A 121,395-nucleotide genomic window follows, 5' to 3' on the forward strand; every position below is an offset into this window, starting at 1 on the left:
CTCCCACTTCATCCGCCTCCTCGTCTGTTCTAGAGTTTCATTTTAAACAGCCTTGGGCATGGGAGTACTCAGAACGTACACCACCTTGAGATTTGTTAGCATGAAATGCATCTTCTTTTGCCAGCGTCTAAAGTCCTGGCCAACAAACTTATCCAACTTCGCGAAACCTTTCGCTCTTTCCTTCATCGTTTCTTTGTTCGACATTATTGATTTGATCTTTGTTAGGGAGTTAGAACAGAAAAACGGATATCTGAAAGTCGTGATAATCACTTTCAGATCAAATCAATTTCGGTGGTTCTACCAAACTTATTTGATCGGATAAAATTCAGAGAATTCAGAAAATTCATATGTGTATTCGAGATTATGAACCAGAAGAATTGATCAGATTTTGAAGAAGACGAACCGGTGCAACTGCTGACGAAACAGTGCATCCGTTGGGAATATTAACCGAAAATAACTAATTTTCAAAAGGTTTCTGAAATTGCAAATTAGTCCTTTGACTTTCAGAAATTATATTTCCGGATGAAATTCTAATACAACTCGACCCCAGCCAGGGGCTCTGCCCCTTGGACCCTGCTACCCGGGGGCGCTGCCCCCGGACCCCCGTTCATCTATTAAGGAGCTTCGCTCCTAACATCATAATGAATTCAAATAAGCGTGCGCTCCGCACCTCCATACTTAAATGATGTATCAATATAACAATAACTGATCAATCAAGTTAATCCAATTACACTAAAATATCCAACAGAAATGCCATGAGAGATTATGCTATCTCTCCATCCTTCACACCCCCTCACGTTGCATGACCCAGAATATAGTCGGGGATCAAGATGTTCACGTTACTCTAGCGATGTAGCCAAGGGGGCTGTGATGGATTGGTGGTACACTTTGGATGCGCGGGGGGTGGGGGGGGGGGGGCTTAAATATAACGATGAAACGCAGATACTTACGTACCACCCAAGCCACCCTCAACACCAGTTGCAGTTTTTGAAGAAAACGAGGTGGTGCCCATTCCCCTGCGATGCATGTGGTGCCACTGAGAAAGGGGAGTCCTACATCTGCACCCAATGCGACTACTGGATACATGAGAGCTGCGCACTCCTCCCTGCGTCTAAGGTCTTCCCTATTTATCATCACCACTCTCTTTCCCTCACCTCTTATCCTCCCCTTGAGTACATCCGGTATAACTTTTATTGTGCTATATGCAACACAACTTTGCCATTTGGGATCTGGGTCTATCATTGCCATCTTTGCAGCTATGTCGTCCATCTCAACTGCGCCACCTCCACGTAATACTTTTTTTACCATTTTTTTTAACTGAGGTGTCAAAACATTCATGTTTAATTTTTTTAACTGCTATGGTTGGATTTTCTTTCAGGGTTGGTGTTGAAAATGAAAGTGCAATTGACGATGAGAAAGAGGTTACCAAGTTTCCATTAGCAACCGGTGACATTTATGAGGAGATGATCAGACCCTTTGTCAAGCGGCAAAGAGGACATATTGTTGATGATCATGACGATCACTACATCATAGGCGACAAGTACAAGTTCTCTTATCACCCTCATCTACTAACTTTTACTGCATATTCTTTGTGTTCTTCTGCTTCTTCATCATCATCATCTCATCATCACTACAAAAATGATGATGAAGAAAGAAGAAGGAGATGGCGAAGATGATTTTGTTAGTGTTCCAAGAACAGAATTAATATGTGATGGGTGCACACTGCCTATACGTGAAAAGAAGCATACAAATGATGATGAGGAGGAGTATGAGAACGGTTGCATGAGTTGTGATGGATGTAAATACTTTCTCCACTTGTCTTGCTTCAACTTACCACTTGAGATCCCCTCTCTTCCAATTCATCCTCTCAAAGATCATAGCCTAATGCTTCAAAATGTTGATGGCAAGCTAACAAATTTGATAAACTGTATTATGTGTGATGCTTTTACGAATGGGCTTTATTACGCTTGTACCGGGTGCTGGTTCAGCATAGACATCATGTGGCTTCTCTACTCAACACCATAAAACACGCAGCTCACCCACGACATAATTCTCTCAAGCTAGTCACAAAGGATTATCTCAGGTATCAAAGTTATTGTGTAAACTGTTATTTTTCTGTAATTCAAGTTGTAGAAATCGGTAGAAGGGATGTTTCTTATTCAATGTATGAACAATGTAGAGTTTACAGATTCATATAGCCTAGGATATTCTATACATGGTAAACCTAGATTACAATAATATTCTCCTATTATAAACAAAACATTCTCCCATATCAATTCTTGATTTTGTGCAATATATTCTAACACTCCCCCTCAAGCTATATAACGGGGTTGCCGATACTTAGCTTGCCAAGTACTTCCCGAAACGACTTCGAGTTCACTGCCTTTGTTAAGATGTCTTCCAGTTGATCTTCGGACTTGACATAGGGCATTTCCACCACCTTAGCTTCCAAGTTTTCCTTTATGAAATGTCGGTCTACTTCCACATGCTTGGTTCTGTCATGTTGCACTGGATTTTCAGAAATACTAATGGCTGCCTTGTTGGCACAGAATAATCTACAAGGTAAAGTAGAGTGGAGGTTCAACTCCGTCATCAACCTCCGTAGCCATAATATCTCCGTCAGTCCACTTTTAATCCCTCTGAACTCGGCTTCTGCACTTGAGAGAGCTACTACTTTCTGCTTCTTGCTCCTCCACGTCACAAGATTCCCTCCAACAAAGGCAAAGTATCCTGCGGTTGATTTCCTGTCATTCAGCATCAATGAAACCATGTATCTCCATGTGTCCGTGTTTCTCAAACATGAGCCCATGCTTGGCCGTTCCCTTCAAGTATCAGATCATTCTTAGCACTACCTCCCAGTGTTCTCCTTGTGGTGCGTGCATGAACTGACTCACCACTCCTACTGCATATGCAATGTCTGGTCTTGTATGAGAGAGGTAGATCAGCTTCCCAACAAGTCTTTGGTATCTCCCCCTGTCTATCTGTTCTCCATCTTCCTTAATCTGTAGTCCGTGATTTTCCACCATAGGGGTATTTGCGGGTTTACAATCTAGCATCCCAATCTCTGCCAATAGATCAAGTATGTGCATCCTCTGGTTTATGAAGATCCCCTTTTTCGACCTAAGTACTTCAATTCCTAAGAAATACTTGAGGAGACCTAGATCCTTCATCTCAAACTCCCGGAATAAATTCTTTCTGAGTTCTGCCATTTCTTCCTCATCATCTCCTGTAATGATCATGTCGTCTACATAGATAATCAGGCACGTAATATTGCCTCCCTTCTTCTTGAGGAATAGGGTGTGATCTGAATTACTCTGTTCATACCCATACTTCTTCATAACCTCTGTGAACCTCCCAAACCATGCCATCGGGGATTGTTTTAACCCATACAATGTCTTCTTGAGTTGACAAACTTCTCCTGCTTGAAACTCTTCGGTAAACCCAGGTGGTGTTTCCATAAACACAGGTGTTGGTAATTCCCCATGTAGGAACGCATTAGTTACATCGAACTGATGAAGCGGCCAGTCTTTGTTTGCTGCGATCGAAAACAACACTCTTACAGTGTTAATCTTGGCAACTAGGGAAAAAGTTTCGGCATAGTCTACCCCATAAGTCTGAGTGTACCCCTTTGCCACAAGTCGTGCCTTATACCTCTCAATTGTACCGTCTGGACTTCTCTTTATTGTAAACACCCATCTACACCCAATTGTCTTTACTCCATCAGGTAATTTCCCTTTCACCCATGTATTGTTCTTCACAAGTGCCTTCATCTCAGTCAGCATGGTTTCCCTCCATTTCTTATGTTTCATAGCTTCTTCGGCTGATTGTGGGATTTCTTCTTCTTCGTAGAGTGCAGCCTCAAAAGATCGTGCCATCTTGGTAAGATTTCCTTGTACGAAGTTCGCTAAGAGACTTGCTCGGTGGCAGTGACAACTGGTTCGGGTGGTTCCTCGAGTTGGGAAGTTGGCAGTGGCACAAATAACGTCAATAAAAAATGTCAACACAATGCCAACATTGTCAACCCATTGAAAATTATGATCTAGACCGTTCAAGATTTATTGTCAACGGATGACAAATAACATCAAATGAAAATGTTAATACAACGCTAACATTGTCAACCCATTGACGTTGTGTTGACATTAATTTTCCGTTGACTTATTTGTCATTTGTTGACATCAAATCTTAAAATCTTACCGTCGAGATCATAGTTTAAAGTTTGTAGGAAAAATGCAGTTTGCATTTTATCACTACTCATAAACGAAAATTCTAATTAATTCTCTCTCACATTGTTTTCTTTTGAATTGAAAGAATCTTGAAGACCAACACATCGGTTTTGATCAAAGTAATCAATATACATAATGCTATAAGCCTTTAAATATTGTTTCGATAAAAAAATTTGGAAATTTTGTCATACCTCATCAAGATTAGAATCCAATAGTTCATATAAGTATAACTTACCTTTGTCTATTCTTTGCTCGTGCTCCAAGTTTATAAGTATTTTTTTTTTCTCATCTAATTTGTGGTTTATTTACTTTATTTTCGTTTCTTTCTCTTGTCTTTTCTTTATTTCTTTTACTTTTCTTTCTTTCTTGCTGAAATGTGAGAAAAGTAAAGGTGGTGTGTCTAATACTAAAAATTGCTGCGATAACAAAGCAATATCTCATTATATTTTTTAGCTTTTTCTTTTTCTAGAAAAAAGAATTTCAATATCTTCTTTCTTCATCATTTTACACTCCAATGAAGGTAATATATAGCGATAATAATATTCGTGAAAAGAATGAAAAAGAAGAAATGGTGAATGTTGTCTTGTAGTATTGGCCTACATTGATTTAATTTGGTAATGCAATCATCAGTTAAATTATCAAAACGTTAATTTAAAACCAAAATAAGAATATATAGTGAGATATACTCATAAATCATAATTTACCTTTTAACTATACTTTACTTTCGTTGCCGTGCGTATGATTCTCTGTATTAGTATTCCTTACTCAAAGTTTTGCATCATTTAAAAACATATTCAGATGTGAGTGGTGATAAGAAAAGTGAAAAAAGAAAAAAAAAATTGTTAGAGAAGGATATAAAATGGAGGAGGAACACATATATTAAGAAAAGAATGTTTGATTCAATTTAACAGATGTATATAGATATTTTATTAATTTATATACGTTGCCCTCCAAGTTTGCATGATTCTATTGTTACTCAAATTTATGGTTTTAGTACCATTTTACATCAATTTCCCTTTTCTTTCCCTTCTATATTATGTGTTGCATTTTCTTTTTTTTCTTTGCATTCATTTTGTTCGGAATCTTTAAATGTATAACCTTTGAAAAGCTAGAAACGTAAATGTGGTGTGTCATAAAATTGATTTGATAATTTGCTTTAATTCGAGACTTGCAAAAAAATTTATATGATACAAACAATTTGTATAGTGCATTAATAATTTCTCACAATATTTTTATTTTTAAATTAAAAAGGAACCTTACGCTACATTTACGTTTATATTATACATGCTCGGATGCTCCTATCAATATGCCTGCATAGGGCTGGGTCGATACGATATACCGTATCAAAAATTTGGTTTCGTTATCATACCGAAAATATCGATATGAAAGAATTTTATATCTTTCATATCGTTATTGTTTCAAAAGTTTCGGTATACCGAAATTTCGGTATGGAAAAAAACTATACCGTTACGATTTCAAAATTTCGGTATATCGTACCGAATTTTGGTATACCGTTCTGAACGGTATATCGATATTTCGTACGATATACCGAAATTTTATACCATTTCTAATACCTTTATACCAAAAAAATAATTTCAAAACTGAAAAATAAAACCAAAATTAATATAATTTTAACATAAACATTGTCCACATCTTCATAATCAAAATATATATAATTAAGTTGTATTGATATATTTATGATTTAAACTTTTAATCTTAAAAAAAAAAAATTATTATTATTATTATTATTATCATCATCATCAGTATAAACGGTATATATGATATGTATCGATAATTCGATACGTATTGATTTTCGATATATTTCGATATACCGATAATATCGATATATTTCGATATACCGATAATATCGATATATACCATATATTCGATATAAAACGGTATATCGCGGTATAAGAAAATTCATATCGTTATCATACCGAAAACTTTCGATACGGTATTGTATCGTACCGAAAGTTTCGGTATACCGAAAATTCGATATTTTTCAATATTTTTCAATACGATACGATCGATATACCGTTTTTTGGATATATTTACCCAGCCCTATGTCTGCATTTCTTTTTCTAGTTTTGTTCCAACTAAATTATCCTTTTAGCATACTTAGTACTAATATAAATTTGTTTATTTTTTCTCCTCATCAAAAAATTCAAATACTATAGTTTTTCTCCATTTTAATACATTTAACCATTTCTTCTAAAATTGTGTGTCATTTCAAAATGTGGTTATCTTAAATTAAAATTATATGAAACATTCAAAAAGATAGGAGTACATTTTAGCATTATATGTCGTGAGTAGTGATAAAATGCAAACTCATATATTGTATAAATTCCAAACTTTTCAACACAGTGTCATCACAGTATAAAATTTCAAGATTTTGATGTCAATACAATATTCACACGATGTCAACACGGTGTCAACCATTGGCAATGTATTGATATTTTCTGTTGTTATTATTTTATAATCTATTGACATTTTTTAACGATCCAAATCATAATTTGAAATTTGTACAATATTTCAAGTTTTTATTTGATTACGTTCCTATATATCATTCGTCACTTTACAACCAAGTGATAAAAGTGCAAGAATAACACTAAATACAAACTTTCGGCCTATTTCACTTTTATACTATGAAAAATAAAATAAGGGCTATGAGTTGTAGGCCAATACAGTATGTTATAATTTAACTGAGGCCAAAAGTAAGTCCATAGTAGTATATCTTGATAGGATTATCTGTCACATATTCAGATATTCACATCTAATTTTAAGAACGGAAATTCTGATTAGTTAATTATATTGATAATTAATTACCAACATTTAATTTAATTTGATTTGATTTACCCCATTTATAGTGTATTTTCTCACATTGTTTTCTTTTGAATTGAAAGAATCTTGAAGACCAACCTTAATGTCACACGTTAGTTTTGATCAAATTAAAGTAATATCAATATATATATAAAGGTCAAACTAGTGTATAGATAAAAATATTTGGTACTTTTATAATACTACATCAAGATTAGAATCGAATAGTTCATAAAATATAAAGTACTCTCTCCGTCCCATAAAAGTTGAGTCGTATTCCTTTTTAGTCCGTCCCAGCAAAGTTGAGTCATTACCTTTTTTAACTAAAGACAAAACATCTAATCACTCTTATTTTATTCCATCATTTACTTAACTCTCTCTTATCTTTCCTACTTTTTTCATCTCTCCTATTTATTTAATATAAAGTCTTAATCTCCGTGCCCAAAAATTTTGTCTCAATTTTTATGGGACGGATGGAATACAATTTATAGTGCCTTTTATTAATTCTTTGCTCCCACTCCAAGTTTGTTTGATTCTGTGAATTTTTCTTTTTATCCCTTCTAATTTCGTGATGGATTTACATTATTTTCATTTCCTTCTCTTCTCATCACTTTTCTTTTCTTTTCTTTTCTTTATTTCCCTTTACTTTTCTTTTCTTTCTTTTCTTAATGAAATAATGAGAAAAGTAAACGTGGTGTGTGTAATACTACTAGTTTTAAGATTGCGATAACAAAGCAATATCTCATTATATTTTTTATTTCTTTTTCATTTTTCTAGGATTAAAAAATGAATGTGTGACTTAATTCGACGGTGTTGATACTACTATTATTTACTAAGTACTACGTACATTTTATATATTCTTTGTTCGTACGTGCTCCAATTTTACTTTTTACCTTTGTTACATAAATATAGAATACGTTAGCTTGTGCCTGCAGAGGCTTAGTGTAGTTGATTCCGGGGGAGCAGATATTGCTATAAGAATATGTTAGCTTGCGTTGCCTCATGATTCTTTGTATTAATACACATTAAATGCTCTATATATATAGGAATTAATGTTATCTTTTCCAATGTGAGTAGTGATAAGAAGAGGGAAAAAGAAGAAAAAAAATTGTTAAGAGAAAAAAAAAAAGAAATGGAGGATGAGAGTTTTACTCATATGTGTCATGAACACCCGCTGAGTCTGATCCCCGACTCGGACCGGAAAGAGAGTTACCGTTACCGGTCATGGTGTTATGGTTGTGGGAGATACTTTTTACCCGGAGATGCAACCTATGGATGCAGCCTCAAGTGTGGATTTGACTTGTTGTTACACAAAGAATGCATGGAAATGCCGAGAGAGATTATGCATCCTATCCATCCCGCACACTCACTTGCATTGCGTGCTACTTACGGATTCAAAGAATGTGCAATTTGTAAATGGGATGGGAAATGGCACTTAAACTACAGATGTAGCCAAGGGAGTTGTGATGGATTCCTGATCCATTTGGGATGCGCAGGTGGCCTTAACGATAAGGATTCAGCGCAGCCAGTATTGAACCACCCAAGCCATCCCCAACATGAGCTACGATTTTCCAAGAAAACGAGGTGGTGCCCATTCCCATGTGATGCCTGCGGTGCCACTGAGAAAGGGGACTCCTACACCTGCACAATTTGCGACTACTCCATACACGAGAGCTGCGCACTCCTTCCTGCGTCTACGGAGTTCCCTCGTCATCACCCTGCCCACTCTCTGTCCCTCGCCTTTGATGTTCCATCTGTGTACATCGAATATCAATTTGAGTGTGCTATATGCAACAAAACCTTGCCATTGAGACGTTGGGTCTATCATTGCAACCTCTGCAGTTATGTCGTCCATACCAACTGCGCCAACTCCATGTAACACTTCTCACTATTTACTCATGTCAATATATGCATGTTTACAGTTTGGGCTTTATTAACACTTTTTCATTGATTTTCTTCCAGGTTTGATAATGAAAATGCAAATGCAATTGATGACGAGAAAGAGATAACAACCACCATTTTTCCAATAGCAGTAGATGACATGTATGAGGAGATGATCAGACCCTTTGTTAAGCGACAAAAAGAGCAAATTCTCATCCCTAGTGATCATGACAATCACAACATTGGTGGCAAGTATAAATTCTCCAATCACCCTCATCTACTAACTTTCGTTACATTTTCGTCGTCGTCATCATCATCATCATCATCATCATCTCATCATCACTACAAAAAAGATGACGAAGAAGAAGATGATGATGTAGAGGATTTTGATAGTATACCAAGATCGGAATTAATATGTGATGGGTGCACATTGGATATACATGAAAAGAAGCAAACGGGTGACGATGGGTATGAGAGTGGTTACATGAGTTGTGATGAATGCAAATACTTTCTCCACTTGTCCTGCTTCAACTTACCACCTGATATCCCCTCTCTTCCAATTCATCCTCACAACAATCACAAACTAATGCTTCGGAATGTTGGCAAGCTCACAGATTGGATATTCTGTAGAATTTGTATTGCTCTTTCAAATGGGCTCTATTACGCTTGTAGTGATGAAGATTGCGATTTCAACATAGACATCAAATGTGCTTCTATTCCCAACACCATAAAACATGCAGCTCACCCACGGCATAATCATCTCAAGCTAGAGCTAGTCACAGAAGATAATATCTGGGCTGATGTATGCGCTGGCTGTTTTAAGCTAATAAGTCCAGTATGGAGTATTGTGGGACAATACAGATGCAGTGGCTGTAGGTTCAGTGTGTGCGCCAACTGTGTGATGTTACCAGCAAGAAATAAGCATAGATCGGAGAAGCACTTGTTGTCGTTGACATATGATGCCTATGTTAACCGTCCTGGTGACTTCTACTGCAGCAGTTGCGAAGATCAAATGATCAATCCTAGGATGTGGATGTATCATTGCCGAGACTGCGATCAATCCTTTCATCCTGGATGCTTTCCTGCTACATCGGGTCAGTACAAAAACATCAACTTTGGAACACAGCAGTATGTGATCTCCAGTTCTCATGACCCTCACCACCGTCTTAGATTTCAAATCATAACTAAGAAGAAGAGATGTGATCTATGCCATCATGATAGTTATCGGATCTCTGATTGGCGCACATATTATCATAAGTCTGGATTGTATGATGGGGCTGGATTTCAATGTGAGTCATGCTTCTTTGTCGCATGTATACCATGTGGTGTGAAACACATTGAGGATGCACATGCCATCTGATTTAAATCGAATCAAACTTCTCTTTTTTTATTGTTTGTGTGCCATTTAGATTGTTGTATTTGTATTATGGGCTAAATGTTTGTTGTTATGTATTATGTACTCCAGGTTATTATTGTATACATATAATTCTTGTGTTTTATTTTTATTCTTGCATTTATTTATACAAATGGGCTCTATTACCCTTGTACCAACATAATCCTAGCTTATCGAAATAGACATCAAGTGAGCTTCTCTGCCCAACACCGTAAAACACGCCGCTTATGCCCAACACCGTAAAACACGCCGCTTACCCACGACATAATTATCTCAAGCTAAACGAACAATCCTTATACTCCACCCAAACTCAACTTCTAATAATCCTAGCTTATCGAAAATGACTGCAAATAAATTCAATTCTATATAGGCACCGTTCGATTGACATGACTCATTATTACATGTTTATCCGTCTAGAATTAAGTTGTGGAATTATATTAGTTGGAGGGGTGACTATCACTAACTATCGAATCATTGTCTATCTAGTATTAAGTTGTGAGATTCAATTTTATAAACCAATCATAATATATATTTAATTATGGTATATAATTTTGCAAACCAAAGACCTTGACTAAAGCAAATTTATTAGAATTATATTCAAATTACCGAAAAACAACCAAAAGATAAAATCTTATCGCAAGTTGCCCTCACGTCTGCTTCAACCATAAGTCACACGTCGGTTTTAATCAAATTCATTAATATAATGGTGAAATTATTGTTACGATCCAAAATATTTGGTACTACTTTTTTTTTTAAAAATACATCAAACTTAAAATATAAATAATTTGTAATTTACTATTTATCCATTATTTGCTCGCGCTACAAGTTTGCGTAGTTCTTACTCCATAATATTTCTCAAAGTTTTGATTCGTTAGTAATACACATTCACCATTAATGGTCTTTACATGGGAAAATTTGTTAAGAGAGAAACAGAGAAATGAAGGAAGCTATTTTTCCTCATATGTGACTCGGCCACAAAAGTAAACACTAGCAAAAATTTGAATGGATTTAAACAATATGTATAGTCCATTAATTCTCTCACATTTTTTTTTTGTTTTGAATTGAAATGGAGACTTGAAGCCCAACCTTAATGTTACTCTTATTTGTTTCTTTTTTTCCTTTTTCCCTTTCCCTTTTCGGTATTCATTGTCAATAAACTTCCGAATAAAATGTACTACATATTATGCTTGTAGTTGTAAAGTTGGTTTTAATTAAAAATTTGATAAGACAAGTTGTCGTTTTATTACTATTTTGTTAAAAGTAAAGGTTAATTTTGATACTAAACATATGATCAAAATATAAATTTGGTAAAAAACATTCACTTTTTGAAAAATAGGTCCACAAATAAAATCCTTGTTGAAATGGTCTTTGTTTTTTACAGTTCCGTAAAATAACCAACAGTTAGGTCCAAACATTCACTTTATGACCAAAATTGACCTTTACTCTTTTGTCAAATATTTAATTTTGTTGAAATAACACTACTCATCTAGTCTCGGAGTAGATAATATATGTATGTATATATGTGTAATGCTTTTACAAACGGGCTTTATTACACTTGTACCGGGTGCTGGTTCAACATGACATCATGTGTGCTTCTCTACCCAACACCATAAAACACGCAGCTCACCCACGACATAATTCTCTCAAGCTAGTCAGAAAGGATGAAATCGGGTGGTATCAAAGTTATTGTGTTAACTGTTATTATTTTGTAACTTATGGAGAGAGATATTACAGATGCAATAGCTGCAGATTCCGTGTGTGTAGTAATTGTGTGATTCTACCAGCAGCAAATAAGCATAGAATGGATAAGCACTTGTTGCCGTTGACATATGATGCTTATGTTAACCGTCCTGGTGACTTCCACTGCAGCAGCTGCGAAAGCCACATGAACCGCAGGGAATGGATGTATTATTGTCGAGACTGCGATCAATCCTTTCGTCCCTACTGCTTTCCTGCTACTTCGGCCGAGTTCAGAAACATCAAATATGGGACAGAGCAATATGTCATTTCTCGTATTCATGACCACCCTCTTAGATTTCAAATCATATCCAAGAAAAAGAAATGTGATTTATGTCATCATACTGTGTATGATAAGCCTGGATTCCAATGTGTAGCATGCTTCTTTGTAGTGTGTAAATCTTGTGGTATAGAATACATGGATCATGCCTAGATGGCATTTGATTCACATCAAGTCAAATTTCTGTTTTTAATTGGGGGAGTGCAGATGATGATTCTTGTATTTATGTTATGGGTTAAATGTGTGTTCTTCATGTATCTTATGTATTTGAGTAATATTGTATACAAAAGTTTTACTTGGTTGTGTCAATATATATTTATTTTTAGAGGAGAGGAGATGGAGACAAATGGAAAATAAATTAGCTTCAGAAACCATAGGTGGAATGATTAAGTCGCTTAAACAAATTATATTCCCTCCGTCTCAAGATAAGTGAGCACAAATTTTTCGGCACAGGATTTAAGGAAGTGGGGTTTTGTTAGTAAAGTGGAAAGTGAATAAAGTAACAGAGTTAATAAAGCAGAGAGAAAAAGTAAGAGAGAAAATACAAAAAAAAAAAGAAATGAGTCACTTATCTTGGGTCGTCCCAAAAAGGAATATGAGTCACTTAACTTGGGACGGAGGGAGTAAATAAGTTGAATAATATAAGAATGATCCCAAATCTTTCATATCATATAGTATAAGTGAAATCAAAAGAAAGAAAAGTAATATATGGGGGGGCGTCATCATTGATCAAACAAACAATGTTGTGCATTGATGCGTTAAAATGACAACACCTCTTAAAGTAAAACCATACCACCATTCCTAGCCAATCATTTGTACACATGGACGAACAATCAGCTGCCATGTGACAATCATAAAAAATGCTCAAGGGTAAAATTATCGACCAGCAATATCCACCATGCTATACATCAATTTTTTCTCGGCCAGCAATATCCATTCATAAAGAAAATGACACCATTTGGTAGATATATTAAACATATATTACGCATATGCGAATATAATTTTAACTATTGATAACAAATTTAAACTTTATAGTTTCTCTAGCTGATTTTCAAAGACACGAGATATACCAAAATTACACAAAACTTCATGATTTTTTGCAATTTGCCCTTGACATTATCAACACTTTACCAACTTACAGTTTTTCTTGATTGAATTTAATTGATTAAAAATTTTCTATGTCAATCAAATTTAGTTGACATTTTTATGATACTGGGTTAACATCACGAAAATTGCCATATTAAGAAATGATTAAAAGACCTTTTTTGAGTTAATTAATATAAAATGAATTCCCATGTACCATTAGATTACTTAGATCTAATGACTGAAAATTGATACTCCCTCTGTCCCACAGATTTCCACAGTTTCTTTTAATCTATCTCATTCAAAAATTTTACTTTCTGTATTCGCAAAATAAATCATTTTCTCATCTCCTAATTAAAATATTCAACTATATTTTTCTTTGACTTATTCCACCTAACAACTTAGTCTAAAATTCAATGCCACTCAAGAATATGGATATTTTAAATAGAACGGAGAAAACAGTAGTTAGCAATTAGCAAATAATTAACAATTTGTTACCTCCCATAGTCTATATATATCGTTCATCACTTTACAACCAGGTAAAAAAGTGACGAATAACACCAAATAGTACATACTTTTGGCTTTAAATCATTTTTATATCAAACAAAAATAAGGGCCATAAGTTGTAGCCCAATATATTAGGAGTATCTGTCACATATTCACATCTAAATATATGAACGGAAATTCTAATTAGTTAATTATATTGATAATTCGTTACCAACATTTAATTAATTTGATTTAATTTACACCTTTTTTAGTGTATTAATTCTTTCTCATTTTCTTTTGAATTGAAAGAATCTTGAAGACCAACCTTAATGTCACATGTCGGTTTTGATCAAAGTAATATCAGTATATATAAAGGTCAAACTAGTGTTTCGATAAAAAAATATTTGGTACTTTTATAATACTAATAGTTCATAATATCTAAAGTACAATTTACCTTTTATTTATTCTTTGCTCCAACTCCAAGTTTGCTAGATTCTGTGACTGTGAGTACTATTTACATAATTTATTTTTTTCCCTTCTAATTTCGTGATGGATTTACATTATTTTCATTTCCTTCTCTTTTCTTTTCTTTTCTTTATTTTGTTTTACTTTTCTTTATTTCCCTTTACTTTTCTTTTCTTGATGAAATATGAGAAAAGTAAACGTGGTGTGTGTAATACTACTAGTTTTAAGATTGCGATAACAAAACAATATCTCATTATATTTTTTTTATTTCTTTTTCATTTTTCTAGGATCAATAAATGAACGTGCATGTGACTTAATTTGACGGAATTGATACTACTACTCCCTCCGTCCCATATTTATAGTTACATTTAGTTATGACACGGATTTTAAGGAATTGATAGAGTGTGTAATTAATGAAGTGAGAAGTGGAGTATGTAATAAATGAAGTGAGATGGTGAAGTAAGATGGTGGAGTGTGTAATAAATAAAGTGAGATAATGGAGTGTGTAATAAATGAAGTGAGTTGGTTGAAGGTGAGCCCCTTTTGACTTTTAAATTTTTTTTATTTTTGTTTTGGTTTATTTTAATGTAAATAATGGTATTTGAGTGTAATTTTATTGAATAATGGGTTAAAATTTTATGTCCAAATATGGAAAATTCTAAATGTAACTCTAAATGTGGGACGGACTTTTATGGCAAAATGTGACTATAAAACTGGGACGGAGGGAGTATTATTTAGTCCCTCCGTCTCACAGTAGTGGAGTTATTTTGTTATTTTGATATGTTCTATAGACCATAACAGTAATGAAGTCATTTCTCTTTTTAGTAAAAGTCAACACATTTTTTCTCACTTATTTACTCTTCTTGCTTTATTCTCTCTTCATCTCTCTACCTTTTTTTCTTTTCTACTTTATTTTTCCTTTACTTAACCCACTTAACACAATTTTTTTTAATTTTCGTACCAAAAATAAATGCCTCCGCTATTATGGAACGGAGGGATTACTAAGTACTACATACATTTTATATATTCTTTGTTCGTGCTCCAATTTTTTACTTTTTACCTTTGTTTGTGAAGACATAAAAAAAAGAATACGTGTTACCTTTTGTTTATTCTTAGCTTGCGTTGCCGCGTGATTCTTTGTATTAATAGTTACTCAAACTTTTGCATCATTTTAATACACATTAAATGCTCTATATATAGGAATAAATGTTATCTTTTCCAATGTGAGTACTGAGTAGTGATAAGAAGAGGGAAAAAGGAAAAAAATAATTGTTAAGAGAAAAAAGAAAGAAAAGAAATGGAGGGTGAGAGTTTTACTCATATGATTCATGAACACCCGCTGAGTCTGATCCCCGACTCGGCCCGGAAAAGGGGTTACGATTCATGGTGTTGTGGCTGTGGGAGATACATTTTACCCGGAGATGCAACTTATGGATGCGGCCGGAGGTGTGGATACAGGAGGTTGCTCCACAAAGAATGCATGGAAATGCCGAGAGAGATTATGCATCCTATCCATCCTTCACACTCGCTCGCATTGTATGAATCTCATAATGGATACAAAGAATGTGCAATTTGTAAAAGGGTGGTGATATGGTGGTTAAGCTACATATGTAGCCAAGGGGGTTGTGATGGATTTGTGATCCATTTAGGATGTGCGGTGGGCCTTAACGAAAAGGATTCAGCGCAGCCGGTAATGAACCACCCAAGCCATCCTCAACATGAGCTACGATTTTCAAAGAAAACAAGGTGGTGCCCATTCCCCTGCGATGCCTGTGGTGCCATTGAGAAAGGGGACTCCTACACCTGCAACATATGCGACTACTGGATACACGAGAGCTGCGCACTCCTTCCACTGTCAGCGGACTTCCCTCATCATCACCCCGCCCACTATATGTCCCTCGCCTTTGGTGTTCCATCTGTGTACATCGAATATCAATTTGAGTGTGCTATATGCAACAAAACCTTGCCATTGAGACGTTGGGTCTATCATTGCAACCTCTGCAGTTATGTCGTCCATACCAACTGCGCCAACTCCACGTAACACTTCTCACTATTTACTCATGTCAATATATGCACGTTTACATTTTGGGTTTTATTAACACTTTTCATTGATTTTCTTTCAGGTTTGATGATGAAAATGCAAATGCAATTGATGATGAGAAAGAGGGTACCAAATTTCCAATGGCAGTAGATGACATGTATGAGGAGATGATCGTACCTTTCGTTAAGCGAGAAAGTGGACAAATTCTTGTCCCTCATGATCATGACAATCACAACATCGGTGGCAAGTATAACTTCTCCAATCACCCTCATCTACTAACTTTTATTACATTTTCGTCATCATCATCACCTCGTCATCTTTACAAAAAAGATGACGATGAAGAAGAAGATGATGAAGATGATTGTGACAGTATTCCAATATTAGAATTAACATGTGATGGGTGCACACTGCCTATACGTGAAAAGAAGCATACAGGTGATGGGTATGAGAGTGGTTACATGAGTTGTGATGAATGCAAATACTTTCTCCACTTGTCCTGCTTCAACTTACCACGTGAGATCCCCAATCATCCACGTCATCCTAACAACCACAAACTAATGCTTCGAAATGTTGGCAAGCTCACAGATTGGATATTATGTAGAGTTTGTTATGCTTTTACAAATGGGCTCTATTACGCTTGTACTAGCGCTAACTGCTCCTTCAACATAGATATCAAGTGTGCTTCTATGCCCAACACCATAAAACATACAGCTCACCCACGGCATAATCATCTCATGCTAGAGCTAGTCACAGAAGATAATATCTGGCCTGATTTTTGCGCTGGCTGTTTTGATCTAATAACTACAGGATGGCATGCGGGAAAATACAAATGCAGTAGCTGTAGGTTCAGTGTGTGTGGCAAGTGTGTGATGTTACCAGCAAGAAATAAGCATAGAGCGGAGAAGCACTTGTTGTCGTTGACATATGATGCCTATGTTAACCGTCCCGGTGAGTTCTACTGCAGCAGTTGCGAAAAACACATGAATCCTAGGATCTGGATGTATCATTGCCGAGACTGTGATCAATCCTTTCATCCCAAATGCTTTCCTGCTACGTCGGGTGATTACAGAAACATCAACTTTGGAACAGAGCATTATGTGATCTCCAGTATTCATGACCCTCACCACCGTCTTAGATTTCAAATCACAACTAAGAAGAAGAGATGTGATCTATGCCATAATGATAGCTATGGTGTCTCTGAATTTTTTTATTGGTTCTCATATTATTATGAGTATTATTATGAGCAAAGATTGTATGATGGGGTTGGGTTTCAATGTGAGTCATGCTTCTTTGTCGCATGTAAACCATGTGGTGTGAAACACATTGAGGATGCCCATGCCATCTGATTCAAATTGAATCAAACTTCTCTTTTTTAATTGTGTGTGCCATTTAGATTGTTGTATTTGTGTTATGGGCTAAATGTTTGTTTTTATGCACCTTATTCTAATGTACTCCTGGTTATTATTGTATACAAAAGTTTTATAATTCTTGTGTGTTATTTTTATTCTTGCATTTATTCATACAAATGGGCTCTATTACACTTGTACCAAAATAAACTGTCGGTTCAACATAGATACAAGTGTGCTTCTCTGCCCAACACCGTAAAACACGCAGCTCACCCACAACATAATTATCTCAAGCTAGTCACACTCGGTCATGTTGCCGCATGTGCAAAGGGAAGAAAACTTTGCTACTAATTACTTATCATATTATGTTTATATGGGGTCCAAAACAGTGTTCATATGCTAGTGAATCCACCCGCAGAGTTTAGTATTTGGCTTGTATATAATAGACATTTAGTTCTTTTCTCGTGCTATGCCCGCATTTTCTACCAAACAAATTAATCTAATAGTAGTTCTTTATATCGATATCGAAAGGATTATCTATCACATATTCTGATATTCACATCTAATTTTGTGAAAGGAAATTCTAATTAGTTAATTATATTAATAATTCATTACCAACATTTAATTTAATTTGATTTGATTTACACAATTTATAGTAGTATATTAATTCTGTCTCATGTTGTTTTCTTTTGAATTGAAAGAATCTTGAAGACCAACCTTAATGTCACACGTCAGTTTTAATTGATCAAAGTAATATCAATATATATAAAGGTCAAACTAGTGTTTTGATAATACTACATGAAGATTAGAATCTAATATTTCATAATACAGTTTACCTTTTATCTATTCTTGCTCCCACTCCAAGTTTGCTTGATTCTTTGACTGTGAGTACTATTTACATAATTTTTCTTTTTTTCCCTTCTAATTTCGTGATGGATTTACTTTATTTTCATTTCCTTCTCTTTCCTTTTCTTTATTTCTTTTACTTTTGTTTATTTCCCTTTACTTTTCTTTCTTATCTTGATGAAATTTGAGAAAAGTAAACGTGGTGTGTGTAATACTCCATCCGTCCATGAAAAATAGATAAGTTTTGTCATTTTGGTCCGTCCATAAAAAATAGACTAAGTTCAAAAAGAAAAGTTTTCAACCATTACTAATCATATACATCATTCTAAATGTGTACCCCACAATCCACTAACACTCATTTCACTATATTTTTCCTCCCTCTTTTTCTTACTTTTCCTATCTCTCTCTTACTTTACCAATTATACATTAAAACCCGTGTCATTCACAATTTTGTCTGTTTTTCGTGGACAGAGGGAGTACTATTTTTAAGGTTGCAATAACAAAACAATATCTCATTATAATTTTTATTTGTTTTTCACTTTTCTAGGATCAATAAATGAATGCGTGACTTAATTCGACGGAATTGATATCACCACTCCCGTCCATGAAAAATAGACCACATTACCCATTTTTGGTTGTCCACGAAAAATAGACCAAGTTTGAAAAAGGACCTCACATTTTCTATCTAACATAATTAAACACTAATAATAATATGAACCTCACATTTCACTAACACTACTCTTTTTTTTTCCTTCTCTTTTATTTTACCAATTCCACATTAAAACACATGTCATTCACAATGTGGTCTATTTTGCGTGGACGGAGGGAGTATTATTTACTAAGTAATACTTACAGTACATTTTATATATTCTTTGTTCGTGCTCCAAATTTAATTTTTACTTTTACTTTTCTTTGTTTGTGAAGACATAAAAAAAAGAATACGTGTTACCTTTTGCATATTCTTAACTTGCGTTGCCGCATGATTCTTTGTATTAATAGTTACTCAAAGTTTTGCATCATTTTAATACACATTAAATGGTCTACATATAGGAATTAATGTTATCTTTTCCAATTTGAGTAGTGATAAGGAGAGGGAAAAAGAAAAAAAAGAGTTGTTCAGAGAAAAAAAAGAAAGAAATGGAGGGTGAGAGTTTTACTCATGTGATTCATGAACATCCGCTGAGTCTGATCCCCGACTCGGCCCGGAAAAGCGATTACGATTCATGGTGTTATGGTTGTCAGAGATACATTTTACCTGGAGATGCAACTTACGGATGCAGCCTCAGGTGTGGATTCCGTTGGTGGTTACACAAAGAATGCATGGAAATGCCTCAAGAGATTATGCATCCTATCCATCCCTCACACTCACTTGCATTGCGTGCTTCTTACGGATTCAAAGAATGTGCAATTTGTAGAAAGGGTGGGTATACGGGGTTAAGCTACAAATGTAGACAAGGGAGTTGTGATGGATTCGAGATCCATTTGCGATGTGCGGGTGGCGTTAACGATAAGGATTCAGCGCAGCCGGTAATGATGCATCTAAGCCACCCTCAGCATGAGCTACGATTTTCCAAGAAAACAAGGTGGTGTCCATTTCCCTGCGATGCATGTGGTGCCACTGAGAAAGGGGACTCCTACACCTGCACAATTTGCGACTACTCCATACACGAGAGCTGCGCACTCCTCCCTGCGTCTAAGGAGTTCCCTCGTCATCACCCTGCCCACTCTCTGTCCCTCGCCTTTGATGTTCCATCTGTGTACATCGAATATGAATTTGAGTGTGCTGTATGCAACAAAACCTTGCCATGCAGACGTTGGGTCTATCATTGCAACCTCTGCAGTTATGTCGTCCATATCAACTGCGCCAACTCCATGTAACACTTCTCACTATATATTTACTCATGTCAATACATGCATGTTTACATTTTGGGCTTTATTAACACTTTTCATTGATTATCTTCCAGGTTTGATGATGAAAATGCAAATGCAATTGATGATAAGAAAGAGGTAACAACCATTTTTCCAATAACAGTAGAGGACATGTATGAGGAGCTGATCGTACCTTTCGTTAAGCGAGAAAGTGGACAAATTCTTGTCCCTCATGCTCATGACAATCACAACATCAGTGGCAAGTATAACTTCTCGTGTCACCCGCATGTACTAACTTTTATTACATTTTCGTCGTCGTCATCATCATCATCATCATCTCATCATCACTACAAAAAAGATGACGAAGAAGAAGATGATGATGAAGATGATTTTGATAGTATTCCAAGATCGGAATTAATATGTGATGGGTGCACACTGGCTATACATGAAAAGAAGCAAACAAGTGACGATGGGTATGAGAGTGGTTACATGAGTTGTGATGAATGCAAATACTTTCTCCACTTGTCCTGCTTCAACTTACCACCTGAGATTCCCAATCATCCACTTCATCCTAAAAACAATCACAAACTAATGCTTCGAAATGTTGGCAAGCTCACAGATTGCATATTCTGTAACATTTGTCTTGCTTTATCAAATGGGCTCTATTACGCTTGTACAAGCGCTAGCTGCTCCTTCAAGATAGATATCAAGTGTGCTTCTATGCCCAACACCATAAAACATGCAGCTCACCCACGGCATAATCATCTCAAGCTAGAGGTACTCACAGAAGATAATATCTGGCCTGATTTTTGCGCTGGCTGTTTTAAGATAATACATCCACGATTGAATGCGGGAAAATACAGATGCAGTAGCTGTAGGTTCAGTGTGTGTGACAGGTGTGTGATGTTACCAGCAAGAAATAAGCATAGATCGGAGAAGCACTTGTTGTCGTTGACATATGATGCCTATGTTAACCGTCCTGGTGACTTCTACTGCAGCAGTTGCGAAGATCAAATGAATCCTAGGATCTGGATGTATCATTGCCGAGACTGCGATCAATCCTTTCATCCCAAATGCTTTTCTGCTACGTCGGGTTATTACAGAAACATCAACTTTGGAACAGAGCGGTATGTGATCTCCAATTTTCATGATCCTCACCACCGTCTTAGATTTCAAATCATAACTAAGAAGAAGAGATGTGATCTATGCCATGTTGATAGCTATGTGGTCTCTGATTGGCGCACATATTATCATAATCCTGGATTGTATGATGGGGCTGGATTTCAATGTGAGTCATGCTTCTTTGTCGCATGTAAACCTTGTGGTGTGAAACACATTGAAGATGCTGATATGGGCACGAGGACTACACCACCTGAGGAGACGGTTATGGTGCACTATGAGGAACAGCTAGAGTCGGAAGAGACCGAGGAGGAGGCAACCGCAGATGAGTAGGAAGAGGTGATAGCAATACAAGAGCTCCCAAACCTATGTTTATTGTTTATTTCATGTATAATGTTTATTTTATGTTTAATGTTTATTTTATTTTATTGTTTAAGATATTATCGTTATTTTTGTGAAACTATTTTAATATTTATCTTTTAGAGTCGAGCGTAATTATAAGCTCCGTTTCGGGTTTTCTTGTTGGTTCTTTCCCGGAATTGATCGAGTCGAACCAAACTTAGGGTCCTTAGTCATATATAAAGGGATTCCGTACTGCTGTACATTGAGAATGATTATCAATATACCGGAATTTACCCTAATTTTTATCGCTTATTTTCTTTCCTCGCAAGTTACCTTCTTCCTCACGGAAAAACCCTAGTAGACGGTGGTTGCTCGATGGAGAAATCCTCCGCGAACGAACCTCCCCTTGGTCCCCTTATCGACGATCAGTCAGATACGATATCTCATCGTATTAGATGCCCATGCCATCCGATTCAAATTGAATCAAACTACTCTTTTTTAATTGTTTGTGTGCCATTTTAGATTGTTGTATTTATGTTATTGGCTAAATGTTTGTTTTTATGCATGTTGAATATATTTGTGGTGGAATTTCATTTGGGTTGTATATTTGTGTAGCCCATGTGATATTAGTTTGGGCTGAGTCCAATCTACTTACCTCTACGTCCAGATGATGCCATGTGTACACCCACTCGGATCAAGGCTCTGAGCCGTTGGATTGTGATGCGTGTTAGTTATGTGAGAGGAGACTCTTCGAGTCTCATTCATTCGATTCTTTCTCCTTTCAACTCTCTCTCTCTCTAGTCTGAGAAACTCGCTCTTCTCTCTGTTTACTCTTCTTCTCCGATGGCTTTTCCGGTGGTTTCCTTGGGGTTATTCGCGGTGGTTCTGTGCGATTGACAGAGGTATTGACCGGTGGAGGCAACTACTTCGGTTGCCGGCTGTGTTGTGAGACCTAGGGTTTTGGTTTGTGAGAGACTTCGTGTGAGGTTGTGTTCTTGAGTTCTAGGTCCGATGTGAAGGAGTTCTTGGTGTTGATCTCTGCGGTGTGAGGTGAATCACTTGTGGATTCAACGGTTGCTCCCTTGGATTTAGGGTTCTGGAGAATAGACTTGTACTATTGGCGGGTGGCTGAGCCACTACCTTGATCTGCTCTGTATTTTTTCTTTATCTGTGGTTCACTTGATTAACTGGTTTAGATCCGAGAGGGTCTAGTTTTGTCTTACTGACAAGTTTATTAAGTATGCAGGTGGTGGAGATTCAAGATTTAGCTAGAGTTCGATATTGATTGTAATAGCTAGACTTTGCATTCTTACTTTCGAACTTTGTAAATCTTGATACTATCAGTCTCGTGGTTAGAGTTTGAATGAGCTCTCCTAATGAAGAACAAAGAGGTCTTGGTAATTAGTGAATCCGTCCCTAGTCTGATCCCTACAGTGGTATCAGAGCCACGGGGGGACTAGGACGGCACGCCAAGTCGCTTAAGGAGGTGGGCAAGTGGAATCTTCCTTCGAGTGAGGGTTTGCTCTGGTAAATTGGCTTAATCTCCTGTTCTTTTGTTTTCTTTTCTGTTTAGTGCCATCTATAGGCTTGGGATCTTGTTTCTAGTAGACAGCCTCCGGCAAAGGCTTAGGACTTCTTCTGTGCTTTCTCTATGTTTTGCTTCCGTTGGTGCTTGTCCTCTGTGATCTTGTGATCTCATTTTACTTGACCACCAAGCATTCTACACTGCCCAAGTGACGCCCTGCGCCCTCCAAAAGTGAGTGATTGCGAGCTGGGATAGCCTTGGCCAGTCTTGCTCGTGACAGTCAAGGATTTGAGATCTTTAACTGTTCTGAGAAACTTGTGTTGATGTTTCTTGTGCTGTTGTGTATGTCTCTGTGTTCTCAGGTTTGTAAGGCCTTGTGTTTCTGTCTTGCTTCCTGGGTTCTTGCTAAAATTCTTGCTAAGATGGCTCAACTTGTTGGTTTGGTTCCTTATAATGGTAAAAATGATTTTGCTATTTGGAAACAGAAAATGAAATGTGTTTTAATTCAACAAAAAGTTTTCAAAGTTGTTGATGGTACTTTGCCTGAGGATACTACTCATGATAAGATTGATGAAATGAATGATCTGGCTAGGGTTACTATTGTGTTAAATCTGTCTGATTTTGTGATTAGGAAAGTTGATCATGAGGAATCTGCTGCTGAAATGTGGAAATTGCTTGATACTCTGTATACTGAAACCTCTATGTCTTCTAGGATGTACTTGCTTGAAAAGCAGTTCAAGTTTATGCTTGACCTTGCTAAGGATATTGATGACAATGTGGATAGGTTTCAGATTCAGGACATTAAGAGATCAGGTGATAAAACCATAGATGAATACACTAGTATAACCCTTATGAATGTCATACCTGATTCCTATAGTGATGTTAAGGCTGCCATAAAGTGGTAGGGATTCTGCTCCTCTAGACCTCACTATTAGCTCCCTGAAATCTAAGGAACTTGAACTTAAGGAGAGAGCTGCTGATAAGAATGCCTATAATAAGGTTTTGAATGTCAGAGGAAGATCTAAATCTAGAGGGGGCAATGAGCCCAGTAGTGGTTCTAGTAATACCTCAAACTCAAGGAAAAAGTTTAGGTCTAGGAATAGAAGTAAGGATCCTAAAACCTATAGGAAGTGTTTCAACTGTGGAGATATTGGGCACTACAAGAGAGATTGTACTAAGCCTAAGAAGAATAAGTTCCCCAACAACAACTCCCAGGTTGAAACTCTTGTCAATGTTGCTACTTATGACAATGTTAATGATTTTGTGTTTATGGTGCATGATCTGCAATTTGTTAATGCTGCTCCTGCTTGCCCCTTTACATCTAATAACTGGCTATGTGATTCTAGATGTACTTATCACGTGAGTCCTTTTAAGGAAGTGTTTTCTGAGCTGAAACCTATAATAAAAACTTTTGTGTCAATGGCTGATGACAAGAAGTGTGAAATTCTTGGTATTGGCACTGTGTGTTTGAAGTTTGAAAATGGTTATATGCTCAACTTGAAGGATGTGAGATATGTTCCTGATCTGTGCTATAATTTGATGTCTTGTACTGCTCTTGAAAATGAGGGTATGGGGGGGAAGTGGGGGAAGGCTGTATGAAAATTTGCAAATGATCTATGTGCCTGTTTAAGGCTAAAAAGAAATGTGGTTTATATGTCCGTACTGTTGTGCCTCTTACATGTGAAAAAGCCTTTGCCAATGTTGTTAAATCTGATAGAACCATGTTGTGGCATAATAGGCTAGGTCACATGAGTGCTAAAGGCCTGAGTATTCTAAAAAAGCATGTCATCCTGTCTGATAATGATGTTCACAGTGAGTTGCCTTTCTGTGATTCTTGTGTGCTGGGTAAACAGCATAGGGTCTCCTTCCCTTCTACCCCTGCACCTGAAAATGTGAGTACATGTATCCTTGAATATTTGCATATGGATGTTTGGGGGCCTGCTTCTGTGTCTTCTTACTCTGGATGTGTTTACTTCTTGTCTGTGATTGATGATTTTTTCAGAAAAGTGTGGTGTTTTTTGATGAGACATAAGTCTGAGGTGTTTGAAAAACTGAAAACTTGGAAAATTTTGATTGAAACTCAGACTGGCAAGAATCAAGGCTATTAGAACTGATAATGGCCTGGAGTTTTATAACAATCAGATGAATGACTTGTGTGATGGTTTTGGAATAAAAAGACATAAAACTGTGCCTTATATCCCACAAAAAAAATGGGGTTGCTGAGAGAATGAACAGAACTTTACTTGAAAAAGTGAGATGCATGCTTTCTAAGTCTGGATTGTCAAAAAAGTTTTGGGGTGAGGCTTTATTAACTGCTACTTATTTGGTAAATAGGTCTCCTTCTGTGCCTCTGGTTGGTCAGTGTCCTGAATATGTATTCTATGGAAAGCCTCTTAACTTTTCTCACCTAAGGGTTTTTGGTTGTACTGTGTGCATACTAAGTCTGATAAACTTGAGCCTAGATCTAGGAAATGTGTTTTTCTAGGTTATCCTGAGGGTGTCAAAGGGTATAGGGTCTGACTTAGGGATGAACCTGGGTTCAAGGTCATAATAAGTAGGGATGTTGTCTTCAATGAAGATGAATTCTCCTGCTTAGGTTGACAAGTAGCCCAGATCCTATAGATGTGGACAATGAACCCCTCAATGGGGTGGAGTCCACAGATACACTCACTGGAGTGGAGCATCCCAGTGATGCTCCAAGTGAGGTGGAGCAGCCATTTTGGAACACATATTCAGTCTATACACCTAATGAGACTCCTGATGAAGGAAATCCAAATATTGTTCATGATGTGTCTGGCCAAAATGTGAATGACAATGAGCATGATAGTCATGTTAGGAATCCCTCCCCTATTCCTGCCCAGAATGTGATACATAGCCCTAGTGGAATTCAAAATGTTGTTGATAATACTAATTTGCAGGATTATGTGTTTTCTGATTCTCAATCTGCTATTCAGTTATGTAAAAACCCTGTGTTCCATGATAGGACAAAGCATATAGATGTAAGGTTTCATTACATTAGGGATATTGTAGAAAAAGGTGAAGTGTTTCTTCAAAAAGTGCATACAGATAAAAACTCAGCTGACATGGGAACTAAGCCCTTACCATTAGAAAAACTTCTTTTCTGCATTAAATATTTGCACTTTGATCTAGGATAGGTTGCATGTCCCGGGGGAAAGACCTCAGCCTTCTTATTAGTTGTGGTAAGGGTGATAAGTGGCTTGAGGCACGAAGTTCTTTTAGACTAATGGGTGTCAGCCCCTTTGGTGTCCAAGAAGACAAGGTGGTGCCCATTCCCTTGCGATGCCTGTGGTGCCACTGAGAAAGGGGACTCCTACACCTGCAACATATGCGACTACTGGATACACGAGAGTTGTGCACTCCTCCCCGAGTCTAAGGACTTCCCTCATCATCACCACTCTCTCTCCCTCGCCTTTTATCCTCCCCTTGAGTACATCCGCTATGAATTTGATTGTGCTATATGCAACACAACTTTGTCATTGCGACGTTGGGTCTATCATTGCCACCTATGCAGATATGTCGTCCATCTCAACTGCACCACCTCCACGTAATACTCCTTTTTACTAGTACTATTTATTCATGTCAAACACATGTATGTTTACATTTTGGGTTTATGATTTAATTAATTGTTTTGGTTGATTTTCTTTCAGATTCACTAAGGATGAAAATGAAATTGCAACTGATGATGAGAAAGAGGTTACCAAATTTCCAATGGCAGTAGATGACATGTATGAGAAGATGATCGTATCTTTCGTTAAGCGAGAAAGTGGACGAATTCTTGTCCCTCGTGATCATGACAATCACAACATTGGTGGCAAGTATAACTTCTCCAATCACCCTCATTTACTAACTTTTATTACATTTTCGTCGTCTTAATCATCATCTTCTCATAATCACTGGAAAAAATATGATGAAGAAGGAGATGATGAAGATTATTGTGATAGTATTCCAAGATCGGAATTAATATGTGACGGGTGCATATTGGCTATACATGAAAAGGAAACAAACAGATGATGATGGTGAGTATGAGAATGGTTATATGAGTTGTGATGAATGTAAATACTCTCTTCACTTGTCTTGCTTCAAGTTACCACTAAACATCCCCTCACTTCCTATTCATCCTCTCAAAGATCACAACTTAATGCTTGGAAATGTTGACAAGCTAACAAGTTGGATACTATGTCGTGTTTGCGATGCTTATAAGAATGGGCTCTATTACACTTGTACTGGCGAAGAATGCGAATTCAATATAGACATCAAGTGTGCTTCTTTGCCCAACACCATAAAGCACGCAGCTCACCCACGACATAATTATCTCAAGCTAGTCGCAGGCGAATATATGTCTGGATTTTGTGGTAACTGTTATGGGTTTATAACTCCACAAAAGGGACAATACAAATGTAATAGCTGCAGATTCCGTGTGTGTGGTGCATGTGTGATGCTACCAACAACAAATAAGCATAGATTGGAAAAACACTTATTGTGGTTGACATATGATGCATATGTTAACCGTCCCGGTGAGTTCTATTGCAGCAACTGCGAACACTATATTCACCCCAAGAACTGGATGTATCACTGCCGGGACTGCGATCAATCCTTTCATACCAAATGCTTTCCCGCTACGTCCGGTGAGTATAGAAACGTCAAATATGGGGCAGAGCCGTATGTGATTTCCGGTATTCATGATCATCCTCTTAGATTTGAAATCATAACCAAGAAAAAGAGATGCGACCTATGTCATGAAGATAGGTATGATGAGCCTGGATTTCAATGTGTGTCATGCTTCTTTGTCGTGTGTATAACATGCGTCGTGAAAGAGATGGATGGTGCCTGGAAGGTCTTCTGATTCTTGTATATATGCTTCATGTATCTTATGTATTTTGAGTAAAAAAAGTTGTATGTTTCTTATGCATAATTTTGGTTGATTTTGGCACTTTTTTACTTGTAAATTGTTGAAAACAAAGGATTAGAGCGAGCTGAATGATGTTTATGGATATATTGAGAAAGGAGGAGAGTGGACACAAGGAAAATAAAATAGCTTCAAAAACCATTGGTGGGAAAGTAGCTTAACAATATAAATAAGTTAAGTTGGTATATAAATAAAAATCAAAAAGCCTATACAATATCGGTGAAATAAACAATGTTGTCTTTTTTTTAAAGAAAATATCATTAATTGGTCAAAATATAGGAATAATATCTTAAACTTAGGCAATTATATACTCTTTCGTTACGAGATAATTGAGAATAAATCTAAAATTTTATGGTTTTTCTAATCCACTTTTAGAAGCTACGAGACAACGAAATTTGATAAAATTTCATGATTTTTTGCAGTGTGCACTTGATATTATCACTAACAAACTGACAATTTTTCTTAACTGAATTGAATTGATTAAAAGTAAATTAATTTTTCAAAGTTTGGATTAATTTGAAAGTAAATTGATTTTTCAAACACTGTGGCTATTTCATTTTTATCAGAAACATGACCAAGGGCCCTAAGGTATAAGCCCAATCAATTTTAATTCAATTAACAAGTAAGCAGAGGTTTCACTATTGGAATTTCAATTTTCTCCTTAAGGATTTATAAATCCAATTCTAGAGAACGAATTTTATAGAGATGAATTAAGAGAAATAATTTAATATGTGCGTGAGTTGATCTAGCAGTATTTGAGGAAACAATATAGTGAAAATGTTTGAGGATAAAGATCGCGGATTAATTCGACAAAATTTAATATGTGCGTGAGTTGATCAATGAGTAGTATTCAAGGAAACAATAGGGTGAAAATGTTTGGGGACAAAGATCGCTGATGAATTCGACACATATGCAACCCACATCCGGCCTCACATTATAATTTGGCACCATGAAACCTCTCCCGCTATGTAGATGAACCGGACGCGAACCTTAGCCACCCGTGCAGCCTCGAACTAGACTGTGTTGCGGCTGCTCTTAGCATTGGATCCCGAATCCCACCTAACTCCACCGTGGAATTTGTGCAAATATTTAAAAAAATGATAAATAAAAATGAAATAGGATACGGTACCGAGTCGACTCACCTTCGAGTTACAGTGAGTCAATCAAAACCTTAACTTCACCCTCAACCCCTAATCTCTTTCTCTCTCTTCTTCTTCTCTCTCAGGGAGGAAACAGCTCAAGCGGAAAATCCAATCCTCCGCTGCAAATTGAAGCTCCAATCTTCAATTCCACTATCCAGCTTGCTTAGACCCGATTCGAATCGGAAAATCAACGCGAAACATGTCTCATTCAGTGTTCCAAACGGCGCAGATTATGCCCCTCGCGCCAACGACCAAATCCCTATCGTCCAAGCCGCTGCAGCCGATTTCAACCGTCTCCCTGCGTTTATCGCCGCCGCCGCTCGCCGGGAGGCGGCGGAGGCGTTATTTTGCGATTGTCGCTTCGTCTTCTTCGCTGGTGGACGGCGACACGAATGCGCACCTTGAGCGATGCTTTCAGGCGTCTCCGGATGCTCCGTCGTCGAGCTCCGTGGAATTTGGCCCCACTATGAAGGGCGGGCAGTACGGGGCGTTTGGAGCTGTTACCTTGGAGAAATCGAAGCTCGATATGACGAAGAAGGAAACTAAGTCTAGTCCTCAGGTAGTTTTGAATTTCTTAAGTTATGCACAGTTGATTCTAGTAAGAAATTAGTTGAGAGATTTATGGTGGATTTATGCGGTTAAGGAATGGATAGGGAAGGATATCTGTTGGAAATGATGTTTGTGTTAATTCTATTTTATCCATTTTCTCGAGTAACTGAGTAGTCCTTCACCTTTCAAGGTATCTGGTAATGTTTGATTGAGGAGCCTTTATGCTCATCTTCTGTTGATTAATCGTTGGTGACTGAATTCCATCCTCCATTGTTAATTTACGAGTTTCTGGTCCATGGACAACTCATTCTGTAAGAAATTATTTGAGAGGTTTGAGGTGGATTTATGCAGTTTTAAGGGAGTATTGAGTTCTTCTCTGAGGACTTATAATGGATAGAGGAGGTTATCTGTGGCTAATTATGTTTGCATAGTTCTATTTTATCCATTTCTCTCGATCAATCGAATAATCCTTCAGCTTACAAGGTATCTGCTATTCTGCTATTTTTTTATTGGTGAACTCGAGCCTTTAAGTTCATCTTTAGTGGCTGAATTCCGACGTCCATTGCTATAAATTAATTAATTTTTGGTCCACGGAAACCTCATTCTGTAATCTGTACCATTGGCGCAGTTGGATTCATCATTTTACGCTTCATAGCTCTAATTTATAGGGTTTCTGATCTTTAGTGATGCTGATAGTAATTTGAGCCTTCTTGGTTAGATGTTTCAGAGCTGGAACTCTCCATTGCTAAACTATTTGCATGCCCACTCTCTCTTCTTTAGATTGTCTTCTTAAACCTACTTTCATGGTTTTAAATGTAATATGGGTGATTCTCTTTGTAATGTCAGATTGACACTGGGGGTGGAGGTGGCAATCAGGGGAAGGGTCTTAGTCACGGAGGTGGTGATGGAGGCGATGATGGTGGCGATGATGATGATTACTTTGATGATTTTGATGAGGGTGATGAGGGAGACGAGGGTGGGCCATTTAGGAGAAGGATCATTCTTGGGGAGGTAATGAACAAATCTGTCTAGTGACAAACAAAAGTGGTCACAAAGACTAATCTATTTAATACTCCAGTAATTGTCTAGCACTTTCTGGCTAACACTCAAATGTTATCTGCAGTTGTTTGACAGGAAATTTGTTGATGCTGTATTAAATGAGTGGCAAAAGACGATTATGGATTTGCCTGCTGGGTTACGTCAAGCTTATGAAATGGTAATGATATGCCCATAATGTCCCCCTCGTTTTTGAGGACTATGTCTGATGTTCGCTTGTTTACAGGGTATGGTTAGTTCTGCTCAATTGGTTAAGTTTCTTGCAATCAATGCCAGGCCAACCACGGCAAGGTTCATATCACGGTCTCTTCCCCAAGGACTGTCTAGAGCATTTATTGGCAGGTTGGTTGTAGGAGTTTTTATTTTCCAAATAAATTGAACATAAAAATATATTGAAAGATATGTTCTTAAAATTGCATTCTTGATATCATCTGGAATATAAACCATGTGATTTGTTGTTGGTTTTTCATTGTACTCTGAGCTTATGAGTCTGAGTACTGTGTAGCCACACGCCTCAATTCCATCTTTTAAAACCTTGACTGCAACTTTGTAATAAAAGTTTTTGATATGCCTTTGAAACAACTATCTATATTATTAAAATTAAGGCGAACAAAAAGTCTCTGTTTGTATGAATCTCTGTTAGTAATAATCATCTTGAACATCTGTTATGTTATGTTATGGTAAATATCACTTTAAGCCTCAAAATATTTCCGCATTACCAATTATATTTGGAACCATTTTTTATTTATTTTTATCTGAACTTCCTCTGACAGGATGATTGCCGATCCAGCATTTATGCTGAGGATGCTTCTTGAGCAGGGAAGTACAATTGGTTGCTCTGTTTTGTGGGAGATCCAGAATCGAAAAGAGAGGTACATTTTAAAGTAGCAAAACACTTACACTGAGCCTCTGGACTCACTAAACACTTAAAATTTCCATGTTTCAGAATAAAGCAAGAATGGGATCTTGCCCTCATCAACGTGCTCACAGTGACAGCTTGCAATGCAATTGTTGTTTGGTCCCTTGCCCCTTGTCGTTCATATGGAACTACCTTCCAAACTGATTTGCAGAATACTCTGCAAAAGCTCCCAAACAATATTTTTGAAAGTAGCTATAGATATAGAGAGTTTGACATCCAAAAGAGACTTCTATCATTCCTTTACAGAGCTGCAGAGCTAAGTATGGTAGGATTTACGGCTGGAGCTGCACAGGGTGCTCTATCAAATTTTGTTGCCAGGAAAAAGGAGGGAAGGTAGAAATATATAATCACAACGATGATGTCCTAGTTCTTATTCTGGTAACATTCTGAGCTTCTTCTTGACACTTTACATTTTTGTTTGGCGATGGATTTTATTAGGTTATCAGTGAGCGTTCCATCTGTTAGCACCAATGCACTCGGTTATGGAGCCTTCCTTGGTCTTTATGCTAATCTGCGGTATCAACTCTTATGCGGTTTTGAGAGAGCTACAACCAGTTACTTTGATGTCATTGGAGTAGCTCTGTTCTTCAGCACTGCTTTGAGGTTTGCCTTTTTAATAATCTCACCCTATCATTTTATAAGCTGATAATGAATTTGATGCATTATTTAGTACTTTTCTGCTCATGGCTTCTTGATGTTAATGTGGGATGCAAATCCATGCAGGGTCCTGAATGTTCAAGTGGGAGAGTCGTCTAGATTGGCATGGCTGGGTGTCGAAGCGGATCCATTGGTTCACTCGGAGGATCTCCTGAAAGCTTACAACAGACCTTCAGAAGGTGCCAACCAGTCTTCTTCCAAATGGTTCATATCCAAGAATGCCATTGTCTCTGGACTCGGGCTTCTTGGGATCAGACAAGGGCAACCCGACTCTAAAGTGGAGGGCGATGCACCTGCGCCCAAGGCCAGAAGGAAGAGAATTGTCAAAAGGAAGGTGGCAACAAGTTGAACCGTGGGCTTCAATATCCGGCTACTATATCAATGAAAATGCTCAGTACGGCATGTGGTTAAAGAGCTAGTAAGGTTGAGGCGTGCCGGACAAAGCATTGAACAGTTTTGATGGTTCTCGGGAAAGGCTCTAGCGCCATTTTTATCGATTCTTTTCCTAATTTTGGCCTCTCTAGCAAATTTAGCATAATAATTGGGAATATTGCAGATTCAACTTGTGTAAGGAAGTTTGATGCTTGTTTCACTTGTACTATCTTAAAAATGTTCAAATATGATTCTAATAATTGCGAATTAGCTTCATCTTTTTGTTTCTTCGTTGTATGAGTTTTTGCTTATTTTCTGTGGATGGTGTGTTTTTACAAATATTCAGTGATACCTGACTTTTTGTCTGTCATGGTCACGTCGAGATTGGATTTGAGATGGAGAATGAGTCTCGCCTTATTAGAGAGAAAAAGTTTTCTAAACTAGAAAGTGCATATTCTTGTGTGACAGATTTAAAAGAAATAGTGCATATTCTTGTGGGATGGAGGGAGTAGTTATGAGTGACACTATAGTCGCACGAACGCGAGACCCACCTACCAAAACTAGAATAAAGTGAAACGAGACTGGATATTCTTTTTTGGTGAAATTAGACTCTATATAATGGATAGAAGTTTGTGTTAAAATGACAACACCTCTTAAAGTGACACTGTGACACCACATATTCAGCAATAGCGTATTTGGATATTGCTGGCCGAGAAAAAATTGCTGTAAATTGTTGTCTAGTGTATTAAATATTGTTGGTCGAGAAAATTTACCCCTGAGTATTTTTTATGATTGTCACGTGGCAGCTGATTATTCGTCCACGTGAACAAATGATTGGCTAGAAAATGTGGTATGATATTATTTTAAAAGATGGTGTCATTTCAACGCACCCCATAGATAGATTTGTAAAATGATTTTTATCAAAAAATTAATACAATATATATTGAGCCCATTTTATATTGGTATTGGGCCATATTATATACTTGTTGGGCCTTCAATTACTTGAGCTGAGTAACAGTATCTATCTCAGTTGCTTTGCTTTGCTCCTTCTCTCTCCTCTCTCGTCACTGTAATCTCACCGCCGTCACCGCCTCTGTTCCTCCTACAATGGCCGACGTTGACGCTTCCAAGGTCCCATCGTTGGCTGAGGTAACTTTCTGCTGGACCGGATTTCTATGTTATTCACTTCTCCGATTTATATTTTGGTTAAATCTTGTTAGCCCTATCTGTTTCCCCCTTTCTGATCAATTCCCCAATATCTTAGATTTACCTTGGCTGGTTCATTTTCGCCTCAGATTTGATTGGATTTTCATTTCCCCACAATTTTCGCCAAGAGTTCTGTTTTGATTTTTCGTTTTCGTGGTTTTCGAATTTGGTCGCATAATGTGTATGCTTTGTGGAAAAGGACAGCTATTCGTCTGAAATTTTAGTCGAATATTACGAAAATCTGGAAAATAAGTAACAAAAACCAGATTTTTTTTCGTTTTATATTGAAAATTGTTAGATTGAAGGATTGGTGTTTTTCGTATGAAGTTTGATGGCTATCAATTGGTGGTCAAGCTCAATCTTTTGCCTCATCTGCTTCGCTGTGATGTCTGATTGTGATTGCTTTTGGGATTTTGTGAAGTCTGTATATTGTTGCTTTAAATTTTGGAGATTTTTATTATCTCTTGTTTTTGGTTGATTTTAAAAAAGGTTAGGATTTAAGAAAACATCATTATGTATAAAAGTATAGAACTGATTGGGGATAGTCCATTTGTTATAAGTACTCATATCCTGCAAATTTCAGCTAGTTTTTATTAAGATGATCTAAACTTAGTTATAAAGGTGGTATATTTAATTTGTAACTCAGGTATATACTTTAATGATTTAAACTAAGCCTCGAAACAACAATCATCAGCTCTACTGAACAAAAAATTTGATCAAAGAGCATTATGGGTAAACCATTTATCATGAATATAATATACATATAGCAAAAGATCACTAATCTGTTGGCATCTAATTTGTATTAGATAGAATGGTTCCAAATGTTTGGAGAATTACTCAAGAGGATCTTTGCTAACCATTATCCAATACTAATGGTTGAGTGGCCAACAAATTTATCTACTTATGTAAAAAGTTCCATTGCTAGAATTAGGAAAATATTATTGATGAGGTCAATTAGAACATAATTTTGTCACCACCATCACCAATCACCATTGTCACAATCACCAAAGCCACTCGCTGCTTTCGGGGTCAATTGTTACTATATTCACCTTGTAAAAAGTAATACGTATGGTGTAAACAGCAGAATATTTATTTGCAACTGTCATTACATTTAATTGGAGTTTTTTTAGTTAATACTTTACCTATATTTTGTCCTCAAAATCTAACACAACTCTTCTCCAATTAACCTGAGCACGTCTATATTAATATGTTGTTATTGACTCGGAAACACAATCTATGATCTGTATCGGTTAGTTTAATTTACTGAAGTAGAATTCCAAAGAAGTCATTTATGCCTGTGGTAGATGCATCTTCTGCTGTTCATTTTGTGCTCTATTCTGAAATGATGATGCTCATGGCTTAGACATTGTAGGTTGATTACACAAGGAAAGACTTTAAAGGGCTGGAATAGAGAAACTATTTTTATTTTTTTCTAATTTTATTCAATCTTTTTTTAATGGGTAAATGAATTTAAATTTAAAGGTCGTGCCACGGAGGACTCGAGCATTAACCTCTCTACCGCTTGGCCAACTCTCATTAAGGCACGTGGTGGGGCTTTAATTTATAATAACATTCTGATTCTACTTGATTCTTGGTGCACAGGACTATTTACTGGTTGAGAAAAACCTAAAGGAAGTTGTGGCTGAAAAATCAGTGAATTCATCTGACGACAAACCCGCTGAAGATACGACTGCTGTTGAAAGCGAAGCTGCTCCTGTTGCTGGAGAGGGTGCTGAAGCCGCAAATGTTGCTAGTGAAGAAAGTAAGGAATCCAATTCTGTTGATGACACCAACTCTCCTCCCAGCGAAGAAAGCAGCGACAGTGCTGAATCTGGAGACGCAGCTGACCAAGAAGCTGAAGAAACACCCGAGATAAAGGTTTATCTCTAACCAATTAGAATCTCTCCTTTAGCTTTAATGCTTTTGCTTAATATATTAAGCTAACCAATTTATCCTTTTCCAAATGCACACATTGTAGCTTGAGACTGCACCAGCAGACTTTCGTTTCCCTACTACCAACCAAACTCGACACTGCTTCACCAGATATATTGAGTATCATCGGTAGGTGAACTAATATAATTGAACTTTCCAGCTAAATATGTTCTTCTCCCATGCACTAAATCAGGCCAATGGTCCCTCAAATTGGTACATCTTTTCAGGTGCGTTGCTGCGAAGGGTGAAGAAGCACCTGAGTGTGACAAATTTGCTAAATACTATCGCTCTCTTTGCCCCGGTGAATGGGTATGTCTCTGTATGGTTGTATAAATACTATATGTATACATATCAGTGTTATAAGTACAACCAGATGAAACACGAGTCAATCTCATATTAAACAATCTCATTGTTGAGCTGTAATGTAGCTTGCATTCATTCTTGCTCCTCCATTCGTGGCTGCAGGTCGATAGATGGAACGAGCAGAGGGAAAATGGCACTTTTCCAGGCCCTCTGTAATTGATGCCCCCACAAAGTATCACACATTCTCAAATCTGTTTGATGCAATGAGAGTTTCTTCTTCTGAAAGGATCCGAGTAAGTAATAAGAGAATTTGGCTTGTTCTTATGAGCACGCGAAGCTCCAACTATAACGAGGTGTGGCCTCTTTGAACCACATTTTTGTCTAATGTTGTATTTGCCCCGATTACAATGGTAAAGTATACCCCATTTTCATACTCATTTGTCGAATAGCTGTGGCATGCCGTTACACGTTAATCGCTGTGCGAGACCGGGCTTGCCATTCGATCAACATTTTATAACTTCATTCACCAGAACTTGGGTTAAGTTGGTTACAAATTGCCATCACTGTTTGAGTTTTGGTTTTGAATGCAAGAGTGAGAAATTTGTAGTTTGGTCACTAATGTAGACTGCTAGTGTTGAATTACTATACAAATCAGAGTTAGCGTATACATACGAAAGAAACAATACGAATTTTAAAAATATCAAATTTTCGACATATATGAAATTCGAACATGTGAACTCAAACAATTTTAAATTTTTTTTTTTTTTGTAATTCAGAAAAATGCTTTATTTGAATTTTATTGCACTCTACTCGGTTCTTCTAAATAAATGTAGTTAGTAAGGAAAATCGACAGCTAATATATGTCCATCCTTCTTTAGCATTTTTTCCTAAAAATTGTCAAAATTCTACATTTGGAATAAAATAATTTTTAATTTATAACTATTATTTTACACACATTAATGATTGGAATCTTAGCCTAGTTGAAAGAGGAAGCATATTATTAATACCCTGCTGTACTCAAATAATTTTTTCTTTTCCATACAAATGCAAGGTAAATTGTCAATAAAATTACTCTCTTTGTCCAAAATTAGTTGAATATTTTTTGGGACTAGATTTAATGATATTAGTGATTAAAGTGAAGTGAGAATAAAATAAAATGGAAAAAAATGTAAAGTATGAAAGAGAATAAAGTTTTTGCTAAAAAAAATAGGAAACGACGATAAAGGAGTATAAAATTTAGATTTGTTAGCAATCATAATCTCAGTCATATGCAAAAAATATCATTTTTAACGAGTTCAAACAACATCGTCTATTTAATTATAAAAATGAAGTCGTTGGTTGAAAATAACAATAATATACTTTGTCCCAAGTTAATTGATTCGTATTATTTTCAGCACTCAAGTTAAACTGAGTCATTTTATCCGTTGTCAATTTTTATTTTTTTTTAATAATTTTTGAGAATTTTTTAAAGTTAAGGAGATGACCATAAAACTGAACTAGATAAATTTTCGATACCCTCCATCATATAAATTTTGCCACATTTCGACAGAGTACGGGTTTAAGAAATAAATGGAAAGCGAGAAAAATTTAGTGGAGTGTAAGTCCTAATTTTATGGAGTAATTAGTTTTATAATAAAATGTGAATGAGAATTAGTTAGTAGAATATGAGGTTCATTACCAAAAATACTCCCTCCGTCCCACAATAAAAGTCATGTTTTGTCATTTTGGTCAGTTTCACAATAAGATTCGTATTTCACTTTTACCATAAATGATAAGTAGGCCTACGTTCCACCAACTTATTCCACTCATATTTTATTATAAAATTAATGTATACAAGTGAAACTCATATTCCACTAACTTATTCAACACACTTTTTTCTTACATTTCTTAAAATTCATACCGTAACCAAATATGACTCCTATTATAAGACGGAGAAAGTAGTAAACTTTGAAATCTATCAAATTTTATAAAACGGATGAAAATAAAAATATGTAAGAAACTTTAAGGGAGGATGGAATAATAATTACTCCCCCCGTCCCGCCTAAGATGATACGTTTTCCTTTTTAGTTTATCCCAACTAAGATGACACATTTCATTTTTTGGTAACTTTCTCTCTCCAATTAATACACTCAACCACTTTTTCTCACTGCTATTAAAATATTCATCTTTCTTTATCTCTCTACTTTAATACTTACACCCACCTTCTCTTTCCAATTAAACACTTTAACGAATAACTATTAAATTTCCGTGTCGGCTAAGCAATGTGTCATCTTAGCCGGGACGGAGGGAGTATAAACTTGTTGAAACAAAGACATGACATATGTATGTAACATCTTAATTTAATTTTAACATGACAACATGGTATAACGGTAAACATGAAATTCATAATAATTAAGTATTGCTGTAACGTTCACAGAATCTCACTGCTGTTTCAATCTCCACCGTCCGATCAATAACCGGCAAAACTTGCGGCCCTTATCTCTTGCCACCTGAAAACCTAAATTCTGCTGCTGCCCATTTAATTATTTCAAATGCACATGTATTTGTTTTGCTTTTTCCTAACTAAGCCTCTTTTTTTAAATTTTCAAATTATAACTTTTATCATATACTACTACTTTATGTATCCCAAAAAATACATCTAGTAGTACAATATAACATGGATTTTAATAAAAACAACTGGCATATTGTAAATGGAAAAATGTAGCAAGCTGTCATATGATAAAAATGATTAATTATAGTAACTTTTAATTATCATATAGTACTACTTTATTTATCCCAAAAATACATCTAGTATAACTTTAAATTTCATGCAAAATATTCTATTTTCATACTTAAAATAAAATTCATTTTTCTCTCATTGTTTCTATTTGTTTTACTACACTAAACAAATTCATCGAAAATATTGTGCATTTAAGAAAATGATGATTTTGAGGTACTCTTTTCATTTTTGACTTTTAAAAAAATGCTAATAAGAAGAAAATTAATTAGTAAAATATGAAAATAATGATATAATTTAAGTGGATATAGTATAATCTTAATCTTATCTAAAATAGAAAATTACTAGTAAGAAGAAAATTAATAAAAAAATTTAGTAAAATAGGAAAATAATGATATAATTTTAGTGGATATAGTATAATCTTATCTAAAATAGAAAAAGGACTTATTTATATCCTGGATATACAAATTGCAAAAGGGATGTGATCAAATGAAAACTCTAAATATTGTATAAACTCAAAACTATGATCTTGACCATTGAAAAATGTCAACAGATCACAATAAAGCATCAATAGGAAAATGTCAACATAATTTCAACGGTAGTCAACGATTGATGCTGTGTTGAAGCTGTGTTGATACTGTGTTGACATTAAAATCTTGAAATTTTACACTGTGTTGATATTATATTGAAACTGTATTGAGATGTTTTGAATTTATACAATATATAAGTTTGCATTTTATCACTGTCCAATTGCAAAAAGAATAGATTTGTTATGCATATTCCCTTTATTACTTTTACAATCAGCACCAAAAATTTTGAATTCAAAATTGTGGTGAATCATAATCACATCAAATTTGAAATCAAAGTTTCCAAATTAGCTCTAATTCAAAAACTCCAAATAAAAAAAAACAGCAAAAAAAAATCCCTCAAATAAGTATAAATACACACACTGATTAACACTTCCTTCATTCAATTTTCAGCCCTTCTCTCTCTCTCTCTAGATTTTGCACTTTTCCTCCAAAATCACTGAATTAAACCCCCAAAAATGGCCAAATTCTCCGCGATAGTGTTGGTTCTGATCTCGGCATTGGTCGCCGGATCCGCTCTCGCTCAGTCCCCATCCGCCGCGCCTAAGGCTTCTCCGACCGCCGCGCCGCTGGCTGCTCCGCCGAAGCAAGCTGCGGCTCCTTCGCCGCACGCGTCTGCTCCGTCGCCGGCGCCTACGACCTCTTCTCCTCCCGCTCCTCCGAGCGATGTTCCGGCTGGATCTCCCGTTTCTCCTCCGTCCATCGCCAGCGCCCCGGGCGGTGCTGCTCCGGCGCCTCACGCAGCCGCCGCGGTGAATCGCGCCGCCGTCGCCGGATCCGCCGCTCTCGTGGTGCTATCGGCTGCTTTATTGATTTAGGGTGATTTATGTGTTTTTTTTTTATTTTAAATTTTGTGTTCGGGGATTTGATTTAATTTGAATTTATTTTATTTATGATGTAATCATTTGATTATTTATGTTTCAGGCATTTTAGTTTAATTTGTTAGCATTTATAAGTGTTTTATATTTCTATTTCTCCAATCAAAAACGAAAAAATTTAATGTATTTTCTGTTAATATTGATAAGGAAAAGAGGTGAAGAAGAATTGATTTGTAAATTGCATATTTAATTATCGTTATACTCTCTCTGTCCGCCATTAGAAGTCTCATTCATGGGCGGCACGGGTTTTAAAAAATGTTAAGAAAAGTAAGTGGAAAAAAGTTAGTGGAATAGGTTTCACTTGTATATATTAGTTTTAAATGATATTTGAGTGTAATGAGTTAGTGGAAGGTGGGACCCTATTACCATTTATGGTAAAAATGAACCGGGACTCTTATTTGCGGACGGACTAAAATGGAAAAATGGGACTCTTATTCGCGGCGGAGTGGGTAATAACTAATGGTATTATTTTTATGCTAACATTTATTTTTATAGTGAATATTTGAATTATTCCACTATAAAGAAAAAGGCACATCCACCACCATCAGTGATGAACAAAGTTGGAGAATTGGGTGGGAATAAAGTGGCATGTGCATAGGGTACTCTTTATCTGTTATACAATATCAAATGAATCAAATCAAAAGAAATTTACAATACAGAAAGAACAAATTGAGTCGATGAAATAATAGAGGATTTCCTTGACTCAATCTTTCTTCTAGATATAGCAAATTTTCTTCAAGCGTGTATATGCACCTCAAACTCAGTAGCATCGGCTTGGCAAATATGTGTATAAGATGTACGAAACGTGCGTCTCTTTCGCCTATTAAAGGGGATTTGTACATGTTCAATTTTATTAAGTCCTTCGAGGTTATAAGAAGATAAAATGCCAAGAACTCGACATGGCTGGTGAAGAAACTCAGTCCAAGTCCCGTGATTTTGGTTGTTGGGCCTTCTTGCACATGTTGCGGATATTAGGCCCAACAACCAAATTCATTTTAACTCGCCAAATATTAATTTTTGAAAAAAATGCTAGTACATGTTAGAATTATATGCTCACAATGTGGAATAATGTGCAACTACTTATTGAATTATTTCATGTAAAGTTAAATAAATAGCCACCAAATTAGTTAAGGATCCTACAAACTCAAAACCAATCCCAAATCAATATGCAACCCTACAAAGCTCAAAAAATCAATTTTCCAACAAGCAATTCATTCTATTAATATATTTGAAATTGAATATCGACATAAATTCATGAACATGATGTGTAGACACCTATAATGGAATTGAAGCATCACATGTGTGGGGTTTCAAGTTTCAACATCCACAAAAATAATGTTGTTCTCCATGTGTTTCATGCTTTTGTGTGGGACTCTTTTTGCGTTCATCGCGGAGAGTGGCGAATGCAGACCTGTTTTTGAGATAATTTCAAAATTTACAAGTATATAAAACAAAACCAAAAATATATATTTGGAAGACTAGTGTTATAGATCCAATGTGCTAGCTATCTTTTCTCATAGTTGGCTAAGTCTTTTGGAAGATCGATTTTATGGTCTGTAGTATTGATGATTTCATTGAGAGTCCGACGACTCGGAGTCGTGGTCCACAGAGGTGGCTAGGAAAGTAGTTGGTCGTGAGTCGTGACTAATTTAGTCGCCACTCTTGAGGGCATTTAGGGGCGTAGCCAGAATTTTATTGAAAGTGGAGCAAAAATATAATACATAGGAAAATTTATGTATTTGAGAAGAGACATTTAGTATGATTGAAGTATATAATCAGAAATGTATGTATAAATATATAAGGAAATGAATGGATGAGGAGGGGCATTTGGCCCATGTCCCCATAAGCTAGATCTGCCCCCGAGGGCATTTGAGAGCCGGTAATGACCCACAAAATAGTGGTCTAGTGAAGGAGCCAACCGTGATCAACATGGACTTTGATTTTTAAGGAGGAATTGTTGTACGAAGTATTGGTCCACAGAACGTGATCAACCACGTTCGAGGGCCAACTCGAAGTATTGGTCCACAGAACGTGACATGATGAAGGAGTTAGTCATAAGTCATAACCGATGATAACGTTGACCCCTGAAAGAGGACTATTGTTACGAAGTTCTCATATTTGATGCGTAACAACGAGAATGAAAAGTGTATTAAAATCAAATACTAAAAAAAAACATAGAGCAACTAAATGAACATAATTTTAGAAAAAAAAACATCCACATACAATATTACATGAGCCAAATTAAATAAAAATTACAATACAAATTCATGAAAATAAATTAAAGTAGGAGCACTGCCTCTATCCTGGCTAGAGTAAAAACCCAAACCCCTCAAATCAAACCATAATCGCCACCGCAGAGACAAAGGCCAAAACCGACGCCGCAGCCGGAGCAAATGCGGCGGCGGATGAAGGATGCTCCGTGGCGGCGCCTCCGGTGGGGCTCGTGACTACGGTTGGAGTCGTGGCGGCAGGGGTGGTGGTGGTAGGGGTGGGGGAAGTGGTGGTGCCCGAAGGCGCCGCTTTGCTGCCGCCTTCGGTTGGCGCGGCTGCGGCCGCGGTGATGGCGAGCTTCATCCCGCCGCTGCAGTGGCCGGGGATGCCGCAAATGTAGTAGTGGGTGCCGGCGGTCTTTAGGGTTATGGAGGTGGCGCCGCTGCTGTCGGAGGTGATGGAGTTGCCGGTGGTGCACGATTCGTAGTCGTTTTTCGAGACTTCGTCAAGAGTGTGGCCGGATGCGTAGTTGAATACTGCAAGGATCGTGAAGTTTGGATTTATTTGCAATTATCTAGTGACGACTTTTTGTAATATAGTAAAAAGTTATATGTGAACGTCACTGTCTCTATGAAAGTAAATTCTTATAAAAGAATGTCTTTTAATTAAAAAATATTAACAATATACTCCCTCTGTCCAGCTTTAGCAGTCCCATTGACTTTTCTGCACTCGTTTTGTAAAAATGATAATAAATAGTTAAAGTGGTAAAATAATAAAGTAAAAAAGAGAATAATGTAGATAAGACTCTTCTCTATATTATTCTTTTTTTTACTTTATTATTTCTCCACTTTAACTATTTATTATCATTTTTACAAAACGAGTGCAGAAAAGTCAATGGGACTGCTAAAGCGGGACGGGGGGAGTATTACACATATGTGTATATATGTTTCCAATAATTATGGACAAATCTAAACTTAGTAGTTTTGGGGGTTTAGTTTTTAAGTATCATTATATCAAATTTAATTAAATTTGAAGGCAATACATCAATAGAGGTCGGTAAAACTTTTCATAGACTCATATTCATACTTTATCCTATCCTATGTATTGTTTGCTTTTGTTTTAAAAATGTCAAACGCATTATAATTGTTGACAAAAATATAAAATATTACTATAATATTATGTACACTTTTTAGTAATCTTGATGTTATTTACTACTCCATATAGATTAAATTATTTTCTAACATATAGTCATATAGTTAGTGTCAACTCAACTATATATTCGATGAAAACGGTGAAGCGCAACTTGGTTGGTAAGAGACGCTAAAAGTTGAAATTTAAAGGATTCAACTTATAAAACTTTGGGACAAATAGAAAATTACGAAACGTTAATCATTTCTGAATACGATACAGAATGAAGAGAGTAATAAATAATCGTACCGAGAGTGTCGCCAACTTTGAAGGTCTTGTCGGCAGCCCAGGTGGTGTAGTCAGAACCCACAGACCAACCGGAGGTATCCCCAACTGTGTAAACCGTGGCTGATATTCCTCCAATTCCACAACACATAGCCATCATCAACACCATCAACCCTAAATTTGCCATCTTTTTTTTTGGGTTAATTCTAGTAAATAGAAGGATAATTCTTGGCTTCTTGGGTTTTTGTGGGTTTGATTAGCTTGTTTGTTCAAGATTCATGCAAAATCTACTTATATATATGATGATGAGAGAGAGTGGGAGAGAGAGTTGTGTTGGAGTTGTTAAATTGCTATGTAGCTTTATATGATTATTATTGGCTGTAAATTAAGGAGTTGTTTAGAAAATGGATGTAAAGTTGGTGAGCACTTTATTAACTTTTCTTGGCCTTTTGGCTGAGATAAAGTGTTTGTAGTGTTTGTTTCTATTAGTTTCATAGTATGTTATGTTTGAGTCATCGACTCATATGATAATAAATTTATTTTTTGAGGGAGAAGGGCTCATCCAAAAAAAAATTTCATTAACGTGTTATAATGCGCAATTTGTATGAGATAAAAAGAGAAAAAAACAAGTAAATATGAGTGAGAGGTAGAGAGAATAGTGAGAAAGTTTTCACAAATCAAAATTACACTAATTTGGGTGGACAGACTAAAATGAAAAATGACTGAAATGTTGGAATTTGGATGATAAAGAGGCTAAACTTGTAGAGGAAAAAGAAAAAGAATAGCTGCAAAAATAGTTTGGGAGGAAAGAAGAAGAAATAGTTTACAAAGAAGAAGACTACATAAGTCATAAAGTTATTCCATTGTAGTTTGTAATATTGTTTTTTAGTGTATGTAAGAAAAATATAAACTAGCTAGTAGAGTCTATCAATATTTTTTCTGCGTTCACAAGTTACTGTCAAAGCTCTCGAGCATTGCCTTGGTGTCGCAATACTACCACGGCCCGGTGCACCCCAAAAAGAAAGTTGGTGAGCACTTTATCTTCACCAACTCAATTATTAGAAGATTATAATACTATTAACACTACATATTTATAAAGTTGGGAAAGTTGATCAACAAACAACTACTATGTTTAAGTTAATCGAGTAGGAAATAAGATGGAATCTTGATAAATATATTTGGTCATGATATGACATGTATATACTAGGTAATTACTTTATCTAGACTCTATTCCTAAAGCACTACAAACAATTAAAATTTGACAACCAATTTTCTAGGGTAGTTGAAATAACCCAATCTCTCTCTTTTTCATATAAAGAAAGCTGTTTTTTTTTTGTTTTTTTTTTTCCAGTACAAATTATTATAATTAGATTTTTGTGGTGACTGACAACATGCTTATTAATAATTGCGACTCCTTACATTATATTTAAACAATCAAAATTAGTTCAAATAATAAAAATGATGGAGAATATTGGGGTTGTTCCAACGTTTAAATTCATATTACTAAATAATTTTATTTTTATTTATTGGACTGATTATACTAAATAAATACAAATATAACAACGAAAAAAATTCAAATATCATTACAAAAGCATGCGTAGAGACACTTCTTGAGCATGTATCATCACGCTCTACCACCAAAACACGATGATGCAGGTCATTGTGCACGCCACACTCTCATGCTGCAACATGTGAGAGCACGCAACTTCGTTGCCCAATCAAGGATTATGAATAGTTCTCTAAATAGTTCAATTTCGCAGTGCTTAAGGATTATGAATAGTTCTCGAAAGCACGTGAATAATTTAGTGCTCGACATTTTAGATGGCCTAATCAAAGTAAAGAAAACAAAACAATTTTGTGGTAGATTATAATGGTTGGCCAACTTTATAGCCCATGTTCCATCAATTGAAATATAAGGTGAGAAGTTCGATGTGATTAAAAGGTAGATAATGTTGAGTTGTTATAGTATGTAATAATGAAATAGTAGGTGAAAAGAGCTTTTCATATTTTTGTAAGTTATGATAGAGCATTCTAGCCTCCAACACAATCATGATAAAGGGACAGAGAGGCTATATAAATGTTGATTACTTGCAAAAAATAATTGCAGCTTTTATCAGAAAATTATCTTCGTTAAGCTTAAAATCATAGGAGCACTACACGGATACATTTGCTAGGAAAAATTAATATTGAAGGACATTAATAAATAAGTAGTAACTACTTTACTTATGAAAAAAGTTATTGAGGGGGAGAGGGGATTTCCATTAATGTCGATCAAAAACATAAATTTGGAAGGTGAAAATTAGTTTGTCTTCCAAGCAAAAAAGAAAAAAAAAAGGTCAAAATAAATCTCAAAACAATATCATTTAACCAATTATATTCCAGAGAAAAAATGTCTTTCCAACTAAATTGTGCTTCGTTGTCTATTCAGAAGGAGTAGGAGTTATCACTCCCTAAATCCGTACATATTATATTAGTTACCAATTAAATTTTATAAACCTCTTTAATTAAAATTAGTCACAATTAAAATTTATTATGGTAGGTGATTTACCGTCTAACAATGCAATAATATCCAACCTCCGTGGATACGCATGGTTAAACCAAAACTACCTGTTTGGCTCGGAATCGGAACCTTCAATTCCAATTTCAAAAGCGACATAAACGGGCTGAACGGACCAGCTTCTTAAAACTTCGTAGTGCAGGCAATTCGTTTAAAAATAGTCAAACTTTGACTGACTATTTCGAAAGCGAAACCGGGAAAAACAGTAACACACTGCCGTGCAAAACCGGGAAAACAGTAAGATACGGGACTGGCAGTTTCTAACCCGGCGGTACTTCTATCCCTCACTAGAGGGCATGAAATATTCAAAACTCATTTTTACTTCTTGAAATGATGGATCATTACACACCTCAAAGTCATCCTTGTTGGAAATACAGTTAATACAGTTGGCCCTCATACCTTCCTGCTCAAAACTCCAATGCCGTTGTAATTACATGTACATCATCCTAATCAGCCTCACTTTATTCCACCTGGCAAGTCATGTAGCCACATCAGCAACAACATATTTGTTTTTTATATACAAATGACTTATTTTCTTGTATATATATTTCGGTTTCTTTGTGAAAGCATTTATAAGGAAAATGAAGTACATTCAAACATTTGAGCTGCAGAGACATTAAGTTCTTCAATTAAAATGTTTACTGCTTCTGTTCGATTTCATTCAATCCTCAATCCCGGTCGATCCCATTCGCATATAAGCTTTAACACAGTAGTTTCAGTTTCCGTTATTTGTTTGTAAATACACAAACTTCCAATATTTTCTAATTTTTCCATGAACTTTATAATATGAAAATGAATACACGAACTTTGGACATTTACCGTTTTTCCCCTAGACGAAAAATCAAAACAACTTTGTTTTGCTTTCCAACCAGTTTCAATTTTTTTGGTTGGGGAATATCATAAAAGTCCAAAGTTAGTGTATTTGTATACAAAAAATAAAGTTCGGGGGCAGAACCAAATATTGAAAGCTCATGTATCAAGAGGAAAATAACCCTTTTCGAAATGCATGGATGCACTGAGATACAACAAACTTTGTAGACAGAGTTAGACAATGCAGGCGTTAAAGCATAGCAGCAAAACTGAATACGTATGCATATGAAGCAAGTGAAAAGCTAATCCTAGCCTTGGTTCATATGCCAAAAAAATCTACAGAAAATTCAATTTAGGGTGCTTTCTATTCAGGATTAACAGTAGGTATGATTAATTATCCTTTCAACGAGATATGAATATAGCGAGTTATCTTAAATTGTAGATGGATTGAAGGCGTTAAGATATCCCAAGTTTCTAATCTATCTTAGTAAACAATGGATTAACCTGTATATTTTTTTATCTATCTAGGCTAATCCTCAATGGTAAGTGTCTCCAATATGTATACAGAAGGGAAAGCACATTCAAAACATTCAATGACAGCAGGGTTATGGTCTCCAAGTGAACGTATAAAGTTTGGAACTTGTTCTCTAAATATGGGGTTATGATCTCTAAGTGAACGTATAACTTATAAATATGCTGATAGTATCTAATTCCTATCATTCGGTCGTACTAAACAAGAATCATACTTCTCTCTACGGTTTCATATGTATCACTTGATAGATGATCAACCTTACTTCCGATTTTTCATTGACACAAACACAAGTATGCTTCTGCTTTCGTTATCATTCGCACTAAACATGTAGCATTTGAATGTGACTAATCACTTTATGGATCTTGACAAAAAGCAGCTTGCTTGCTTGTAACATTTCCTCCGTGCAGTTTTAATGTCGAAAAACAATTTCACGTAGAGAATTTCACGATAAAATCTCCCAACAAGAGAATACACATAGAAAAGGAAGTCATGGCTACATCTTCTACATTCTAATGGCAAGAATGAACATTTTCATCTAGTGTGTAACAGCATGAAATAACCCCACAAATGCATCCAAACACATTTAAAGGAAAAATCGGCCGAGCTAAATGAAAAAAACCTAGAGATGAGCAGCTTGAATTCTCACTTATGGATGAGATATTGCTATGGGTTCAGCAAAGACCACAAACAATGCTTTTGAGTGATAAAAAGATTTACGAATCTTTGTGCAGGTTTAATGTCGAAAAATAATCTCCCATAGTGAATAGCACGATAAAATCGCACACCAAATGAGTATTCTAATGGCAAGAATGAACATTTTCACCATGGAATCACCCCACAGATGCATTCAAACACATTTATAAAAAAAATATACCAAGCTAAGTGAATAACACAGAGTGCTAAAGAAATTAAACCTCAGTAGATGACGTCTCCTCATGTTTCTCAGAAGAGTTCGATTCACTTTCATTTCCTGACTCGATAGCTGCCTTTGTTTCCGGCCTCAAGAATCTCTTGCTTGGTGCTATGCGTAAGTTTCTTCCCATGAACTCCTGAAACACAACAAGCATCAAGATTCACGAACAACTCGACATTCCTCATTCCAATAAGCCACATTAGCTATTTATACCTTTCCTTGCAATGCAACAAGCGCTGCATCAGCCTCTGCCTTAGTGTTGAAGGATACAAAGCCATAACCAGCTGATCGTTTAGGATTATCTCGGAATATCACATCAGCAGAAACTGCATTAGCATTGTGAGAATTGAAGAACTCCTTGAGGTCCTTGGCCCTCGCCTGAAACGGCAGAAACGTGACAAACAAATTGTGCACTGGCTTAGGCCGCGGCGTGGAAGAGGGCTGCTTCGGTTTCTTCGGCTTAGCCCAATTAAGCTTCAACACTCTACCCCCATACTCCTACACCCCAAACACAATGAACTCGTTCACAAAACAATGTTTATAATAACAAATCTATCATCACTGACCATTTAGTGATTTTATCATTTTTATCACAATCTTTCAAATTTATCAATGCTATCCCAACCTTTTTAAACTCACCATTTCTTTCATCAGAATTTCACACTAACAATTTGAGTCGTGACATGACGTACTAGACTGATTTCGTTGATTCCATCTCAAGATTTGAAATTTACCAATTTTATCCCATTTTTTTCTTACTTATCTATACTATCTCAAAGTTTCGTTGGAATTTCAATCCAAGAGTCGCGACGTAAAGTGCCCGAGTGATTTATCAGTTCTACCCCAATCTTTGATACTTATCAACTCTACACCAACTCTTTCAACTTATCATTTCTATCCCAATTTTTCCTCGAATCCAATTATAAGAGTCATGATATGATGTGCACGAGGATGACCTATTATTTTGCTCCGGAAACCAAGTTGAATAAAAGGATAAATTGAAATAGTTATGGCTATAATTCTCACCATTGCTAAATATTGGGATAGAATTGATAAAGGAACTAAAATTCGAGTAAATTCAATCACTAAATCAGCATAATATTGGTGAAGGAATGAAATTCTTCTAGGCTTACCGAAGCTTCAAGACCGTTGAAAGCTGCAAGCGCTTCATCTGGTGAACCCATAGTCACAAACGCGAGACCTCTATTCCTCTCTTTATTATACATTGAAAACTGAATCAAAACACACACACACAAAAGCAAAATTGAGCGAAAATCAGAGGCACAAAATGGATAAACAATTAAATGTGAAATAGAAACGGAAACGCACCTCAATTTCAACAACGGTTCCGTATTTCTCGAAGAGCGGGCGGAGATCGTCGGCGGTGGACGTCCACGGAACGTTCTGGACGAGCAGCCGCGTTGTGGAAAATTCCTCTTCTGATTCCGCGGCGATTTCCTTGGGCGATTCGGATTGGATGGAAGGTAGGGCACGGAGCGGAGCGCTGAGGAAGAGATGGAGATTGGATTTTTTGCGAGGGCTGGCGGCGAGGGAGAGAAGGAGGCGGTGGTTGGGTAGCGGGAGATGAGTGCGGGAGGTGGCCGGAGGGGAGTATAGAGATCGAAATGCGGCGGCCATTGTTGGAGGATTGATTCAATTTGGTGATGGTGGGATTGATTGGAGTTCAGTGGAGTGCTGGAGATGAGTGAGAGAGGGGAAGGATAAGGGAGGGAAGATGAGATGATGAGATATTTGTTTTGGCGGCGAATTTATGAATATAGATAATTAAATGAGTAAATTATCTACCAAATAATTTTGATTCATCTTATACTCCCTCCGTCCCGAATAAGAATCACACTTTTCCATTTCGGTCCGTTCTCAAGAGTCACACTTCATTTTTATCATAAATAGTAAGTAGGTCTCGCATTCCGCTCAATTCACTCACATTTTATTATAAAACCAATATAAAAAATAGGTCCCACATTCTACTAACTTTTTCAACCAACTTTTCTTTTCATTTTTTAAAACCAGTGCCCGGTCAAAGTGTGATTCCTAATCCGGGACGGAGGGAGTAATTTCGAAAAATAGTACTCCCCTCGTTCTATAGTAATAGAGTCATTTTGTCATTTTGGTACATTCTATAATATTTCTTTTTTTTTGAAAAAGTCAACATATTTTTCCACACCTACTAGACTCTTTATTTCTTTTTACTCTCTTCATCTCTCTACTTTTTTTCATTTTTCACTTTGTTCTCCATTTACTTAACTCACCCAACACAATTTTTCTTAATTTTCGAGCGAAAAGAAACGCTTCCATTACTGTGGAACAAAGGGAATACTACCTCATTCTCACAAAAGATGTCACACGAATGATGCACGTAATTTTAGAAAGTTTTATTTTGTATATTAAGTGGTAAGATAAAATACGATATTTATATTTATATTTTAGTGGGAAAAACTAGAAAAGAAAATGAAACATCTTTTGTTTAACGCAATTTATTCCTCCTCCATGTATAAACATTGAATAAGATTACATTCGTTCAAAAACATTCGAAGATTAAAAAATGTGAACTATTTCTTCCAATAAGTTAATAAAATAATATTTACTTACTTTTTATAATGAAAGTGAAATAAAAATTAAAATACTTAATAGCATGACGTTACATTTATACAAAACTTCTACCCCGAGCACACGCCATAGAACAGTAGACAGTCAAGTGAAATCCAATCCACGAAATAATTTAATATGAGTATATTGTATTGACGGATAACTATAATGAGAAAATGGAATGGAAATGGTATAATTTATGATATTTCAAAAAGCAATGTGATAAAACATAAATCACTCCTATAATCACTATGAGAATTATAGTGTAAAACATGACAATCCACGAGTTAACACAAAAATGGAATTATGAGTTAATTGAAAACATAAGAAACACAGCAAATCTTTTTTCATTTACAAATCCACCATCAACATCTCGATTTAGTCTACACAGAACACAGAAAGCAAAAATGAAGACGAAAAATGGCTCGAATTCTCCGGCAGTTCTCATGAGCTTTTTCGCGACCCACTTAGGTGGTTCAAACAGCCGGACTCGACCAACTCAGGCCAGTTTTTTTGCCAAAGCTAATCACAAATGTACATCACATGTACAACCATCAAACATCATTGCTTCCTCCCCACCAAAACAGTTAGGAATTAGACAAATTCACAATCAAAAAGAGAAATTTCAAGATGAAATCTCTGGATTTACTTCATGTGCATTCTACATTCAGGGGAGTTAGATTGGAGTGGTGACAGTGGCTGTCTCAGCATATTCACTTCACTTGAATCAATCTTCTTCTCCATTGGGCTACTCATCTTTGGGCTGCATTTTTTCTTCTGCTTTACACCACAAGAAATTACATGCCATTAGTATACATATGTATATGAACATAATAATGACATAAATATATAGTCACACACACCAAAACATTACATATATCTTTATACCTTTGCAGAAGCAGTGCCTCCACTATAGCATTTCCTCATCAGCCTTTTGTTAACCTCGTTCAGGGCGTTGTTTTCTTCAAACAGAGCATTCACCTGAAAGTACAGCCATGCCTGATTATCGCGGGAGGACTTATGAAACCGCAATCAACCAACATCAAGTTGTACTGGTTTGCATACCTCATCTTCTGCTTTACGAAGGTTGATCGTTATATGGTCCTTGTCTTCCTCTAGATTTTTTGCCTTTGCTGCTAATGCTATGACTTTCTGGGTTAAAGGACTCAAGCTGGATGGAATTTGAACTCCAGTCAGAGTCTGAAACAACATTAATATTCTAACTGAAATCACATTTTCAAAATGAATCCCACCTTGACCACAATGTCAATAACTTGTTGCAAGCTTCAACTCCAGTATATGCCTCCAAAAAGTTATGTGCGATTGGCAGAATGTCGTCCTTGCCAAACATAGTAGTGAACAGTGAATTTAGTAAATGATGTTCTTCTGTATCATTGGTAGACTCGCCAACCTTTAGCCAACAAATTAGAGTCAATAGACAATATGTGTCAGTTTCAGGAGAATTTCAAGCTTAAACCAATGTAAAGATGTTTTAATAGTTCAATAGGAAACTCCCTCACAGAGCTCCATAACATAATGTTTATGTCTCACCGAATCACACATAGAGAAAATGATAATACACAAGAGTTAATGATATTTTTTTAACAAAAAGAGTGCCATATCCAGCTAAATTTTACAGCAGTAGCCACACTTGCAAAAAAAAAATATAGTGGAATGCCACCGGAAATCATCCTTTACAAGCGGCTGAGAAGCAGCGCAATTAATAAGAGCATGGAACTGTACTGTGTATTCCATAGAAATTCAGACCAAACAAGTCCCTTACGACCAACGAAACATAAAGATCTTTAAAATAAATATGAAGCTGTCTAACAAAACACCTTTGGGACTACAAGTTTGATGCAACTACGGACATAAGAGTAGAAAGTAAATTATGTATTAGGATGAACTGCTACCTAAAAAGATGAAATTTCAATTTTGAGGGAGAGAAATAGAGTTTGAAACTTCAGTACCATTGAACTGGCCTCCTAAAACGATGAATGAAATGTGCCCAAGAAAGAAAGAAAAACATCTACCACTTCTGTCAAGTCTAATTGGAGAGAGCAGCTAAAGGACTTTCAAGGGACTCCAAGTAATTTTCTAATAGGTCCTGAGCACAATATGTCAAAGTTATCTGCACTTGAGAGTTTATCAACATGAATTTAGTGTAAATGGGCAGATGAAACAACAAAAAATCCCTCAAAACATCACACTCTAAATTGCACCTTTCAACTAATAAAATAAGCCTATTCTTGACTGTTCATTAAAACCATTACTTTGCCGCGAACATTTTTAGTAGGGATCCAATAGGCAATAAGTGAAGTAGGCAAGAAAGCAGTACAAAATGAGGAAACTTGGGGAGTATAACCAGGAAGAGGTATAGAGGAAGTGGCAGATAAACAAAGGTGAGACGTTCCCAGGCTCGTAAAGAGGAGATCGACTTGGAAGGCAACAAAAATGGACTTATTAATGCTTATATCTCAATTGGATGGATTATGAATTCTATAAGACTGTAAAACTAGGAAAATCTATCTGCAGTAACTCAGAAAAGCTTTTGAAGGAATCCAGCTGAATTATTTTTCATGAAACCAACACAAATCTATTATCAAGTAATTCGAATTTTAGAACGAATCCACATATCAAAAAAGAAGAATTAAATCAGACGAAAATCAAGAAATTACTAGAATTTTACCAGCTGTGGGGATCGGCACTTGAAGGAATGCAACTCTTCCTCCAATATCTTTTTCTCCTCCTCTAAATCACGATTCCGCACCTCAGCTTCCTTGGCTCTCTCGTCTGCCTCGTTCGCAAAATCCATCAAAACTTCACGATCGTGATCGTAGAGCGAGCACTCCTTCTCCCACTTATTGCGCGCCGCCAACAGATTAGAGCATTCCACCGCCAATTTCTGGTTTTCCTCCACAAATTTCTTCAACGCCACCGCGTTCATGCTCGCCTCAGCCTGAAGAACAGGAAGCAGAAAATTAATTAAATTCCCCCAAAAAATGAAAATTCGAAGCTGAAATTCGAGGAGCGGGGGTTGAAGCAGCAAAAAACAAACCCTGGATCGTTCGATTGTGTCATCTTTCTCTTTTAGCTTGGATTGCAGAGAGAGATACTGGCGACGGAGATGAAACTGCGACGCTTCGACCGCGCGAAGTTTAGAAAGAAGTGCGTCGGTGGAAATCGTCAGACCGACGCTGTGATCGATGGATTCTCGTATGTAATCATCAGCTTCTTGGGGGATTTCCATGGCGATAACAGAAGCTAGGGTTTCGAAATTGGATCTTCAACTACGCGATTTTGGAATTCAGAGAGAATTTGAAATGGGAGGGACTTTTGTTTCCCAAAATAGCCGTTAGAAAAACTACTGTTTTGGAAATGATCATAATATTAAAAATACTAATTATTAATAATTATTATTAAAGTAGTTTTGATGTTAAAATTGGTTATTTCGCTCTTAATTCATCATATTGGATTTGAAATACACAGTGCTAATTATTGAACTATAGATTTGAATCATTTGACCATATTAATTGTTGGATCAATCATAATGCTCAGGTGGTTCCAGTTTGATGGATTAGATAAGATTGAGTCTGTTGTTTGGTGGTTATAACTTATACGGTATCCGATCTTATTAATTGTTGTATCAATCATAACACTCTGTATATGGTAGTTAAGGCTCGTACCTAAATCTTGGGGAAAAATTAATTGAGGGACAAGTTAATCTTGAGCAACCGAACACTCCCTAAAGTGAAAGTTGTTCATGAAAATCTTTAGTTCGTTACCCTAGACATTTTTGTCACAACCTCAATGGTTATGATATTAACTCTCTTAATCTCGGGATACTTAGTCTCTCCTGTGGTAAAATTAATTGATGGACAAGTTAATCTTGAGCAATTGAACACTCCCTTGGGTGATAGTTGTTGATGGAAATTGTCACCCTACACATTTTTGTTACAACCTTAGTAGTTTGAGCATTCGATTGACAGAAATCGTCACCCTAGACACTCACGACTCCACGAGCATTTGCTTTCATACCTTAAAATTGCTATTGGCATTATTAATTTTATAAGCTATATAAAATCAAATCTTGCTTTGTTATTTTGTTCATTTGAAGTTATGGAGAAAATGATAGACTGAGCTTTGTATTTGGAGAATTAATGACGTTAGTAACCATTTTTAAAGAATTAGAATCAAAATAATAATGATAAGGTGGATTAAACGAGAGTGATGCTTTAACGTATATCATTTGTCACTAATGTGCAGTGAAGGTATTACTTTATATTCTCTCTGTCCGCCATTAGGAGTCTCATTCATGAACAGCACGGATTTTAAGAAATATTAAGAAAAGTGGGTGGAAAAAAGTTAGTGGAATAAGGGTCCCACTTGTATAAATTAGTTTTAAATTAATTGTGAGTGGAATGAGTTAGTGGAAGGTGGGACCCTATTACTATTTATGGTAAAAATGAAACGAGACTTTTATTCGCGGACGGACTAAAATGGAAAAAAGGGACTCCTATTGGCGGACGGAGGGAGTAATTGAGTACTACAAAGGATGAATGAAATAAGGTTTACTTCTTGACATAAGATCCTTGATCAAAATCGAAACTACACGTTATTATTACAACATAAAAAGTTAGTGTAGTAACTGAGATTCAGCCATAAATAAGAGCATAATATCTCAAACTAGGAAAACTTGGGTTTGGGCAAATTGTACATGATGAGTCCCATTACAAGAATTGCCGATCCCATGTGGAAAAATGGGCTCAAACTCACTCCGTTTGGAAGGTATGGCAATGGCTGTGAAAGAATGTAGATTGCAAATGGCACTACAAAAATTATTCAAAAACTCTCATCAGTACTTTACTTTTTTATTAGAGAAATAAATAGAAATTTAACGGCCGTGTTGTGTTATAGTAGATTCAAATCCAAAACCTTTAGTCTCAAGCATTAACCATTCTATCACTAGGTCAACACATGCATACGCATCAGTACCTGCTGCTCTCGATGCCAAAGAAGCCACTATTGCATTGGAAACTTTGAGAAGATTGAGAATGGATATACTGAAAAAGATGTTGGAAGCTATGTAGAGTAATGGTAGCAAAGGTGCTCCTTCACATCCTGAGGAAGTTGTCATTGATCAATGTTATGTTTCTATTATAGTAAAACATAAATACAATCAGAAGATGTGAAAGCGTGTTTATCTCTATACAAACGCTAGGTTTGGAGGTGAATTATAAGAGAGAAGGGATGTCACAGTTGCGGTTTTGAATAGTCACGACTTCCGGGGAGGGTAGAAGAATGAGACCTATTATGGGGCATACATTACAATATATGCATTATAGACGTATGATCTTATTGTTCAACTAGGTCGCTATTCGGTTCCACCACTTAAAAAGGTCTCGGGTTCAAATCTCACTGACCTCTGTACCCAGTTAAAAAAAAAAAAAAAAAACCCGTATACTTTTCTAACGAGAGGTTTAATATGTCAATTTTCTCGTTCTAAATCATGACAAACCAAATTATATACAATAATACAAAAGCCTTTTTAGTATAGATTAAAAAAGAAATCATACCTATTGTGTTTGTTCCAATGTTGAAGAAGCAAGCTGCACCACTTGAGAAGTATGAGGGCAATTGAGATAGAGGTAAGCCTTTCATGCTCGACAAAATAGGCAAGAAGGCAATTGTGAAGAGGGCCTACCAATCAAACAACATAATACACATGCACAATATGTTAGGTCATTATCACTAATTACTAAATAAGATTTTTATTTTTTTTCATATGAATAAGTTTAAAGATCAACATATTGCTTACCTGAAATCCAGAAGAAAATGAATTTATAACAAAAATGTCCAGTGATTTTCCCTGCATGCATGATGAAAAATGTTCACCAAAAAACTCGATAAATTATGTCGGCCTGTCCAACGAAATAGCGCACATTCAGGTGCCACACGAGTTTTAATAAATTTGGGAAAATGTATTAGGAGTAGAGAATGAGGTTTACTTTATTAGATAGATTGCATTTATTATAACTTGAGAAATACTGTATCTTTGAAACATGAATAAAAAATTATTTCCAATTATAAAATAAAAATTATTTTTTTGTTTACCTTAAGACGTTTTGCAGCATCAATGAACACTGATTCCTGTACATTCCCAACAACTTTAGTTATTACTATTATTATTACATTTATTATTATTAATCTATCTGTGAATTTGGATGCTAATATAAAAAAATTATGGGGTGCATTACCTTAAAAATTGATGCAGCTGCTTGAAAAAAACTCGAGGCGATCATGAGCCCCGGCCATAGAGGGCTGATTCCGGTAAGCATTCCGCTATTTGTTCCGCCTCTGCAACCGAGAGACCGGAAAATAAGGTTATCAAAATCTAACGAAATGAATTTTGGGTGTCTTACGATATTACGCATAAACTTTCAAGTTGTGATCACAAACTTAATTTTTTTATTTTTCCAAATTTTTAATTTTGGTCCAAGTTGAATCTATCGTAGCAAATTGAAACAACGTTATTTCATTAATTAAATGAAAATAATAATTTATAATATAAAGTTTTATTTCGTAATTTCATCCATCACAAGTATTAACCAGCTATTGTTTTTTTTAGGACACCAAACAGTTACGACAAAATAGTGTAGGATTCAAGAAACATTTAATAATTTCCACATATTTAAGTTTGAAGATGATTAAATACCTTGAAACGGCAACTACAACACCACCTGCCACAAGAAAGCATCCAATAATTTGGTTGAAATTGTATCTTTTGCCCAAGAAGAGGATGGAAAAGAGCAATTGCCAAACCAAGAATGTCTTGCCCAAGAAGAGGATGGAAAAGAGCAATTACCACAAATACACACTTCAAATTAATTGAGGGTAGTTTATAATAATGATCCAGTTTATCGTAATCGATTAATTAACATGTTGGTTAAAACTGTATTTATGAAACACGAAAAAATTCAACAAAAGACAGAAATAAATTCACTATATTCTTTATGCCAAACAATACGAAGAGTAAATTAATACTCCACGTTCTTTAAGAAAATGAGGAACAAAAACAGCTAGAATTTTCTATCACATTTTAGTGGCCCTACTTCATTTTATGTCATATTCTATAATAACTGATAAAATCACTCGAAATGAAATCAATCATTAATGTCAAAGAATAGTACTTTTAATGCACTCTAAATTAATTTCCTTGTCACCGCATTTAGTTTGCTATGCAACCTAACTCAAATACATATGCATAAGTCATAACAAAGAATATAATAAAATTATAACAAACAAAAAAAATCAAAGTTTAACAACAGATTTATCAACGGACAATGAACTATGGTTAATTACTATCCTATTAAATATGGCTACGCCAACTTGTACTATATAATTGGGTGAATAGCAATCACATAGCAAAAAAAAAAAAAAAATTCTAAAATCAATATTTCAGATTATAACTTAATAAAATCAACTTACTTGAAATAATAAGGGTATGGCTGGCCCCGGTAGCATGGCTGCAATAAATAGATGGTTCTCAATATAAATAAAAATGAAAACACAAAATTCATTTTTATCATGTGTACTTTAATTTCATTTTTACTATAAAGTGACTTGCATATAAATTTTCTGAATAATACATTAAATCCAAAATAAATGAAGCAAACAACTACGCCACTTGAATGTGGAGGGTGTATTCGACGCACAATTTAAGTCGATTTTTTATTTGGGATATTAATTTGACATGTTTACCTTAAACAATCTTTAGAGCTTGATTATATATGTGACATTTCATTAAACATGTAGGCTTTTAATTTTGAAAGATGATTAAATAATCATTCTCCATTTATCTTCGAGGTGTCTGAAACCCCAACCTATTGAGTAGAGTAGAAATATCTTATCAGCTAGTAAAAATGTAAATATTACCTCCGGCATACATCTGGCAAATAGAAGAAAGGAATTCAAGAGACCCAATCGCAACAAAGGGCAATTTCGGAACAGCCAGCATCTCATTCGTAGTTATGCCAGCGCGGTATCTCACATGGAGCACCAAGAAGAAAACAAGCACATATCTACATATAGGCCGAAGGTTCGAGTCAAAAAATAAACAACAAATTATTGATCCCCAAAAAATAAAGATAGATCAAAACTTTAGGATATCCCAGTACTGCCCTCGATAAATTTCCATATATAATTCGAGCTAATTTTCCTCGATTCGTATCCCAATAATAGAGTAAGATTAAAGAAATTCTAGTAAACTGAGTAAAAATACTCAATCACACTCCTTTCGTCTGACTATAAGCGAGACGTTTCTTTTCATCACTCATTTTAGAAAAAAGTGTATATCTTACGCGAAAATATTGAGTTGGGCGAGAAAGAAGGGGTAATCTTTCATGGGGACAAGAGCAAGTTTCTGAAGGACCCGATTCGCCACCGCCACCACCAGAGTCACCACGGACCACGCCACCACCGCTAACTTTCTCTCACTACTCGAACCCGGCAGCGCCTCTCCGCCACCGCCGCCGCGCTCTAAACCTTTTGAAAAGGCCGATGGAACATGAGCGGCCTTACTCTCGTGAAAAGTGGAGAGGAGGCGGAGATTATTGGGCGGCGATTTTGAGGGATGGAACGGCAGATGGAGAGGAGGCGGAGATGGAGACAGAGAGACGTTGCGGAAGGTATTGGTGGTGGTGGAGGCGGGGCAGCGGGGGAAGGATTTGGCGCTGGCGCCAGCGATAAAGAGTCTCATGATAGGAGTGTTTGGTTCATGAGATTAATTACAAAATTAATTGATTGGTTAAAATGAGAGTCAAAAGAGAAATAGTCATTAAAATTGCTGTGAGTCATGCCGCTTTGATAAATTTAAACCAACATTAAATATTAATAGAGTTGAAAAGTAGTTGGGTTGGGTAGAATGAGTTATAAATTTAATGCTCCCTCAGGCTAGTATTTAAAGACACTTATTAATTTTACAAAATTATGACTTTATAAAGGAGAAATGAATAAAAGGAGTCCGTGGATATAAGTATTAATTTTATAAAAAAGTATAAGTGTAATTAATAAATTAGTGGAATATATAGCTACTGATAAAAATGAATGGTGGACAATTTGAAGAGATATTGGTCTCTAGCTAAAATTATAACTTTGGCCAAAATTTGGTGTTTCCCATAAACTTTAAAATTGGTACAATATATCATAAAATTTTACATTTGGTTTATTATTTTCCATATATTGTAGGTCAATCACCATATCCAACCAACTTCCGTAAACTTTTTATCCTACTTGGCGCTATTAAATCAATATGGTTTTTTCTACGTAGTTTTTTATCATATTTGTCACAAACATAAAAAAGTTATCTAAAATATCATAAACATTTCACAGTTAAATTTTTTTCCAAATTATGTGGGCTGGATTGAGAAGTAACAAATAAAATGTAAAGTTTGTAATACGTTAGACCAATTTAAAAGTTTGTGAAAATATCAAAATTTGATCAAAATTCACGATTTTAAAGATCAATATCTCCAATTTTAAAGGATAAAGTGTGTCAAATTTTGACAGATAAAAAAGAGTAACAATTAACAAAACGTTGTTCAATTGGTAAAATAATTTGCTCAATTATTAAGTATTTAAGTTTGTGGGGTCTGTGTTAGATATGGAAAATTTATTTGTAATATGAGTAACTGAACTAAACTGAACAAGACTAACATATTCAGTTCGATTCAGATTTTTTGGATTATTGGATCCGATTGATATTATTTTTTTCAAATTTGAATTGACCTTTTTCTCTTAAAATGATAAATCCGATGTAATGTTATTTATACTCTTTTAGAGTAAATTCTATATACAAGAAACCAAACTTCAACTGAGACCTAAACAAATAATTATAAGGCAAAAAAGGAAATAAAAAAAAAGACCCAATAATATAAACCGATGGTGGTTGGATGCATAATTGGTCATATTATATGGGATTATTTGAAAAAAAAATATGTGTCATGAATAATAAAACAAATGATGTAACATACTGTATATAGTAATAGATATAAATTGGCATTTTACAATTTTTAACAAATAAATCATCTAAGAATTTCCAAACTAAGAGCAGAGACTATTACCATGATTTATTTCACTATTTGAGACTTTCAAGACGTAGGTAATCATACATTATACCTTGAAATGGACCAGTCGCATTTGCTTGTGTCAAATAAATAGTATTAATTCCTTGAATAAATAAATTGGCTGATATTTCCACATTAAATAGCCAATAAATGCCATGGATTCCATGTCTTGCAATTGCGTTGTCCTTCCCTATTAATCCAGTCGTAAATAATGCTGGATTTTGGTCGGGATTATTTATTCGTACCTTAAGAAATTACATTTAAAGGCACAAATTAATTAAAAATATATAAATAAAACAAACTTAATAATAAAATTTTCTAATTAAAATGGTACCTGTAATTCAGCTTGAGCTGCAGATGCAAGTGACAATCTCAAGTAGTATTTTCCATTTGGTTCAACGGCTTCGAGTTTGAACTTGATTTGCCATGTCGTTGCTTTATATGAATTCTGGTATTTTCTATAAATTTCGAAAAATGAAAAGAAAAATAGTTATTTTTTAAATAAAATGGATAATAAGATATTTATATTTTGAAAAGGTAGTTTTTAATTAAAAAATAAATTCTGAGGCCAAATTTGTCGAGCGAAATTATTTAACTAACCATAATCTTTTATAATTATGCATTATCAAAGTTCATATTTAATTAAACCCTGCAAATTTAATTTGCTTATTAATTATCATAATTTTCTTGTTTTTTTCGCTTATTTTTTACGATAAATTTGCAAACAAAGAGCATGCACGCTATTTATATGTATGTTTGCACGTGCATGCACGCGTTCGTACCTGGTGACGTGGGCGAAGAACCAATCTGTTGTGCAGTTATTCTCACCAATTGTATAGACTAAATCGCTATTGGGATATAATTCCCCATACCTCTCCCATAATCCATATTGTCTGAACCTACAAAATATTAATCATAGTTTAATCATCCTAGTTTATTAGGAATGCGAAGATTTTTTTATGTATTACGCAACGCTCAACAAAAAATATGGTGTGCAAACACACAATAGAAGTTAATAAAAAAGAGAGCAAAAAAACCTTTCAAAAATAAATGAAAATAATATAAATACCTATCAGGATGATTAACATAAAGTTTGTTGATGTATTTGGGATTAGGGTCGGGAACGTAAAACTGTTGAGCAGTTCGATCCGGGATGCCAATTTCCCATAGGGTCGGTCCATTCCTCGTTGGTTCGTACACTATTTTTCCCATATCAATGTTGCATCCTACATCATTCTCGAGAAAAATCAGATGTGACAGATTTAGACCCATAAGAGCGTTGTATTTGAACCTGAAACCTTTGTCTCGAGCATTTACCACTCAACCACTATGCTAACACACGCTTATATTCCTTTTTATTTGTCAAAATGATTAGTGAGAAGAAATAATAGGTCAATTTATGGACCTGAGGTTATGATAATGTTGTGATCATGCTTAAAATCTCCAATGAATCCTGGCATCCAAGCATACAGACTGTACTCTCCAATTCTGATGTTGTTGATGCTAAAATAACCTTCTTCATCTACTCTACTCCAAAATTGATAACCCTGAAAATTCATACCAAAATTTTAACTTGTGTCGCTTTTTTTTATAAGTATAGACTCATACACACGCACGTCTACATGCTGGGGTGATTCGAATCCCTGACTTATTAGTGGAGGGGAGAAATGTCTTTACTAACTCTTAGCGAACTTTAGTACAAGGAAACATGTTTGACATCAATAACGTATGTCAAGAGAAGTAAAGTTTATAATATTGGTGCTTTTATTGAGAGACCAACGACTTAGAGTGGTGGCCTAGCTTGTCCTATATTGATTATGTAAGGTAAGTGGGGTTTGGTTCGGTGTATAAGGCAACATATGTGAGGCTTATATAATCTTGATATTCTAGTATATTATAATTCATTAGACAAACTAAATATAATGGTTCCAATTAATGAGAATTATGAGTAAATCACACCTTGCCTTCTGTTTGCCATGACCCAACTTCTCCTGGTGGAGCCAACCCAATGTAAGCACCATTTCCCACCACATAACCATCACTCATGTACCTATACATGAAATTTAATTTCGAACTCAATTTGAAACCATATTTTATATGTATATTAGTGCATGTTGTGAAATTACTTCACAATTCAATTTACCAAAAACTCACAAGTACAGTGGCAAATCCGGAATTTGATGTGATGTAATGTAAACAATGCGATCGTACCATTAAATTTAACACATAATTAAATATTTTCACCCGCGTCACACATTTCATAGATACAATACAGAAGCGAAAAAGAAATTTTCGAAAAATCGATTATTGCATAGTGGTACCTGTCTTTAATTAGCAATGTGCCGCTAACATTACCCCTTTGCGCTGATTTTGGGAAGTCCTCCGACGCTGGGAAATTGTAAGGCCAACTCTCAATTTGTTCCAATGCCTGTTCCATTTTCCATTATATTAAATTATTCGATTTTGTCCAATCATTTTAAGTAAAATGTCACAACTCTAGATTTTTGTGGGACATTTTGAAATCAAAATTGAAACATTGTGTACTTCGAGGTCGTTTACAAAGACCACACACAGCCCGATCGAACAGGTCGAAGAGAAGACCAAAGACAATAGAAATAAATGCCAATGAAACAAAACATTTCTCAACACCGACACAAGCAACATAAGGCAACCTGAATAAAAACATGTTAGGGAGATTTAGAATATTGAACAAAACGGATAATCTGAAAGTCGTGATGATATCACTTTCAGATCAAATCAATTTCGGTGGTTCTACCAAAATATTTTATCGGATACAATTCAGAGAAATCAGAACTTTTATATGTTGATGTTAGAGAAAGAATAATTGAACCTAAAAGAATCGATCAGATTTAACAAGATGAACCAGGGCATCTGTAGATGAACCAGTGCATATGTTGAGGGAAAAACCGAAAATAACTAATTTTCAAAAGGTTTCCGAAATTGCAAACTAGTCCTTTGACTTTCAGAAATTACATTTTCGGATGAATTTCTTACACAGTAACTTCGTTGGACCCCGCTACCCGGGGGCGCTGCCCCCGGACCCCCGTCCATCATAATGAATTCAAATATCCGCACTTCCATACTTATATGATGTATCATTATGATAATACTGATCAATCAAGTTAACTCAATTACACTAAAATATCCAACAAAACATGCAGCTAGGAAACTCAAATCTAACTAGAAACAAATAGACAATCACATCACACCAACAAGAGCCAACAACGACGATGAAAAGGGTGCGAAAGAATACGGGACAAAGGACCAAATAGCAATCACCCTTAGGTTGAGACATTTTTAAATAAAACGCTAAAAAAATCGAAAATTCATCCTAAAACTTATAACTAGAAAAAATATAATAACTGATTTTTCAAACCTGTTGTTTGGCATCTTTCCAAAGAGAAAGAGGGTCTTCTTCTTCTCCTTCACCTTGTGGTTTTATAGAATTAAGATAAATGAAAACTGGACCAAACACTTTCTTCCATGCCTCTCCTTCTCCAAATTTCACCACTAAATCCTCACCCCCATAATGTGCACTAACAAACATCTGATCATCAAAATATCACACACACAAACATAAAAACACATCATTTTAATTGAATTAAATATATAGTTATTGCAATATTTATAAATCAATAGAGTGTTAGTTAAATAAGGTCATTACTTACAGCAAGAGTGGTGGGACCCACATGAGAGGTGAGGTCTTGCTTTGTAGAGCCTCCTGTTCTGAATTCATTGCTAGGCATTATTTGCCAAAAACCCACACCATCATCCATGCTAATCCACCCATGGACCTTCACTTCTTCGTTGTCACCCGAGTACTGATACTTGTCGTCCACCTTCATAAACGTCGTCCCCGTTGATCAGTTTCAAGTTTTACTGATTTTGAGGAATGATATGCTACATACCTTATATGGGCTCCTTATGTGAGCACCACTCTCGTTTGACCCATTTTTAACGTTTTTCGTTTTGATTATCTATTTAGTTTGATTCTAATACATTAAAAAATATTATTGCAATTTTAAATTTACAAAATTCATAAAAATCAAAGCTTGATTTATTATTTTATTCATTTATTTGAAATTATAGAGAAAACGAGCAAATCGAGCTTTAATTTTATGAATTTTATGAAATTAAAAATTGCAATAACATTTTTTAATGTATAAGAATTAAACTAAATAGATAAATCGAAACGAACAACACTAAAAGTGTGTCAAACGAGAGTGGTGCTCACATAAGGAGCTCACATAAGGTATGTAGCATATCATTCATTTACTGATTTTATCAATTTATCCTATATTTGAATTTGTGAAATTTATGATAATATTTAGTGATTATATTGCTTATATCTCAATTTTTTTTAATTTATCATGGTTTTATTCCCATCTTTCTAGTTTGTACAATTTGTAGTTAAATTAACATTTAGACTAAAAATAAAGTGAAATATTAATTTCAAACTATACAATATATTTTTCAAATAAAAATAGTAGGTAGAGATAAAAATTATGCATATAATAATGTCATAAAGTAGTAACTAGTTTAACCTCTCCTTTGAACTGAGGCTCGATCGGGTCGACAAGTAGTACCGCTTCGGGATAGTCCAACGGCTGTCCTCGTCCCGGTAGCCTGTCGTCCGGCAACGGCATGTACCTCTGTCGATTGTCTGCCATTGCCATATACCTAAACCTGTCCATTTCATTCGATGCGACCACGAGGTAAATGAAAAACCATTATTTAAAATTAAAACGAACAAATAAATTAACTCGATTTCTTAACTTGTCTTTCCTCAGCTTGAACGCGATCCTTGTCTCGTCAAGGTTGAAACCGGGCCACCCCTCCAACCGTTCGTACACCGCGTACGAATACAGCCCTGATGAGCCACGAAGCAGTGCAAACCTGCAGGTTTATTTCCAAAGTTACAAATGATAAATTTTCACTTGATTATAATAATACATGAGTTTTGAATTTATATTGAATTAAATTAATGTACCTTTTGTCTATGTTTAATGGGGGTAGCTTTCCCTGAAGGGATGTATCCCATTTTCTTGAGAATGATAACTCTATTTGCTCCTCTGATTCCACAACAACTTCAAATTTTTTTGCTTGAATTCTGTTTTTTTTTTTCAAAAGTTAATTTTATTTGAATCATGTATTATATAATTAGATGAAATTTTTAATTTTCTATTAAATTTTTTTGGACACAGAAAAAAAATCCAAAAATATGCATGCCTATCAAATGTCCCTGTTGTTCCAGTGCTTCCTGGTTGACTCCAAACAAAGTCCCAATACCTGAAATAAGAAATTTACTATGATGAAAATTTCTAAAATAAAAAATAGTACTACTAAAATTAGAGAAAAATAAGATAAATAAATTGAAAATACCCTCTGTTGGATTCATCATTGGATGTTTCTAGCACATTGTCAATGTGATTGTATTTGATTGCAGTCACAATGCCATCTGGTTTTGATAGTGTGACTCTAATGATGCCATTATCCATCACCACCTTCATTCAAAAATCAAATATTGTCTATGAATTAATTTAGTAGTCCATAACTCATCTTAATTATATTGGACCAAATATGACTTGATTTCCCAACTCAAATAAAAAAATATGACATGATTTTGTAAGTGCATATATATGTATATATACAATGGCGGATCCAGGTGGAGTCGGGGTCGACCGACACATTGTTGGTTGTGTTTGACCCACGAGTTCCATTTTCTGAATCCGCTGTTGTAAATATATATATGTGTGCGAAACTTACATGGCGTTCTCGAATATGCAACCGGAGTTTTGCATTTGACATTGTTGTGTACGAAAATCACGAAAGAAATGTTGTGAGTTTTTTTAATTCTAGTCATCTTATATACTAGCCAAGATGTTGAATTTGGGCCGAATTCTAACTTTTAAGCTAAAGTAAAGCAAATAAAAAGAAATCAAGATTTTTGCTTTTTTAAATAATAGTCTTTGTTAGATTGAATGTATGATGCTTAAATTCTTAACGACCCTGAAAGGTTTGAAATTAGGTATTAATTTAGTAAATTGATACATATTTGGGTATTGAATAATTTTTACTCTTGGAAGGGAGAAATATGTGTCAAAGAAGTATTTAAGGCAAAGAGAATATTGGTGCAAAAGCAATGGCTAATGTTGGACATTACTTGAACTAAAAAATAAGAAATCGTGCTTTTTTGGTTGGTGTGAAGTATGCGTAACAAATTGAGCATTATGTGATTCGTAAAGTTAATAATGATTTTATAAGTATTTGAATCAAAATAAGTATTACCTCCGTACACCAAAATTTGTCCCACTTTAATCCAACACAAGTTTTAAAAAATGTAATGGAAAGTGAGTTGAAAAAAATTAGTGGATTGTGGGTCCTATTTTTATATATTAGTTTTATAGTAATAAAATGTGAGTGGGAATGAGTTAGTGTAATATGAGGCCCACTACCAAAAATGCTAAAAGTGAAATGGGACAAATTTTGGGGGACGGACGGAAATTAAAAAATTGGACAAATTTTGAGGAACGGACGAAAATAGAAAAATGGGACAAATTTTGGTGGACGGAGTTAGTATATAAATATTAAAAAATTAAAATGCTAACGTTAAGAAGGCAGAACAATGGGAACAAACTGATTTTCGAATGAGTGATCCAATGAAAGAAAATAAGGGTGATGCTCACATAGTCACATATACATATTTAGATAATATGTTCGTATAAATCCCGGTGACAAATTATAAATTTGCTAGGAAAAAATCATTGATTTTGGCCATATGCGTGATTCAAAGAGTGGACCATAAATTTATCTAGCAAAAGTAACAAATCAACTTGTATTTGACGATAAAAATTAGGGATTAAAATGGTGATTTTCATGCTTGATTAGATCCCTTGTTACCGTTACATTAACTAAATTTGATTATTTTGGCACAACTTTTAGTCCCCACCGCATCCTCATCCCGTCGACGTCTCGGTTTGGCACGTCCGCTAGCGGGTGCGTCCTGAAACCACCCCACCATGACGAGGTTATGGAACGATATATGGGCTCTCTGGTGGCCTTTCGGCAATAGAACTGAATTCCGGTCAACACCACCATCGCGGCCACCCCTTACGCTACGTCACTACGGATCCATATTGGAAGAAGAGGGAGTTGTCGTTGAGAAAATATTGTGATAATTGAAAATATAAATGCATAAATTTGAAATTAAATTCAATATTTAAATAACACATTCAATCACTTAATCTAATTTATTACCACACATTTCCAAAGTTGAACATCATTGCTTAAATTCCAGTGGCCAAAAGAACTTCTCAAAAACTCTTTAAGTAATTTGGGAAGGAAGGAGTAATTTACTGAAAAAATTGTCATGGGATAGTCTTCACCAAATTTTAAACTTCATTATTTTTTCTATTGATTCCCAAATTTGTGGATATACCAAAGATTAACCAAATTTTATACTCCCTTTGTTATTCTGTAACTGAGTCATATTCCTTTTTGGATTGTCTCACTGTAGCCGAGTCACTTTCTATTTTGGCAAAAAACTATACTCCCTCTGTCCGCAAATAGGAGTCCCGTTTCTCCATTTTAGTCCGTCCGCGAATAGGAGTCTTGGCTCATTTTTTCCATAAATGGTAATAAGGTCTCGCCTTCCACTAAGTCATTCCACTCACATTTCATTTAAAACTTATATATACAAGTGAGACTTTATTCCACTAACTTTTTTTCACCCACTTTCCTTAACATTTCTTAAAACCCACGCCGTCATGAAATGAGACTCCTAATGGCAGACAGAGGGAGTATATCTCTTGATCTCTACTTTACTTACCCCTACCTTATTCTCTCTTGATCTCTTTCTACTTTATTCTCCATTATTTAAATCACTTAAAACAAATTTTCTTAAATTTCATCCAAAAAAAAATGTCTCTACTACAGAGAGACGAATGGAGCACTACATGTACTCTCTCCATCCCTCTGTAGCTGAGTCATATTCCTTTTTTGGTCGTCCCACTATAGCTGGGTCATTTCATATTTTGGTAAAAAGCACAAACTAGTTTCTCTCTTACTCCTTCCGTCCCATTAAATATGCGTTTGCTTTTCGGCACAGGATTTTATGTAGTGTTGTTTTGTGAGTTAATGAAGAGAGAGTAAAGTAAGAGAGAAGAAAAAGTAGAAAGAGTATTGTTTCCATTTTTAGAAACGTTTCATTTTTAATGGAACAGACCAAATAGAAAAACGTTTCATTTCTAATAGGACAGAGGGAGTACTTTATTCTCTATTCATCTCTCTACCTATTTCATTTCCTACTTTATTCGTCATTCACTTAACTTACTTTTAACACAATTTCTTAAATCTAATGCCGAAAATAAATATTTCTATAAAATTAGTGGGACCTACCTGAATTTAGCTAAATTTCATGATGTTTTCGTGAATTAGCATATGATTTAAACACCTGATTAGACTGGTGTACCCAAGGTCAAATATGTCAAATCACTTTCCATTTCCCAAAAAAGGGAACTTTCCCAATATGGAACACGCGTCACTGATCCATATGTCTATACCGTCTCCGCATTCCCATTGGTCCACGTGTCCATTTACCAAAACCACCACCGGTTTGGTTAAAAGGGAAGCGGTTTTTTCCATTTCAAACCAAAAACCTCTTATTCCAAATCCACGAATTTCCATAAATAGCGATATGTGACAAAAATTGAAATTTCTCACTCCTCTTTTTCGTTTCTCTCTCTCCTCATTTCCGAGTAGATCACTGCTCAGCTCCAGTCGTCGCTTTTCCAAGTAAGTCTGCCTTTTCGAATCTTCAATTTTCGAGAGGCGGAAACGCAATCGATTGCAAACCGCGAGCAATCTGCGCGTTGACGTTTCGAGTTCTTCCGGTGCATTTTTCCCCGATTTGACGGAGAAATTGATGTTATCAGCTGCGGATCGGCGGAGAAATGGGGAGGGGGAAGATAGTGATAAGGAGGATCGACGATATGACGAGCAGGCAGGTGACGTTTTCGAAGCGGAGGAATGGATTGCTGAAGAAGGCGAAGGAGCTCGCGATTCTGTGCGATGCGGAGGTCGCGCTCATCATCTTCTCCAGCACCGGGAAATTGTACGATTTCGGAAGCACAGCCAGGTAATTGCTTCGTTAATCTCTCTCTCTCTTCGTATTTTTCCAGAATAATTGTGAATTTTGGTGTGATTTGTTTGGTTTCCGTTGCTGTGAATTTTGGTGTGGTTTTTGAGATGTGTTTGATTTGATTTGAGATGAATCGATTGAGCTGAGAAGTCTATGATTTTGTGCGTTTTGATCTGCTGAGATTGTTTAGGTGATTCACGTGTATTGCGTTTTGTTATTTTATGATAGCATAAAGTGTCTAATACTACTAATTTAACAGCTTAATTAAAGCTCATGTATATTAGTGTGTGTTATTGATTTTACATAACTCACATAAACATATAGATATGCACATATTTTTGTGAATATTACCGACGACAACAATTTCGTTGGTAAACTAGCGTTGCTCTCGTTTAGTTGTCCCTCCGCACATAAGTTGTATGTTAAAAGTCCGCCGTATAGATGAATGTTATGCTATAAACCAAACGAACACCGCTCTTGTTAAATCCATATGAACATGTTCTTATTCTATACACGTTTATTTGATTATATTACCCAAGACATAATTTTAGACTCATGTAAACAACACATAAAAAGCGATCAAATGTACAAAAAAAGTTGGGGAACGGTTATGGATGTTTCACTAAGTTGAGTACTTGAGTATTACTCCCCCCGTCCCGAATAATTCGTCTCAGTTTTCCATTCCAGTCCGTCCCACATAATTTGTCCCACTTCACTTTTACCATTTTTAGTAGTGGACCTCATATCCCACTAACTCATTTCTATTCACATTTTATTATAAAACTAATATATAAAGGTAGGACCCACATCCCACTAACCTTTTCAACCCACTTTTCATTACAATTCTTAAAACTCGTGTCCGATCAAAATGACCCGAATTATTCGGGACGGAGGGAGTAATACACAAATAATAACACAATTCTTAGCATTCTTGCTAATATTATCATAATACTTAGATAACGTGTAGTTTAGTTACTAAGACTCTTCGACTCACCACTACCGTGAGGGTAAATGAGAAACTATTATTGATCCTTTCTAATTTTATTATATTTCTAGTATAGCATTTGACATTTGCATATATTTGATGACGTCTAGAAGAATCTCAACATCTCAATATATTTTTTCCTCAACTCTCAAAAGCTAGGATTTTGTTTGAAGAAATAGAATAATGAAATAGTATACCCAATTTATTTGTGAGTATACATATATGACTAGTGTTTATAATCTTTTATTCAATAATAATAAATCTATAGTATTGCACAATATTCAAATATGGAGTACTGATCGATATAATTATAGGGCCACGCGATCCAAATTCAGAGTTCGTAAAATAGTATTGCAATTAGTTAACTCGAACTTACTACTCCTTCTGTCCCAAGTTAATCGATTCGTATTCTTGTTGGAGACATCCGAAGTTAATTGACTCTTACCTCTTTTGGCAAAATTTTACCCTTATTTTCTCTTATATTGTCTTTCTATTTTCTTATACTAGTACTTTATTCTCTCCACTCATTTGACTCACTAAATATTCTTTTTTTCTTAATTCTTATGCCAAATGCAATGTCAAATAAAACGTCTTATTTAAGCTAGGAAGGAAGGAGTACATCTAGCTCAAAATTCAATTATGATCTAGTATAACATAACCCAATCATCCCTAAATTAATGGGTTAAATAGGCTTCTGAGTATGTGAAAATCCAGTGAGAATCTCGAAAGCATCAAAGCTTGGAGGATAAATTATATCATGTGATTATCTTCATCGTTAATTGCTAATGTCGGTATCTCAATTTTAGCAAGTACGGCTACCTTTAAATCTTCTCAATTTCTACAATATATTTATTGAAGTAATCAACTTGCATGCTCAAAATATTCTTACGAATGAAGATAATTAGATAACGATATTGGAAACAGCTTCTTTCTTTAATGTTATAGAAAGCAATCAATCAATATTTTAACCTCATAGAAGTTTCTAGTTATTTTTATAAAAAATAAAGAACTTGTACGGTTTAATCTTTTAGAAGTTTCTAGTCCACATCGTTTAATCTACAGGATGGTGGTGGATCACTTTCTCCTTTTCTTCTCTTCCTTTCCTAGACTTCTCTTATTTTTTCTCATCAATAGAATGATGTGTAAAACTGACTTCTCTCGCTTTAACTCACTAATTTGCTGATAATCGACAAGTCTAAGGCACGAGTTGTGTGTTGAACAACCATACATGCAAGGTCCGTGCATCACTCTCGCAGGCCGAGAGTCGGCTATTCCAAATATTGAAGGGTCATACATGGTCTTTTCTCAAAGGTGTGTTTCGTGACAATGTTACGAACAAGTGCTCATGGACTCCCCTTGACTTGCACGGGCCGTGTTACAACATCAGTTTAAGCACAGGACGTGCTTCCCTCTTGGCAATTTCAATGGTAATGCATAGAAGACTTCCACGGACCATGCAATAACCATTCTACGGTTATGGCCCATGCGTTGAGCTAAGATAGAAAGTAACGGAAAGTAGTTAGTAACACATTTATGAGTCTAAAATACAATAAAAACCATGAAACCAAAAGTAAAAGATTGAATATTTAGTTCACATCAATACTCTAATACATGAGTATATCATGCTTTAACTTCTAAATATCACTCCGTTATATTATTTTATATTTAGTGTAAAATGATTTCTAGCTATTAATTACAAAATCATGGTGGAGTGAAATAAAATAGGGCCCGTGCACAAGCAAACTCGGATACATGTACCACATTTAAACCGATACATTACTAATTTTTTCTTATAAATCTATATTTTTAAGTGTATATTATTATATTACTAATACTACTAACTATACAACGGTTATAAGCACAACATTCTTTGAAAAAAATTTGGAAATTGAAATTTCAAATTTGTTTGATCAATAAATTAGAATGGTAATAAGTTCGTTTCCAAAATTGAAATGTACTACAATGTCTTGGCAAATTTACTAACAGTTTTTAATGCTGTCATTGTCAACTTGTTCCATGGTTTTGCCATTTTTTTTTTCAATTTTCAGTTTTTAATGTTTGTCAACTTGTTCCTTGGTTCTGACATTTTTTTCAGTTTTCCAATTTCCGGCCAAAACTAATGGTGCAATGTTTTTGGCAGATTTATTTACGGTTTTTAACTGTTTTTCAACTTGGTGTTCCTCAATTTTTGCCAATTTTTTAAAATTTCCACTTTCAGGCCAAAACTAAGTCGATTACGATTTTAAAAAATGGACATGGCACCTACTTAAATGTACACCGATTCCAGCTCAACCCGTGAGATGGTTATGGTTCTGAAACTGAAACCATGCATCCATATCTATGTGGATTAATTTATAGTATGATTCTCTTAAAGAACATATTCTATATTGTGATTGTCCTAGCACATTTGTACCAATTAAGTTATTGATGTATGTTCGTGGGGTGGAAGGTGCATATACAAAAAAAAAATCAAAAAAGTAGAGAAACGAGAAGAATTGACGACACAAACCTACAAGTCCATGTGACATGAAACATCAATCCATTTCTTCAAAGTATAAGTCTTCCACTCTGCCCTTTTCTTCCTTAACAACCTCTTTGTTACGAGTACATCAACATATGCAAGAACCACCAACAAATGGTCGAGTCTACCTCGTAAGAGTACCTGCCCACCTACTCATGTTGCGGATTATGTTAGATTTCTTCTTAGTCAAGTAATTGTTGTTTTTGTCATATACTCCCTTCGTCCCGGCTAAGATGACACATTGCTTAGCCGGCACGGGATTTTAAGAGTTATTGGTTAAAGTGTTTAATTGGAGAGAGAAGGTGGATGTAAGTATTAAAGTAGAGAGATGAAGAAAGATGGATATTTTAATTGGAGTGAGAAAAAGTGGTTGAATGTATTAATTGGAGAAAGAAAGTTACCAAAAAAGGAAATCAGTCATCTTAGTTGGGACAAACCAAAAAGGAAAACGTGTCATCTTAAACGGGGCGGATGGAGTAGTAAATTGTAATAATGTTGAGCATATCTATAAACTCTGTTTTGAGTATTCTTTAGGTGGTTCTTTCCCATATCGTAGGTTGAACCAGGTATAGGTAAATGGTCATTACAAATAGGTGATGTTTCACGGTCATTAAATATAACGGTTAGAACTTATCCATACTTCTCGTTGTCTTACCTTAGACCCCTATATGTAGGGCTTTCTGTCCTCTAATTATCGAGTCTTTGGCAAGAGACCCTGGGTGATAACTCTCTTTCGTAGATTGGACATATTGCCTCTAACAATCGAGATACACCTTTGCAACGTATCCCTCATCCTCATAGTGCAATATATACACACGAATTACACCAACGTTGGAGAATTGTAGTAGTAATGTAGTAATGTGTCGGTCACAAGTAGTAGGCGTCAATTACAAATAGTGGAACTAGAATATAAAGTTCAAGTTATTATTTTCCAACACATGTTATATTTCTTCTTTCTACAGATATAAATAGATGTCCTTGATGTCGAAAGGGTTTTATCTTCGAGTATTATAGTGTGGACAACTTTGTTGAGGTTTCCCATGAAAGAAAGAAGACCTTTCAAACGAGAGGCTTTCTATGAAGGAAATAAGAACTTCTGAACGAGTTATCTTTTATTTCAATAATTATATTTCAATTTCATTTACTAAGTGTCTAACAAATTTCCATTAGCTTCTTTTCTCTGACAATTTGGTGCGGCGAGCAGGATAGTAATGGTGGGTCACACGAAACTTGATTAATTGCGTCGATGCCTTAGAAAAAGTGATGAAAGAGCTAAACTCATATATGGATATTATGGAGGCCTACAATAGGACTCAATTTGAAAACTTCATCTAGGTCTTGACCTTTATGCGTGGTAATGGCTTGTAAGTTGTAACTAGGCAATCAAGAAAATAAATCCATGATTCTAGTTGCATTGGTTGTGTGCTTCCTTCCTAGCCCTCAGTGTTCTTCCAACTTCGTGGTTACATCTAGACCCTTGACCTATGTTCCACGTCGCCCTGCCATGGTTGTCGTTCCAATGTGCAACACACCAACCCATGTTGTTCTAGTGCTTGCAACCTACCAACTCGTATCGAAAGTTTCTTGTCAAAATCCCACACATACTCTGAATACTATTTGTTTCTAAATCTCAAAGAGTGGACATGGTCACCAAGAATTTTTAGGGTTGCCGACAGTTACGGGTTACGTTATTTTCTTGGCTTAATGTGCAACATTCATTCCTTCCTATTCTTGGGCTTCTCTATAAACTTGAGTATGAGCCTTCACTAATCCATGCAAAATGTTTGAGTTTCATACCCAACCTTGAGGATAAGGCTATTTCGACGACGATGCAATTGATACGTTTTAATACTTGCGGCTCACTTGGAAAGTGGAGCATTTGTGGGTGTTGATTACATAGTCGATGCCTGTTATGGATAGTAGAACTTGAATAAAGTTATAGCTAGTTACTCCCACCATCTGCCATTTGTAGTCTTATTTTAACTCGGCACGGATTTTAAAAAATTATTTGACTTTGTAAAGACAGATGGGAAAATAAGTTAGTAAAATGGGAACCTCACTTTAAACATAGGATCAAGCACTTATTTTCAAACGTCCAAAGGAGGCAGGTCCATCCATGAAATTAATTCATGAGAGAGGGATGAGTTATTCTCCAACCACAATAGAGTCTATATTTATTAAAACTCATTCCTTGGGCCATTTATTAAAACTCATTCCTTGGGCAGCACAGAAGTTTATGAAGTTTATGTTGTTTTAGTTTCTTTGTTAGGTGGAGAAAATAAAGTAAGAGAGAGAGCTTTCTAGTTTTAATACTGAGTCATCTTGAGTGGAAAAAACTAAAATAAACTAAAAAAATTGGGTCATCGGATGGAGAGAGTACTATTTTGGAGGGAAGATGCATCCTCATATTATTTAAATTTATATAGTTTAGAAACATTCACATACAATTTTGGAAAGTCAGAATGATCATGGAATGATATATTGGGCACATTATATAGTGTAAAATCAAACAACCTCGAAAGATTGAATGGTCAATGGATTTCCACTTCTTGCTTTGTAGGACGGGGTTTGAGGCTAAACTAAGGGAGCCCACTTCCATGAAATACATCAGGGGAAACTGAAGGCATCAATAAGGAACAAATCCATCTTATATAGTATCATAATTGAAAGCTAAAGAATTCCATGCCACCAACCTAGTATTCTTTGATATAGTGTGACTTAGTGTTTTTATAATGAAGTTAAGGTGACGTATCATTTGGAGAAGGATGAAAAGGGTCAGTTCAACATCTCACCTAGTTGAATATCATCTATTACTATAACAAAAGGCTCGTGATTGCTTAAGTTCATAAGAGCTTCAAAACTACACCGGCTATCGAGGAAAATAAAATCATAGACGAAGCTAAAAGTTGTTAAAAGATAGAATCAAATTATACTAAGTATGACATGTATAGCCGGAAACAGAATGATCTGAGTATTTCAAAATCTGTACAAGATTTAAAGCTATTCAGCCAACGGATATATCTAAGATTTTATCTGTCCAAAACTCCAAACCTCAAATACATATACAAGTTGCTACATACTTGAGAATAGACGTACCAAACAGAACGAGAGGAGAGCATACTACTGATTATAAATAGATGTTCTAGAACAAAACTATTTGTATAAACTTGGACTCTTTCATTCTGGGAACACAGAAATAGGAGACGCCTAATCGAAGAAACAAGCTTATTTCTTCACTACCATACTCATGTACCGAAAAAATTATTCTTGGTGCACTCATGCAGACAAAATGACACTTCAACCTAGGTTCCTTTATATGGTTTCTTTTCAGCAACTAATCAAAAGAGTATTTATATATGTGGATCAAAGAATTTAACAGGAATCGAGCAATAATCATCAATCTTAGAATATGTAAGGGATATTCATAGTAGTAAGTCATGCATTTATCATTGTGCATGACTTACTACAATGAATATCCCTTACATATTCAAGGAACACCATTATAACTTACAAGATCTGATATTTATGCTGATTTTATGCAGTATGAAGTCGGTGATTGAAAGGTACAACAAAGCAAAAGAGGAACCTCACCAGTTGGTGAATTCAATTTCTGAAGTCAAGGTAAACTTCCTGGCCAAATGTCAGTCTTGTACCATTATACACAAAACCTGGATGATTTTCCCATGCCCAACTCATTTGCTCGTGTGTACCTCTCTCTATTAAGAGCATTGATCTTATGAACCAGAGAGTGTAATATCCTATGAATTTCACACAAAAAAGTTAAGGGAAGAAAAAATTATGTCATAAGAGAGAGAAAAAAAGAAAGTAATATTAACTTTTACAATAATCAATGGTAGATTAAGAAGTTGAGATTTTTGCATAAATCATGAACAATTTTCAATTACAATGGCATACAGAGATTAATAAGATAATATCTACTAAAAATATAATACACATCAAAAGGCTAATATATTTTGTCCCCGGCAGCCAACCTCGAGCTTTTGGATAAGCTTTTAAGCATAGTTACTTCCAGCACTTCTAAAATTCCAGCTAGGAAGTTTAAAGTGGTTTACCACTACGAAATATGAATGACGGACTCCTAGACCCTAGTACATTCCTCACAGTTTCGTAAGCCTATTATACGTAAACTTCAACTAAATAACTTTCTCATGACCAGAGAGACATCAATCCCTACAGCGCGCAAGTGTATGTCTTCAATAACTGTTTTTGCTTGGACTATAATGGTGAAATTGTTGGTTTGGTTGACACCACCCAGATGCTTGATTGTTCCCATTTCATAAGCCTATTATACGTAAACTTCAACTAAATAACTTTCTCATGACCAGAGAGACATCAATCCCTACAGCACGCAAGTGTACGTCTTCAATAACTGTTTTTGCTTGGACTATAATGGTGAAATTGTTGGTTTGGTTGACACCACCCAGATGCTTGATTGTTCCCATTTCTTTGACCATTCCAGTGATTAGTGATTTACCTGTGATCTTGACAAATTTGGGCTGATGGAATTCCGGGAACTTAATGAAGATGAAAGTGGGATTGTTCATTTCGGACCTACTGCCAAACTTGTTGATGTCATTTGTCAGGCATTTTCCTTTTAATTATATATATTTGATAATATTGATATTGATTTAGACACATAGCTCGAGACCAGAAAATTAAGCTACCATTTTGAGCTCAAATTGAAAATTTTCTGATAGCCTACAGCCCATTCTGAACAGAATGTGTGAGGACAAAAGTCTAGACTTAAGCACGAGGCCACCTCATTGAGAGGGTGTGGATTGAGTTTTAGTTGTTATCCATTGTTTTTCCAGGTGTGGACATTTTTCAATTTTGGGGGGCTTAAACACCCGGTTAGAGTGAAAATGGGGCCCTCTTTTCTATTTACTTGTTGAAGGGTCCATAAGAACAGATTGACACAGAAACATACAGAGTTATGGAATTGGTGTCTAGAGACAAATCTTTGGTGTTTTTTGTGTCCCAAAAGGCCTAAAGGGTGGAGTATGTGGCTGTTGTGAGGGAGAGTAGGTGCTACTGAATTTGTTTTGGGACATGGATGACGTTACAGACCATCTAAAATTCCAATTAGAAGGGTGCAACAACAAATAATAGAGAGAAGACAACAAGCACCAACGCATGTCAAGTTCTCAACACGGGATTAGGTATATATAATATTCCTCCTTAACAGCAGAGGAAACTGTTTGCAGCAGCCAATGGTAGGCTAGTTCCCCATTTCTTTAGGCTGTTTGAGGTGAAACCTAGGATAGGTGTGGTGAGATGTCGTTGGAAGCTGACACCAGCTTCAAGGGTGCATCTGATCTTCCATTTTTCCTTGCGAAGCCAGCAGCCAGTACAGCAGCTAATTACCAGATGATTTGTTGGCGGTTGGCCCTTCACTTCTTTCAGCTGAAGTGTTGCAAAGGGGGGAGCTGGAAAGGGATGGTGGAAAGGTGGCGCAGGGGATGAGCAATGAGGAGAGTGTAATTAGATGGATGAAGGTGTTTGAGGACAGTTCCGAACTTCAGCCTTGAGAACAAGACTGTCTGTGGGCAGGGCTGATAGAGTACCATTTTTAAGGTCTGCACGAGAGGGCTTAAGTAGAAGATATATTTTTCATTGAGTTATTCCATTATTAATTAAGTGTAATTTTGTTGGCAGTTATAGTTATTTCTAGGTTGGAATTTGGCCAGTTTGCATAGGTGTAAATCAGGTTTATTAGTTGAGCTTATGTGGGATTTGGTATCTTTTGATAGTAGAGTTGCGGAAAATGTGGTGTATCAGTGGACCTCATTTTTAGGGTATTTATCTTCTGTGTTTATTTTCTTTAACCATCTTCATTCTATCATTTCCATCTGGAAGACAAGAAAGCCAATGCCAGTCAGCAGGTTATTTGTATCTTTGTATGCAAAGCATATATTTTGCCTTAATCAAAAAATGCTAGAGAGTTTGCTGCTTCAAATTCGGCAGCATAACAAATGATGATTCTGAACTTCACAGTATTGGCAAAGTGAAGTTAATATGCTGAGGCAACAATTACAGAAGTTGCAAGATAACCACCGGTATATTTCTCTCATCAATCGGCTTTGGAAATGATATTTAACACAGTTGAATTCATGGGATGACATTCATTGCATATTGAATATATTTCATTGTTGAGTCGAATGGTTTCTACTGATAGCATTTAAGTATTAGGTATGCAATTCAAGCTCAAACAAACATAAAAGCTTTTATTTTTTTAGTAGCATTAGGAAGAAATAAATAAGAATACAAGGACAGAATAAGAAGCCAAAACGCATAAGCAATATAACTGAACAAAGAGACTCAGTGCCTAAAATAAACTTCCTAGGATGCCATTAACCTCATTTCTGACAGCTATGGAACCTAAAAGACGCAATACACTTTTTCAAGACTTCTATATAATACTGTGCCCCTTCCCAGATCATAGTGCATCAGGCATCAAGCAATCCAATGATCGAACCAATGATTTTAAACTTGAACATTTGCCAATTTGGTTATACTTGTTGGACTTGTAAATCTTATGCTTGATGCAGAAAGGTACATATGACACACTAACAAGGACATATATATGTAAGGATGCAGTACCAATAATGAAAAAATATAACAAAATGGCAGTCTTTGTTATTATTATCCAATAATATCTACCATTCTTGCAGGCTGTTACTTGGCGAGGGGCTTAATGATTTAAATGTCAAGGACCTACAGAACTTAGAAAACCAGCTGGAGATGAGTCTACGGGCTGTCCGAATGAGGAAGGTACATTACTTTTCTGAGTTCTGACACAGCATGATTGGTCAAATATGATCTTTAACAACCAATTTATATATATTTTTACTCCTTGTAGGACCATATCTTAATAGATCAGATTGAAGAGCTTAATCAGAAGGTCGACCCAGGATACTGCACACACTCAAGAATGCTATTTCACTAATGCAGAAAGATGTAAAGCACTAATCTTCCTGAGTTTGTTGCAGGCGAACCTGGTCCACCAAGAAAATACAGACTTGCAGAAGAAGGTAACAGTAATTCGCCAAGAAAACATGGATTTGTATAAGAAGGTAGTGTCGCGGGCTTAAAACTAAAAGTTATATATCAATATCCTCTGGGTGATAAAATTCCTAATGGCGCTTATATTTCAGGTGTATGGAACAAGAGATGCAACTGGAGCAGACACTAATTCATTCATGACTGAAGGATTATGCATCAGAGACGACCCAGATGCAAGTATATGCCTCCAGCTTTGCCAGCCACAACAAACAATTCATGAAGCTACAAAGTCAGAGTAAGTTTTGTTTATATAAACCTAAAAGTCACCAAACTAGTTTCTGCCTTCCAATACTGGATTGGTAGATAAGGTGTAGCAGACTGCAAACGAATTATCAAAAGGACAATTACTTTTCAAGAATGTTCACTTGACCATTGATGACGAGAAGACAGCAGTTAGAATCTTATGTAACAATAGTTAAAAGGCAAAGATACTGAGTGCTACTATTTGGAATTTGGATTAAAAACATGAGTACTGGAATTGCATCTCTCAAACATCAGAAATCTGGCTGTAAAGAAAGAAGCCTCAAGTCTTCACAATAAAAGAAATGATTGTGTTGGAGTCAACTTCTTTCTTATTTTGATATTTCAAAAGTTCAAAAATAACTCTCTTGCTGAAAAAACCCAACAGTAGTTGAAAAAGGACATATATATTGATTAACAAGTTATCAGATTGAATGTAGTTGAAGTGGAACATTGAAACTATAAAAATCACAAGACAAATATAGGTAGTAATCCAGTATGTTGGGAATTGCAAAAGACTAGAAGAGTGGTGGTCTCATGGTTTACGTGCATCTATGAGGTAGAGCAATCATAAATTAATTTCTCTACTAGCTTAAGAGATATAAAGTGAAATTAGTATTTCCATATTTCTTGATGAATGTGCACTTCACAAGGTCCTAAATATGTCCTCTGTAATCAATGAATCAACTGCATTCGTGAATATTTTGCACATAACAGGAGAATCTCAAGACCAAAGTTTGAGTTTATATGCCAAGGTTCATATATGCAGATTTCAACATGAAGACCTAATTGAGCCAACACCTACTAGGCTTCAGCATATCGTTTTATCTAATATCATGTATCAGTAATGCACATTTGACCGTTCAAGGATAGTTTTCATTATTTTTGTGTCCTTAGAAACTAGAAGTCACATGCTCTACAAGAAAATAATACATTGGAAGATGAAATGTCTTACTACCCACTTTGACTGATACTTGATTTTCACGCTAAACGGCCCAAAAAAGGATGATACAAAAATCTCACTAAAAACAAGAAAGGCCACACAGTTGGAAAGTCATATTGATGGAGCAAGCAATCAGTGAAGCATCAAATATATTTTGGTGAATACAGTATATGTATGAACTAAACGTAAGATGTTACTTACAGGTGAAGGGAATGCTGAAGGTTCCATGAAAGGCGGGGAGAAGTTTCGTGGGAGACATATTAGACAATACTTACATCATTGGAATTCCTGAAATGGAAAAGCCAGACGATTACATCTGGAGGTAATGAAGACAAAAAAAGGCATGACCAGATTCAGCATATTCATTTAACGGGCTAAAGTTACACAGAATTATAATATCACAAGACCACTAAGTCCTCCATTGGACAAAAATAAAGTACACAGAGAAAACCTAAAGGCCATTTGCAAAGAGAAATTTACCACTTGAACCACCTTTCGTTTAATGTTAATCATAAGAAAACGTAGATATTATTTTAATCATCAAAACTACAAAAAATATTTCAATGTGCTATTAAATATTACTAGAAGTATGGTAACACCATTCAGGCATTCACAATTCTGAAGTCCAGGTGGAGGATAGTCGGCCAGTCGGAAAGGAACAAAACAATTTTCTCAATAACAATATCCCATACCCACAAATTTCATGATCAGAAGCAAGGTAGGAGGAAAAGGACAGAGAAATAAAGGTAATTTAATAGTCTTTGTAACTCTAAATGTTTCAAGCTACGATGTGGGTTTTGACTAATATGCTTCAGCTCTCTTCTTTATGAACATGATGAAGAAGGTAATTCAATATGTTTCAAACAATATTCATTTATGATACATTTCTCAAAGAATGACGAGGAATCAATTCTATCGCAAGATATTTCTCACTCCCAAACTATAGTAAGTATTCAGACAAGCACAGCCACTTCACAATGTTTCCTATGGGCTTGACATAATACGCATTAGAAATAACCTGAATTTCTGTATATAAACCACTTCATGGCCAGAGGACACATGTATGTTCTAGAACAAAGTGTACAAGCACCGTAGATTCTACAACAGAATCTACAGACACCTATCTCGATTTCTCTAGAACTCTACAAAACTTGAATAATCTGATTCGCTTAGCACTCAAAATTGTTTACCAAGTCTTAGAGTGTTACATGAGATTGAGTTTTACAAGTTTAATTGTAAGTCGAACCACTGCACGGGAGATAAGGCGACTCTCAAGAAGGCATTTATGTAGATCAAGAGGGGTGGCATTCATGGAATACTGATGTTGGGATAATTCAGTGGAGAAGTTCCTCAAGTTTGATTTAAATAATTATCAGTAATAATAGTAAGTTAAGCTACCACATGGAGTATGGTATTAGACCAACTATAAAAGAGAAAAACCTTTGTATTACTCTTTAATAACAATATTTGTCGAAATAAACGAGCACAGACTTTCCTTATTTCACAAGATATGATTTAAATTCATTCTAAATTTCTTTCCGGAGCCATTATAAATTTGAAATCGTGTATGCATCACCAATTTACACCTTATAATAATTATATGCAGTGGTTTAGCAAAGCGCGCAATGTTAGCACTCTTATCTAAAATAAAATTGTTGGTAGAGAGATATTTAGAACTTTGCAAAGCAATCATAGGTTCTCTATTTCTTACATACAAAAACATATCAAAGAAAGTAGCAACACTCAGAGAGAATTCTTTGAAAGATGTGGAAATTTTAGACTTACTTATACACACTTTACCAAATAGAGCGGAGTGGGATGATAACATGTTGAATCAACATGCACAGATATTTAGGACCCTATAACCAAAATAAGAAAAGTGCATCCAAGTCCGATACAAATGAACACATTAAAGGATTCAATAGTGGGGAGAAAAGTAAAAGGCAAAAGAGAAACAAAAATAAGATTGTCCAATATTCATATGCAATCAACAAAACATCTTATAATCAAGCTATCAATACTCTTAGGGGTGATTACTTTCATGCTTGATAAAATTCATGATTGAGTATGTTTATCACCATTATTGGGATTCCTCTAATACTACCAAACCTTTCAAAGGGGATATGAATCAAACAAAATTAGTTCAAATGATAAAATTATCAAGGGCCTTGTGATATTCCAACGCCACCTTAGTATACAAGGGACTAGCCTCTATACTATTTTTATCTTGTAACCTAATCCTCAAATGTAAATGACCCCTTAAAAAACACCATATACATTCACTAGTCCTAGCATTTATGAAGATGATGCCCTTACCCAACCATAATATTGAGGATCGCATAGCATGCTTAATGTGCCTAAAATGTTAATCCGAACACGTAATTAAAATTTACAGCATTCACAAACAAGAAAATCGGCCCAATAACCTCAGTCTTTTGTTTTAGGACATTAAATGTTCAAATAAAATTTTTTGCTGTTTTCCTTATGTCTATTATATATACATCACAATTTTATTTTGGGAGTTAGAAGTCATAAAATGCATAGACAAGGTTCTAATTGTTTAGTTACTCCCTCCGTCCATAAAAAATAGAGCAAAATTTGTGTATGGCACGGGTTTTAATGTAGAATTTATAAAGTAAGAGAGAAAGGAAAAAAGTAAGAGAGAATGAGAAAAAGTAAGTGAGAAGTAGTGTTAGTGGAATGATGTGTAGGGTTATTATTTGTTTAAAACTTTTCATAAATGATTTTGCTCTATTTTTTGTGGACGGCCAAAAAAGGTAATTGTGCTCCATTTTTTGTGGACGGAGGGAGTATTAAATAAGTATGATATAACCTAAAGTAAAATGTAACACACATTAACAATTTCATTTCTTATTGTGTTCATCAGAGGCTGCCGATAACAACACAAACCTTAACGAGTCACATCTCATCACTCCAATCACATGAACCCAACCGCAATGAGTTTGTGCAATTTTTGTGTGGTAATTGTGTGTCATCTCAAATTTCGAACCCCCTATCTTATTTAATCTCAGCTATTATTGCTAAATATTTTACCAAAGCAATCTAAACATATTTAGTGCTCAAATCTACAAGTGCACTTACTGTTCAGATCCTTCCCTACCGCTACGTTCCATTTATCAAAAGGCTCGTATCTCCTTCTCCACACCCCCTAAAGGCAGTGTAAATGATAACAAAAACGATTAAACAGAAGAATTTATAGCAAATTTTAGCAATTCAAATAGTAATAGGTATAGTACCTTTGAGCTTAACGAATCCATAGCTTATTGAAAGGGAAAAGGATTTATCACTGCAGACGAGATAGAAAACGGAATCAGATCCTTAAGAGTGTGAGCATTTGCATGTGCGTATTTGCATATCGTACGAATGCAAGCACTCTGCGCATAATTCCGCAATCGAAACAGCAAGCGGTTTGATGCATTTCAAATCGTATAAAATTGGAGGTACAAACGAGAAAGTAGCAATTTAATTTGTAACATACCTTCATCTCGTATTCTGAGGTCAAAATCACCGATCCGCGGCGCAGAAGGAGAAAATTGAACCGATGAGCGAGGAGAAGTGGAATCGGGGAAAAGGAGAGTGAAGACGGAGATGCACGATCTGAAATTGTGCTTCGATTTCCATAGAGAGAAGCATTCATGGTTTTGTATAATAAAAAAAACAATTACGTATGGAGGGAGAGAGAGAGAGAGAGGAGGAGAGAGAATGCTGCTTTGTGGGGAACAGAAAGTTTGTAGAGGTGAATCGTGGCAGCAGATTCAGATGAATGTAGGTTGCTAACGGTGGGTGGAGCCTTGAAAATATCTCAATAAATTTAAACGAAATATCTCAATAAATTTAAACGAAATATCTCAATAATGAAAATTGAGGTTTACATGTTAAGTATTTTATTTTATTGTATTATTAGCACTCTACATTTTGAGCAAGTAGTTTTGTTTAATTATTGTTTTGTTTTTTTTTTGAAAAAATATCTGATAAATTATAAATAATTGAATTAAAAAAAACAAGTAAAAATAAGAGAAATGGGTAAGAATTGTTCTGTCTGATATACTATACTACTGTATTTCCCACTATTAAAAATCTCATATTTTATTTTTCAATGCTTATACATTTATTTGTTTTATTATATTTTTATAAGTAACAATCACATTTTACGCATTATTCCACTGTAAACTATAATAAAAATAAAATTCATATTTGCTAATTTTTTAAGTCGTTAAATGTAACTCATCAATGCAATATATTAAAAATGTCTATGTTGACATTTCAATATACCATGTTAATATTTTAATATCAACATATTAGCATTTTTAATACACCGTATTGACGAATTAGTAAAATTAATAATTAAACAATAAAATGCACTTATAACTAATTATTAAAACAAATGTAAAAGGGGAATAAGACTATTTAATCTTAAACTAACTAAAGGGATATTCACTATATTAAAAGTATCAATATCCTATCATAGGAATATGACATTGGCCCATTCGATTCACTTTTCTCGTGCAATGTGTTCTTGATTAGTCATCTTTAGTTCTAGAAAATATACTATCGGCCAACCCCCCTAACTAATTAATTAATTTTCTAATTGTGTTTGATGTCACACTAGAGTGGATATAAATAGAACACGTAGCCTCTTTTTCATCCTTAAACTTCGAATTAATAACTAAATCAAAACCTGTCCCACTTTTAATTGTCAGAATTAATTAACTCGCTTTATGCTACCTAATAGTAGTAATATCCTTTTCCACAGTTTGGGCTCTCATTATAAATCTATGTTGATTGAATATTGAAAGCCTTGTGTTGTAATGGGATTGTATACAACCCATGGCCCATATGTCGCTTGCACAAGTTATTTGTTCTAGGAGTAGAGCTATGGGAAGCCCATCTTATCTTTTTTAACAATTACTCCCTTTGTCTCCGATTAAGAATCACATTTTTTCATTTCGATTCGTTCCTAATTAAGAGTCACACTTCATTTTACCATAAATAGTAAGTAGGTCTTACATTCCACTAATTCAATTCACTCACATTTTATTATAAAACCAATATAAAAAAATGGGTCACACATTCCACTAACTTTTTCAACCAATTTTTCTTTATATTTCTTAAAACTCGTGCCCGATCAACGTGTGACTCTTAATCAGACGGAGGGAGTACTATTTTATTTTAGTTTTTATATTTTAGTATTTTTTATTTATCAAAGATAAATCTACATTTACTTAATTTAAAGAAAAAGTTACAAACATAGGGAAAAAAGGGGGGAAAAAGAAATGCACTACAAATAAGGAGGAAGAGTTGGAAATTGGGTTCATTTTTACTTTTTCATTTAGTAATAGGAATTTTTTACTATGTATAAACTTAATTGTTAGTTTGAATTATAGCTTTTAAACAACTTAATAAACAAGAGTTGAGAAATTAGAGTTTGTGTAACTATTGATTTTACTTCTCTATTATGTTTGGTCATTTTTTAGAACCATTTGATTGATTTCGTAGTAGCTTAGCAATGCAACATCCTCCACGTAGTTCAATAGAATCAAGCACTTATGTATTATTTGGATTAAGCAATATCCATAAGTATTGTAAATATCTCATTTACTATCTACTACAAACACTTATGTTATCTAACTAGTTCTTATTTAGATTTAAAGCTATATCCATAAGTATTGTGAACCCATCTCATCCACTTTCTAAACTAATTACCAAATAAAACACTTAATCAAACCACCTTAATCAAACCACCAGAACCATAGATATGTCCAAATTAATAACTATAGTAGTACTCCCTCTATATTCCAATTAAGTTGAGTCACGTCTTTTTATACACTCAATTTGAAAAAATTATAATAAATAGTTAAAATAGATATATAGAAAAGTAAAAGTAAGAATAATATAGAGAAAGTCATATCTTTATTATTCTTGCTTTTATTTTATTATATATATCTATTTTAATTATTTTTTATGATTTTTCAAAATGAGTGAAAAAAGAAGTGATTTAATTTAGTTGATATATAATAGAGGAAGGAATAAAAAATTAATTAGTTCTACCAAATTGATATTATTATTCTCGCTTTTATTTTATTATATCCATTTTAGTTATTGTTTACGATTTTTTAAAATGAGTGAAAAAAGAAGGGATTCAATTTAGTTGATACTCCATATGTTTAGAGCATCTCCGGTGGCGCCCTTCCCACTAGGACTTCCCACAAAAACCTCATGCTACGTCACTAGGACTTCCCATCCCACTGCACAATGTAGGACTTCCACTAGGACTTCCCGCAATAAAATAAAATCACAATTATTCAATTTATACGTTTCAAATTTACGAAATTTAACGAGCCGTATATATAGAGCCGTGTTTATAGAGTTTTTTTTAAAAAAAATTAAATTTTAACTCGGACATCCGACCGGAACGTCCGACCCCCTCCACAATGGCGGACGTCAGGTAGGACGTCGCGAGGATATCCGATGGGCTAATGGGACGGGCGTGTCCGACCTTTTACTCCACAATGGCGGACGTCGGGTAGGAGTTCCACAACGTCCTACCGCGACGTCCGCCGCGGGAGATGCTCTTAACATAGGAAGGAATAAAAAACAAATTAGTTCTATCAAATTAAAAGCAATCAAGCATGCCCAATACAGTCGATATTTGCCACCGTCAATCCGAATTCCGACAAAACTTCATCATCATGTAATAAACCAAGATAAAGAATGAATATAAGTCCAGTTTGGTTACATATGAATATTTGTTTTTATGCAGCTCAATATTTTAAAATTCACGAAAGAAGCATTTCATGCTTTCCATCATACCTTCCAAAGCTTAAAGTCATCATCTTTTTTATTCAATTTTACTCTTCAACAGAATTTGGTTGACCCCTTTCCTTTTCACAGTCCATGACAGCTACCAATGTCCAAACCAGATTTATTTATAGCTTAAAATGCTTCCTTGTTTTGCTTGAATCGACCTGCCATGGCTGATGCTAGTGGCTCTGGAACATCGCATCAAACTGCTCAAGAAGATGAGCTGAATCTCCATGATCAGGTGAATTTTTGTTTTTCTTTGTGAAGATTTGAATTTGGGGGTTTTTGAGGTGTTGGAATTTCTGTATGAATGGATTTTGTTTTGCTAGATTTTATGAATTTTTAGTTTGGTAACTCTGAAAAGTTGAGAATTTGGTTTGAATTTTGTTAGGTGGTTGAGTTTTTATCTGAAGTGAGGTTTGGATTTGGAAGTGAAGTGAGTGATTCTAGAGTTTTATTTAGGTTGCCATATTTGTGAACTTACTCTATTGACTTAGAGAGGGAGCTGATTGGAATTTGGATGACATCTCATTGTTTAGAAATTATGAGATGTTTTATTGAACAAATTGTTATCCTCACACACTTCTGATGTAAGCAGAAGTGAACTTGATTCGGTTGCTTATTGCGTTTTGCTGTTCTTGAGTATAAATGAAAACGAGGGAGAGGGTATCGGGAATGTGCGGGAAGTAAGTGGGGATAGAACGTTGTCTCGGATTATATAATGAGGTCTAAGTTGCTTGATTTTGGCTGTAAGCGTGTTCGGTCATTGCTATTGTTTAAGCTAGACCTGGTGATGGTTGAACCAACTAACTCTGCAATCTACAGTGTTACTATCTGCTTTTCATTTGGTTTTGGAAAAACTCGAGGGTTTGAGATTCTGTGCGACAACCATTCGTTTTATGTACCGAGAATCATGATTCATGAATTAGGCTTTCAGACTTTTATTCTTGGCTGTAATAAGGCTTATTGTGTTATGATGTGTTATTGAGGTATGAAATGAAAATGAGGGAGACGGCTTAACCGGCTGTCCAGTGGGAAAGTCAGTGAGGATGAAACCATATCTTGGATTATATAAGTTGCTTGATCTTGGCTCTATGTGTATTCGGTCATTGCTATCGTGTATGAGAGAGCTTCAATGTTAGACCGGTGTTAGTTGATCCATATCTGCACTCTGAAATGTTACTATTTCTCTCTATAGAATGTTAATGCAAATGCAATTTCTTTTATTCCGGGTTGTAAGGTTATTAGTGTGATGAAAATAATAATTTTGAAATGAATGATATCAGAGATGTGAAAGAGAAGAAGCCGCGTTAACGCCACCTAGACGCCCAAATCTCTCGTCTTTGGAAATACCCGAAAGGTCTTTGGAGGCAGCATTGTACGATTTCACAAGGATAGACATCCCCAGTCCCAGTTCTACCAGAGCGGGATTGCCTCCGAGACCCAGTTCGGCGAAACTTAAATCATCCGTTATGAACATGCTTTCTCAGAAGAGCTTCAGGGGTAAAATCCCGTTGCAGGATACTGAAAAAACAGTTCTTATTATGCCGGACGTGCCCCTTTCTGACAAGCCTTCAACTTCTAGATCATTTTCGTTAAACAAACTTTTGTTTTCCCCATCAACAAAATCAGTACATTCATTGCCCGTGACACCAATGGCAGTGGCCGATCCTAAGCCCTCAGTCGAAAGTCACGCGCATCTTCAGTCGAAAACGCTAGTAAGTTCATCTCCTCCTAATGCGCACCTAACATACCAAAGGAAAATATCTGTTTCTGTTTCGATCCCTCTAACTGAACTTTGTTTGCATACAGCAACCTGAAGCTAAGAAATTCATGAAACGCTCTTTTTCAGTTCCAGTTAATGTTAAAACCAGAAGCTTGAGGCGAACAGAATCATCTGGAGTTTTGATACGTGTAATATCAAAGCACCATAACCCTACAACAGTGGAAAATGCCTCCCCGGATATATCTCCCGAAACGGAAGCTGGTATAACATGTGCATCTCTGTATTTTATGCTCGTGAGATTTCAAATAGTTCTTGTGATGGCTGATCCTAACTTCTATACGATAGGCAATCCAGTAGTGTTAATAGCTTGTATATATGACGTAAGGTAATTTGAGCTTTTTGTTTATTCAGAATAGGGTGATGGACAAGGCAGACGTGTTACGTGTATAACTTACTAGTCATGTCATATTACTATAATTCATTGTATTGGTAAACTCATTCTGACTATCGACAGACATAGAAGATGCTGGGGAAGACATTCCCGAAGAAGAGGCTGTTTGTAGAATTTGTTTCATAGAGCTCGGAGAAGGGGGTGAAACGCTGAAGATGGAGTGCAGTTGCAAAGGAGAGCTTGCGCTTGCCCACCAAGAGTGTGCTGTGAAGTGGTTTAGCATCAAAGGTAATAAGACCTGTGATGTTTGTAAGCAGGATGTCCGTAACCTTCCAGTAACGTTGCTGAAATTACAAAATCCGCCTAATGTTGTACGAAGAGTACCTGTTGCACCACAACAAAATGAAGCGACTCAATACAGGCAAGCTAATCCTTAATGTTTTACCAATGATCGACCAATCTTTATATTTCATAACTAACTACATCATATCCGGATCATTTGGGAGTGTTGTTTACATGTGGTCTTAACATGAACCTATTTAACCAATAAGTTCATAATATTTGTAAAACTATTTGATTTTGATTGCGAATAAAGCACCGCTTGATTTGTAATCAATTTTGAACAGGTTTTGGCAGGATGTGCCCGTTCTCATCATGGTCAGCACACTTGCATATTTCTGCTTTCTGGAGCAGCTTCTGGTAGTCCTCTTTTATATGTTATATTTTCATTCCTGCGTATCCTGTGTGAATCTTCGTCAAGTGATGCAAAACGTTTGTTTTCTTGTTCAAGTACATTTCAGTGTAGACTTCCCTCCCAGGCCTTACGTCGTTGATTTGATACTCCTTTTAGACTTCATCACTTGTTATTTAACGACTCTTCCGTCACAGGTAGCTGACCTGGGACCTCGAGCACTGGCCGTTTCATTACCTTTCTCTTGCGTGTTAGGTCTCCTTTCATCCATGATAGCATCTACAATGGGTAAATTCATAAGCTTCTTTCCATCCACGCTATTCTGCTACTTGACTAGTGCGTTCTCACGCTATTCCGTTGGTTTAAATAATCCGGGATCAAGTTCTTATGTGGATTAATCTTTCATAAGCTCTTCATCAATCTACACCAGCTAATCATGTTTATATGTGGATTAATCACTTAAATGTTTCTGTTAATTAGAATGCTTTTATTTGATGATTTGCAGTGAGCAAGAGTTACATATGGGCTTATGCCTCTTTCCAGTTTGCAATAGTGATTCTGTTTGCTCATATTTTTTATGCCGTGGTGAGTCTCTTTCTTCGAATCCATCTCGTTCTTCTAATCCGTAAAGTTTACATCATAACTGCATCTTGCTCGGTTGAAATCACATGCAGCTCGATGTCAATCCTATCCTTTCCGTATTGCTCTCCTCCTTCACTGGGTTTGGGATCGCGATCAGCACCAATTCACTTCTCGTGGAATACTTAAGATGGAGAGCAAGCCGTCATCCCCAGTCCTTACCGCAACAAACAAGCAGTGGCGTGCAGTCTCATCCACATGAACAAAGACACCGCCAACATCAGCCCCAGTATGGCGATAATGGTAATCGAGCACTGCAAACTCCAGTAGCACTCTCAATACCCGCGGGGTCATCAGGAAACGTATGAGAAGCAGGAAGTGCAGCTGAACATTTTATCCAGAGATTGGAGGCATTTTGAACCGGAAGAACGTGAAGGGTTCGGATACTCGGTCGGGCAGCTATTTAGCAATGCTGGTCATGGATCTTAGAAGAGATATTACACATATTGCCTGCAATCAGGATATTGTAATATTGTTAACAGCCAAGTATAAAATTTTGTGAGGTTGGAAGTTTGTTCTTTAGTACATGTGAAAGAAAGTTATACAGAATATGGAGCTTCTACATCCCGGGTGTGTGGGTCCTGCCTCGATGCCACCGTCTTTACTGGCGTGCGAGGATCATCGGGTGTTACGGAAGGTCTCGGCAACTTTCAAAACTGCAATTTCTATAGATAATAAAATAGTTGTTGCAGAAGTTGCTTTCCTTAGCTTGCAAATTGCAACTCTATCTACAAAGATGACTGTAAAGAATTGTTGCAAAAATGGCAAAAGAAACCATGGAATTAGGAGGACTGATGATGAGAAGATTCTTGTTGCAAAAATGGTAGAAGAAACCAAGCTAGTGATGGAAGAAATGTGAATGATGATGAGAAGCTTCTTTCCCGCAAAGGTCCAATCTCGAGGTCTGAAGTGAAGATCAAGGATGATGGCACCGTGGTTCCTGACTAGCAAGGCTAGTAATGAAGCATAAATCAAAACTCGGGAAAGAGATCGTAGAAGTAGGGAGTTATGGTAGATCAACAAGACGAGCACCATGTGCCAAAACACGATGGCAATGAACCTAATGCGCTTAACAAGGCTTGAAATGGAGGTTCAAGAAGCTCGAAAGACGAGCAATCATCCATCACAGATTGCAGCCAATGCGAAAGACGAGCAATCATCCATCAAATGCTAAAAGCTCATAAGATTACCTAAGTTGTACTAAAGAGGATTCCGATGGCAAAGAGAGAATACAATTCAGTGATGCGGCCTTTAACTTATTTTATTTATCCATAAAAAGAAAAAGAGAGAGAGAGAATACATACCTAACAAGATTGGACACCAAAATATTGACATGAACTTCTCCCATGAATACACATCAAGATTGAGAACACATAAATACATATCAAGATTGAGTACTAATAAATACATATCAAAATAGAGTAGCATTTTCTTCATGTAGAGAAGAAACATGAGGGCAACTAACCAAACAGAACATCGTAAATCAAAAGAGGATATAAACCTACCCTTTTACATGATCCATTGCAACATAGTATTGTATCTAGGGATGTCAATTGGACTAACCCGCTCGGGTTCGGGCTAATCCACTCGGATTGTTGGGCTATTTGGGCGCGGGTTATTTGGTTGTGAATTTTTCGGGTTATAAATTTTTGACCATAACCCTAAATCTTCGGGTTTCGAGCTAACCCACGGGCTATTCAGGTCAAAAGTGATATTGTATTACTTTCTATCAAATCCAAATTCTAACTTATAGAAAAACAGATTGTCGCAAATAGGAAAGTATTATCAAAGTGATCAAGACAAAGAAAATAAAAGTAATTGAAAATTGAAACAAAATACATAAGCATATCGTGAATCTGACTACAACTAAATGAAAATCATGCATTTCAAAGGAGTTGAATGACATTCTTAATTGTATACCCAAAAAATAAATTCTAACTTTTCAATTTAAGAGAGAAGACATGATTATCATATATACTTTATATCAATGATGTCGTTTAATATTGATATTACCATGTATACATCATATAAGTATATAATCCAAAATTTTAATTATATTTTAAATGCTCAGCCCATGGGCTAACCCACAACCCACCCGGGCCAGCCTGCATAACCCATCGGCCCGAACGGGTCAACCCGTGTAGCCCTATTCTGCATTTGGGTTGCAATTTTTCGGCCCTAACCCTATAATTTTACCGGGTTATTCGAGTCGGCCCACAGGTTTCAAGCTAGATTGACATCCCTAATTGTATCATAACATTTCCTCAATGTCAAAGCTTATGAGGTTGCAGTCAGCACCGACATAGAAATCATGAATTCATATAAGAATCACGTCGGTAAAGAAAGTTCCTAGCTAGTTATATTCACAAAATAGTAGCAAATGAATGGAATACTAATCCATATAGTTTTCATCCACAAAGACTAGAATATATGCACAGATTTGTACCAGATGATTGAGGTTTGTCATCTCTAAGCCAAATGCAGTTAACAAAACTCTCTAGTCACAAAATCTCTTAACCTCATGACAAGAAAAGCAAAGGAGGCAAGGAATGCACCAAACACCGCAAAACAGGAAAAAAAAAATAGCTGGTGGTGAAGGAGGATTGAAATTGCATTTTCTATTAATAATCAAGTCCGGATTATGCACCAAACCACTACAAAATAGAAAAACAATACTTTAATAATGAGATTGCAATGACTTATGGATATTAATTCATGGTATCAGGGGTAATAGCATCTCGTTTGCCGGAACGTCATTGAAAAATGGATGACCTAGTGCCTCTGCTAGAGTTATCCTTTGAAGTGCCACCAACTGAAGCATACGCTGCAAAATAGTTCAAATTTAGGGGATTTCAAAGACATAATGCTAAATGAACAAATAAATGAAACTTACATTCAACAAGTCATGTCCTGCCCATCAATGTTCACAAAGAGCACTTCTTGCTGATTTAGCAACTCCTCGTGTGCATATGGAAAGTGTCTTCCGGTGAACACTTGGGCAAATATGGCGCCAAGAGACCATACATCGCTGGCAGGCGTGAACTCAGCTCTTCCCCAAATCTCGGGTGGATCATATGACCCTTGGAGTCTCTACAAACAAATTGAACAAAATTTCAATATAGACTATAAATAGTGGCTAAATATAGAAATAAAGTTATCATTTGGAAACTTAATGCGAAATTTGGACTATGCGCGTGACTAAGACCACCAATAGTAATGTTGATATTCTCCACGAATAGATGCTCTGTCGCAAATTGCCATGCACCAAGTCACATCCATAGATGTATGACAAGGCTTGAATGGCTTGTGCCAGAAGCACATGCAAAATAAAAGAAATATCAATTTGAGAAAACACATATGTATATGTTATATATCTTCTAGATAGAGTACTTACTTTGATCAAACTTTTACTCATTGCATTACCAAGCTCTCTTATGCATTTTTCCAAATCATATGCCATGTATGACATTATAATTGAGGAATAATGAGGGTGAAGATTAAGTGCAATCGTCCTAAAAAAAATATTTGTATCAAAAAATGGAGAGACATATATGTACATATATACGGAATAAACATTAGCTTATGATCCTAGGATGGTTCAATGATCGGAGGGTTGTGTACTCCCTTTGCGTTTTGACAATCATTTCAAATCTACCACCAAGGGAGCATGGATTTTCTGACGACTTTTATGATCCCTGTGTGTTTCAGTATATTGTGTAGGAGGAATCATTATGGTGTGCTAGTTAGTAGTGGTATCGTAAATGTCATATTTTACAAGTGATTGATAAATATGGTCCCGTCGCATACATGCGAGGGTAAAATAATTATTAAGTAAAATAATCAAAACATGCAGACGTCCATTTCCCATGCAAACTCTAGCTGGGCTTTAGAATTTAGAACTAGACTACTCTCTCATGGGCTTTAACAAATCTGCACGGTATCGGGCCCTGAAGTCCCTGGCCCATATGTTATTCAGTAGTAAGTATTATTAAAAAAATTAAAATAGGAGACGGTTTAGCTTATTCTAGATATATGATTTCTAACAAGTGTTCAACTGCAGGGAGCGTAAAACTAAGAGCATCCACAATAGATGTCCGATCGCGCGCCCGATCGGCCGAGATCGGGCTCGGGCGTGGTCAGGCATCCATTGCAGCCCTCGGTCACGCCCGAACGCGACCGATAGTTTGGTCGCGACCGATCCCGAGCACGATCGATCGGGCATGAGCTCGGGTGCCCATTGCAGAGGCGCGCCCGAACCCGAGCCTTTTTTTTTTTTATTTATTATTTAACCCTAATTTAAACCACTATAAATACTCCATTTTCTTCACTTTTCACACACCAAACCTTTCACTTTCTCTTCTATATTCTCTCAATATCCACACTTTCAACAATGGATCCGAGTCAATACCCGAGCCCGAATAATGTCGACGACGATATGCCGATGTTTGGAGGAGGAGGCGGCGGCGGCGCCCGGTGGCCCGGCCACGAAGACTACCGGGTTGAGACGCCTGGATCTGTGGGATCCACTTTCGTCTCCGACTCTGAGTTCGATCCGTTCTTTGGCACCGAGGAGTATCGGATTGAGGATATGGAGCCTAGTTGTGGGCAATCTCCTGCCCCTGTGCGGCCGCTGCCGAAGAAAAGGCGCCATCGGTCCCAGTCCCACTCCCACACGACGAGCCGAACGAGGAGTACGCAATAGGGCGTACTGACTACGAGTTGGATGAGTACCTGAAGGTGGCTCAGTGTTGGGTCGATGTATCGGAGGATTCGATAGCCTCCAACAACCAGACTTCGGCCAGGATGTGGGATCGCATTGAGGAACGCTACAACGAGGTGAAACCGAAGTGGGCGTTCAAGCGGACCAAGGTTTAGCTGCGCAAGTGTTGGGATCGGATCAAGGTCCACGTCAACAACTTCTGCTATATCTACAACAGGAACAGGGACGGAAGAGCTAGCGGTGAGAGCATGGTGGATGTCCGCAACAAGTCGTTGTCCGAGTACCAACAGCAGTTCGGGCAGTTCAAGCTGTACATGTTTGGCTGATCTTGAAGGACAAGGGGAAGTTCAACGGAGGGATACCGGTTGGATCCTCGGCTCCGAAGCGGACGAAGAACACCGCCGCTGGCGATTACACGAGCAGCGGCCCATCTCCTGTGGATCTGAACGCTGAGCCGGAAGGGAGTTCCGGCACGCCTACGTCTACTTTTAGACGTCCCATTGGTACCAAGGCTGCCAAAGTCCAGGCCAAAGGGAAGGCGAAGGCGGACGCGTCTGGATCAGCGGCCCCCCCGCAGGCTGCGCCTCCTCCATCTGTTCAGCTCATGGACAGGGCGATCGAGGAGTTCGGAGGTTACCGCGAGGTGGTTGAGTATAGGTTTATACTTGACGCCCAAAACAGCCTTGTCAAGAAACCGATCCGGAGGCCCGACAGAGGACTAAGAATATGATTAAGAATTTGGCCCAAAGGTAAAATTTAGATGATTAGTTTGGTTTTTTCTTTTTTTTAGTATTTTAGTTTTAATGTAGTTTTTTTTAGCTAAGTATGATGTAGTTCCACTTTTAAATTAAGTAATGTAGTTTTTTTTTTTTTTTTTGCATTTGTGGTGTTTAAAATAATATATTTTGGTATTTTATAGTAATTTAAAATAAAATTAAAAAACAATGATTTAAAATTGAAATGAAAAGTGGATAAGAGATAGGGCATGCACTAGGGCTCCACCATTGCAGAAAGATAGGGCATGATGATGTGGCAACCACTAGGGCTCTCACTAGGACTTCCACTAGGGCATCCATTATGGATGCTCTAAACACAACCCTCATTTGACTGGAATGTAAAATGACTTGTAGAAGTTCTAAATGAAGTAAGGGTCCATTAGTTTGATGTTAATAGCGAAAATAATATGTTTAAAACAACAATGAGGCCCTACTTGGTATGATGGAATGAAATGGGGGAACGGAATGACATTCCCACCTACATTCCATTTCTTTGCTTGATAATTTTCTTCCTTAGGAATGGTCATTCCATTCCATTTTTCTATTTTCTTTTTATTTTAGATTTTAAATAGTATTCGCTCCGTCCCGCAAAAGATGTCACACTTTCCTTTTTAGTTTGTCCCACAAAAGATGTCACATTTCCCTTTTTGGAAAAAGTTTTCTCTCACATGAATATAAAAATTATATTTTCTCTCTCCATTTAACACACAAAACAAAACCTCCTAAAATCCTGTGCCGTCTCACAAGTGTGACATCTTTTGTGGGACGGAGGGAGTATTATATTATATTTTAATTTAATATCACTCAATTTTTTAAATTTTACGATAAAACTAAAATTTTAGAATTTATAATTATTACTAATAAAAATCCACATTGCACACACACATTGCACACACACAACACACACTATCCACATTATACACACTCACTCCGCACACCAAACACATTGCGCACACACACTACACACATTGCACACACCACTCAATTTCATTCCATTTGTATTCATTACATTAACCAAGCACAAGAATGGAATAGAATCTTCATTCCCATCTCCGTGCCATTCCCTGCTTATTCCATTCCATGATACTAAGAAGCCACTAAAGCGTATAGCACTCGTCGCATTTATGTTCAGTAACTCTCGCTCAACAAAATATTTCTTCTATGACTTTTCTTTCAGCGACCAACATAGGTGATTACCATAAACGTCGTCAATCTACATGATATACAATATTGATTCATCAAACTTTTCAACTGAAAATTTTCCATCATCCACCGTTGATATTTCTTCCTCTGAATCTGATCTCTAGATATCAATTGCTAGGAAATTACACACATAATTACAAAAAATAATAAATAATGCACAAGTCGTCGTGGATCTTTCACTATAGACAAAATATATTGTACACTTCACACAATTACAATGAGAGAAAAACTGTTTACAAGAAAGGAAAAACCCTTAACCAGCATAATCCTAATCTAACTATATTAATTCCTACAGATTCTCAACTCCAATTCTAGCATCATCATATATACTCCATATATTATAATGCTACTTATTTTTATTCTAAACATAATAAAAATGTAAGAGGTAAATACAAATTCTCTCTCAACTACTAAGCAATGGTCTACAAATAAATACACCATTATGGTGAATGAGAGTCTTCCATCATCAATCTTCCACCAGGACCACCACTATGAAGACCAAACAGCTTTTAGTCCTCATATATGGTCTTTGTCGTTTGTAAAAGGGAGTGGGGAACTTTGTAACGACCCGCCCATTTAGGGTATAATAAATGCGTCGTTCGTTAACTAGGCGGACTTAAAAGCATCAAAGTTCATAGGCTAGGGTTCCATTTGAAAAGAGATTTTCATCAAAGCATTTAATGAACAATTAAATAAGAAAAAAATAATGCCTTAGCAAAGAAATCCAACAAAAGGCTATCACCATAAATGCTCCAAAGTAGCAAAGGTTCCAAAATATTTTCAAGTGTTCCATATCCAAAATATACCCACGAAATAAAAGTATTCATCCCAACCAAAAGATAACAATTTTTCATAATATAGCGGAAGCGATCAAGAGAGAAGTGAGGCTATGTATGGAGACACAACGACACTTATAGTACCAATAGATCATCTTATTATTTCCTACTCAACACCGCCGCCCGCTCGCCACCGCTCAACCTGCACATAGGGAAAACACATGCAGGGCTGAGTACTTATAATCATACTCGGTGGGCTCATGCCGAAAACAGTTTTATCACAATTATAGTTATCATGCCATTTCCAAGTGTCCATCGGGGTTTTAACTTTAGAAAGACCCGAGGCACCAAAATATTTCCTTTATCAAATATCACGGTCGCGCAACCATTTTTCACATCGACGTTTACCATATCCTCATTCTACATGACAAGGACTGCGGCCGCAATCCAGGTCACTAGACCGGCCAACCCGTACGCTGACACTCGGTCTAACATTGGTGTACACTAACCCAAGTAGAGTTTGCGGCTCTACAAGGATCCGAATTCGATTAAATCAATAGTGGCATAGCCACGAGGGATAGGCACGACAAAACAAATCAAGGCATGATAACACATATCTCATTCTCATCAACATCAGTTTAGGACAATGTCCTTATTTTAAAAGAAAGCCCACCTCGTTGGCTTATCTCGCAAGTATTCTCTTCTCCTCGTTTATCACGCTGAGAGCGCGAAGTATCACCTTTAAATTAGGCGTATCACAAATCAGAATCAATCATTGATTTCAAATCATGCATGTCTCCCATATTTCCCTTTTTACCATCGATTATTTTCAAATCATCAATCAAAATCAAAGTATGATTAGCATATCATTTTTATTCAAATAACAACTCCAATTTCACCATTCAATCGTGTCACGCATGAGTGTTCCACACACACAACATACGCACACAACACCACACTTGTGCACGCCGACCGAGGCGTGCACACACACACACACGGTCTCGCACACACACACTTGCACACATATATCCCAAAATTCATCAATTTAATTCCCCTTCACTCAATCTAAATGCATGTGGACTCAAGAATACCGATTAATCGGTAGAAGAAGAGGAGATCAATAATTAAAGTACCTTTTCCAAAAGAACGAACGGTAGAAACAAGGAATTAGTCTTGATTCTTCAATAATCTCTTGAATTTCACTTGAATTCTTCTCAATTGATGAAGAAATCTTGAAGAAAACTTGGAGAGAGTGGGGGAGTAATTTTCGAAAATTATAGAGGAGTGGGGCGCCGGTTTTGTGAGTGCTAGGGTTTAGAATCTCTCATGTATTTATAGAGTGCCAATAATAATATCCCAATAATTAAATAAATCAAGATTTGGGATAGATATGGAGAGATTTGAGGAGTAGTTGGCGTTGAAGCCGTTGAGACTTAGGAGAATTCGAAAATTTAGGCTTATTTATTTAGCCTATGATTTAATTCAAATATTTCACGGAGTAGAATAATATATCACGGAGCAAGAATAAATAATTAAATCTCCCCAATTATAGCCAAAAGTGGCGTGTATTTTCCTCTTCCAACAAGGAATAAATTCAAATCCTAATTTAATTAGGATATGCAATATCTTCTTAGATTTGGCAAGATATGGTGGGATATTTAAGCATATTTATATTTATTCATGGAGTAGAATAAATAAGAGATCAAATAATAAAATAATTCCCTCTTCTCCAATAAATGAGATTTTCGAAAATCTCATGGGAAAAATCATAGTGGTGGTTCAAAAATTCCATGTAGGAATTATAGAGTATTTGGAGTTTGGATTTAATTTGGATAATTATCCCAAACAAATAATTAAATCCAAGAAAAATAGGATTTCTTCTCCAATAAACATGATGGCCGAAAATTCCACATATTTCAATAATGCTCCTATTTAATTCTCACTCATCCCTTAGGAAAATAATTCACCCACAATTATATTTCTCTGCATCAAAAATTCATACCCAATCAATCATCTCCATATTTCCTCTTCTTTTCTCATCGCATTGACCTTTCAACGGCTACGTCATATTTTCCATCTTTGACTATTCAATAGCCACGTCAACATTTCAACAAGTTGACTATTCAACTAAATCTCAAATCTCATACGCAATTAGGTCACAAAGACACTATGCAATAAATTACTCATCAAATAATCCACATATCATAGCATTTAAGGCATTTAATGCAAAAAATTTATAACCCGAAAATTAGGGTTTGAAAAAGTTGGGCGTTACAAACTTGGTTTTGGTTTTTACCTTACCTATTTTGTGGAATAATAGATACATTTGAATATTGTTGTGATAATTTCACAATTCAAATTATCGTACAAATTAAATTGATATCACAAAATTGGATTTAACATGGCACCAATCCTTTAAAAACACGACGTTGTTTAAATTAAAAATTAGTTCTCCCTCCCTCTATCTTTTATCACGTGCCCTAGTTTTCTATCTTGGGATGTTCCTTATTAATTAACTCACTTTATTTTTACTATTTTTGGTAATGAAACTCACATTCCACTACTCCACTTCCATTCACATTTTATTATAAAACTAATATATAAAGATGTGGTCCACATCCGACTAACATTTTCAACTCATTTTTCTCTGAATTTCTTAAAACCCGTGCCGGTCCAAAGTGAGATATATGATGGGGGACAGAGGGAGTATCTAATTCTGAAAAATCAAATCCATTTTCAAATTAAATAGTTTCCTCCTCTCTTAATTCCCTATCGATATCCTCTACTGATATTTCCATGTATCCTTCGAATTTTTAAGTTTAGGGATAAGGTGCTAAACCAATATGCTTAACTATATTGGTTTTTTTAATAAAAATTCACTAACCATATGAGTATAGGGAGTGTTTGATTGGGACGAATTTTTGTTGACGGAGGTAGTAATTCATAACTCTTTAAAATGAAATTTAGAACTGAGTTTAATTGTAATGAAATAATTTTCAAAAGAATAATGAAAATTAAATGTGGCCTATTATCTAACACCTTAATTAACTTATTAAAATATAAACGAAATAATACCAACTAATTATTTAAGTGCATCCTAAAACGAAAACTTGTTGCTCTAGCCTCTAAATAGGAATTTATCACATGTCTTGCATAATTGCAGTAATTCAAAAAAAGAGTATTAAAATATTTTAGATAAATGTACAACATAAATTTAAATTATTACTCCTATTTCAAGTATCCAAACATGAGGAGACCCTAAAAAAAATGTCCAAACTACCATAAATGTGATTTTCACGATCCAAAAGAACTAGTAAAAAAAAATCCGCAAATTATCTATATTCATACTTCAAAGAGTATGTGGGCATGTGATTAGGTTTGATTTTGGCGTACCAATTCAATAAAATAGAATTAATGTGTAATTAATTAAATTTGATGAGTTGTTAGATGACAGAGTAGATGACTGTATTATTTAATTTTCAAGTAGATGACAGAGTCCCTCTTTATTAAGCCACCCTTAAACTTAATCTCTGATTCTCTGCTACTAAATTTGCCTAAAGCAACAATTTTACCTAAAAAAGCAGCTCTAAACGTACGTAGTCGTTCGGCGCAGCGCCTCCCGCTCGTTGTCACCGTTGACCGCCACACAACCGTAGTTGCTTCCACTTGCTAGCCGTGCAAGTAAGTCGCACTCTCTCATTGCTCTTCCTAGTCTTCATTGTTCTTAATTTTATTCGTACTGAATTTGAAATATTCATGTGTGTTAATATTAAAGATTATGTCCTGAGGTACTATTAAGTATAAGTTAAATCTTAATAGCAATACTATTAATTAATTAGTTCTCTTTTTATACCCTATATATGTATGATATAGTTATAATTTTCATCTGCCAACAGTTTTCATAATTTTATTAAAAGAATTCAGTTTCTTTTATACTCCCTCCGTCCTCGATTAAGAGTCACACTTTGACCGGGCACGAGTTTTAAGAAATGTAAAGAAAAGTGGTTGAAAAAGTTAGTGAAATGTGAGATCCATTTTTTTATATTGGTTTTATAATAAAATGTGAGTGAATTGAGTTAGTGGAATGTGGGACCTACTTACTATTTATGGTAAAAATGAAGTGTGACTCTTAATTGGGACGGACCGAAATGAAAAAGTGTGACTTTTAATCGGGGACGGAGGGAGTATCTTTGAAATATTCCAATGGGTGCTACTAGACTAAATCAATATACTTTAATAGTCTAAGTCGTCTCCCAAGTCAAGTAGTGAGATATTTTAAGGCAAGCGTTTTTCACTTATACACTTCCATTACCATACAATCATTCGACAAAACACATTCATTATGTCACCTCTGCAACTGATCATCTCTATCTTCCTAGTTCTCCCACCATCACTACTCTCGGGATGCCTGGACCAGTGTGGGGATATGGTGATTCCATATCCATTCGGGGTCGGGACAAATTGCAGCCACAACTCATATTTTGACATCAACTGCGATTCTTCCACTCACCCTCCAAAAGCTTACCTCTCCATTAATAATATTAAGAAAGAAGTGATTGAACTCAATCTCAATCAAACTTACATTCGGATCAAAAGCCCCTTTATGATTTCAGCTTGCTATGATCAGTCAACGGGCAAACAACATAGTATGACTATGAACTTGTCGGGAACTCCCTATATGCTTTCGGATGGAAACGTGCTCACTGCCATCGGGTGTGATGATATGGTGCTGCAATCCAACGGAACTTTCGACTACGGCGGCTGTTCGGCGTTTTGTGCTGAAAAGAGTGCTGCCGGCTTCGGAGATTGCCACTATAATGGCTGTTGCTATCAAGAACTATTCACCGGTAATTTTGAAGATCAGATAAGTTTTTTTCCTCCCCTCGAAAGATAGAAAGAAATGAATATTATATTACTAGTTCCAAGTAAAAAAGTAAATATTTCAACGTTACAATAACTCATAGGGTTTTTGGCAAAACCTTTTCCCGAATTCCGGTTTTTCCCATGAACTATGAGATTTTTTTTTAAAACCACGAACTTTCATTTCGTTAGGATTTTCCCCCGGCGGGTCAACGCCGAAACCCGGGTTGTCTACATGTCAATTTTAATCCTATTTGTCACTAAATTGATTACTTGGATCCTATTTGGCACAATAATACATACAGTCAAAATTATTAAATAACAAATGACAACTTTTGAATAAACAAAACACAACTTTAACATATTGAATTATGTTATTCGGGTCGGATTGGGAAAATCCTAACGAAATGAAAGTTCGTGGTTTTAAAAACAAATCTCATAGTTCATGGGAAAAACCGGAATTCAGGAAAAGGTTTTGGTTTAAAAAGCCAAAAACCCTAACTCATATATTTTTAGTACTCCCTCCATTTTTATCATTTTCCTATTTCTGAATTTTGTTTCTCTACAAAATGTTAGAAGTTCCACTGTTCACTAACACTATATATGATTATTTTTCTTTTTCATTCAATATTTTCGCATTAAAACTATTTCTTAAATTTAAATTTGAGTCACAGGAGCAACTTTCTTGGAAGCAAAACTTATTGACGTGAGCAGAAAATCACTACGTGAAAAGCTTTTCCCATGCAGCTATGCCTTCATCCAGGAGGCAAAATGGAATGAAACCATATTTTCATATCCTTTGTACTACCTCAATAGCTCAACGGCATTGGTAAATGATGACTGGGTATCTGCAATAAGGCCACCGGTAGTGCGCTTGGACTGGCTCGTTGGGGCTGAGAACTGCAGCCGATCTAAGAATTCCAACACTTACGCATGCATAGACGAAAAGAGTGTTTGTGTTGATTACAAAAAACCCTATTATGGTGATGTTACAGCTGGATACACATGTAGCTGCGTGCAAGGGTACGAGGGAAATCCTTACTTACCGGGAGGATGCCAGAGTTAGTTTCCCTTCTCCCCATTTCTATTCATTTATAAATCATAGATACACACTTACAAGTTACAATAGGGTTTGATCAACACTATGTTTTGTAAAAACTGATCATGATTTATACAGAACTATTGGAAATTTATGTGGAGATATTTAAAAAGAAGAACAACAAGATGAACTTTGTAATAAGTCTTGTTAATTACTACTCCCTCTATATTAATAGAGACATTTCTTTTTAGCACGGAATTTAAAAATAGTGTATTAAGTGGATGGTGAATAAAGTAATGGTGAATAAAGTAAGAGATGAAGAGAATTTTAAATAAATAAGAGTGATGATTACTTTTTGTCAAAAATAGAAATGACTCAATTAACTTGGAACTTCTCAAAATAGAGAAATGACTCAATTGACATGGAACGGAAGGAGTACTTGACTGAATACTACTGCATAAAAGAGTACAACTACAAGGGTCATTCAATTTATACTAGTGTAGGAATGAACTAGTTGGATGAACCTACATGTACAAATATTAATACATCTATATTAAAGTAATACTCCCTCCGTTCCGGCTAAGATGATACGTTTTCCTTTTTAGTTGGTCCCAAATAAGATGACACATTTCCTTTTTTAAAAGCTTTCTCTCTTCAATTAATACACCAACCACTTTTTGTCACTCCTATTAAAATATTCATCTTTCATTCTCTCTCTATTTTAATACTTACATCCACATTTTCTCTCTTCAATTAAACACATTAATCAATAACTCTTAAAACCCCGTGCCGGCCCAAGATATGTGTCATCTTAGCCGCGACGGAGGGAGTACAATACTAAGGGTTGAACCACTGATGCATGAACCTTAGAAAATGCATTAATATTCAATAGGAACTGTTGAAGAATAAAAGATCAAAAGTATTCAAAACCTGACCACATAAATGAAACTTGTTAACTGAACAAATCGATCTTAAGTTTGGCTTTACTCAGCTTGTTAATTCAACAAGTCAATCTTGAACTTGGTGACATTCAAACCATGAAAACATTATTTGTTGGGTTAGCATAAAGGTCCTGAATTCAATCACTTTCCCTAACGAAAAAAGATAAGAGAAGAGAAATTTTTCTTTAGATTAGTTAATTTTTGGATCTAAATTTATGTAGAGGAAGCTCATTTTGTTTCGAATGAACTATAAGTTTGAAAGTTTTACGTAAGTAAGTACATTTCAAGTTTTCTCAATAGACTGAACTTCAACACATCAAGTTTAGTTCTCTAACACCTCAATGCTTGTGGTAACTTGCCTCACCTCATTTGCTTCTTTGCCAGAAATTTCCTCTTCAAGTTTAATTGCCAAACGTGGATGCATGGATCAATGTGGGAAAGTATCGATTCCATTTCCATTTGGTGTGGGTCCCAATTGCTACTTGGAGCCATATTTTGAAGTTGTTTGCAACAAGGACACCAACCCCGAGAAACCCTACCTCCGTCTTTTGAACACTGAAATTGCCGAGCTGAACTCATCGAAAATCATTGTCAACTACATGAACCTATCTTCAAATTGCAACAATTGGTCAGACTATCAAGTTGTGCCAAGATTAACAATTGACTTGTTAAAAACGCAATATAGATTTTCAGATGACAACTGGATCACCGCCATTGGCTGCAATGTTATGGCTGTCGGGGTTATTAGAGAAGACAAACAAAGTTCTATTCGCAGCAGCTGCGCAGCCATTTGCTCCGACTTCTATGATGGCCGTTATTACAGAGTGTGCGATTATGGACCAACATCTTTTGCAGGAGATGGTTGTTGCAGAGCTCCAATTCCAAGAGGTAATAATCAGTTGATGTATTGTTTCTACACAGAATTCAACAGACACCATCAGTTATACATTTGACTATGCATTCTCTAGTACAACAAAATTTAAAAAACAGAAAATCACTTTTGAACTAAAATATATTAGTATATTACAGAGATTTACATAAGTAGACAGTGAAGTATGTGTTGGATCATTTGCAGGTACAACTTACCTTGAATCAAATTTGACTGATCTCAGTGAACGGACAAGTGCCAATATTTCTTGCAGCTACGCCTTCATTCAATACACTGAAAAATTAAATGCAAATGATCGTAATGGTAGGATATTCAACTTAATGAATTACTCAAACCCGATCCGACTTAATGTTTGGCCAAGCATGGCATTGGATTGGAGGATTGGAGCACTGAATTGCAAAGAAGCACGGCATCTCACTAATTTTGTATGCCAAGATAATAGTGATTGTGTTGATTTTAATGCTACGCTTGGAGGATACCTTTGCAACTGCTCCAAAGGATACACAGGAAATCCCTACCTCAATCCAGGCTGCCAAGGTTAAATCATTTGCCTCGTTATGCTATATATAATGATTTATTTGGAAATTGGCCTACAAATATAGTACTATGCTTTATCAAATTACAACTAGTGATTATGTATCCAGCAGATATTGATGAATGCGCTGATAATTCAACTAATACATGCGTCCCAAATTCAATTTGCAAAAACGGCCAGGGGACGTTTCACTGCTTGTGTCCGAAAGGGTATATTGGTGATGGGAAAAGATATGGCACAGGTTGCATTCCGCAGCCGCCATCCAAAGCCAAGATGATTATCTTGACAGGTAACAATATAATGTTCAAACTCTCATATCAATCATATATGCTGCTCATTGAGTTTTACTTATCTGTAAATATTTTGTTAATTTTCTCACTCTTATGTTTGCATGTAGGTATAGGCTCTGGCATGGGGTTTCTGCTTCTAGTCTCAGTGTTCTTCTGGTTGTATAAATTGTTGCGAAAGAGAAAGGAAAAAATTATGAAAGATAAATTTTTCAAACGAAATGGTGGCCTTCTCTTGCAACAGCAAACGAATGAAGGTGCACTTGGAAAAACAAAACTTTTCCCTGCAAAAGAGTTGGAAGTGGCTACGGATAACTTTAATGAGAGCAGAATTATTGGACAAGGAGGGCATGGCACGGTCTATAAAGGAATGTTATATGATGGTAAGATTGTTGCGATTAAAAAATCAAAGTTGGTTGAGGTGAATCAGTTGGAACAGTTTATAAATGAAGTGGTGATACTATCGCAAATAAATCATAGGAATGTGGTCAAACTATTGGGGTGTTGTTTGGAGACTGAGGTTCCTCTGCTTGTTTATGAATTCATGCCAAACGGGACACTTTTTGATCTAATTCATGATCCAATTAGTGAATTTCCATTTACATGGAACATGCGTTTGAAAATTGCAGCAGATATAGCAGGGGCGGTAGCGTACTTACACTCTGCATCTTCTGTGCCTATTTATCACAGGGATATCAAGTCTAGTAATATTCTCCTAGATGAAAAATATGTTGTCAAAGTATCCGATTTTGGAACATCGAGGTCCATTGCTACAGATCAGACTCACTTAACTACTCTGGTTAAAGGCACGTTTGGATATTTAGATCCAGAATATTTTCGGTCTAGTCAATTCACAGAGAAGAGTGATGTTTATAGTTTTGGGGTAGTTCTTGTCGAGCTTCTTACTGGGCAAAGGCCAATATCTCTTGATAAAACAGAAGAGGAAAGAGGCCTAGCGACTCGGTTCCTTGTATGCATGGAAGAAGAATGTATGGACACGATTTTAGATCCGCAAGTACGGGAGCATGGAAGAAAGGAAGAGGTGACCCTAGTTGCAAATCTTGCACAAAGATGTTTACACTCGAAAGGGAGAATGAGACCAACTATGAAAGAAGTTGTTACTGAATTGGAAAGTTTTAGGATGTCTGAAATGTCGAGTGGTGTTAACGTTGAATCAGAAGATGTGAGATCTTTTGAAGATATGTCCGCAATGATTTCAGACACTGAGTACACATGGACGAACAGTTACAAAAATGCTTCGGCATCATCGTCAGACACACATCCGTTAGTGTTATTTGATAGTGCATCATAATATAGACGCATTTATAGTAGACTCAAATAAGATGATCAAGACTTGGTTCTATACAATCTCTGAGATTGAAGATTGGAATATTGTTCTAAGTTTTTTTCTATCAAATGTTGTGGATCTTTTAGATTTTTGTGGTTTGCTCTTTGGGTTTAGTTACTTGGTTTTTGTTATTGTGTTAAATATCGAAGTTTAGAGTCTAATGAATGAATTGAAAGAGAATTATAACTAAATGTTTTTTATCTCGATTTAATTTCTATATTTGTTTAATGTTATTAGTCTAATTCACACACAAATTTGATCCATCTTATGATGTGAATAAACATGAAAATATACATCATATGATTCCATTCTCATCCACAAATAACGCTCTGTAATTTTTTTTATTTGGGGGGAGGGATGGTATTCAATACCAAGGCTATTGTCTTAGTATATGTATTTTCATACCTTTCATTAGGTAAAGTCCATTTAGTAAGAATGCGAAGTCAAATTGTGTGAAAAATTAAATAGTCACTTACCTCAATGAAAAATTATTTAAATAAATTCGACTATTGATATAATTTAATTAATTAGTTTAGTTCAATGAATTAGTATGTCATTTAATTAAATAGTTTCATTTATAAATTTTGACAAAGTACTATGGATATATGGGCTGCTTTTTTTCATCTTTCTGTAACAGCTCATCCACCTCGTTGCAGATGTTCTTAGGACTTTAGTAGCTCACCTTCAAGTAGAATAACATACTCCCTCCATCCACAAAATTTGTTCCAGTTTTCCATTTCTGTCCATCCGTCCCCCAAAATTTGTCCCATTTCACTTTTACCATTTTTAGTAGTGGACCCCATATTCCACTAACTCATTCGTACTCACATTTTATTATAAAACTAATATATAAAAGTAGGACCCACAATCCACTAACTTTTTCAACTCATTTTTCATTACATTTCTTAAAACCCGTGCCCGGTCAAATCGGGACGAATTTTCGTGGACGGAAGGAGTATTTACTAAAATCCACTTTGCTCCTCCCAATAAAACATGTCCTTTATTCTTGCCGAAACATAAGAAAATTGCAGACATCCATTTCCAATTTAGAAGCTAGAACTAGACTATTCTTAATTGGGCTTTAACAAATCGGCCCATGAACTATCACGTATTGGGCCCTTAACATAAAATTAGAAGACTATTCTTGTAAAATGCCTTCGTTGATCGATCCCTTAATAAGCCACAAATATTTACTAATTTGCTCAAAAATAAGATTGGCATGCAGAAGAAAACTGCTTACAGCTAGTAATCTAGATGCAATTAATGCATCAGTATCCTATAATGACTTGAGAATTTACTACATTTTTAAGGTGGAATTGTCAATAACTAATACGCTGAATTTTCAGCCATATATAGTTACATCGGTGTAGATATAAGTTAATTCTCAGGGACCACGTTTATTAACGCGGCAAAGACTTTAAACTCTTTTGATTGATATTCGACATTTCAAAGTTGGATTTTTTTTTTTTTAATTCCACTTTTAATTCAAAGTGGGTGCAGATTTCCGTGGGAGGATATGGAAATGATTGGATGGCTGCCTAATCTTCAAGTGCTCAAACTGAAACGACACGCCGGTCATGGACCCGAGTGGGAACCAATTGAAGGGGAATTCTGCCAACCGAAAGTCTGCTAATTGATAGCACGGATCTCGTTCAGTGGACCACAAAGATGCTACTAAGGTTTGTTGTTTCAAAAGGGCAATTTTGGCCTTAAACAAAGTCCCAAGGCGTGGTTTGATAAGTTCAGTGGTGTTCTTGGAACTATTGGTTTCAAGCAATGTAAGTCTGATCATTCGGTCTTTGTGCGACATCAAGCATCGGGCATTGTCATTCTCATTGTGTATGTTGATGGTATACTCATGTCTGGAAGTGATGTTCGTGGAATTGAGGGAAATAAGAAATATTTGCAGCAACATTTTGTTATCAAGGATTTGGGGCGTCCTAAGTATTTCTTGGGAATTGAAATTGCACACGGAAGTTCTGGAGTGTCTCTATCTCAGCAAAAGTATGCTACAGATTTACTGAAAGAAACTGGATTACTTGGAACAAAGTCTGTTGATACTCCTATGGAAGTTGATCCAAGTGTTTAGGATGATAGTGGAGAATTCTTGGAGGATAAAGCTAAGTATAGACGTCTTGTGGGAAAGCTTATCTACTTGACAGTAACAAGGCCAGATATTTCCTTTGCTATTGGTGTAACAGCCCGTCATTCTAAGGTATAATAAATGCGGCGACTGCTACCTAGGCAGACTAAAAAACAACACAACATAGGCTAGGGTTCCACTTAAAGGGGTTTGACCAACGTATTAAATGCACTATTAAAGCAATAGGTCAACGGCTTAATCAAGAAAATAATCATGGATAGATATCATGGAATATGCTCAAAAGGCAAGGGTTTAATATAAATCCAACAAAACGCATTATGTCTCAATATTCTAAGCAATAACGAAATAGTTCAAAAACGATGATACTGAGTTTCATGTTTAGCGGAAGCAACCAAGAGAAAAGTGAAGAACATGTATGAAGACACAACTCCACTTGATGTTTCAAACGATCATATCATATTTAATTTATTAGCTCAACACCGTCACCCCCTCGTCACTGCTCAACCTGCACATAGGGAAAACACATGCAGGGCTGAGTATTTTAAACATACTCAGTGGACTCATACCAAACGTTTTAATAGTTATGCCACCCTTACCATAGTGAACTCGAGGTTTAGCATATATTTAAAGAATAGCATCGAGTATCACAAAAATATTTCATGGACTGACCAGTCAAACAATACCTCCCATTTTCTCATCAATCAACAATATCATGGTGCGACGAAGTGTGGCCACACTTTCGCCCACGAGACCGGCCGACTAGCAAGGACGACTCCCGATCTCCCGTGTACACTAGCCTGATAGGGTTTGCGGCCCTACTCAGACCCGAATTCGTTTATATAGCCCTATAGCCTAATGGAGCGTACTCGCAAACTAGGCATCAAGCACACACAATATCCAAAACAATCATAGGCACAGTTTAATCCACCCTTATTTCTTCACTTTCATAAATTTGCAACATAAAGGAGTTTAAGAATAAAGCCCACCTCAATCCCTAGATCACAAGTATGTTCTTCTTCTTGCTATCACTCCGTGAGCGCGAGTTATCACCTTTAATTTATGTATTACAAGTAAGTTTCAATCATTGATCAAAATCATGCATGTTCCCACATTTTCCCTTTTGTCCATCGATTAGTTTTAATATCACCATTCAAAATCAAAGTACGATTATCATATCGCTTTTACTCGCACAACACTCCAGATTTATCATCAAATCGTGTCACGCATGAGTGTTTTCAAAACACACCCACACGGTTTCACACACACACACACACACATGTGCATCCCATTCATCAATTAATTTTCTCATCACTCAATCTAAATGCATGTGGACTCAAGAACACCGATTAATCGGTAGATGAAGAAAAGATCAAATAAAAATACCTTTTTCGATAGAATGAACGGTAGAAACAAAGTAGTAGCCTTGATTCTTCAAAGATTCTTGAATTTCAACTTCAATTCTTCTCCAAAAGATGAAGAAATATTGGAGAAAGTAGAAGAAAATTTTGAGAGAGTGGGGAGAAAGAGAGAGACGTGATTTTGGGAGTGGGGCCGTGATTTTGGTGTGCTAGGGTTAGGTTCTCACTCTTATATTTATAGAGTGCAAGATTTAATCCAACAATTAAATAAATAAAAGATTTGAGGAGATATGGTAGTTGTAGTTGGCGAAAATTTGAAGAGGAAAATAGGGAATTCGAATTTTAGGCTATTTATTTAGCCTATGGTTTAATTTGAATATTTCACGGAGTAGGATAAAATATCACGGAGCAGAATAAAATAATAAGCTCCCCAATCCATATGAAATAGGCGTGACTTTTTGAATCTCTACACAAGGATTCAAATTAAAATCCTAATTTAAATAGGATATGACAAGATATGCTAGGATATTTGAATTTATTTATGGAAGAGAATAAACAAGGAATCAAATAATATAATAAAAATATCCCTTCTCCCATAATAAGAGATTTTCGAAAATCTCCTTAGATAAATATAGGGATCGAAATTTTCATGGAGAAATAAGGAATAATCGGACTTTGGATTTAATTTGGATAATTATCCCAAGCAATAATTAAATCCAAGAAAATAGAATTCCTCCTCCAATAAATAGGAGGGGTCGAAAACTCCAATAAAATAAATAATGCTTCTATTTAATTCTCACTCATCTCTTAGGAAAATAATTCACTACAATATTATTTCCCCCGCATAAAAAATATTCACATATTCACATCACAAATCCACCATTCTAGTTTCACCGCCACGTCACATTTTCAACGACTTTGACCATTCCACGGCCACGTCATATTTCCCAAAATCTTGACTATTCAATAGTCACGTCATATATTCAACAAGTTTGACTATTCAACTCCATCTCAACTCCAAATCGCAATTAGGTCACAAGGAATCATGAAATAAATTACTCATAATTTCATCCACATATTTCATAGCATTAAAAGCATTAAATGCAAAATTTTCACATCTCAAAAATTAGGGTTAAAAAAAGTGGGATGTTACAATTGGCTTGGTCAGTCGGTTTCTAGATAAGCCTAAGCAAGTTCACTGGGATGCAGCTATTCGAATTCTTCAATATATTAAGAAATCTCCCGGTAAAGGATTATTATTTAAAAAGAATGATCATCTAAACATCGAAGGATATTCTGATGCTGATTATGCCGGTTCTAAGTCCGATAGAAAGTCTACTTCTGGATATTGCACCTACTTGGGAGGAAACCTAATAACTTGGCGAAGTAAGAAACAACATACTGTTGCGAGATCGTCTGCTGAGGCTGAGTATAGAGCTATAGCTCATACTGCTACTGAGATTATTGGAGTCAAGAATCTACTTGGAGAACCGGGGTTCACTTTCAAAGAACCTTTACCTATGCATTGTGATAACCAAGCTGCAACCTACATTGCTAATAATCCAGTTTTTCATAATAAGACTATACATATAGAAGTCGATTGTCATTTCATTCGAGAGTGTGTTTTGAATCAGACAATTACTACTCCTTTCACTTCATTGGCCAACCAAATTGCTGATATCTTTACAAAACCGTTGCCTGTGAAACGTTTTTCTAAACTTTGTACCAGCTGGACATGATCCATATATATGATCCAGCTTGAGGGGGAGTGCTAATATCTCATATGTATTATGTCCCACATCGGTTATATAACATAGTCTAGCTTAGTCTCTTGTACTATATATATATTACCTAAATAATATACACTACTACTTCCTCCACTATGTCTCTTAACTTTACTGTTCTACAAGAGAGTTCTCATTTCCCCAAGCTTGAGCGCCTAACTCTGTTTGAATGCGATAAGTTGAGGAATATCCCGTGTGAAATTGGAGAGATAGCAACGCTTCAGCTGATCGAAGTTGATATCAGGAACTCATCTGTGGTGGAATCTGCAGCTGATCGAAGTTGATAGCAACGCTTCAGCTGATCGAAGTTGATATCAGGAACTCAGCTTGAGGAATCCTTCTCGTCGGGTGTTGCAGAAGTAGAGTTATCCGGCGGCTAGAGCACGGTGGACAGGCGGAACTCGACAACCAAAGCAGTTGCTGTGCGCGGAGTCTTTTCCGTCGGGCAGCGGTGTAGCTTCGGTTCGAGATGGTGGGAGGGTGAGATCACGATGAAAGCACCAGTTGTTAAGGACCTTCTCCTTAATTGCGATCTGCAGAAAATAATAGTTTCGAGTTGTGCGTGGGTTCCTCCCGTCGGGCAACGCGATAACTAGTCGGCGATAGAATACTCCGGTGTCCAATCGGGATCGGCGGAGGGAATCCAAATTAGGATTGGAAAACATTAGTTATCTTTGGGGAGAAATAATAATTCATTAATTGATTGAATGAATGAATACAATATCTCCTATTTATAATACTAGAATACTACTACCCTAACTTATTGAATAAAAAAAACAAAGATACGAAAAAGATATGGTGAAATAAAAGATAACTAAATAATTGAGATTTCCTAAGATCTAGAGGATCATATCAGATGACTGTAAAGAATTGTAGCAAAAATGGCAAAAGAAACAATGGAGTTAAAAGGACTTATGATGAGAAGCTTTTTGTTGCAAAAATGGCAGAAGCAACCAAGCTAGTGGTGGAAGAAATGTGAATGATGATGAGAAGCTTTTTTCCCCAAAGGTTTAACCTCGAGGTCTGAAGTGAAGATCAAGGATGATGGCACCGTGGTTCCTGACATAGCTAGCAAGGCTAGTAATGCATAAATCAAAACTCGAGAAAGAGATCAAAGAAGTAGGGAGTTATGGTAGATCAACAAGACGAGCACCTTGTGCAAAAACACGATGGCTATGAACCTAATGCGTTTAACAGGGCTTGAAATGGAGGTTCAGGAAGCTCGAAACAGAAACAGAAACAGATTGAAGGCAATGCGAAAGACGAGCAATCATCCATCAGATGCTAAAAGCTCATAAGATATCCTAAGCTGTATTAAAGAGGATTCTGAAGGCAAAGAGAGAATGCAGACTTCAGTGGCGCGGCCTTTAAATTTATTTCATTTATCCATAAAAAGAAAAAGAGAGAGAGCGAATAATACAGACCTAAACAAGATTGGTCACCGAAATATTCATGAACTTCTCCCATGAATACATATCAAGATTGAGTATAAATAAATACATATCAAGATTGAGTAGCATTTTCTTTATGTAGAGAAGAAGCATAAGGGCAACTACTACCAAACAACACATAGTAAGGCAAAAGAGGATATAAACCTACCCTTTTACATGATCCATTGCAACATAGTATTGTATCAGAACATTTCCTCAATGTCAAAGCTTACGAGGTTGCAGTCAGCACCGACGTAGAAATCATGAATTCATATAAGAATCACGTCGCTAGAGAAAGTTCCTAGCTAGTTATATTCACAAAATAGTAGCAAATGAATGGAATACTAATCCATATAGTTTTCATCCACAAAGACTAGAATATATGCACAGATTTGTACCGAATGATTGAGGTTTGTCATCTTTAAGTCAAATACAGTTAACAAAACTCTCTAGTCACAAAATCTCTTAGCCCCATGACAAGAAAAACAAAGGAGGCAAGGAATGCACCAAATACTACAAAACAGAAAAAAAAAAATATGGGGGTGAAGGAGGATTGAAATTGTATTTTCTATTAATAATCAAGTCTGGATTATGCACCAAACCACTACAAAATAGAAAAATAATACTTTAATAATGAGATTGCAATAACTTACGGATATTAGTTCATGGTATCAGGGGTAATAACATATGGTTTGCTGGAACGTCATTGAAAAATGGATGACCTAGTGTCTCTCCTAGAGTTATCCTTTGAAGTGGAACTAACTGAAGCATACGCTGCAAAATAGTTCAAATTTAGGGGATTTCAAAGATATGATGCTAAATGAACAAATAAATGAAACTTACATTTAACAAGTCACGTCCCTGCCCATCAATGTTCACAAAGAGCACTTCTTGCTGATTTAGCAACTCCTCGTGTGCATATGGAAAGTGTCTCCCGGTGAGCACTTGGGCAAATATGGCGCCAAGAGACCATACATCGCTGGCAGGCGTGCACTCAGCTCTTCCCCAAATCTCGAGTGGATCATAAGACCCGTGAAGTCTCTACAAACAAATTGTACAAAATTTCAATATAGACTATAAATAATGGCTAAATATAGAAATAAAGTTATCATTTGGAAACTTACTGCGAAATTTGGACTATGCGCGTGACTAAGACCACCAATAGTAATGTTGATATTCTCCAAGTCTACGAATAGATGCCCCGGTCGCAAATTGCCATGCACCAAGTCATATCCATGGATGTATGACAAGGTTTGAATGGCTTGTGCTAGAAGCACCTACAAAATAAAAGAAATATCAATTTGAGAAAACACATATGCATATGTTATACATCTTCTAGATAGAGTACTTACTTTGATCAAAGTTTTACTCATTGCATTACCAAGCTCTCTTATGCATTTTCCCAAATCATATGCCATGTATGACATTATAATTGAGGAATAATGAGGGTGAACGATTAAGTGCAAGTTGATACAAAAAATATTTGTATCAAAAAATGGAGACATATATGTACATATGTACGAAATAAACATTACCTTATGATCCTAGGATGGTTCAATGATCGGAGGATCGTGTACTCCCTTTGCATTTTGACAATCATTTCAAATCTGCCGCCAAGGGAACCTGGATTTCTAACGACTTTTATCGCTACTAATGCAAAAGTCGTACTAATGCAAAAACAATGCCAAAATAACTTCCTTTACTAACGAAAGTCGGATTTAAAGCTTGGAGAACTGCCTAACCCCTTTGCGTGTATATACAGCCATTTCAATTCTACCGCCAAGGGAACCCGAACCTCTGACAACTTTCACCAGTACCATAGTTATCCTTTGAAGTGGCACTAACTGAAGCATACGCTGCAAAATAGTTCACATTTAGGGGATTTCAAAGACATGATGTTAAATGAATAAATAAATGAAACTTACATTTAACAAGTCACGTCCCTGCCCATCAATGTTCATAAAGAGCACTTCTTGTTGATTTAGCATCTCCTCGTGTGCATATGGAAAGTGTCTCCCAGTGAGCACTTGGGCAAATATGGCTCCAAGAGACTATACATCGCTGGCAGGCGTGAACTCGGCTCTTCCCCAAATCTCGAGTGGATCATAAGACCCGTGGAGTCTCTATAAACAAATTGTACAAAATTTCAATAAGACTAAATAATGGCTAAATATAGAAATAAAGTTATCCTTTGGAAACTTGCTGCGAAATTTGGACTATGCGCGTGACTAAGACCACCAATAGTAATGTTGTTATTCTCCAAGTCTACGAATAGATGCTCCGGTCGCAAATTGTCATGCACCAAGTCACATCCATGGATGTATGACAAGGCTTGAATGGCTTGTGCTACAAACACCTACAAAATAAAAGAAATATCAATTTGAGAAAACACATATGCATATGTTATACATCTTCTAGATAGAGTACTTACTTTGATCAAACTTTTACTCATTGCATTACCAAGCTCTCTTATGCATTTTCCCAAATCATATGCCATGTATGGCATTATAATTGAGGAATAATGAGGGTGTAGATCAAGTGCAATCGCCCTGCAAAAAATATTTGCATCAAAAAATGGAGACATATATGTACATATGTACGAAATAAACATTACCTTATGATCCTAGGATGGTTCAATGATCGGAGGATCGTGTACTCCCTTTGCGTTTTGACAATCATTTCAAATCTGTCGCCAAGGGAACCTGGATTTCTAACGACTTTTATCGCTACTAATGCAAAAGTCGTACTAATGCAAAAACAATGCCAAAATAACTTCCTTTACTAACGAAAGTCGGATTTAAAGCTTGGAGAATTGCCTAACCCCTTTGCGTGTATATACATCCATTTCAATTCTGCCGCCTAGGGAACCCGAACCTCCGACAACTTTCACTGGTACCATATCGATAGTCGTATTATCTAGGCATCGAACAATGCCAGAATAATTTCCTTTTCTAACGAAAGTCGGATTTAAAGCTTGGAAAACTGCATACTCCCTTTGCGTATTTACAACCATTTCAATTTTGTCGCCAAAGGAACCCGAACCTCCGACAACTTTCACCGGTACCATATCGATGGTCGTATTATCTAGGCATCGGGCAATGCCAGAATAACTTCCTTTTCTAACGAAAGTTGAATTTAAAGCTTGGAGAACTGCCTACTCCATTTGTGTATTTATAGCCATTTCAATTCTGGCGCCAAGGGAACCCGGACCTCCGACAACTTTCACCGGTACCACATCGATAGTCGTATTATCTAGGCATCGGACAATGCCAGAATAACTTCCCTTTTCTAACGAAAGTCGGATTTAAAGCTTGGAGAACTGCCTACTCCCTTTGCGTATTTACAACCATTTCAATGCCGCCAAGGGAACCCGAACCTCCGACAACTTTCATCGGTACTATATCGATAGCCGTATTATCTAGGCATCGGACAATGCCAGAATAACTTCATTTTCTAACGAAAGTCGGATTTACATACTAAAATTGCAAAATATATAAATGTTAAAATTTATACAAAAGAAAAACAATACAAATTTATAGAAATGACTGATAGTTTGAACATAAATAAATACTTAGTATGTATTTTCTAGCTATTAATACAAATGGAAAATTACTAACCCGTGCATTATTCCAACCAGCAACGGGTTGTTCGCTGCAAAAGAAACACACCCAATGCATTAGCAATCCACTAGGAATAATAAGAAAAGATAATAAAACAATATCAAATCATTTATGTTGAAACATTAAATACATTGCTCAAAAATATAAATGAAATCATTAGACAGTCAACATTAGGTAAATTTCTCCTTATTCATTACCTAATACACAAATAAAAGAATTGTCATGTGCATACTATTTATACACATAATAAAAAAAACTATAATTCTATATTTCAACATCAAGTAAACTTTCCTAATACATTATCTAATATACAGATAAAAAAATTGCCAATTAGACACTATTTATAAGCATAATAAGTTTTTTTATTTGCTAAAAAATCTCCTAAAATTATAAAGATAATCTCGAAATTTTCTTCCTTTTTAGCATAATACATAGAATAGAACAGATCTAAGATAATGGGAAGGCTAAAAATGCGAGTGTCTCTAATGTGCCAATGCTACTGAGCAACAAGTTGAACAACTTAGAAATGTGAGCATATTTTCACTGAAAGTTTTTTATAAATTTCATTATTGTTACAAATATAAAAAAAAAGTTTCCCCTTAAAAGTTTCAAAACACTTACAAAAATACAAAATCATCCATGAGAAGTGTTGTTCGAGCT

At 35.9% G+C, this 121,395-nt stretch overlaps 14 protein-coding genes and 2 long non-coding RNA genes across 21 annotated transcripts; 9 read left to right on the forward strand and 7 right to left on the reverse strand.

Moving 5' to 3' along the window:
* Positions 1–8,154: 8,154 nt before the first annotated feature.
* On the forward strand, positions 8,155–10,344 carry LOC125185120 (uncharacterized). The gene is made up of 2 exons (XM_089063317.1): positions 8,155–8,915; positions 9,003–10,344. Exons 1-2 carry the CDS (start codon positions 8,173–8,175, stop codon positions 10,279–10,281), a joined length of 2,022 nt encoding a protein of 673 aa, XP_088919443.1. The 5' UTR covers positions 8,155–8,172; the 3' UTR covers positions 10,282–10,344.
* Positions 10,345–15,606: 5,262 nt separating this feature from the next.
* Positions 15,607–17,891, forward strand: LOC125223644 (uncharacterized). The gene is made up of 2 exons (XM_048126885.2): positions 15,607–16,402; positions 16,489–17,891. The coding sequence occupies exons 1-2, from the start codon at positions 15,663–15,665 to the stop codon at positions 17,750–17,752; spliced, it is 2,004 nt and encodes a 667-aa protein (XP_047982842.2). The 5' UTR covers positions 15,607–15,662; the 3' UTR covers positions 17,753–17,891.
* A 1,802-nt stretch (positions 17,892–19,693) lies between these two features.
* Positions 19,694–22,202, forward strand: LOC125185112 (uncharacterized). The gene is made up of 2 exons (XM_089062380.1): positions 19,694–20,472; positions 20,563–22,202. The coding sequence occupies exons 1-2, from the start codon at positions 19,736–19,738 to the stop codon at positions 21,917–21,919; spliced, it is 2,094 nt and encodes a 697-aa protein (XP_088918506.1). The 5' UTR covers positions 19,694–19,735; the 3' UTR covers positions 21,920–22,202.
* Positions 22,203–29,550: 7,348 nt separating this feature from the next.
* LOC125223065 (protein RETICULATA-RELATED 5, chloroplastic-like) lies at positions 29,551–33,351 on the forward strand. Its single transcript, XM_048126026.2, has 8 exons — positions 29,551–30,081; positions 30,918–31,082; positions 31,195–31,287; positions 31,354–31,469; positions 31,901–31,999; positions 32,074–32,379; positions 32,485–32,649; positions 32,770–33,351. Exons 1-8 carry the CDS (start codon positions 29,722–29,724, stop codon positions 33,050–33,052), a joined length of 1,587 nt encoding a protein of 528 aa, XP_047981983.1. The 5' UTR covers positions 29,551–29,721; the 3' UTR covers positions 33,053–33,351.
* A 719-nt stretch (positions 33,352–34,070) lies between these two features.
* LOC125224549 (uncharacterized) lies at positions 34,071–37,101 on the forward strand. Its single transcript, XM_089057582.1, has 5 exons — positions 34,071–34,224; positions 35,884–36,159; positions 36,260–36,342; positions 36,441–36,522; positions 36,679–37,101. Exons 1-5 carry the CDS (start codon positions 34,183–34,185, stop codon positions 36,730–36,732), a joined length of 537 nt encoding a protein of 178 aa, XP_088913708.1. The 5' UTR covers positions 34,071–34,182; the 3' UTR covers positions 36,733–37,101.
* A 3,093-nt stretch (positions 37,102–40,194) lies between these two features.
* Positions 40,195–40,757, forward strand: LOC125223741 (uncharacterized). The gene has a single exon (XM_048127024.2). It carries the CDS (start codon positions 40,278–40,280, stop codon positions 40,635–40,637), a length of 360 nt encoding a protein of 119 aa, XP_047982981.1. The 5' UTR covers positions 40,195–40,277; the 3' UTR covers positions 40,638–40,757.
* Positions 40,758–42,872: 2,115 nt separating this feature from the next.
* On the reverse strand, positions 42,873–44,661 carry LOC125219732 (blue copper protein-like). The gene is made up of 2 exons (XM_048121783.2): positions 44,346–44,661; positions 42,873–43,444 (listed from the first exon to the last, which is right to left on the reverse strand). The coding sequence occupies exons 1-2, from the start codon at positions 44,506–44,508 to the stop codon at positions 43,032–43,034; spliced, it is 576 nt and encodes a 191-aa protein (XP_047977740.1). The 5' UTR covers positions 44,509–44,661; the 3' UTR covers positions 42,873–43,031.
* A 2,431-nt stretch (positions 44,662–47,092) lies between these two features.
* LOC125217904 (RNA-binding (RRM/RBD/RNP motifs) family protein) lies at positions 47,093–50,875 on the reverse strand. Of its 2 annotated transcripts, XM_048119475.2 has the most exons (5): positions 50,463–50,874; positions 50,267–50,365; positions 49,347–49,631; positions 49,135–49,269; positions 47,093–47,348 (listed from the first exon to the last, which is right to left on the reverse strand). In XM_048119475.2, the coding sequence occupies exons 1-5, from the start codon at positions 50,769–50,771 to the stop codon at positions 47,340–47,342; spliced, it is 837 nt and encodes a 278-aa protein (XP_047975432.1). In that variant the 5' UTR covers positions 50,772–50,874; the 3' UTR covers positions 47,093–47,339. The 2 variants fall into 2 exon arrangements, with proteins under 2 accessions (XP_047975432.1, XP_088913719.1); XM_089057593.1 differs by lacking the exon at positions 47,093–47,348 and having other exon boundaries at positions 49,129–49,269; positions 50,463–50,875.
* A 1,193-nt stretch (positions 50,876–52,068) lies between these two features.
* LOC125224135 (uncharacterized) lies at positions 52,069–55,091 on the reverse strand. 2 transcript variants are annotated; one of them, XM_048127491.2, is made up of 6 exons: positions 54,799–55,091; positions 54,430–54,699; positions 52,994–53,151; positions 52,806–52,911; positions 52,629–52,721; positions 52,069–52,520 (listed from the first exon to the last, which is right to left on the reverse strand). In XM_048127491.2, the coding sequence occupies exons 1-6, from the start codon at positions 54,988–54,990 to the stop codon at positions 52,386–52,388; spliced, it is 954 nt and encodes a 317-aa protein (XP_047983448.1). In that variant the 5' UTR covers positions 54,991–55,091; the 3' UTR covers positions 52,069–52,385. The 2 variants fall into 2 exon arrangements, with proteins under 2 accessions (XP_047983448.1, XP_047983449.1); XM_048127492.2 differs by having other exon boundaries at positions 52,069–52,517; positions 54,799–55,089.
* Positions 55,092–56,276: 1,185 nt separating this feature from the next.
* Positions 56,277–60,522, reverse strand: LOC125219146 (protein CLT2, chloroplastic-like). The gene is made up of 10 exons (XM_048121032.2): positions 60,101–60,522; positions 59,676–59,821; positions 59,229–59,266; positions 58,456–58,571; positions 57,998–58,097; positions 57,855–57,890; positions 57,559–57,609; positions 57,317–57,440; positions 56,736–56,861; positions 56,277–56,569 (listed from the first exon to the last, which is right to left on the reverse strand). The coding sequence occupies exons 1-10, from the start codon at positions 60,496–60,498 to the stop codon at positions 56,427–56,429; spliced, it is 1,278 nt and encodes a 425-aa protein (XP_047976989.1). The 5' UTR covers positions 60,499–60,522; the 3' UTR covers positions 56,277–56,426.
* A 1,236-nt stretch (positions 60,523–61,758) lies between these two features.
* On the reverse strand, positions 61,759–67,722 carry LOC125219145 (uncharacterized). Its single transcript, XM_048121031.2, has 15 exons — positions 67,652–67,722; positions 67,268–67,389; positions 67,115–67,174; positions 66,876–66,995; positions 66,662–66,781; positions 66,430–66,571; positions 65,554–65,724; positions 65,262–65,432; positions 64,186–64,292; positions 63,824–63,914; positions 63,270–63,411; positions 62,934–63,090; positions 62,647–62,763; positions 62,199–62,322; positions 61,759–62,109 (listed from the first exon to the last, which is right to left on the reverse strand). The coding sequence occupies exons 1-15, from the start codon at positions 67,691–67,693 to the stop codon at positions 61,876–61,878; spliced, it is 1,920 nt and encodes a 639-aa protein (XP_047976988.1). The 5' UTR covers positions 67,694–67,722; the 3' UTR covers positions 61,759–61,875.
* Positions 67,723–70,542: 2,820 nt separating this feature from the next.
* Positions 70,543–83,117, forward strand: LOC125222291 (MADS-box transcription factor 23-like). Of its 2 annotated transcripts, none has more exons than XM_048124812.2 (9): positions 70,543–70,678; positions 70,819–71,021; positions 78,073–78,151; positions 80,546–80,607; positions 81,223–81,322; positions 81,411–81,452; positions 81,541–81,624; positions 81,706–81,848; positions 83,000–83,117. In XM_048124812.2, exons 2-9 carry the CDS (start codon positions 70,837–70,839, stop codon positions 83,001–83,003), a joined length of 699 nt encoding a protein of 232 aa, XP_047980769.1. In that variant the 5' UTR covers positions 70,543–70,678; positions 70,819–70,836; the 3' UTR covers positions 83,004–83,117. The 2 variants fall into 2 exon arrangements, with proteins under 2 accessions (XP_047980769.1, XP_047980768.1); XM_048124811.2 differs by lacking the exon at positions 83,000–83,117 and adding an exon at positions 82,571–82,766.
* LOC125222292 (uncharacterized) lies at positions 73,149–86,580 on the reverse strand. 2 transcript variants are annotated; one of them, XR_016129042.1, is made up of 6 exons: positions 86,296–86,580; positions 86,054–86,103; positions 85,899–85,965; positions 82,998–83,084; positions 74,519–78,288; positions 73,149–73,502 (listed from the first exon to the last, which is right to left on the reverse strand). It is a non-coding gene; the product is annotated as an uncharacterized LOC125222292 (long non-coding RNA). The 2 variants fall into 2 exon arrangements; XR_016129043.1 differs by lacking the exon at positions 85,899–85,965.
* Positions 86,581–89,594: 3,014 nt separating this feature from the next.
* Positions 89,595–93,614, forward strand: LOC125217979 (uncharacterized). Its single transcript, XM_048119564.2, has 8 exons — positions 89,595–89,859; positions 90,905–91,336; positions 91,431–91,605; positions 91,859–92,156; positions 92,362–92,434; positions 92,624–92,714; positions 92,932–93,011; positions 93,101–93,614. The coding sequence occupies exons 1-8, from the start codon at positions 89,788–89,790 to the stop codon at positions 93,371–93,373; spliced, it is 1,494 nt and encodes a 497-aa protein (XP_047975521.1). The 5' UTR covers positions 89,595–89,787; the 3' UTR covers positions 93,374–93,614.
* Positions 93,615–99,915: 6,301 nt separating this feature from the next.
* Positions 99,916–101,811, reverse strand: LOC148934481 (uncharacterized). Its single transcript, XR_016134840.1, has 2 exons — positions 101,674–101,811; positions 99,916–101,279 (listed from the first exon to the last, which is right to left on the reverse strand). It is a non-coding gene; the product is annotated as an uncharacterized LOC148934481 (long non-coding RNA).
* A 3,026-nt stretch (positions 101,812–104,837) lies between these two features.
* LOC125219354 (wall-associated receptor kinase-like 1) lies at positions 104,838–110,528 on the forward strand. Of its 2 annotated transcripts, none has more exons than XM_089057627.1 (6): positions 104,838–105,387; positions 106,075–106,461; positions 107,765–108,268; positions 108,456–108,806; positions 108,914–109,093; positions 109,202–110,528. In XM_089057627.1, the coding sequence occupies exons 1-6, from the start codon at positions 104,883–104,885 to the stop codon at positions 110,401–110,403; spliced, it is 3,129 nt and encodes a 1,042-aa protein (XP_088913753.1). In that variant the 5' UTR covers positions 104,838–104,882; the 3' UTR covers positions 110,404–110,528. The 2 variants fall into 2 exon arrangements, with proteins under 2 accessions (XP_088913753.1, XP_047977273.1); XM_048121316.2 differs by having other exon boundaries at positions 104,839–105,387; positions 108,917–109,093.
* Positions 110,529–121,395: the final 10,867 nt, after the last annotated feature.

The sequence above is a fragment of the Salvia hispanica genome, chromosome 1 (genome assembly GCF_029641045.1).
Source record: "Salvia hispanica isolate PSC_SH4W2 chromosome 1, Shi_PSC_v1, whole genome shotgun sequence".
In the NCBI taxonomy this organism is placed as follows: Eukaryota; Viridiplantae; Streptophyta; class Magnoliopsida; order Lamiales; family Lamiaceae; genus Salvia; species Salvia hispanica.

What these genes read in the sequence shown, in the direction of transcription:
- LOC125185120 (XM_089063317.1), top strand. Translation starts at nt 8,173, where the DNA reads ATGGAGGATGAGAGTTTTACTCATATGTGTCATGAACACCCGCTGAGT. An exon ending in ACCAACTGCGCCAACTCCAT is followed by an intron (nt 8,916 to 9,002) that starts GTAACACTTCTC and finishes ATTTTCTTCCAG; the next exon opens with GTTTGATAATGAAAATGCAA.
- LOC125223644 (XM_048126885.2), top strand. Translation starts at nt 15,663, where the DNA reads ATGGAGGGTGAGAGTTTTACTCATATGATTCATGAACACCCGCTGAGT. An exon ending in ACCAACTGCGCCAACTCCAC is followed by an intron (nt 16,403 to 16,488) that starts GTAACACTTCTC and finishes ATTTTCTTTCAG; the next exon opens with GTTTGATGATGAAAATGCAA.
- LOC125185112 (XM_089062380.1), top strand. Translation starts at nt 19,736, where the DNA reads ATGGAGGGTGAGAGTTTTACTCATGTGATTCATGAACATCCGCTGAGT. An exon ending in ATCAACTGCGCCAACTCCAT is followed by an intron (nt 20,473 to 20,562) that starts GTAACACTTCTC and finishes ATTATCTTCCAG; the next exon opens with GTTTGATGATGAAAATGCAA.
- LOC125223065 (XM_048126026.2), top strand. Translation starts at nt 29,722, where the DNA reads ATGTCTCATTCAGTGTTCCAAACGGCGCAGATTATGCCCCTCGCGCCA. An exon ending in AAACTAAGTCTAGTCCTCAG is followed by an intron (nt 30,082 to 30,917) that starts GTAGTTTTGAAT and finishes TTGTAATGTCAG; the next exon opens with ATTGACACTGGGGGTGGAGG. An exon ending in TACGTCAAGCTTATGAAATG is followed by an intron (nt 31,288 to 31,353) that starts GTAATGATATGC and finishes GCTTGTTTACAG; the next exon opens with GGTATGGTTAGTTCTGCTCA.
- LOC125224549 (XM_089057582.1), top strand. Translation starts at nt 34,183, where the DNA reads ATGGCCGACGTTGACGCTTCCAAGGTCCCATCGTTGGCTGAG. An exon ending in AGATATATTGAGTATCATCG is followed by an intron (nt 36,343 to 36,440) that starts GTAGGTGAACTA and finishes ACATCTTTTCAG; the next exon opens with GTGCGTTGCTGCGAAGGGTG. An exon ending in CTCTTTGCCCCGGTGAATGG is followed by an intron (nt 36,523 to 36,678) that starts GTATGTCTCTGT and finishes TCGTGGCTGCAG; the next exon opens with GTCGATAGATGGAACGAGCA.
- LOC125223741 (XM_048127024.2), top strand. Translation starts at nt 40,278, where the DNA reads ATGGCCAAATTCTCCGCGATAGTGTTGGTTCTGATCTCGGCATTGGTC.
- LOC125219732 (XM_048121783.2), bottom strand. Translation starts at nt 44,508, where the DNA reads ATGGCAAATTTAGGGTTGATGGTGTTGATGATGGCTATGTGTTGTGGA. An exon ending in CAAAGTTGGCGACACTCTCG is followed by an intron (nt 43,445 to 44,345) that starts GTACGATTATTT and finishes CGATCCTTGCAG; the next exon opens with TATTCAACTACGCATCCGGC.
- LOC125217904 (XM_048119475.2), bottom strand. Translation starts at nt 50,771, where the DNA reads ATGGCCGCCGCATTTCGATCTCTATACTCCCCTCCGGCCACCTCCCGC. An exon ending in TCAACGGTCTTGAAGCTTCG is followed by an intron (nt 49,632 to 50,266) that starts GTAAGCCTAGAA and finishes TTTGGGGTGTAG; the next exon opens with GAGTATGGGGGTAGAGTGTT. An exon ending in TTGTTGCATTGCAAGGAAAG is followed by an intron (nt 49,270 to 49,346) that starts GTATAAATAGCT and finishes GTTGTGTTTCAG; the next exon opens with GAGTTCATGGGAAGAAACTT.
- LOC125224135 (XM_048127491.2), bottom strand. Translation starts at nt 54,990, where the DNA reads ATGGAAATCCCCCAAGAAGCTGATGATTACATACGAGAATCCATCGAT. An exon ending in ACACAATCGAACGATCCAGG is followed by an intron (nt 54,700 to 54,798) that starts GTTTGTTTTTTG and finishes CCTGTTCTTCAG; the next exon opens with GCTGAGGCGAGCATGAACGC. An exon ending in AGTGCCGATCCCCACAGCTG is followed by an intron (nt 53,152 to 54,429) that starts GTAAAATTCTAG and finishes TGTTGGCTAAAG; the next exon opens with GTTGGCGAGTCTACCAATGA.
- LOC125219146 (XM_048121032.2), bottom strand. Translation starts at nt 60,498, where the DNA reads ATGAGACTCTTTATCGCTGGCGCCAGCGCCAAATCCTTCCCCCGCTGC. An exon ending in TTGCCAGATGTATGCCGGAG is followed by an intron (nt 59,267 to 59,675) that starts GTAATATTTACA and finishes TATTTATTGCAG; the next exon opens with CCATGCTACCGGGGCCAGCC. An exon ending in CAGCTGCATCAATTTTTAAG is followed by an intron (nt 57,891 to 57,997) that starts GTAATGCACCCC and finishes GGGAATGTACAG; the next exon opens with GAATCAGTGTTCATTGATGC.
- LOC125219145 (XM_048121031.2), bottom strand. Translation starts at nt 67,693, where the DNA reads ATGTCAAATGCAAAACTCCGGTTGCATATTCGAGAACGCCAT. An exon ending in AGCCTCAGTTCAAAGGAGAG is followed by an intron (nt 65,725 to 66,429) that starts GTTAAACTAGTT and finishes ACGTTTATGAAG; the next exon opens with GTGGACGACAAGTATCAGTA. An exon ending in TTCTTCGCCCACGTCACCAG is followed by an intron (nt 62,323 to 62,646) that starts GTACGAACGCGT and finishes CGAAATTTATAG; the next exon opens with AAAATACCAGAATTCATATA.
- LOC125222291 (XM_048124811.2), top strand. Translation starts at nt 70,837, where the DNA reads ATGGGGAGGGGGAAGATAGTGATAAGGAGGATCGACGATATGACGAGC. An exon ending in GATTTCGGAAGCACAGCCAG is followed by an intron (nt 71,022 to 78,072) that starts GTAATTGCTTCG and finishes GATTTTATGCAG; the next exon opens with TATGAAGTCGGTGATTGAAA. An exon ending in AAGTTGCAAGATAACCACCG is followed by an intron (nt 80,608 to 81,222) that starts GTATATTTCTCT and finishes CCATTCTTGCAG; the next exon opens with GCTGTTACTTGGCGAGGGGC.
- LOC125217979 (XM_048119564.2), top strand. Translation starts at nt 89,788, where the DNA reads ATGGCTGATGCTAGTGGCTCTGGAACATCGCATCAAACTGCTCAAGAA. An exon ending in ATCTTCAGTCGAAAACGCTA is followed by an intron (nt 91,337 to 91,430) that starts GTAAGTTCATCT and finishes GTTTGCATACAG; the next exon opens with CAACCTGAAGCTAAGAAATT. An exon ending in ATCTCCCGAAACGGAAGCTG is followed by an intron (nt 91,606 to 91,858) that starts GTATAACATGTG and finishes GACTATCGACAG; the next exon opens with ACATAGAAGATGCTGGGGAA.
- LOC125219354 (XM_089057627.1), top strand. Translation starts at nt 104,883, where the DNA reads ATGTCACCTCTGCAACTGATCATCTCTATCTTCCTAGTTCTCCCACCA. An exon ending in CAGAGCTCCAATTCCAAGAG is followed by an intron (nt 108,269 to 108,455) that starts GTAATAATCAGT and finishes GATCATTTGCAG; the next exon opens with GTACAACTTACCTTGAATCA. An exon ending in CCTCAATCCAGGCTGCCAAG is followed by an intron (nt 108,807 to 108,913) that starts GTTAAATCATTT and finishes TTATGTATCCAG; the next exon opens with CAGATATTGATGAATGCGCT.